The sequence below is a fragment of the Neovison vison genome, chromosome 6 (genome assembly GCF_020171115.1).
Source record: "Neovison vison isolate M4711 chromosome 6, ASM_NN_V1, whole genome shotgun sequence".
NCBI lineage: Eukaryota > Metazoa > Chordata > Mammalia > Carnivora > Mustelidae > Neogale > Neogale vison.
This window is the reverse complement of record NC_058096.1, coordinates 184,125,034-184,258,346: the sequence shown is the minus strand read 5'-3', so window position 1 is coordinate 184,258,346 and position 133,313 is coordinate 184,125,034. Positions and strand designations below refer to the sequence as shown.

The 133,313-nt window shown below is 40.9% G+C and overlaps 1 protein-coding gene and 1 non-coding gene across 2 annotated transcripts; both read left to right on the top strand.

Moving 5' to 3' along the window:
- The first annotated feature begins 12,418 nt into the window (after positions 1 to 12,418).
- PPP4R2 (protein phosphatase 4 regulatory subunit 2) lies at positions 12,419 to 65,941 on the top strand. Its single transcript, XM_044253152.1, has 9 exons — positions 12,419 to 12,642; positions 13,653 to 13,734; positions 48,639 to 48,809; positions 57,580 to 57,673; positions 59,253 to 59,290; positions 60,383 to 60,457; positions 60,710 to 60,853; positions 61,510 to 61,790; positions 62,044 to 65,941. The coding sequence occupies exons 1-9, from the start codon at positions 12,609 to 12,611 to the stop codon at positions 62,361 to 62,363; spliced, it is 1,239 nt and encodes a 412-aa protein (XP_044109087.1). The 5' UTR covers positions 12,419 to 12,608; the 3' UTR covers positions 62,364 to 65,941.
- Positions 19,648 to 19,781, top strand: LOC122910896. Its single transcript, XR_006385292.1, has one exon. It is a non-coding gene; the product is annotated as a U4 spliceosomal RNA (small nuclear RNA).
- Positions 65,942 to 133,313: the final 67,372 nt, after the last annotated feature.

The window sequence follows — 133,313 nt, the reverse complement described above, 5'->3', positions numbered from 1 at the left end:
TTTCCAAGAGCAAAAATTTTTATATTGGTAAAGTCCAATTTGTCAACTTTTCTTTTTCTGTTTTATAGTTTGTGTTTTAAGAAGTGACTGCCTATCCCAAGTTGCAAAGATTTTCTCATGTGTCTTCATCCAAACATTTTATAGTTTTAGGTTTTATAATGTAGGGACTGAATGTTTGTGTCCCTCCAAAATTTATATGTTGCAATCCTAACCATCATGGTATTAGAAGGTGTGTCCTTTGAAAGTAATTAAGCTTGAGGGTAGATTAATGTCCTTATTTTAAAAAGGGGCACCTGGGTAGCTCAGTCAGTTAAGTGTTTGCCTTTGATTCAGGTCACGATGCTGGGGTCCTGGAATCCAGCTGTGTTTTGGGCTCCCCACTCAGCAGAAAGCCTGTTTCTCCCTTTCCCTCTGCTGCTCCCCCTGCTTGTGCACTCTTGTGCTCTCTCTCTGCCAAATAAATAAATAAAATCTTTAAAAAAAAAAAAAAAGAAACAGGAGAGACATGATTTCTCTCTCAGCCAGGTGAGGATATATGATCCATTTTTAGCTAATTTTTAATGTATATGGCAAGATATTGTGTTGATGTTAATTAATTCCCATATGGTATTCTTTTGATTCAACAGTTGATCCTGCTGACTTGTATTTTTCTAGATATTAATGATTGGATCAATATTGGAGAAGGACAATCAAAGGCAATAGGTCTTTGTATTCATTCATTCAATTAATATTTATTGAGATCTATTAAGTGCTAAAGTCACTAGTTGGTTTTGGAGACACATGATAAATGTGGAGACACATGATAAATAAAACACAACCCTAAATTTAAATTTTATTTTAAGTTGGCTCCATACCTAGTGGTGAGCCCAACACAGGGCTTGAACTCATGACCCTTTGATCGAGAATTGAGCTCAAGACCTGAGCTAAGACCAAGAGTCGGATGTCCAACCGATAAACCCACCCAGTGCCCCCAAACAGATTACAATTTAATTGAGGAGATAAATATAAAATTACAGTGTGATAGGAGAAAAGTTTACTGGAGCTGTGTGTTTATATCATAGTAAATTTAGAAAGTCACAACTAGGGGATCCTCTGTGACTCAGTTGGTTAGGCAGCTGTCTTTGACTCTGGTCATGATCCCGGGGTCCTGGGATTGAGTTAGGCATCATCAGGCTCCCTGGTCAGCAGGGAATCTGCTTCTCCCTCCTCCACTCTCCCTGCTTGTGTTCTCGCTCTCTCTCTCTCTCTCTCTCTCTTAAAAAAATAATTAAAATCTTAAAAAAAAGTCACAGCTAGCTAGCATTTTTTAAAAAAATGAAATAGAATATCAGAGTGCATATTAAGATAAATATTGTTTTACAAAATCTTATTTTAATTTCTTTTTTTTAAAGATTTTATTTATTTATTTGACAGAGAGCGATCACAAGTAAGCAGAGAGGCAAGCAAAGAGAGAGAGAGGAGGAAGCAGGCTCCCTGCCAAGCAGAGGGCCCGATGTGGGACTCAATCCCAGGACGCTGAGACCATGACCTGAGCTGAAGGCAGAGGCCTAACCCACTGAGCCACCCAGGTATCCCTTATTTTAATTTTATATGTTTATTGTGTTGCAATATAAAATGAATTTTTGGGGGTGCCTGGGTAGCTCAGTGAGTTAAGCATCTGCCTTCAATCCTGGGATCAACACCCAAGTGAGGCTCTCTCCTCAGCAGGGATCCTGATTCTTCCTTTCCCTCTGCTCCTCTTCCCCTCTATCCTGATTTCTCTCTCTCAAATAAATAAGTAAAATATTTAAAAATAAAATAAAATGAACTTTTTACTTCAGATCTTTTTCAAAAATGTTTTCAAACCTCTTATGTTAGAGATATATACAAAGTGTTAGGCAAGCCAATGAAAGAAGCAGTTAACACCCAGCACAGAGTTAGGGGGATACTGAGCATGGAAGGAATAACATTCGAGCAGAGTCTTTTTTTTTTTTTTTTAAGATTTTATTTTTTTGAGGAAGAGAGAGAGAGCAGGAGAGAGAGGGAGAAAGAATCTGAAGCAGACTCCCTACTGAGCTCAGAGTCTGACACAAGGGCTTGATCCCATGACCACAAGATCATGATCTCAGCCAAAACCAAGAGTTGGATGCTTAATCAACCAAGCCACCTAGGCATCCCTGAGCAGAGTCTTAAGGGAATGATTAGGGGAAGAGCACTGCAAAGAGAAAGAACGGCACATAGCAAGACCTAGTGCACAGTCACAGCAAATTCCAGGAATGGTTAAAAGGAAAGAGCCAGGAGGTGTCCCAGGGTAGAGAGTGGGTGGAATGAGATAAGAGCTAAACGATTGGCTTCGGAGGTACTACAAAGGACCCTTACAACATATGGTTAAGATTAGCATTAGTCCCTGGGCCTGTGTTTCTCAAAGTGTGGTCCCAGAGATCACTTTTATTAGAACCCACTGGAACAGCAGTTCTGACAGTGTCGTTCCTGAACAAGAAGCATCGGTATTACCTGGGAAGTTGTTAGAAATATCAATCTTGGGCTCCATTCCAGATCTGCATCAGAAATTTTGGGAGGGAGGCCCAGACATCTGTGTTTTAATAAGCCCTCAAGGTAGCTCTGCAGACAGCAATTTGAGAACCACTTAGGAGTTTGCTAAAATGGGGATTCCTGGCTCCCACCCCAGGCCTGCTAAATCAGAATCTCTGGGGTAAAGACCCAGAACACCTATTTTTATCAAGCTCTCCTAGTAATTCTATCTCACTCTAAGTTTTGAGAACGACAGCTCTCGGTGGCATATCTTTGCTCATAGATTTTCGGATGCTAGAGGAAATGACAGGAACTAGGACACCCCTGACTGGACAAGAAAACATGGTGATTTTGACACAGATAAACTGAATCATGCCATTGCCTTGCTTGAAGCATTCCACTGTCTATCACCCTGAAGATGAGAACCAAACTGAGTAGGATGTCTCCGGAGGACCTACAGTGCCTGGCGTCCCCATCACTGCCCCCGCTTTGTTCTCCACTCACCCATGATGCCCCAGCCCTCTTTCAGGTACCTAGAACAACACCGTGTCCTTTGCTTTCTCAAAGCGTTTGTCTCTCATTTCCTCAGTTCTTCCCCAACATGGCTTAGGAAGCAATCCAAATGTCACCTCTCCAGAGACACCTTCTTTGATCGCCCATCCACATTGGCTTGCCCGCAGGGTCCTCACACATTTTTATCCTGTTGCTTTCCTTCACTGTGCTTCTCACAATTGTATTCTTACAATACCTGGGCTCTTATGTAATTGTCTGCTTCCTTTACATCTGTCTTTTCTACTAGACTATAAGATTCCTGAGGACAAGGATCCCATCTGCCTTGTTCAAGGCTATCTCCACAGATGGGTTTCTGGTGTAAGGTACACGCCCAGGAAATATTCAGGTCTGAGAATTTCCTTGGGTCAGTTTTAGGTTCTAAGCCTGTGATTTTGCTGGTAGAGACTGAACCATGCCCCACCCAACCTACTCCAGCCAGTGGTAACGCTATAAAATCCACATGTGATCAGGCAATTGCAAATGTGACATACCTTGTGACAAGCCAGAAAATAGCCAAATCCAAGAAAAGCAAGAGCACGGTCCTAAGTGGGGAGTGTGGCCACAGGTTGATGGTACATCCTGGAGGCCAGTGAGGGTGGAACAGCTTGAAGAAAAGCTTGAGGGGTGCCTGGGTGGCTTAGTCCTTAAGTATCTGCATTCGGCTCAGGTCATGATCCCAGGGTCCTGAGACTCTGCCCCGCATCAGGCTCCCTGCTCTGAGGGAAGCCTGCTTCCCCCTCTCCCACTCCTCTTGCTTGTGTTCCCTCTCTTGCTGTGTCTCTCTCTGTCAAATAAATAAATTTAAAAGAAGAAGAAGAAGAAGAAGGGCTTGAAAGCAGTGGTAGGAGATGGAGTTGGAGGGCTGTGGAGTGGCAGAATGACCCACAGTAGGGACTGTGGCTTTTACACTGAGTCAAATGAGGAGTAACAGCGGGGTTACTTTGAGCAGAGGTGTGATAGGATCTGCTCTTCTTGTTAAAAGGATCCTGGCTGCTGTGTTGAAATCAAGGATAGAAGGCAGGAGAGCTGTTGGAGGCTGTTGTAATAATACAGGTGAGACACGTAAACACCTAATAAACATCTGGAAAGACTTACAGCAAACTCACTACACTTCCTACAGCTGTGGTGGGTTACTGGGTAGGGGAGAGACTTTTACTGGTTCTGTATTCTTTGAAATACTTTAGGAAACATTATGTATCAACTATTTGAGGAATTAAAAGTCACTGTTATTTTTATTATAAATACTAAAAGTTTTTACTCCTCCTTCCTGAATAATTCACTCTCATGCCAGTTAAGTGGGGCCAAAGAAAGCAGGAATCCGCAAGGGAGTGGGGGAAGGTAGCCTGGTTGGTGCAGGGTGTCAGAGCCCAATGGAGGTAGGAAGTCCCAGTGTTAAAGGGATTGGCAATGGTAACAAGCTGGTTGCCTAAGGAAGATAGATCCAATAAATAAATATATTGCAGATAATGGCAGCAGGTTTTTTACTGTTGGAGCCTTGTACATATGGAAAAGGAAAAAAACTAGAATGAATCCCCCAGTGTTGGATTGGAACTGGAAGCTGTGAACTCTTGGTTCCAAATATATGTTTATATAGACAGATATAGAAATAAATGCATTTGTAGCTGTGTGTGTGTATGAATACATGTGTATATTCTCTAGATTTATCTGCCAATAGGGTCTGGGAGCAATAACATATTAATGGCAATGAACACCCTAGCCATCTTATCCAGACTCCTACACAGATAGCATTCCCCACTAAAAGAAATCAGGGTTTGAAGAAATGATTAATTCCGGGGCTGAAGAAGGGAAGACGCAAATTGAGCCTGGAATAATATTTTGTACCAGAAAAAGAAAACATGCCCCAAGAATGATGGGGCCATGTCAAAAGGATGCAGAAGCCAGCTGAATGAAGGTCCTAATGGCCAAGTCTAGAACAATTTAGGCATCAAAATAAATAGTGATAGTAATGAACTATGACCTACTGAATAGGAATCCATGAGTCCAAACTAATATAAATTTAAAAATGAATTAATGTGAGGTGATGCTTTCCTTACGTTATATTGCCAAGTTAAAACTGTAGAAGGAATGATGGAATTAGAAAACCACCATTTGGCAACCATCATAGTAATACTTAATGCAACCAAGAAACATCAATGGACATGAAAACTGAAGAGTGAAAGTTTGATGAGATATGGGATATATACAAAGTTTCAAAGTCCCTCACCACAAAGCACTTTAAATTACTATAGTGGGCTGAATGGTAACCCCCAAAATAATATGTCTATGTCCTAATCCCTAGAACCTGTGGTTGTTCCTTATTGGGAAAAGGGTCTTTGCTGATGTAACTTAAGAATCTGGAACTGAGGAGATCATCCTGGATTATCTAGGTAGGCCCTAAATCCAGTGACTAGTATCTTTTTTAAGAGTAAGGTCAAGATATGAGGACAGATGAAGAGGCAAGCGAGCACAGAGGCAGAGTTTGGACTGACAGCAGGCAGTCACGTGACAGGGAGTGCCACCAGTCAGCAGAGGCAGGAAGAGGTAAAGAATGGATTCTCTCCTGGAGCCTCCAGAGGGGGGGTGAAATCCCACTGACACCTTGATCTCAGATTCCTGGCCCCCAGCCATGTGAGGAAATACGTTTCTGCTATTGTAAGCTCCCCAGTTTGTGGTAACTTCTTACAGCAGCCACGGTAAACTAACACAGTTACCAAGGGGAAAAGAGCAACCTCACAGGGGAGAAATCTTGCAGGTTCTAGCTTAATCATGGTAATGAGACAAATTGACATTGTGGGTCACCCAGTAGGATGGATGGAGAAGAACACACCATCCCTTCTGTGACATTCCTGCCAGAGATGCGTCACCTGAACCTAATCATGAGGAAATAATCACACAAACCCCAAATGAGGGACAGTCCACAATTGTAATCTTCAACAGGGTCAAGGTCAATGGAAGTCAAAGAAAGACTGAGGAGCTCCTTCAGACTGAAGGAGACTAAAGAGACCTACCAACTGATTGTAACATGTGCTCCAGGACTGGATCCTTCTCCTAGAAAGGACACAGTGAGTTAACTGGTACCACTTGCATCGGGTCTGGGGATTGAATGGAGATAATCTATGAACGCTAACTCCTTGATCTTGATTGTGGTTAGGCAAGCAGAATACCTTTGTAGGACCTGCATACTAAGAGGAATGTAATTTCAAAGCTTGGAGGAATGTATTTGACAACTTATCTTCATGTGGTTTTAAAAAAAATGTTCTTTGTGTAATATTTGCAACTTATTGGTGAGTTTGAATTTTTTTTTAAAAAAATGCAACAAGGGGCGCCTGGGTGGCTCAGTGGGTTAGGCCGCTGCCTTCGGCTCGGGTCATGATCTCAGGGTCCTGGGATCGAGTCCCGCATCGGGCTCTCTGCTCAGCAGGGAGCCTGCTTCCTCCTCTCTCTCTGCCTGCCTCTCTGCCTGCCTGTGATCTCTCTCTGTCAGATAAATAAATAGAGAAAATCTTTAAAAAAAAAAAAAAAGGCAACAAAATCAGAAATACTATTTTTGTAATTCTTAACCAAAGTAACAACACTGGCTCATGCTGACTGAATCAGATCACTTGTTTAATTCTCACAGCAAGGCTATGAGTGAAATACTACCACATCTCCAATTTGCAGATCAGAAAGTTGGGGCATTTTGATATTAATCATTTACCTGAGTTCACTCAGCTAGGAAGTGATAAGCCAGAAATTCAATCCAGATCTGCTTGATATTAGACCCTTTTCTTTTAAGGAGTACACCATTCAATTTTAACATATTCAATTATTGAATATTATATGTGCATATGCATTAGTCAGGGTTCTGTGGAGAAACAAACCAATAGGGTGTGTGTATGTGCATGTTAGTGTGTTCATTTATTATAAGGAGTTGGTATACAGTAGTTGGTGATTATGGAGACTGGAAAGCCCCAAGATCTGCAGGGTCAGTCTGTAAGCTGGAGACCTGGGAGAGCCAATAGTTTAATTCCAGTCTGAGCCTGATGGCCCAGGAGAGCCAATGGTGTAGTTCTAGTCCAAAGGCCAAGAGACCTGGGATCCAGGAAGAGTCAGTGGTTCAGTTTGAATCCAAAGGCAGGAAAAAGCCAACGATCCAGTTAGAAAGCCATTGGGTTGGGTGGGTGTGGGTGGGAGGGAGGTGTTAGCTTTTTTGTTCTATTCAGGCTTTCATTAGGGAGAGCAGTCTGCTTTACTTAGTCTACTGGTTTAAATGTTACTCTCACCCCAAAACACCCAGAATATCTGGGGATTCTGTGGCTGAGACAAGTTGGCATGCAAAATTAATCATCACAATATATATACTCACAATATGTGAGAGAAGGAAAAAAAAAGAAAAGAAAAGAAAAAAGAAAGAGGGGGAGACTAGGCTAAAAAGTGGACTTTGATAGCAAAAACCGATTAGTACCTACCTAGCCCTGCCTGAGGGAGACAGGGATGTGCCGTTTCTTGCCCACACTTAGAAGACTGTACTCCCAAATAGGATGATGGGATTGTGTTTCTAAACAACACCCACAGTCAAGATGAACCTTCAGATTACTCATTGGCTTGGGCTCCACAGAGTACCATTCTGCCTCCTATGTGAGTTTGGTTACGGACAGTTGGGTCCCTTGTTTTAGTCATATCTGGGGCGTCTGGTCACCACACCTCCTACTTCTCTGAGAATTCTCCGTTGGTTGGCCCTGCTGCCCCACATTCATGGCCAAAGCATTCAGATTTACATTGGGAGACCCTGGGTTCCAGACCACAGCTGAATGGGCAGTTGGCCCAAGTCGGCTTGTGACTGAAAGATACTGGTCATTTATCTTAGCGAGTCTTTGGCAATGAGGGCATCTTTTTGTGAGCAGTAAACACTGATTCAGAGAGAGAGGGAGAGAGAAAGATATGCAGAGCTGAGGAAGAGAATAGCAAATGGGTTTGGTGAGAGTTCTGGATCCCATAGAATACCCTTTTCTCCTAATAAATTCCCCTTTTCTTTCACACAATTTGAAGCAAACTCACATATGTCCCCATATGTTCCACCTTAGTTAAGTCATCAGCCTAGGCTGCCCTCACTCCTCTCCTCTGGGTACTCTTCTGCCCAACGTGGCTGCTGTCAGCAATCACACCCATTATGATGCCAGAGAAAACAACCAAGGGTCTTTCGGAACAGACCCTTTCTTCCCTTTATTTCCGATAAAAAACTGTTCGCTCTTGAAAGTGTCTGGAAAACAGTTAATCCTGATGATGTGTAAAGCTACCCTCTTGCCTATTTAGGAAATTGCATTCATCTTCATTTGTCCACCTTCCTATTCCTAGCTTCATCTTGGTATCCACCGTGACATACAAATAAGGACTAAAAGGCATGAATAAAAGGCCATGAAAATCAAAGAGCCTCTATGGCTTTTTATTGTGGTATTTTAACCTTGCCTCTTCCCTTTTCTCCAGTCCTTGCAGAGGCAGTGTGGTTTTTCTAGATTTTTCTAGATTTTCTAGATTTTCCTTGTTCTTGTCCCTTCCCACAGACTCATCTCAGAGGGATGGACAAACTCCAGTAATTCTCTCTGGGCTTATGAGAACATCCTTACACATATTCTCTGATTTAGGTACAGGTGTTTTCTCCTATTTCTCTGTCTCCTCTTCCACTTCCTACTGTGTATCTCTCTTCTCAAGCTCAGCTTTTTCTCTCCTTCATACACAGAGCAATGGGCCAGTCTTCTTGCAGGTTCATGTTTGTTTAAGGTCCATCATTTCCCCAGTACCTAGGAGGCCCTCAAGGACCGTTTGTTTGGTTAATACCACTCCCTCTGCCTGGAAGCTTCTTCCCTATTGGTTCTAATCTTTTACAACATTTAATTAAGTGAGATCCTTCTAAAAGGCAACTTCTATCCCTCCCTGCCTGGAGGAATTTTCGCAGGCCTTTGACCACCTGATTTGCATATTTGCCTTCCACTTTGCCTCAGTCTGTGCCCACATCTTATCTCTCTGGGTAGTTTGCAAACTTCTTGAGGACAAGAAAGATGTCAAAGGCTCTGCAGTGACTCTAGATTTGAATCATCGGTCAGTCACCTGTCTGTGTAGTTAGTTGTGTGAACTTGGGCAAGTTGGTTCACCTCTTATACCTGTTTTCTCTCCTATAAGTGGGGATAATATCACTAATCTCACACGATATTTGCAAGGCTAAAATCAGACATTTTTGTAAAGTGCCTAAAAGAATACTAGACACATAGAAAATACTGAATAAATGTTAGCTATTACTATTAATATTCTCATTCTTTACATTAGTTATCTATTGCTGTGTAACAGTTACATTGGAATTTAGAAGCTGAATTTTTAATCTTCATAGTTTTTGTGGATCAGGAATTGAGAAGCAGCTTAGATCTGTGGCTCTGGCTTGGGATCCCTCATAAGGCTGTGGTCCAGATGCCAGGTAGGGGTGCTGTCATTCGAAGGATTTCCTGGGGCTGATGGACCCACATCCAAGACCTCAGCTCTACTTTTGGGCCTCTTCATAGGGCTGTTCTTGTGTTGTAATAACAGGGAAGCTGGTTTCCACTCTAGTGAGGCAGAAGCCACAGCACTTTCTATGGTCAAGCTTCAGAAGTCAAATGCCATCCCTTTTGACTTTTATTGGTCACCCCGACCAACTCTGATTCATTGTGGAAGGAGACTGCAGGAGGACATGAAACCCAGGAGGCAAGAATTAATGGGGGAATGGTGGAAGCTGGCTGTCTCATTTGCATTCTGTTTTCTTCCAATGGAATCAGTGTCAGTAAGAGGCTCCAGCAAGCACAGAGACTGTGCACATTGGCAAGAAGAGAATTTCAAGGAAGATGGAAGAAATGAACCAAAGGCAGTAATACTTCAGCCTCACTTGTCCTGCTTTTTCTGCCCTTTCACTCTCAATTTAAAGCAGACTGAATTTCCTATGACTCTTCAGAAACCATCTAGTTCTTTCTTGTTTCGAAGCCTGTGCACCAATGGATTTTCTTTTTTCAAGCTTCTCCTCTCCACTTCACTTAGCTACCTACCTCTCATAACTGAGGTCTCAGCTTAAACACTAGTTCCTCCCAGGATACTTTCCCTGATTCCCTTAGCCTGTCACCGTTTTGTGTACTTTGCCTCCTATCATAGACTTTCTCCAGCATTTTGAAGTCAGGCCATCTCCAAGTGAGGGAATAGCTGATGGAAAGGGACAAGGCAAGATGGAAGAAATTAGCACGATATGTTCTCTAACCAATGGAACTTTTTTGGATAATGGGATTTTCTTTTTTTTTTAAATATTTTATTTATTTATTTGACAGACAGAGATCACAAGTAGGCAGAGAGGCAGGCAGAGAGAGAGGGGGAAGGAAGCTCCCCGCTGAGCAGGGAACCCGATGCGGGGCTCTATCCCAGGACCCTGAGATCATGACCTGAGCCGAAGGCAGAGGCTTTAACCCACTGAGCCACCCAGGCGCTCTGATAATGAGATTTTCTTTCATTTTTTAAGAGATTTATTTATTTCAGAGAGAGAAAATGAGAGAGAGAGAGTGAGAGAGCACACCCTAGCATGCACAGGGGAAGAGGCAGAGGAAGAGGGAGAGGGAGAGAATCTCAAGCAAACTCCTACCATCCAGGGCTGGATCTCATAAACTTGAGATCATGCCCTGAGCCAAAATCAAGAGTCAGTGGCTTAACTGACTGAGCCACCCAGGCACACTGATAATGGGATTTTCTTGATCTGTGCTGGACAGTACAGAAACCATTAGTCCCCTTTGTCTGTTGAGCTCTTGGAAGGTGGCTAGTGCGACTGAGAAATGAATTTTATTGAAAAACTCCAAAACTGAATTTTAAATTTTTAAAAAATTTAATGAAAATTTAAATAACCACACATGGCTAGTAGTAACTATATAGTCTCACACAAGTCTGACAAAAAAGAGACTCGCCTAAACAGAGGACATGGTGGTAGAGAGAAAGGGGGCTAGGCTTTACTATCTAGAGAATAGGCCCCTTCATACTAGAAGGGACCACCATAACTAAATGCTGGGCATGATGGGTGTGTATATTTGATGTCAACCTCATACATCCGTTTGTAAGGCTATTTAACTGTAAGGTTCTGAACAATGAAAGGGTCTAAAGAGACTAGAGACTGGTTTCCTGATGGCAAAATGAGAAGTATTTTGGCTTTGGGGAGCTTTTGCCTACCTCTGCCACCCAGGGGCAGGTTCAGAGCCATTATTTTAAGAGGGTCAGCAGTCGGGAGCGCTGTGTCCAAATTCCCACCTTCTGACACAAGTCAAAAATAACCTTCATTCCTCCTGCCCTCCTCCCCTCTTCTTCCTTCCTTTCATGGCTTTGTGCTAGGTTTTCAGGAGACAAGGTGGAACAACTCAGTGTCTTTTCCCTGGAAAGTGCAGAGACAAGAGAAGATAATAAAAAGGAACACGCTGGCTGGGAGCAAGGTGTTCTGGGTTCTGGTGTCGTTTTGCCAGACTAGCGTTCTACACCGCAGCTTTCCCATTTGTGAAATGTCGGGGTTGGAGAGGCCTTCTGAGGTCCCGCCCTAACTTCCTGGGTGCTTATGTAACGTAATCCAAATCATGACGACAGTGAAAACAGCAGCCACGTTAACCGAGTGCTTACAAGTTCTAGGCACCTTGCTGAACGCTTTATGTTCACCATTTCACTGGAGTCTCAGGGGTGTTTTACAAACCCTCATTTTGTAGGTGAAGAAACTGAGGCTCTGTCAGTTTAAATAACTAGTCCAGGGTCACATAGGAATAGTCGAATTGGGCTTTGAATCCAGATGGTTCCAATCGCTAAATTTTTAATCTCTTTTTATGTATCAGTTCTCTTCAAGGTAGGTCAGTGATGAGTGTTGGGTTCAGAGAGGGAGATATGCTTGGTAGAATTATTCATAACACTGAGTGTTTTTTTTAAATGCGTACACTGATGGCTGTGTGTACACACTTAATTCTCCTAGCAGCTGTTCAGGGTGGTCGATACCAGTGCCCTCATTGCACGGACCAGGAAAGAAAGGCTCAGAGAGGCTCAGTAAATTGCTCAACATCACACAGCTAGCAAATACCCAAAGACTCAAAACTAGGGCCTGCAGTCCCGGGCCGCGACCAATCCGCCTGGAGTACAGCGCAGGCAAGCCGGGGGTCCACCACCCGAGGGAAGGCGGGGCGGCTGGCCCTTGCCGGGTCTCCGGCGCTGCCCAGGGGGCACGCCTCCGCCGCGCACGCGCTCTCGGGCTCCGGGTCGGGGCGCGCGGCGGGCGCGAGGACGGCGGCGGGGAGCGTGCGCGCGGTGACGTGCCGGGCGCCATGTTGGAGGGCTGGTGGTAGCGGCTCGGGGAGGTGCTCGCTCTCTCGGTCTCGCTCTCTCGCTCGCTTCCCCCGGCTCCCTTCGGTGCCCCCCCCGGTCGCCTGCGTGCCGGAGTGTGTACGAGGGAGGGGGAGGGCGTCGGGGGGGTGGGGGGAGGCGTTCCGGTCCCCGAGAGACCCGCGGAGGGAGGCGGAGGCAGCGAGGGACTCCGGGAAGCCATGGACGTCGAGAGGCTGCAGGAGGCGCTGAAAGGTGGGGGTAGCTGCCCCCCTCTCCCTTCCTCCTCATCCTCCGCGGCCTCCTCTCCTTTCTCTGGGCAGGGGTCTCTGAGGAGCCGGGCCAGCCTGGAGCGGGGGGGGGGGGTTGCTTCCCCGGCTCCCATCCCCCTCCCACCTCCCCAGGGGCGGGGAGCCCTGTGGGCAGCTCCCTCCCGCCCGGCTCTGGGCTTTGTGTCGGCCGCCGACGTCTGGGCTGGGGGAGGGGAGCCGGGGAAGCTTTGGTAGGGGCCCCAGCCTCTCGCCCACCCCTCCGGGTTGAGGTCGTGGGCCCGCAGCCCCCCTACGGGTAGGCTCCGTTTTCCGTCGGGCCCCCGCACGCCAGGCGTCCGGGTGAGAGAAAAAGTAGAAGGTTTGGGGTGGTGGGGGTGGGGGGGGAGGGCGGCAGAACAACTTTAAAGTGTCTCAGGAAGTCTTTTACAGAGCTTCTGAAGTCATGCCTTCACGCGCCCTAATTCTGAGGTGGTCGCCTTCCACGCAACAGGCTGGAGAACGGGTGGTTCTCAAACTTAGAATAGCGTGTGATTTCAGCGTTTTCACAATTAGGCATTGACATCGAAAATCATGTGGAAACGGCACCATGAGGTAGCTGCAGTTTCTTAAGACGCAGATTTATGAACTTTATCTAGATAAACAATTTATGGGAGTTGGGGCCTGGGATTTGTATTTTCATTGGTGTCTCAGATAAATCTGGTGTTGGTGTTCCCCCGGACTACACTTTGAGAAACACTGAATTAAGGATGGTTTGTGGAGAAGTTGAGTGCCCCCTTTAGGAGGGTTCTTGTTACAACGTGAAGAGACCGATGTTAGAAGTAGAACTTGGGAGAGTCAGGGGTGAATATGTGGCTGAAAACCTGATAATATATTTTTTTTAAGTGCTTTTTATATTTGAGAAAGAACTGGGAGAAAAGTTTGTTTTTATAGTGTACTCTAAGTGGTTGATGGACTTTGAAAATACTGATAATTTTTCTTTCTTCTCTTATTTAGATTTTGAGAAGAGGGGAAAAAAGGAAGTTTGTCCTGTCCTGGATCAGTTTCTTTGTCATGTAGCCAAGACTGGAGAGACAATGTGAGTTGAAAACATGTATTTGTTGTTAGGGTCGTAGGTATCATTCAGAATTGTTTAGGGGGGTGGGGAGTGTATTTCAGAAGAACTGAATAATCTTTTTACAGCTCTACAAGCTCCACTTACTTAAAGCATTTCCTAAGTGTATATGCTTTATTTCCCTTATGCATACTCTGTGATGAGTTTTAAAAATTTGTTAAAATTTCCTTTGTATCTGTGCTTTTGTAGATTTAGAATTTACTAGTCGGCAGTGCTAGGGAAAAGAATGCCTATCCTGTTATGACCCTTTTTGGCCCTAACAAACAGGCTTATTTCTGGAATTTTGTGGCTTTGATTCTGTCTCAAATTTTTTTTGTTGGTGGTATTTTCTCATATTGTCCTTTGTCCAACCTTTTGTTGTCATATTTATATATGTGAGTGTTTGAAGTGTCACTTCTGTTTATTCTCTTGAGGACTTAGGGTGATTATCTGACAAATTCCAGATGCTACAGTTTTGATTGTCCTGTAAACTTTCTAGGATAGCTAACTTGTTACATATGCTCAGCATTTTATTAGGCTTGTTTCCAAATGTTGTGAATCTGAAACTTATACTATGAAGTTAGGGCTGTTTTCTTAAGTACCATTCCAGTTCATGGTACTTCCAGTACATGGTGTAGTTTGTGTTGCAGGAGTTGTTTTTGCCATCACTAAGTTAATTGGTAGAAAGGAGTGTAGATTTGATGACTTGCTTGTACTCTTTTTGTAGGGGGTGGGAAGTAGGAAGGAGATTGGTTTCTTTGGGTGCAGTGTTACTAAATGAGTTTTCTTTTGGCTCCCCTATGTCTTGTCTATTTTTAAAATTCTCTTTGAGGCCTACTGTGAGTGTAAGTTTCAGCAAGTGATGTATACTTTCTTGGGCTTTATTAGCAGATACTCATTTCTCACAAGATGCACTTGTGGTTGAAATATATGTAGCCTTGTAATAACGAGCCTAAATTTAGAAAGGTAAAAAGACCCTCTTATTTAGTAGATAACCTGAGTCTCCATAATGCTTTATTAAAAATTAACAGGACTGTATCTGTGATGTTTTGAATCTTACATTTTTATTTATTCCACTTAAAAAGTGGAACTCTTTAGGAGAAAAAAAATTACATTTTTCTCTGAATTATAGTCTCTTAGAACATCTTGATTTTAAAAATTGATGCAGCATAACTGATATTTATGTAGATAAGCTTAAAAATGACTAGTTGCTATCTTTCAAAAATAAATTAATCCCTAAATCATAAATTCTTAAATCGTAAATTCTTAGATTTCCTCTATTTCTTTCAAATTGTCAGTTGGTTCAAACTTATCCCTCTACAATATCAAGAGGGGAAGCTTTTACTTTCAGAGTTTTGATAAACAAGATTATGTCAAACTATTTGGAGATGGATATTTAAAACCTCTTCTCCTTATCAGGTCTGTACAAACTGGTTTCTCTTTTGATAAACTACATTGGCTGTAAATAGTTGAAAACTTCTGAAAGAAAACTTCTTAATATCCTGTCAGACTGGATCACCATGTGGCTAGGGAAATTTAACCTGATTTTTGTGGTCAATTATTTTGTTTGTATAGAAGACTTACACAATTCTGCTATCCACTTACTCCCACCCTACATTTATTTGCATTCACTAATTTTATTTTGTATTAAAATAGTGATGTTAGATTCTTTATAGAATTTGGAAAGTATTTTTAAATTTATCATTAAAGCAGCTGGTATTTACACGTTTAGCTTTAATCTTTTGTTTTTAATCGACAAGTGCATGCCTTTTGATTCTGAAATTTGCACTTTCTGTCATCCACTTTATGGTTAAACTAAGCTTTGTCTAACTTAAAAGATTTTAACAAGAAAATGTAAAGAACAGCAGATCAGATCTCTTCGGTGTTTTAGGATGGATGGGTGACTTGAGATAAGAATTCCATAATTTTTATTTTCATTGATATCTTATAGCAAGAAATCATTAACAGAAGAGATATGTGGACTTTGTTTATGGACGAACATCAGTGACAGCCTAGCCTATTTATTTTCCATTAAAAAAGCCCAATTTGACACTAGGTGTTTTTAGCTTTAGAGAGATTTTAAAATTATAGCATACGTTTTTACTGAGTAGGAGGTTGTAGGAAAATCTAAAAAATACTGGAGCAATTTTCCTTTAGGGTCTTTTAAAAATTACCTGTAAACGTCTAACGTAGGAAGTTGGGAAAGATGCCAAGTCATGGCTTACTAAACTGTAATGAAGACTGATTATTTATCTAAAACAATCTCCAAATTTTGCAGGGTTTGGCTACTTCAAGAAACTATTTATTTATTTTTTTAAAAGATTTTATTTATTTATTTGACAGAGACACAGTGAGAGAGGGAACACAAGCAGGGGGAGTGGGAGAGGGAGAATCAGGCTTACTGCTGAGCAGGGAGCCTGATGCGGGGCTCAGTCCCAGGATCCTGGGATCATGACCTGAGCAGAAGACAGATGCTTAATGTCTGAGCCATCCAGGCGCCCCTGAAAAAATTATTTTTAATGTTGAAAAGCTTACTTTGTCCTGAAAGTGGGACATTTCCTTAAAGGACATTTTACCAAAGGTAACAGTTTATAGCTTAATGCCAAGTATATAGTATGTGCTGAATAAACAGAAACATATGTGGTAGCTTTCAATAATGAATTTGAATATTTGATGGGTTTCAATTGTGGATTTAAACATTTGATAAGTTTTAATTGCAGTTAACTCTTTTTGATGGTCATATTGTCCCCCTCTTTGGCCTGTGGGAGCCTCTTTCATTTGATCCCAGAGTCCTTTTGACTTGGCTCTTAGTGGTCTTTGAGTGTCCATAGTCTCTGGTGTTAGAATATGGTTGGGATTTTTGTTTTTGTTTTTGTTTTTATTTGACACAGAAAGAAAGATCACAAGCAGGCTGGGAAGCAGGCTTCCTTCCAAGTGGAGAGCCCGATGTGGGTCTCAGTCTTAGGACCCTGAGACCATGAGCTGAGCGGAAGGCAGAGGCTGCACCCAGTGAGCCACCCACGGGCCCCTAGCATATGGTCTAAGCTCATTCCTACCCAGACCTGAAATCAGACATTTCTCAAGAAGCCGTGTCTTTTAGTGGGAAGTAGTGTTTAAAGACTACAACCTGGAGACTGGAGATGCTTATTATTACTGAGTTGGTCATTGTTTCTAGCCTCTTCAGTGGACAGAACTAATAAAGTACTACATGATTCATTCTGATGCTTCCCGTTCAAAATCAGGACTACAGAGTTTTACTTCTTCCACTCTAACAATTCTGGTTCTCAAGGACATGGGAAAAGTCTAATAATAATATCAACTTCACTGGTGTAGTTAGTAAGAACATCAAAATTGTTTATATACTCTCCCAATTTGTAGCCCCAGTTTAAGAAAAGTAGTTGTATCTATATTCTCTGGACATACAGCTATTACATAAGTTTCTCCTAAACATCATTTATTCTTATTTTTATAGTAGCTCTGTATCAAATGCTCACCAACAGTCCTTAGGTCTGTATCTCTAGTCAGTTTGGTTGTCTGAAGTTCATTTTCTCCTAGAGTCTTTTGGCAGAGTTCATGGGACATTTCCCGAGTTTTTATATATTGTTAACAGTTAGTGTCCTTTATTCTTGTGGGTCAGTTTGGAAATAAAATTTTTGGTTCTCATTTTCTGTCCTTGAATAGCTTAAATATGTTAATTCCATTGTTTCCCCCAACTTAGAGTACCTGTCAAAAAATAATCAGATGATAATTCAATTTTCTTTACCTCGTTAAAAGCCATATACTCTTTTTGCCTAGACTCCCAAGGAATTTTTTTCTGTTAAGCGCAGTAATTTTTTGAGACTTTGTTTTAGTGTTGGGCATTTTGGGTCAGTATACTCAGGTATGTGGTATGCTCTTTCAGTATGTATTTTCAAATTTTTCATATCTTTATTTTTAATTTCAGGAAATAAAAATTATTTTCTTTGATTTTCCTTTTCAGGGACTCCTGTATTCTTATGTCAGTCATCTTTGCGTGTCTTCAGTATTCTTTATTTTGTCCTGAATTCCTTTCCTTATTTCTGTTTTTTCTTTTTTTTTTTAAAAAAAAAAAAAGGACAAAAATCAAGCTTTGGCGAGGTAAGCTTCGTTTATTGAGAATACATAGTTTGCTAAATTTTGACATCTGTCCTCAAAGTTGGACCACACTGAAGATTCTGAACATACCCATTCATTATTCCCAGAAGTTTCTTCTTGCCCTGTTGTAGTTTTCTTCCCTGGGTGTGCTCCTCTTAGGCAACTAAAGATCCACTTTTCGTCACTTTAGTTTGCTTGTTCTAGAATTTTATATAAATTGAATCATACAGTTTGTAGTCTTTGGCTTCTTTTACTCAGCATAATCGAGGTCCATATTTGGTTTTCAGCAGTTCATTCCTTTTTGTTTCTGAGTGGTATTCATTATATGGATATCTTATGGGTTTTTCATACGTTCACTAGTTGATGGACATATGAATTATTTTCAGTTTTTTTATTATCAGAAAAGCTGTTACAAATATTTGTGTACAGATCTTTGTAGGGACGTAGGCATTTTTTTTTCTTGGATTAAAAAACCTAGGAGTTAATTGGCTGAGTCATACGGTAGGTGAATGTTTAACTTCTTGAGAAACTGCCAGACTGTTTTCTAGAGTGACTGCACCAGTTTGCATTCCCACCAGTATTAGTGGGAGTTGAGTTAAGGTTTTCCACGTCCTTTTCAACATTTATATGGCCCTTCTTTTTTTCTTTTCTATTTTTTTTTTTTTCTGTAGTCATTCTGTTAAGGCACATATTGCAGAGTGGTTTTAATTTTTATTTCCCTAATGACTAATCATGTTCAGTATCTTTTCATGTGTTTATTTGCTATTCTTGTATCTTCTTGGTAAACTGGTTCTTCAGGTCTTTGCCCATTTAAAAATTGAGTTGTTTTCTTACTGGTTTTTGAGAGTTCTGTATATGTTACAGATAGAAGACTTTTATCTGACGTAAGATTCATAAGTACTGGTACAACTTTTGTGGCTTTTCTTTTCATTCTCTTGATAAGTGTCTTTAAGGTGAAATTTTAAATTCTGTTTTGGTTTTTAAAAAAATTTCTTCCTTTAAAGAACTCTTACTGTGATATCTGTTATGTTCTTTCATTCTCATATACTAGCTTAAACGTCTGTTTCCTTAAGTAATTTTAAAAATGTCTAATCATTTGCTGAAAGCTATTATAAATCTCCATTTTTTGAGTTTTTCTAATTCTGACTTGTATCATTTTTCTCTGTGTCTTTAGCTTATTTTGAAATTGTATCATACAGTTTTGATCTGTTTTTGGACAAGTCTTTCTAGGTTCCTTTCATTTTCTGTAGGGATGTTTGTTCTCCTTACTCTTTTTTCTTACAATTACTTTGTACTGGGTTTGAGCTTGATACTTTTCTATTGTACATTTTTACATGAAATTAGTTTTCTTGACCTTTGAGGAGGAAATTTGGTTCAGAATAGCTTTCCTGACTTCACAGAGCTTTCTTACTGCTTTTTTAAGTACTTAAGAACATGGAGTTTGCTCTCTGAAATTTCCAGGTTCTGTTTTTCCACTCCTACTCTTATTTGGACCCTGTGTTTCCTTCATCTTTATTGTCCTCTTCTCCACATCCTGGTGTCATCTCTGGATGGGAGCCCTGGTAGGTCACTTTCAGGATCACATTGGAGCAAGACTGCTGTTCCTTCACTGTGGGTCCCTCTTGTTTATCACTAGTGGAGTGGGCATAGCCCATTCAGTTCCAGCTGCTATGCTCAAATTGCCCTGTCATAATATCTAGTGATTGCTTGTTGACAGTTTTGTGGTTCTCCTTTTCCTAGGCCTTTCAGGTGCACCATGACCTCTCTCTACTTTCTTTTGTTCAGAACCTGAGTGGCAGTATCGTAGCCAATGAGGTTTATCCGAGGCGCGATTATTGCTAATTGAAAACTTTTCCCAGAACCTGATAAGGTACGGGTCACGTAACTGTCACTTTTTCTTAACCCTTTATTCTTTGGGGTTTGTGAGGTTCACTACCTTCTTAGCTAGTTTTGTGTTGTGTTGTTTTTTTTCAGGTAGTTTAATTGTAAATGTTTTTGTTTGTTGGTTTTTGGCTTTGCTGTCTAGTTATGTCTGATACATGGGGTTTTGGAGGGATAGAAAACTAAAGTACCATTGTCACCCTCTCATTATTATACTTCTTATGAAAACTTGTTACTTTCCTCATCTATGAAGTAGAAATAATAGTATTTCATAGTATAAGTACTTAATATATGGAAAACTTAATCATGTCACTTGGTGAAACAGTAAATGCTCAATAAATAGTAGTTACTGTGTTGACAGTGCTTATATTGAGTCTGGATTGTCCCCACCCCCCTACCTCGCCCCCTGCAATCGGAAATTCTTTGTGTTGAGCAATTTTGACATAATAGTAAGAAAATAAAAGGTTACCTAAAAGTAGTTAACAATAGCTGAGACCTCCTTATTATAAGTAAATAAAAATCTCCTTAAGTGATGAGGCTGTTAGACCTTTCTTCTCTGGATTTCTTTAGGGAATTTTGTTTGTCAGCTTAGTATTTACTGAACAGTAGTATATACTGAACACTGTTTCTAAAATGTCAGTCTCCCGGGGCACCTGGGTGGCCCACTGGCACTCATTTGAGCAGTGGATTCTTGGTTTCTGCTCAGGTCATGATCTGAGTTAGGGCTGTGCTTGAGATTCTTTCCCTCTGCCCCTCGTGCTCATGTGTGCTCACTCTTTCTCTAAATACCCCCAAAATATTTTTTAAGAAAGTCAGCCTCCTATATTGCCTTCATAATATTTGCCACATCCTTGTAACATCTATGTAAATATTTAATACTATTTTCTAGTTTGGCTTACTTTTTTCCAGATTTTTTCAGAATAGAAAAATATTGTAGAAGTTAAGCCTTCATTTTATCCCTCCACAGAAATGTAGTCACTATGTTAATTTTTTTCCCCTTGTGAGAAAGATCTGAAACCACTGGTTTGTTGCATTGGTTACATCTTTCTAAGTCAGTACTTATACTCTAAGTCTATAAATACTAAAATAATGTACTTACTATATTTTCCTTGTCACCTGTCATGTACCACCATCACAGTGGTACACAGACGAAGCACAGATTTTCATTAAATATTAGTTAAGTGGGTGCGCTTTTGTTTCACGTGTTCCAGTAACTGCAGTGATTAAGGTATAAACATGAAAACTTTAGTCATTTCATTTGTTTCATCATGTCATGCTATAAACCTGATGTGTTATGCATACCGCAGAAAATCTTGACGCTTTGGAACCTTGTTTTCTGTGTAGAGTTAACTTAAAATTTTCAGTCTCTTTGGTGTGCAGGTGAGCTTATATGTTCAGTCCCTGTTTTACTAGTAGTTGGTTAGTCCCATAATTTCATGAGCGTTAGCATGTGGTAATATTCTTGGAAGGAGCATGGCTTGAACTCTGAAATTAGGTTGGCGACTTCTCTCCGTGAATGGGCACGTTACTTGTGAACCTGTTCGCTCACTTGAAAAATGGGGTTTTTAACCACATATTTGCCTCAGCTCTTGTGAGGACTTAAATAAATAGAAGGATGTTCCTATAAATACTAAAATTTGGAGTAAAAATTAGAATTGTCTATATGTCGGGCATAAACAGTGAATTTGGTTTAAGATACAAGCCTGAGATATACTGTATCTTGGGGAAAGAGCTCTGGTTTGAGTCAACACAAGACCTGGGTTTGAATTCCTACCTCTACCACTTACTCTGTGACCAAGGCTGAGTACTCTGTGCTTTAATTTTCTCATTATACATCTGAAGCGCTTAATACAGTGACTGGCACAAATTGACAACCCACTCTCATTCCCACCCCTAAGTGGAAGCTGCTATAACTAACTATTTTATTTCCCATTATTTAAATCACTTAAGTTACTGTGGGCCAAAGTTGGCTAAGATATTAAATGAAGGGCTTGTAATCGATGATCTCCAAGTTTCCTCCCAGCTTGAAAACCATATAGGAGTCTGTGTTGTGGCAGTTACTTTGGGGGTGGTATTGCAGCAATAGTGATTAAGAGTGAAGCATGGGGCATAGTGATTGTGGTGTTAAAAATGTCTGCTGATGGTGAAAGGTGTTAACTGTTGGGAGTGTATTGCGGAGGTGAATGGTTTGGAGACCAAAAAAGATTAAAAAAAAAAAAAAATGGAATATCAGTTGTGTATACCTGGATGAGAAAGACCAGTCATGGTTAACCACTTTAATTCATCAGAGCCACAAAGAGGTTCACAGAATGCCATTCTTAGTGTCACCTGTATACACACCTGTGTATATCTAAATCCAGAGGTCCTCTTTGTGCCTGCCAGTTGATGAATGCATCAGTTCATAATGCTGGAATCAGTTCATATTACTGGAAGTCTGTCAGAAACTCCATGGTGCTTCAAAACATCTTACTAGTAAGAAGTTAAGGATTTTATGATCCACAATTTACTGTGCTTTCCCTCTGTTTTGTGGACACTAAGGTCTTTTACTTTAATGATACGGGAGTTTGTGAGTGAAAAGTGTGTGTGTGTCTGCCTGCATCCTTCTGCCTGTATCTTTCTGTACCAAAGTCAAGTTTCAGTATCAATAGCAAACAGAACAAAACACAAAACCCTTAAATGTATTCAGTGACTAAAGCAGTAGAGACAGTTGAAGAGGAGAATGTTGGCTGTTACTTCATTTAATACATATGTTTGTGAAAACATTTTACTTTAAAAATACCCAGTGAATCTGAGAAATATATTTTAGATCTTCATATTTGCTAGGCTTTTAGAAGTGTTTAGTTGCTTTTCTTTTCTTTCTCTGGTTTCACCCACAGCAGTCCTGTTTATATTATCAGGCTGCCTGGGTTTGGCACTGCTTGTGTGGAATCTACCTTGTGTAATAGGTACTTCTGTAACCCAAGCCCAAAGTCCATTCCTACCAGATACACTGAGTATTATTGAGAGATTACACCACTGACTATACAGTGAAAAATAGTTACGTGTCAAATTAGTAATGATGTAAAGTTATGGCAATTACTGCTCCCAATTCTTTTTCAAAATGTGCCATATATGTGACAGTGTAGTAGGGCTTTTTTGTTACCACTTACCAGTGTGTCTTTGGGGAGGGGGGCGGAGAGAAGCTTTATTGACAGGCTCTGTGGTACAGTGAAGCTGCTTTTGGAGGTGAATTTGTCAGGGTATCTCTCTTGACTCTGTGCTTATAATCTGCTTGACCCTAGCTTAGAAAACAATCTTGGTGAAAATTTTAGTTTCCTTATAATCTATGTGAATGACCGTGATGGAGTAGGTTAGTTACCTAAGCTGCCTTTTCTTCAGGTCCCCGCTGGAAATGTGAAAACACTTAATTTCACGGAGTTTTTTGAAATAGCAGGTATTCAGTAAATCTTAGATTCCTTATTTTGTTTTTAGATTGATATGAAAATAAAAATTAACAGTACTAAAAATAAATTTAATACCAATTTTGATACTTAAAAGGTTTGCAGCTTACTGAAATGAAGTCCTAAGAACAAAAACATTGACCAGTTACAGTCATCTCTCTTCAGGCCCAAGACTTCCCTAAACCTCATCAAACTTTTTTATACTTGAGACTGAGCTAGTTACTCGTTTGCTTTTTAAAACTTTGCTTTAGCTATTATATTTTCCTTCTTTGCTATAACTTTCTTTGCTATAACTAGATCTGACTTAGACTTGTTCAGACATATAGTACATGGTACTTTCTTTTCCTGTCTCCCTGTGATTTGTCTAGGCTACTTGCAGTTTCTGGGTATCTTGAGTATTTTTGACCCTTTTAAAATTTTATTCTCCAAATGTTACTTCTTTTTGTGTGTGGTGCTTCTCAGTAAACTCCTTTGTGGAGTCTTAGATTGATTTTAAGCTTGTGAACCTGAAATGGGGATTTATCTTTAAGGGACTAGAGTTTTCACATAGGACTTGTGTTTTGGGTTAAAGTGGTCTTTCTTCCTAAAAGGCAAACTTTTAGTAAACATTTTGTGCCAGACACAGTCAGACGTTTCATATGTGTATCTTTTTTTTTTTTTAAAGATTTTATTTATTTATTTGACAGAGATCACAAGTAGGCAGAGAGAGAGGAGGAAGCAGGCTCCCTGCTGAGCAGAGAGCCCGATGTGGGGCTCGATCCCAGGACCCTGGGATCATGACCTGAGCTGAAAGCAGAGGCTTTAACCCACTGAGCCACCCAGGCGCCCCTCATATGTGTATCTTGATTTGATCTTTACAACTGCTTTCTGAAGTAGGTACCTTTGCTTATTTTTAAAAATTTTTTTTTATTTTTTTACCTTTGCTTTTTAAAAACACATACTGAGACTTACATATCTTAAAAAGTTTTAAGGTAGTGCATCTGGTGAGTGCAAGAATTGGAATTTAAACTCAGGCATTCTGCCTTTAGGTCCTCCCTTAGCCTGTACTTTTATACTCCTTGTCCCATGTTGTCTTCTCAAATCTTTCCTCTTTTTTTTTTTTTAAAGATTTTATTTATTTATTCATGAGAAACAGAGAAGCAGAGGGAGAAGCAGGCTCCTTGCTGAGCAGGGAGCCCAGTGCAGGACTCCAGCCAGGACCCTGGGATCATGACCTGAGCCTAACTAAGGCAGACGCTTAACCATCTGAGTCACCCAGGCACCCTACATCTTTCCTCTCTACTGAAGCACTCTGAGAATTCTTTTAAAACCTTGAGAATTTGAAATTATGCTTTTGACAGGAATCTGTTAATAGTTATTTCTGAGATGTTCTTGCTTCTTATCTAATCCTGACTGATGTACCTGTCCAGCTTTCCTTTCCTTGTGGCATACCATGATAGGACCTTCTAAGCACTGACATGTCTTAGTTTCCTGGGGATTGTGGCAAATATGGGGAGGTTGGGTGTGGTAATTTGTGATTTAAGAAAAAAATGTGTCAGAAGATACTTTACTGGAAGAATCAGTAAGGTAAGTTACTTGATATACTTTTAACATTTGTGATTTAGACTATTTTCCAGTAACCTCAAAGGCTGAAAATTTTAATAATTGTAATTTTTTGGACATGTAAAAATAAAGTGTATAGGTGATAAGACTGATGTAGATTTTAATTGGAAATATGAGTCTAGCTTTCTTTTCAATATATGTATTTTGGATTTGTTACTCTTAATCAACCAAAAATCTTAACTTCTCAATATTGGGAGGTAGGTGGTAAGATTTCTATTTCCAGGTGATGAAACTGGAGAAAAATATGCTATAGAAGAATTTGGTATTTGAGAGGTATAAGCTATTGTGAGTACATTTGTAATTTTTGCATTATTGTATATCTCTGAGAGGGAGGGTGAGATAGCTTGTTGTTAACTGATGAAATATTTCTGTTCAGAATTGTTTGTACTAAAGTGAATTTGACATTTTTCAAGATTGTTTTATTCTGGTCTTATTTTAGGAATATTGTCCGTGGTGACTGCAGGGTGATTTTTGAGATTATGGCTATTTTGTCTCAAGGTAGTTATTTATCTGGAGACAGGTCCACCTTTTTTAGGGACTTTGCACAGCAGAGTATTTCTGCAACAAGTAATCTTGAATGTGGGTAGAATGTGGCCTAGTTTTCTTTTTTCCTCAGTAAGTGCTGTTAGTGAATTCAGGGTTTTCCTATTCAGGAGCTATTGTAAGGGAAGTAAGTAGTCTTTGTCTCCCTCCTCTGTAGATACTGATAGCTCTCTATCAGTAACCGGCTTGCCGATTTATTTTAGAAGGTTGGTAGGGATACTTGTCACTTTAGCCAGTTTTCTTGTAAATATTATCTGTGACATTTGATTTTGCTATCTTAGTTGCTGTAGGATATGACAGAAATCAATGCACAGTTAGGATGTGGTCTTTTTATTTATATATTTTTTAAAAAAAGATTTTATTTATTTATTTATTTGACAGAGATCACAGGTAGGCAGAGAGGCAGGCAGAGAGAGAGAGAGAGAGAGAGAGAGAGAGAAGCAGGTTCCGTTCTGAGCAGAGAGCCTGATGCTGGGCTCGATCTCAGGACCCTGAGATCATGACCTGAGCTGAAGGCAGAGGTTTAACCCACTGAACCACCCAGGCGCCAATGTGGTCACTTTAAAAATTATTTTTTGACAAAATTTTAGGTGCGTGGACAGGTGGTAAATTTTAATATTTGTCTTAAAACTTTCAGTCTTAAATATTTTAAGAATCTCGAATATGGAGACTACAGTACATACATTTTCTGTTTACATTGCCATTTTGGTTAAGGAGAAATTTGGTGAAAATAACTGCATGGTGAGTTTAATGGATCACATGGATTAAATAATTCTTGTGCCCATACTGTGAAAAAAACTCATGTACAAAGATTATGGGAATCAGTACTGCTTAGATAAGCTTATCTCATTAAAGTTTTTTTTATTATATTAGTACTAACAACAAAAAATCAAACTATACGTTTAACCTTTTTCTTATATAGTAACAAAATCTTTCTGTGTATGTGTACATGTGTGTATGTTAATTCTTTCTAAAAAACACGTAATATCAAACTTGGGCAGTTTCCCTTTTGCTACCTCTATATTTGGATATCTTACCAAAACAGAAGTTTGCCTCATTGTTTTTATGGGTTGCATAGTATTCCATAGTTTGGGACATACTGTAAGTTATTTAACCTGTCCTTCTTTGATGGTTCTTTAGATTGTTTACAGTTAAAAAACAATTCAGAAAGTGCCTAAGTGAGCGTATTTACATTGACACAGATGCAAGAATGGAATCTATAGGTTGATGTTTATGGACATTATTATTTTGTCAGGTATTGCCAGCTGGCCTTGCAAAAAGTTTTTCAACGTACGCTTATACAGGCACTGTAGAAAAGTTATTTTTCTACCACTGTTAGCACCGAGCATTATTAGGCTCTTAAATCTGAAAATCTGATAGATGAAAAATGGTATCTCGTTTTAATTTGCTTTCTTTTATTTTGTGCCTACATCTTTCCATTTGTTTATTTCCAATTATAGTTTCTTCTGTCTTCCTCATTTATGAAGTTACGATTTGTTTTTCAGGGCTTCTGCTAAATTTTTTTGATAAAAATAACAAATGAGCCCGATGAAGTTACTTCTAAATAATTACACTTCTTTGTGTTAGGAATAATTTGCGTTTAAGACAGTCTCAAACAGCAAGTTGTTTAAAAAAGATGATCATGACTATATAGCAAAGAATAGTTTTTGTAATGATTGGATTGGATTGTTATTTCTGCATGTATCTGTCTTTTTAGTCACAATCCATAGATAAGTAGTCATATTTATCAGTAAAAGAGACCTCAGATAAAGTATGAGCTGTGTCTTTTTAATTTTTATGACGTAGTTGAAATTTTGTTTTTTTTTCTTTAAAGATTTTTTTTTTTAATTATTTATTTGACAGAGATCACAAGTAGGCAGAGAGTCAGGCAGAGAGAGAGAGAGGAGGAAGCAGGCTCCCTGCTGAGCAGAGAAGGCAGCCGAAGGCAGCGGCTTAACCCACTGAGCCACCCAGGCGCCCCTGAAATTTTGTTCTTGTAAATTTTTTCTTCGCAATCTAGTTCTGGCATTTCTTTGTAAATAGGCCAAAACAAACCAGTTATTTCAGGGAAAAAACTACATTTTGTTCTTCAGTTGACTGAATACTGAGAGCACTCTGAGGTTGCAGAAATGTCCTAGAGTTCTGATACCCAAGCAGGAAGAATAAAAATACCACCTACAAAAATGCACTTAACTTCAGATTGTTGTTCTTTTTAAAATTAGTTTTGAAAGAAATTAGTTTTGAATATATATATTCTTGTATTTAAATGTAAGTAAAATATTTAATCTTACCTATGATATTTATGTAAACTCGCAGGACTTTGCAATAATTAACAGTAAAACTAATTGAAGGTATTTGAGATTTTGAGATGTGGGCTTTTTCTGCAAGTTTTCATTTAATTCTGTAATACTTGTCTTCACTTTCCTTTTCAAAAATTTACGGCAGTGGTTCTCAGTCAGGAATGAAAATGACAGACCGTTTCACTTGGTACTAGTGTGGGGATGCTACTGAAAATGGGTAGTGTCCAGGGATGCTGTGCATTGCACAGGATAGCTCCCAACCACAGAATATTCCCCGACCCAAAATGTCAGTGGTGCCAAGATTGAAAGATTCTACTTAATAGGAAAAAGCATACATCAAGCTTTAAAATGTGTCTCATAGTTTGTTCTTTCACCTGTGAAATAAAAACTGATGGGTATGATCAAAATCTTTAACCATGTCTCTGGTTTTACCTTTTGGAATTTTGAGAAACTTAGTAAAGTTTAATTTTGAGAAATAAATATTACTTGTCAAAGATTCATAGTCTTAATTATAAGTGTTATTTTTGATTTTCAGTGAAGGTGAAAGTCGCAGATGTTTGCCTCTTACCTAATCAAATCTGTCTCTCCTTTACTCTTACTCTCAGAGCACTTCTGACACTACATGTGTGGGCTTTTAGGAAATTCTGTGACACCAGCTGGATGTCCTTCAGTTCAATTCACTTCTGACACTATCTACCTGGGGTTAATGTCAGATCTCATAAATTAAGGGCTTAATCTTAAAAGACTGTCTCTCTTCTACCCTAATGCTAGTCACACATCTGGGTTGTTACCTGTGGTTTGGATCAGCAGGCTGAAAAATCAGAGGTTTCCATGACTTTGTCCTTGGGTTCCATTAATTTGCTAGAGTGGCTCCCAGCACTCAAGAAAACTGTTTACTTAACTAGATTACTGGTTTATTACACTGGATATTGAAGGATACAAATGAAGAGCCAGATGAAGAGATAACATAAGGTGAAGCCTGGCAGGATCCTGAGCATAGAAGCTTTCGTCCCTGTGAAGTTTGGGGTGCACCACCCTCCCAGCATGTGAATGCGTTCTTGTTCTTGATTCTGGAAGCTCTCTGAATCTAGTTTATAGATTTCTGTGGAGGCTTCATCATGTAGGCATGATTGATTATTCACTCCAATTCTAGCCCCTCTCCTCTCTGGAGAATGGGGAAGGCAGTGCTGAAAGTTCCAAACTACTAATCCTCACTTGGTCTTTGTGATACCAGCTCCCATGCAGGAGCCTATCAATCGCCTCATGAGAGTTGCTTCATTAGAACAGAAGCTGATTCTATCACTCAGGAAATTCCAAAGATTTTAAGAGCACTCTGTCAGAACTGGGGCCCCAGACTCTATAATAGAGCAGAAGTTTGTCCTAGCACCCCTGTTTTACAAGGCTTTTAAGAGCTCTGTGTTAGGAATAATAATAAAATTATTATCCAAATGTATTCATTAGCTAGTTTCATGGGATGAGTCTTAATATACATTGGGAAGAGAGAAGCTTTAATTCTTCATTTTAGTGAAAAAGTACTAGCTTTGTGTGTTAATATTAGCTATTCTGCATATACCTAACATATAATTTCCCTTACTTCTGCTCTTTGATAGCTTGGCAGCTCTGTTTTCAGGGACAAAATCATAGGCCTTAATTTGGCTGATACATCAGTGGGACATTAGTGGTAGCAATGTTGACCACTTCTTCCACATCCAAAGATGCTAATTGCCCTAGCCTCTGGAGAAGTCCCCTGCATATTAACCCTTGAAAGGGAAGGATTAGATACAGTGAGTCTGGAAAGGGTGAAAGAAAGATAAATTAGTTATTCCTGTCATCTTTCAGATTTAACTGCACATTAAAGTGAGGACTCTCTTCATTATCCATGCATTTCATAAACAAGCTGACAGGATCATGGCAGAAGTTGGAAGTACAAAGTGGAGAGGCCTACCAAACCTGCATATTTTACTGCAATTACTAGTAACACTTCATTAAATACGGTACAAGTGGTAAACTGGGTGGAACACCAGGGTGAACAGATGTAGACCAGGACTGTTCTAACTAGGATGTATGGTCACTCTGCTTTGTTCCCTTTAAAGTCTCCCTTGTTAACATTATTAGTTAATATCATTCCTTCTTATACTTCTTTTCTTCCAGTGAGGCAAATATTGTCTTACTCATTAAAGTTCTTTCTTGATTTGGGCTCTTCTTAACTTTCCAATCTTTTGCCACCATTTGTAACTTGACCAAATTATTTGCATTTCACTGAATGTGCAGTGCTGTATTCTGCTAGTATTAAATTCTAATAGCATCTTCCTGTTGATTGCTTCTGTTCTTCTTCTTCATGGCATAACGTTCACTTGTCTTTTAAGATTGTTCAGATAGCTCTATTCAAATACATAGTAATCTGCTGAAAACTTTCTCAGATCCCCCTTTCTTAATAGAAACCACCATATTTCTGATATGCACTGATCACGTTTATTATTGCAGCTGTTTGCTTATTAATCTGTTTCTACTTGTGGTTTTCCAAGTGTTGCGGGGGCTGAAATTGCCTTGCTGAGAATGTGACAAAGTAGGAGCTGGATTAAATATGTAAGTGGAAGAAAAAGCAAAATCACACCTGTCTTCATCTGTTAAAGAAGTATTCTTTCTAACTTCAGAAAATAATAGAAACTACTGTAGCCAAATTCAGAGATTATGTACGTGAGAGAGAGAGAGAGAGAGGGAAGGATGGTGGGAGAGATAAAAGGAGCTTGATTTCTCTTCCCTTTCAGTTTCCGTATGTCTAGAATCTATTTAGACCAAGGTAACTGCCTTCCCAGATTTTCAGACAATATAGTAACTTTGCCTTCATAAATTTTCCATTTATTGTTTTCTGCTCTATGTTATGGGTGTTTTATTACAACCATTATTTCTCTACCAAGCTAGGCTCCTTAGGAGTCATAATTTGGTTTTTGATCTTTATATCCTTTTGTAGTGTATGTCACTGTTTCTTCAATAGTTAACTTGCTGTCTTAGCTTAGGTTACAGTAACAAAATACCAGAGATTGGATGGCTTCAACAACAAATGATTTTCTCACAGTTACGGAGGCTGGATGTCTGAAATCAGGGTGCCAGCATATTTGGGCTTTGGTGAGGACTCTTTCCTCATTTGCAGAAGGCCACCTTCTTGATCTGTCCTCACATGACAAGAGGAAAGGGGGTGGGGGTATGGGAGAGACGAAATAGAGAAAGAGCAAGCAACCTCTGTCTCTGGTGTCTCCTAGTAAGGACATTAATTCCATCATAAGGGCCTTACCCCATGGGCTCATCTATACCTAATTGCCTCCCAAAGATATCATCTCCAAATACCATAAGAATTTTGGGAGGGCACATTTGGTCCATCACATTTGCATCTGATTTGTGCAATTAGTACATCTTTATCTCTTTTTATATCTACTTATTAGATTCAGGTATGGATTCAGGTTTGCAGATACATTCTTGAAATTTTTAAATTTCGTTGAGTTTTGTTAATTAAATATTTTAGGTGTGCCTGTTTAAAGGAAAATGGGAAAGAAAAAGGGCTGGGATTTATTGAGCATTCTACATGATAATTCATATGATATTCTGTATGAGATATGCTGGTGTGAAATTTCCTGAATGTTCAAGTTCCTTTTGTTTTCTTCTCACCACTTAAGTTTTTGTGTAATTTTTGATAATGCTATGTTTGTTTATGTTCCTTCATTCCTTCCCATTTCCTGAGATGTTAATTTAAATCAGCAGACATTATTGAGCATATATGCTGTGCCACATACTGTCCTAATTGCTGGGAATGTACTGGCGAGCAAACAAACCACAGTTGCTTATCGTATTTATTATTTTAGCTTTATAGTATTATATTTCATACGATATTTTGCTTGCTGCTTTTATCAGCATTCATCTGTGTCAAATATATTATCTTCATTTTTAAAATTAGGGTGGAGGGAAACTTTTTAAGTTTAGTTCCTTTAGAGAGTAATTTTTTTCAGTTGACCCTTAAATTAGCATATGCTGTGAGCCTAAGACTAATCAGCTATAGAAGGGTTAAACCAATAATAATAATTTTTGTCATCGATTTCTGATTTTATATTTTGAGTAGGGAGAGGAGAGCTTTAGTTTCAAGAGATAGTAGCCTTTATAATGTATGAAGTGCTTTAGAACTTGGTTAGATTATATGAGAATAAAATTGAAATTGCTTTAAATTTCTCCTTTTCAGATTTTTTTTCTGCTTTGTGTGTGTGTGTGTGTATTCCAGTTATTTCTCAAAATTTTGACATAATCACAAATTTTATTAAAATTAAGGTTTGGGGTGCCTGGATGTTCATTTGGTTGCATGTCATCTCAGGTCATGATCTCAGGGGTCCTGAGGTGGAGCCCTGCATCAGGAGCTGTGCTTCCAGTTCAGTACTCAGCACAGAGTCTATTTAGGATTCTCCTCTTCTGCCTCTGCCCCTCCCCTTGTTTGCCTGCTCACATGAGCTCTCTCTCTCTCTCTCTGAAATAACTAAAATCTTTAAAAAAAAAAAAAAAAAAAGAAAAAAAGTTTAACCCCAGAGTTTGTTACCCCCCCATTTTTATTTATTTGTTTATTTGAAGTTTTTTTTTTGTTTTTTTTTTTTTAATTTGACAGAGACACAGCGAGAGAGGGAATACAAGCAAAGGGGAGTGGGAGAGGGAGAAGCAGGCTTCCAGCTGAGAGGGGAGCAGGGAGCCTGATGCATATCTCAATCCCAGGACCCTGGGATCATGACCTGGGCTAAAGGCAGACACTAATGATTGAGCCACCCAGGAGCCCCCCAAAAAGATACTTTTAAATTAAAATTAAGATAATTTTTCTTCATTGGCATATGTTTTTCTGTGTTTTAATGGCTCTGAAATTGAATGTCTGTCAAATATCAGTAGTGGTCTAGAATTCTTAAAATATTGTAAAGTTTCAAAATGGATCCTGATTTAGGGTCGCCTGGATGGCCCAGTCAGTTAAGCATCTGCCTTTGGCTCAGGTCATGACCTCCGGGCCCTGGGATCTAGCCCCCCGTTGGTGGGGGGGTCCTTGCTCAGCAGGGAGACTGCTTCTCCCTCTCTCTCTGCCCCTCCCCCTCCTTGTGTTCTTTCTCTCTTTCGAATAAATAAAATCTGGAAAACAAAACAAAACCAATGGTTCCTGATTTAGGCTTGATGCATATGGTGCTGTTAGAGCTTTGGTTTTAGGAAAAGCACATACAATTTAAGTATTGGGTGGCTAGTACAGTTTGGAAGTATTATTCATTTTTTAAAAAAAAGGCTTCTGACTATTCAGTGTAAGATTGACTTAATTATTGGCATATTTCAAGTCAAGTTTTTTTTTTAATATTTTATTTATTTATTTGACTGACAGACATCATAGATAGGCAGAGAGACAGGCATAGAGAGAAGGGGGAAGCAGGCTCCCTGCTGAGCAGAGAGCCCGACGTGGGGCTCGATCTCAGGACCCTGAGATCATGACCTGAGTGAAGGCAGAGGCTTAACCCACTGAGCCACCCAGGGACCCCTCAAGTCAAGTTTTAAGAACTATATATAACTATATTGCTTTTATATTTAGTTGGTAGTCTTTAAAAAGTTCATATTGTTATAAGGATTTATGGATAAAATCATATTGTTTTTAGTGATTCTTAGAGGTTTTGCTTTTTAAAAATTTATAGTTGAACAGTACAAAACTTTTAAGTTACAGAATCATGTTAATGGGATGTTTTCTAAATGTGCTAATTTTAAAAATTACTGAATTTCTTATGTTAAGAAATGTAGCTGGGTATTTAAAATGTATTTTTTATTATAAAAGTAGGATACCTATGTAAAACAATTCGAACAATGCAGCCTTTTTTTTTTTTTTAAAGATTTTATTTATTTATTTGACAGACAGAAATCACAAGTAGGCAGAGAGGCAGGCAGAGAGGTGGAGGGAGGCAGGCTCCCCGCTGAGCAGAGAGCCTGATGCAGGGCTCTATCCCAGGAGCCTGGGATCATGACCTGAGCTGAAGGCAGAGGCTTTAACCCACTGAGCCACCCATGCACCCTTTAGTTTATAATTTCTCTGCCTTAATTTTAAGCAATTACCTTTATAATACTATTTTTAATACTCCCATTAAAAATAAGTTCATAGATATGATTGGCTGAAATGTACAACCTTCTTCAGACACTAAATTCATAACTATATACATTTTTAAGTTTAGTTCTAATTTCTGATCCAGGAAAATCAAGGTTTTTGAACACATTGGATATTTATATTCACACTATAATCAAGGATAAGGTGCTAATAAGGAAGAAAGCAGTAATAAAGTTACTTAATAGTAGTGATCGTCATAAAGACAGTCAATGTATATAACAACATATAGGGTCTTTGACATTCTGAATTACATGTAGAGAACAAAACTAAAACCCAGAATCTCTAAATACTCTGGGTAGTCTGCTAGACTGAATGTTCAGATGGTTCATTTGGCAGTGTCCACTTAGACTTGAATTAATTTATTAGTGTCACAGCATTTTAAAAATTAAAATATTTAAGAGTGAATATAGAAAATAGAAGTGAACTTTTACACTGCAATTTAAAAATCCAGAAGAGGCTTTTTTTCTCAGCTCAGGTTTTTGCTTAAAGATCAAGCATTAAATACTTAATCCTCAAAGAATATATGGTTTTTTGAAAGCATCAAATTTTTCACTTATAAGCAAAACAAACTGATTTTGGTTCTCTTAAGCCCAAAAGAAATGAGAGAAGAGACAGATTTTTTGGAAGTATTCTGAGATAGAACTTAGAATCAGAGGTTGGGTTAAAACTGTCAAGCCAAGGATATGAGAATGGGATACCTCAGGCTGGACTGGAAGTTGTTGGATGTTTCCTTTCAGTTCCTGCTAAAGAGGTGATTTAGTTCAGTAACTTCCAGTCTGTTTTCTCTCCATATTTCACATTTCTGGGGTGAAACGTCCAATTGGCTGACCCCAGGATTAATCCAGTTTTTGCAGGGGAGGGGTTAAGTAATACGGACAGGGAAAGAGTTGATTCCTGGAGCATCATTTTTGTGTATTATATCCCTTCCTAAGAAATTGGGAGCCATGAGCTGGGGATCCAGCCTCATTGGTATAAGCTGTAGCAAGCATACATGCATGCATGTACAGTATTCTCAGTTCGTACAGGTAAAGTATTAAAGTTGTTACCTTAAAACTGTTAACGAGATTATAATTGTGACTTGCGAGAAAGAATTCTTCTTTATTGTGAGAAGTTCATTGATCTTAACATCTCTGAGTTGTGGATTTGAAGCATAGTTTTTGCTTACATTCCTTTCAAAGTGTTTCTAACAAGAGTTCCCACCCGAAAGAAAAAATTCTGTTGCATGATGCTTAGCTTCATGGAACCTCACAAGAGGGAAAAAAATCTAGAACCTAGTGATTATGGTCTGGGCAGAATATAATAGTTGCTTTAAGGGAGTAAGAAAGTGCTTCCGGAGTAAGAAGTTGATTTCTGAGGATTAAGGATAGCTTCCTGAGACAGGAGGCAGTTTAGCTCAATCCAACTGGAGGAGACAATGAGCAAAGCCAAGAGAAAACCTGTGGTTATGAAGGTGTATATGGGATAAATCAGAGTGTCTTGCTAATACATAGAATTATGCATTTACAAAGATTTTACAAGTTATTGGAGGATTTTTGTTTTTAGTAGAGAGATAAAGCAGAACTTTGTCTAGGTTAAACTGGTGTCTAATTTAGGTGAGGTAGGGAAATCAGGAGGCTATTGTGGGAGTTCAGGATAGAGGAAATGAGAACTTGAAATAGGGCAATGTTAGTGGAAATGGACATGAAGATTCTCACAGTGGGTTTACCATTCTGTGGACATTAGCAATCATTTTCATCTTGCCCAGGTTTCTTTGTAGGCTTTTCTAAATTGTTCCCTAAACTGCAGTTTACTTTTTCTGTTTAGTCTCTGATCTGTGCTGTTAGCAGTGGTCCTGCTACGATGTAAATATCATGTTATTCCCATGGTTAAAATTTTTATGCACCCTCCTCCTACCTAAGTTAAAATTTAAAATCTTTATCATGATGTTCTAAGGTGTATATTATTGTGTTTCTGCTTAATTTGCTATTCCCTAGTTTCCTCCTTTTGTTTTTTCTGCTTTCCTAAACTACTCAAAGTTCTGTGGAGGTACTCAAAGTTCTGTGGTGGATCATCCTCTCAGTGACTTTGCACATTCTGTTGCCCTCTCCCTGGAACAGGGACCTCTCCTTTGTGCTCATCTTTTTAAGATACATAGAAAAGTCTACATGTAGGCAAGTCTTAGCCCAGTAAGTAGAATACTTTGTTTGCTTCCATTGTTCTATGTATAGATTTTGTTAATGCTGTCTTTTTTGTTTAGATTGTGAATTCCCTGAAGGCAGGTTGGCTCTTAACATCTTTTCCTATTACAGAGTAGCTTAGAGATGCAGATTTGCCCACCTTTCCTCTCTCCCTTCCTGTAACTAGATGTCATGATTTTCTGACAGTATGGATTCTGAAGCCAAAATGCTTAGGTTTAAAATCCTGGCTCTGCCACTTACTAGTTGTGCAATAATGGGCAGGTTATTTAACCTCTTTGTTTCTTAGTTGCATACTGATGATAAGACCAGTGAAATAATGCTGCCTAACTCATAGGGTGGTTGTGAGGATTGAATTAATATGTCCAAAGTGCTAAGACCAGTGTCTGACATAAGTGGTTATGTGTTTGCTCCTTTTTCTGTTATGCATTGTAGTTTAAATACAAATTTGTACTCCTATGGCAAACACAGTTGCACATACAGTACCTCCTAAATCTGTAAAGTGGTATGTTCCTGATTTTTTTTTTCTACTGTAGGTGGGTTGTTAGTATTATTCCCACCAAAGCAGGCTTCAGAATAATCGCCAAATAATTATTGAGTACTTCCTGTCTGTCAGACATATTCTTGGTAGCTGTGATACAGTTCTATATATATAGGTGAACAAATCTGTGGGCAGGTAGTAAATAATAAATTATGTATTATGTTACTTCATTGTAAGGGCAATGGAAAAATATGAAGGGTAGGGGAAGTGAGTGTTAAGATTGGAAAAGAACTTGTAATTTTAAATAGGGTGGTTAAACTAAGCTTTATATAGTAGGAGAGCATTCCAGCCAGAGGAATCCTTCCACACAAAAGTACTTAAGTAAGAGTGTGTCCTACTTTTTCACAGACTAACCAGGAGGTCACTGTGGCTGGTGTAGACTGACCAGCGAGAAGAGGTCAGAGAGGTAAAGGGGTTTGGAGTTAGCTTTTGTAATACATTGTGGACCATTGTAAGGACATTGAGTTTTACTCTGAAGTTGGGAGCCATTGTGGAGTTCTGAGTAGAGAAGTGACATTATCAGACTTAAGTGTTAAGAGGATTGTTTTACGAATGGTGTTGTTGAAGATGAAGGTAATGATATTATTGAAGAATGATAGTGGTTCAGGTATCTGGAGGTGGTGAAGATTAGTCATAATCTTTATATATTTTGAAGGTACAACTGACAGGATTTCCTGTAGATAGGCTGTGGTGTATGAGAGAAAAGTAGTCAAGAATGACTCAAGGGTTTTGCCTAAGCAGCTAGAATATGGAATTTCATCATGCATGCTGTGGGAAAGGCTGTGGTAGGGGCAGTTTATGGGAAAGATCAGGAGTTCAGTTTTGGACACGCTGAATTTTATATTGATGTGGAACATGTGGTTGGTTGGATGATGAATGGGGAGAACAGGAGATATAATGGGCATATAGATGATACTTAAAATCTCCAGACTGGATAAGATCCCCAAGCGTGGGATTCCAAACTTGGAATAACTCTAGAGTTAGAAGTTTGGGAAACCTGTAAGGGAAAATGAGCAACAAAGTCCAGTAACTTAAAAGAATATAATTAAGGAAGAATGATCATCTGTGTGAAATACTCTTTATAGGCTAATTAAGGATGAAGTGTGAGAATTGACCTCTGGATTGAGCAGTATGGAGGTCATTGATGACTTTGTTAAGAGCAGATTAATTTTTAGTGGTGGGGCTGAACCCTTCTTTGGAGTGGGTTTGAGAGATAACGGGAGGGAGACAACCCTTTTAAGGAATTTTTTTGCCAAGGACAGCAAATAAATAATGCAGGGGATAGGAGGCTAAGTGGAAATTTTGGAGATAGAAATACTGACATATTTGCATAATGGAAATGGAAATGATCTGTTAGAGATTACAAAGTAGATATAGATGTAGTTGACAGGAGAAAGGGAGAATTACCCAAGTGATACTCCTGAGTAGGTGCACAAAAGGAGAGAATCTGATATGTTAATAGATGAGAGAATGAATAGTACATTTGTGATTACAATTGGGAATTCAGTGTGTATATACGCGATCCTGCTAGTAGGTGGATAAATGTGGTGGAACTCTGGACATTGTTCACTGCTTTAGTTTTAGAAGTGAAGCAGAAAGCAAAGTCATTGAGTGTGATGTGTTGAGGAAGAACTCATTGGGGGTTTGAGGAGGATGATATAAAATAGTTATCTACAAGAGCCTGAGAGTGAATAAACTGGGGGGAAATTTATTACCTGTCAGCATTAATAGTGTACTTGAGTCCACCTAGCATGGTGGTGCAGTTTTCTCTAACTTTCGTGTTCCTTCTGGAATTAAGATTTGGGTACAGATTTGGTGGGGATAACATTTAACTGGTGTAGTTGATTTTGTGAGCACAGTGAAGGCAAAGAGGGTTTAGAGAGTCAACTGTATGCACAGTTTAATTTAAACAGGATAATGAAGAGAGTAGGTGTCAGAGGGGTTGAGGGATAGTTAAAAGGTAGAAGGATCAATACATTGGAGATCCTGGTGGAGTCAGTTTTTGGAGAAAGTGCAATAGTAGATTTTCTAGTTCATCAGGAACTGCAAAACATATAAATAAGGTATGACAAAGCGAGGCGATACACAGGTGCTTTTTGCTATTCTCTCTTCTTACCTGTTAGCTGCAATACTTCATCTATTTATTTATTTATTTATTTATGAAGGAAATAGTTTTGTTAAATGGTGGAGAGAGGAATATTGGATAAGAGATTTTCTCCTCTAATGAAGGGAATAGTTAAAGAAGTATTCTTAGGCCAGAGAGATTGCCTGAAATCCTTAGTCTGTTGTGTAGCAGTACATAAGATAAGCCCAACCATTTTATTGTGGTCTAACAGAAGTCTTGCTTACTGTTTTAATTCTTTTCTTGGTAATGCCACCTGGAAAGCTGTCTGCATAGTTCTGTAATATTCTCAGGTGTTCTCCCTGTCCTGAGTTTCTTGAGGAAAAACAACCATTGAGTGCTTATTAAGTGTGAGTTACTTTGCTGACATGCACTCTCCTTACACTAATGTTAATCCTCACAGTTCTGTGAAGTAGGTACAATTATTTCCATTTTATAGATGAGGAAACAAAGGAATTACTTTAGATAACTGTCAGATGAAAAATGAAAAAGTGGCTAAGCTGAAACTGGAGCTTGGCCAAGCTTCCGGTTTATTTTCTTGGCTTCATCACATATAGATGGACATTCTGAGGAAGGATTATCCATTTCGTTGTTCATGTATTTGTTTTCCACGTGTTTAGACAGATCTTGGGCCAGAGTATAAATTGTCCTTGTAGTATATGTTGTGCTTTTAATGATATGTTTTTCTTCCTTTTGAGAGTATAGATGCAGAAAAATGCTTCCTAAGTAATTATGTCTTTAATTAGTAATTTTAGAGTAGCACATAACTCTGGGGCATACTTCAAAACATGAACAAAAATAATCTGTATATGACATAGCAGAAAGTAGACACATACTAGTCTACTGAAAGCCATTATTGCAAATACTGTTAGACTCTTCGAGCCTCATCTTCAAACTCAAGATTCTCCATGATGAACCCTGTGTACTAAAGTATACAGTAATCTCCCTCCATCCTTGAATGTGTAAACTCATTTTTTAAAAAAAAATTTTTTAAAAATTTTATTTATTTGACAGAGAGATCACAAGTAGGCAGAGAGGCAGGCAGAGAGAGAGGGGGGAGGAAGCAGGGTTCCCTGCAGAGCAGAGAGCCCCACGCGGGGCTCTATCCCAGGACCCTGGGATCATGACCTGAGCCCAAGGCAGAGACTTTAACCCACTGAGCCACCCAGGTGCCCCTAAACTCATTTTTATATTTCAGTAACAGAAACTGTAAAGCCTTCATCATTTATATACATTTCAGTCTCCTTAAAAAGAAAACCCAGGGTGCCTGGGTACCTCAGTCGATTAAATATCAGACTCTTCATCTCAGCTCAGGTCTGGATTTCAGGGTCCTGAGTTCAAGTGTCACGTTGGACTCCCAAAAGCTGGGGCATGAAGCCGACGTAAAAAAGAAAAGAGGAAAAAAAAAAAACCCCAACAATTAACTGATTGCTTTGCTTTGCACCACATGAGTTTGTGGGTCAGTGTGGAAAGATTTTTGTTGTTGTTTCTTACCTCTTCCTTTCTCGGTACACAAGATGAGACCTGAGGGGGGAAAAAATGTAAGGTCACATCTCCACAGCACATTTTCCTGCACAGTTGAAAATGATTTTGTGAGACAGGCTTTAATGTTAGTGAGTGTTTTATTTATTTTTTAAACAAATCATCTACATTTTAGAATTTCTTTCTGCCATTAAAAATATACATGCATATTACTTTATCCTTCAAATTTTGTGAGACTTTGATCTGGCAGTTCTCATTTTCCCGACTTTACTGATTTTTAGGAACCGACATAATCCTCGACAAGAGGAATTGTGTATTGCATTGGTACTTGATGTGTGTGTGGGACAGCGGTCCCCCCCCCCAGGGTTCATTTGGCATTTTCTGGAGATATTTTTGGTTGTCACCATTCTCGGTGGGAGTGCTGCTGGCATCTAGTTGTAGAGGCCAGGGACTATACTAAACACCCTGCAGTGTACGGGACATTCCACCATAACAGAACTGTGTAGCCAAAAATGTCAGTAATGGTTGGGAAATTGTCTCTTTTAAGCTCCTACTTTTAGGTCCTGTACTTTTCCACTTGATTTTTCTGCATTCTGCTCATCCTTCTACAAGTCCAACTTACAATCCTCCTTTGCCCTGATGCCTTTCCTAGATAGCTCTAAGCCTACATTTCGTATTTCCTGTCTCTAGGTTCCGTTTACCATCACTAAATCTCTACAACTAATAGTTTATGATGTTTTATTTGTTTATTGTCTTTGTATCATGTTTTCTAACCTAATTTTACTAGTGGAGGATCAGTGATGTATATCTTCTGATATATCTTCTGAGTTTTCTAACTGCTGTTGCCCCTGATGTGTTGTGTGAGTTGGTAGAATGCAAAAAGGGCCCAGGGCCTACCTAGGCTCTGACAAACTTTACAGTGAAGGAATGGACCATTGCCTTTTGATGGAAATTTGGAATTGGTATCCTATGGATTGTGGGGGAAGGTAATAGCAGTAGTGGTGAAAGCAGTAAGAAGAGCTGCTCCTGCTCCCTTCCAGTAGGGGACAGAATAGATCCACCTCAGCCATTAAGCTGGTGCTATAAAAAAACTCCGGTATCCTCCGAGTTTTGAATTGATTGTCTCTCTCAAACCTGAGCCTTGCTGTTAGAGATTTATCTTTGAGTCAGCTGCTCATGGGGGACAGAAGGGTCCATGTTGGTAATATTAATAAATTTTAGAAAGATTTTCAATAAGGGGCCAAGGGATAGCTAAATTAGGCTAACCAGACACACTGTTTCTTCAACTTTCTGCTTTAATTGGTAGGGAGAGATGGGTCAGTAGAGAAAAGTAACTTGACTCTTTAAAACATGTTAGAACCCTTACCATGAATATATAAATTGCCAAAGAAGAAACCCAGGTTCATGCTGAGGTATTATCTGAATGTTTGTGTTACCTCTTGAAGCTTTTCTTTTCCATTGAATTGGATCTTTGATGGGTACAACTGTCAGATATTTTAGTACTCTTAATTTGAAAATTCATTTTCAGTATTTAATTAGAACTTCATTGCTTTGAAGCAGGTAAATACCATGCCATCTTCAGATATGACTTTCTGAGCAAGAAAATGTGTTAATATTTCAAGGGTAATTTCAAAATCGGAACAAATAGACAAAAATTTTAGTGTCACTTCAACATTTATGTAAAAACAATTGCTCTTTTTTAAGCAGTCAGTGCAAAATGGCAATTCAAAAGTTATGTTCATACTTGTATTGCATAGTAGTTTACTTTTTCTTTTAAGGAGTGTGGAGATGGGGCAGTGCTTCTTAATTGGGGACAATTTTTGTCTTCTGTGTAACATTTGGCAATGTTTGTAGATGTTTATGGTTGTCTCAACTTTTGAGAGGGTGGAGATTGGGTGCTTCTGACTTCAAGCAGGTGGAGAGAGGCCAGGGATGCTGCTCAGCATCCTATACTACACAGGACCTTCCCCTATGACAAAGAACTGCCAGGCTTACATGTCAGTGGTGCCAAAGTTGAGGAACTCCAAGATGAGAGGATTGGAAAGGACCTATTCCAGACACAAAAGAAATGTCTTGTGGCCAGTGAACATAGGTTAAAATACTCAATTTTACTAGCAGTAAATGAAATGGAAAATAAAGTGATTTTCTACTATTGTGCAGGAGTTTTGAAAGAATTTAATACTTGAATGAAATAGGTGTTTCTATCCTGATGACGCTTGAAAGTGGTACAGCATTTCTGAGAGGCTGTTGAAAGTACGTTTATCAGAAGTTGATACTTGTATTTTAGACTCAGTAATTCCACTTAAGGAATCTATCCTAAAGTAATAAACAGATGCCTACAAAGTTTATTATTAGGATATTAACCACAATTACTTTTAATTGTAACCAGCTGGAAGAAAACCTCTTTTTAAAATTGTGTTTATTCTTAATCTCAGAAAACTGAGGCTTGCTGGGAGGAGAGGGTGAGGGAGAGGGTGGTTGGGTTATGGACATTGGGGAAGGTATTTGCTATGGTGAGTGCTGTGAAGTGTAAACCTGGCGACTCACAGACCTGTACCCCTGGGGCTAATAATACATTATATGTTAATTTAAAAATTTAAAAATTAAAAAAAGATTTTGCAGAAAAGTATGTATAAAGTTATCCCTACTGCACCTTAATTTTTATTAAATCAATTTTATTAAAAATGGTTATCAAATAATGTTGCAGCTGTATGTGATACAAATTAAAAATCCTACCAGAGACTACAGATCGTGTGACAATATCCATAGTAAATAAAGAGGGGGGAAAAAGGGTTATCAAAATAGAATGCCATATTTTAATAAGTAAGTAGAATAGAATAGTGAAAAATACACTAAAATGTATTTTAATAATTACTGGACAGTTAATGGGCAGTGTTCATTTTGTTTCTGTTTTCTAATTTTTTATGACTGTGCTATTAAAATATAGTCGGAAAAAATACTTTTTACGCTTTGGTAAAATTTTGTAGTAGTCCTACCATTTCTTAGGGTATTTCCTGAGTAATCGGTCCTTTCCCATATACCATGTTTCCTTGTGTTGGGTTTATTTCTGGGCTCTCTGTTCTCTGATATATTTTATTTACTCATTTAAATGATAAACTATGGTATGGTGTAATCATGATGAAAAAGGAATATTCCCTTGATTGGGGCCCTATTTACAGAAATTTTCTGAGCTAGTAATTGGTATTTTAAAGTTTTTAAAAATGCTGTCATGATGTTGTGTAAGCAGTTCACAGTGTTATTTTTTCCACATGTTTTTGCTCATGTAATTCAATATTCAAATTAAATTTACTTGGTTTTGCTCTCTCCTGTCATGTAAAAATTCTGACTTTTTGTTTTAAGATTTTATTTGAGAGAGATCACAAGCAGGGGAAGGGGCAGAGGGAGAAGCAAATTCCCTGCTAAGCAGGGATACTGATGAGGACTTCATCCCAGGACCCTGGGATCATGACGTGAGCTGGAGGCAGACACCAACTGGCTGAACCACCCAGGCCCCCCAAATTCTGACACTTAAAATCTCCTGATTTGAATAGCTACCTTTTGAAAAGGTTATGAACTTGTCACCCAGCCCTCTTAAATTTGTTTTTATTCATTCATTCTTCATGTATTCCCCTTTGATATTTGCAAATGGTGTAGTATTTGCTATTCCTGGAGGTAGTAGGGCTCTCCTATGTTCTCTTGTGTTAGCTTCCCACACAGATTTTGTGTAGAAACCACACAAAATGAGGATGAGTAGAAGTAATCTTAATAGAATTTGGGACTGTAAGAGGCAGTAAGTTAAGATGGTGGTTACTGGCCCCTGAAGTGTTCTTAGAACCAGCTGAGAATATAGGAGATTTTCTGCCCTTGAGCGGGTATAATAGACTTGTGAATTCCTGTGGGGATAATAAGGTCATTGTGTGATATTTCATAGGGTATCTTTATTAGTGTTGTGTCTCTCTAAAGGAGAAGCTGCATGAAAGTAAAGATGGAGGGACGCCTGGGTGGCTCAGTTGGTTAAGCAGCTGCCTTCGGCTCAGGTCATGATCCCAGCGTCCTGGGATCGAGTCCCACATCGGGCTCCTTGCTCAGCAGGGAGCGTGCTTCTCCCTCTGCCTCTGCCAGCCATTCTGTCTGCCTGTGCTTGCTCTCTCCCCCCCCCCTCTCTGATAAATAAATAAAATCTTAAAAAAAAAAAAAAAGTAAAGATGGAAAGAAGAAAGTGGAGGGAGGTGAGGTTACTTTAAAAAAAATTAATGAGTGGGGTGCCTGGGAGGCTCAGTCATTAAGCATCTGCCTTTGGCTCAGGTTCTGGGGTCTGGGGTCCTGGGATTGAGCCCCACATTGAGCTTCCTGCTCAGTGGGAAGCCTGCTTCTCCCTATTACACTGTCCCTGCTTGTGTTCCCTTTTTCACTCTCTCTCTCTGTCAAATAAATAATAAAATCTTGAAAAAATTAAGGAGTAATTTCAGTAAATTCTTGAGTTAATTTTAGCAGAGCAGATTAATGTGGAGGAATTGATTTGATTTTAAAGTTGAAAATGTATGTCTTTTTGTTTTTTTAAAGATTTTATTTATTTATTTGACAGAGATCACAAGTAGGCACAGAGGCAGGCAGAGAGAGAGAAGGAAGCAGGTTCCCTGCCTAGCAGAGAGCCCGATGCAGGGCTCGATCCTAGGACCCTGGGATCATGACCTGAGCTGAAGGCAGAGGCTTTAACCCATTGAGCCACCCAGGCACCCCAAAAATGTGTGTTTTATGAACATCTTCTTAGAATAATTTTATTTTCATTTGAAAAATAAGGGTTTTTTGTTTAGTTTCTACTCAACCAATGAGTACATTCCTAAGAAAATATTTTTTCTTTGCCAGATCCTTAGTTTATTTGCTCATGGCCTATTGTTGTGTTCAAATTCTATAATATTCATGAAAACATTTCTGTTTTTGTTTTTGTCACAGTTGTAGTGTAACAAAAAGCTACGTTTTTGACATTTTTGTAGAAGTGTTTTTTCGTCTCTATATGGTATAGTGACTTCTGAATTGCATCTCTTGTATCTAATTCAGAATAACTGCTTTTGATACCTTTGAAACTTAAAATACAATATGTATAAAATTCATTTAGTTTATGGGACTTAATTCCTGTCTGACAAGGCGCCTGGGTGACTCAGTGGGTTAAGCCACTGCCTTCGGCTCAGGTCATGATCTCAGGGTCCTGGGATCGAGTTCCTCATCGGGCTCTCTGCTCTGCGGGGAGCCTGCTTCTTCCTCTCTCTCTGCCTGCCTCTGCCTACTTGTGATCTCTGTCTGTCAAATAAATAAATAAAATCTTAAAAAAAAAAAAGTTAATATCATAGTCTTTGAAGCTCCCATAGTTTGCTTACCCTGGGCTCTATCTTTTCTTATCTCAAAACCTTATCTTATCTCAAAACCTTCCCAGAATAGAGCAGGGAATGGAAGAAGATGTGATCATGCAAATAGCATGATCCTCTCCAAAATTTTTTAATATTAATAAAATTTGTATACCATATAAGTTAATCATTTAATAGAATGGAATTGTCAAGTCACATGTTAACTCTGTGTTTAACTGAGATACTGCCAGACTATTTTCCCACAGTGACTATACCATTTTGCACTCCCACCGACAATGTATAAAATTTCCAATTTCATCCTGCATCCTCCCCAACACTTGTTATTGTCCCAACTTTTTGATTATAGCCACCTTTAGTAGATGTGAAATGGTATCTTATAAAATGTGCTTTGATTTGTGTTTCCCTAGTGGATAATAATGTTAATCATCTTTTAATGTATTCATTGGCCATTTATTTTCTTTGGAGAAATGCCTATTTGAATCTTTTGTCTAATTTTCAACACTTTTCTTTTGGGGTAAAATGTACATAACAAATCTTGGCATTTTAAGTGTGTAACTTGGGGACATTAAATACTTCTACAGTCTTGTGCCACATTCATCACTATCCATATCCAGGCCTTTTTTTGATCTTCCCAAACTGAAACTCTGTACTCATTCAACAGTAATGTAATGCCTTACCTTTTCCCCAGCCCCTGGGCTAATGCCTTTCTACTCCTTGCCTCTGATTCTATTTTAGATACCTCATGTAAGTGAAATCATAAAATTTGTTCTTTTGTGTCTGGCTTATTTCACTTAGCATGTTGTATTCAAGATTTTTCAAAGTTGTAGCATGTGCCAGAATTTCCATTTTAAGCCCTAATAATATTCCACTGCATGTATTTACACCACATTATTTATGCATTCGTGTGTTGATTGATGGTATTTTGCACCTTTTGGCTATTGTGAATAATACTGCTTTGTGAATTGGTGTACATGTTCTGATTGAGTCCCTTGCTTTCACATGTTTGGGGTATTTACTTGGAAAGGGAATGGCTGGATCACCTGGTAATTCTTTGTTTTTGTTTTTGTTGTTTTGTTTTTATTTTTGAGAAACCACCACACTTCTCTACAGTTGCTGCATCATTTTGTATGCCCTCCAGCTAGTATGAGGTTCCAATTTCTTTACAGCTTTGGCGGCCAATACTTGCTGTTTCCTGTGTTTTTGTTTTTGTTGTTGTTGTTTGCATAGCAGGCGACCTAATGGATGTGAAGTTCTGTCACGTTTTGGTTTTGATGTACATTATCCCAGTGATTAAGGAGGTTGGGCATCTTTCCATGTTATTGGTTTTTTGTATATCTTTGGAGAAATGTCTGTTCAACTACTTTGCCTATTTTTTCACTGGGTTGTGTTCCATGCCCTCCTGCCCTCTCCCACTTGCTTATTTGTAGGAGTTCTTTTTATCTCCTGGTTATTAACACCTTATCAGATAGATGATTTGCAAGTATTTCTTCTGTTCTGTGGGTTTGCCTTTTCACTTGTTGATAGTGACCTTTGAGACAGAAAATATTTTGATTTTGACATAGTTCAAGCTTTTTGTTGTTGTTGTCACATAGTACTGTTTAAGTCGACAGTGACTGATTCTGAACTGTCTTGGGAATGTATCAGGAGCCTTCTAGGCTTATACTGAAAAACATTTTCTAGTTTCACTTTCTGTTTTGAAGTCAAATTTTTCGTTGGCCACAAGTATTTTAGTTACTAGTTATATCTCTTGAAGTCATTCATTTCTGAAAAAATATCTACCAAATTTTCTTGTTCTAAAAAAGCCTTGTTTGACAGTCCTTTCAAGTAAAAACTGCCTTCTAAGATAGCAGCTAGTTCAGCTGGCAACAGTATTCAACTATTGTTCCTTGAAATGTATATAATATTTTGATACATTTTTCATGTATTATTTGTCCCATTTTGTTACAGAGAATATTAAGAAAATGCATATTCAGAGGTTGAGTATTAATAAAATTAGTATTTATTGTTTTATTAAACTTTAAATGAAATGGTTTTTTGTCTTTACTGTGAATTTTTGGTGGGTGAAGAAGGTGATGACTGACTAGTAGATAGGAGTTTGGAACTGTTGCTTGATTTCTGCTAAGTGTCTTCATTTTCCCTGTTGCTGTTCTTGCACCATCAAGACAAATATTAACATAGTAAAAATATCAACTCTTACTCTTATGAGAAATGGCTTTGGCCTCTTAACAATACACTTCTGAGAACTGCTCCCCTAGTTTGTAGGATTATGGATGGGGGAAGGGAGTACAGATTAACACTTCCCTTATTTTGCTTAAGTAGTCACCTGTTTAAGATGTATCTGCTGCCATTAATGGTTTGTACTTTCAACTTTGGGAAATGGTTGACATTCTTGACTCTTGGATCTCCTGGAATTTAGGGTATTCAGGCAGGTATCATCACAAAATGTTTTTATATTAGTGGTAAAATTTAAGACGACAGGGAGAAAAGGTGTTCTTATTAACCTAGTAAGTGAATAGATATTAAAAGCACATAAATTATATATTTTTACTTTGCAGATACATGTTACATAGAACCTATGATATGTACCCTTTAAGAGACAGAAGATTCTGAAAATACTAGCTAAAAGAAAAGAGAAATTTGAAGTTCATTGTGCTGTTTAACATAGATATAAGACAAGACACCTTTATTTGTCTATGTAAGCATTATAGCTTGAATACTAAGAGCTTCGGGTCTGGAGTCATTCTGACTTGCCTGTTTAAAATGTGAATTTGAGCCAATTTCTAATAGCCTATTTACGATGGTATGGTAACACCTCCCTGGCTGACTTGTTAGGAGCAGTAGAGTCAAAATAATGTTTTAAAGTTGCTAATAATGAGACGTAGTACATAATGGGCTTTTAGCTGGAGGTTGTTCATTTTAAAGATTTTTAACAAGAGATTGGGGTTTCATTTGGATCAGGAGTGGGGAGAATTGGTGTAACTAGTTTGGAGTTTGTGAGTCAGATTCATAGGCCTGGTACTTGCCACTTAACAAAGATATTCTCACTGCCCCTTACTCAGATCTTAATGTTATTAGCATCAGTGTTATCCTATATTCTGTTTTGTGCTTTGTGTTCAAGAATTGTAAAGCTACATGTTACTGTGTTTTGTTTTGTTTTGTTTGATTTTTTGCTTATAGGATACAGTGGTCCCAATTTAAAGGCTATTTTATTTTCAAACTGGAGAAAGTGATGGATGATTTCAGAACTTCAGCTCCTGAACCAAGAGGTCCTCCCAACCCAAATGTCGAATATATTCCCTTTGATGAAATGAAGGAAAGAATACTGAAAATTGTCACTGGATTTAATGGGTATGCACTTAATATTATTTTAAAGGTTTAGTTTTTAGCAAAACATTATGGATTTTTATTTGTTTTGATCATTGATTATCCATTAAGTAAGTTCTGTGTCTCAGGTGACATTTAGTAGTTAGTGATTTTTAGCTTACAAGTATTAAATAATTAGAGTGTATCTATTTATTTATTTAACTTGAACCACGTTTATGGGTGTATAAGTGGCATTTGGACTTTAAAATGGGTTTGACAGTGGAGGCATTCAGGAAATGTTAGTTTTTTCTTTCCATTTTATACATGGTATAAATCTTTATACTTTGCCTAGAACCTGCATATCATTGAGATGAGTATTATTTTTTTAAATGAAAAATGACAATTTATGAACGTATAAATTACTTAGGACTTTCTATTTAAAATTTTTTTTGGAGTTCCTCTTTTACTCCCAAGTAAACAAGTAATCATTTTTAGCCCTTTGTAAACATTGCATTAAAAGATACAGTGTATTAAAATAAATGGCTATCTTAAAAAATGTTGCTGTGTGTCATATTCTTTGTCATTTTAAGTATTTTTCTTTTTAGCACTTGGTATTTGTAGAGTTTTCTTTATTGAAGGGAAGAAGTATTTTTGATGTTGAATTTTTCAGTATTTAGATTGATAATAGCGATTTGGATACCAAATTTAATGAATTGTGGATATGTTAACCATGAATTCATATTTGAGATAGGTTTTATTTGAAGAGGTTTCATTTGTAGTTGCAAATTAGATAGCAAATTAGATAGCATAAACAGTCTCATTCTTTTCAGATATTTAAACACATAGGATTTGCAACAAGGTAGTGTAATTCAGTTAATCTTTTGTTATATATCATGTTTCCGTGCTTTTAAGTTTTGAGTTTTGCTTAAAATAACACATTCTTAGACTTTGGCTTTAGGTATGTTGCAAAAGTGCTTTGTTGGGGTAGAATATATGGCTTTATCTTTGAGCTGCCTTTGGGGGTTTGGGATGGGAGGGACGCTTATTTTGACTTTGTACCCTGTTGTACTTCTGTACACTCTACCGAAAATTATTTATCTGTATGCACATACTGCTTTTGTCAATAATAGTATTTTTTAAAAGCGCATACCCAGACAAAGCCACATGCTTTATATTAGAAATATGTTGCATAAGATTTAGTCTTGAACTAAATTATTCAATGTAAGAATACTTCTTTGGGATATTTATAAATAGTACACAGATAGTACTTAGACGTTATAACTCATCTTTTCAGTAAGTTACGGCTACCATTTAAAAATTAAGAGACAAGGTAAAAGAGGTCATAATATGCTACTGCTTTGTGAATGGTAAACTAATATAGTTGTGATTCTGAATTAATAATACTATTTTCAGTTCCTTCAGAATTAAGATTGACTAGACAGATATGTAGACTAAATAAATCTAAATATTTATAATTTCTTAGTTTGTAAAGCAGGTAATTAATACTTCTGAAAATGATTTAAATGGTCATGAAGTGCATACCTAAGACACAGTTGCTTTAAAAATATTTTTCATCTTTGGACCTTTAGTATTTTGAACTTACATTGTTTTTAATTTGATTTTTCAAAATAGTTTATGAATCCTTTTTCCTAGTTAGGCAGGATTGAGGTCTTAATCAGTGATAAGTATTTTTCAGTTTTTAATTAACCTTGTTTGTCTTTGTTATATTGATCTATTGAAACATGTTCATTTTTTAAATCTTATTTTTATGTATGAATATATATGTAAATTAATTGGTGTGTTAAAAATTTTGCTAAGAGTAGTGGCTCCAAGTAGCATTTTGGTCTTTTTCAGCCAGATTGAGGATTTGTCCTTCTTAGTATACCTTTACCACTCTTTATAATAGGTCACCTTTTAAATTATAAAAATATTTGTTAAATTTTTTAAAAGATCCTTAGATGTCACAGGAGTAGTACATAAAGAAAAGAAAGTGGGATCATATCATATGCTAGTTGTATTTTCCTTTTTGAAGAGCTTTGACATCTATCAGTGCATTTATAGTGGTATCTTCTGTTCATCTGTGTATTTGAAATGACTGCATTATTTTTTATTATACGAACAAGTTTGCTTTATTTCTGTTGGTGGGTGTTTATTTTTTGATTATTTTAAGTAGTGCTGGTAGTGAGCATCCTTGTACGTACTTCTTGTGTTGATGAATGTCACACATTGAATGTATGTGTAGGTTGTTGCTTTTAATTTGTAGAAATGGAATTGTTAATGTCACAGTGTACACATACTTAAAATTTCTATTGAACTGTCAAGTTGACCTTGCAAAATGTCTATTATTTCATGTGTGTGTAAATGCGGATACTGTAATTCCTTAATGTCATGTGTGTGCAGCGCATGCATGTGCACACAGATTTATGTGCTTTGAGTGCAGGTGAAATTGAACATCTTACCAGGTTCTTACATTAGCTCTTACAAATTGTGGTTTCATACCCTTTTTTGTTTTTCTTATTTTGGAGTGATTTTCTTATTGGTAAGTTTATTGTTTTTGCTTTTAATTAGTAAAAGCTCAGTTTTTAAATGCTTCATAGTATTTAGTCCTGCAAAAGATTATTCATTTTCTAAAATTATTTTAGTATATTGTCAACATTTAAATTTTCTCTCTTTGAAGTGGAAATTGTCCATTCAGTTTTTGGCTTGATTTCTTGAACTGTAAGATTCTGAAAGACAGCGTTAACCGTCTTTTCCAAACAAGGCCTACAACAGTGAATGCCTGAACAGCAGGTTTTCAAACAGTACTGAATAAATCAGTGAAAGGAATAAAAACGTGTTTCTATATTTGTATTTTATTTGTAGTAGTTCATTCCTGCTGTACACAAAGAGGCACTTCAAGGGGTAGAAAGAAATGTAATTTACATTTCTAGTAGTTTTTTAAAAGATACTTACGTGAGGACTCTAAATTACTGACAGTTTAAGAATAATGAATATAAATTAACTGTCTTTGCTTCTCCTTTGTCAGTGTTGTTAGATCTTTCTAAATAAGCAGTAAGTTTAAGGTATTGATTGGTTGACTAAAGTAGTGTGGTTTACATGTTTATGAGCAGGTCTGGAAAAAGTACATAACCATTTGATACCTAAAGATCCTTTTTGTCACATCATCTTTCTAAGGCAGGTACAGTTGGTTACAACTGAAGAGCGCTTTTCATCTTTTGGCACGATAGTCTCTGAATGTTGAATTTCTTCTCTAAAGTTACTTTAAATGTACATGATTGACCAGATTTTTCTTAGTCATAAAAGCTTTCACATTGTTTTTTTTTTTAATTTTTAATTTTTTATTAACAAATAATGTATTATATATTATTGTTTTATATTTTTTTATATTGTTTTTATGTGTTGCTTACACACAGCGCTTGAAAATTTCTGCACCTGAGAGTGTGCCTCTTCATACTTTTTTAAAAGGTCATGTATGAGATTTTTGTATTCTTAAATCTGGATCATAGATTTAAAGCATAATCCTATTTTGATTTTGTATTGTTTGCTTTACATTTAGTTTGAGATTATTCAGAGATGAGAGAATAGGTTCTAGCTATTTGTTACTTTGTTCTCTTACTTCCTTTGACCTATTTTATTGCTCCTTCCAGAATTCTCTTCTGGAGAATTTTTATTTAGGAGAAGTAGAGTTTTTGTGTCAGTATTTGTTGAACATATTAAATCTTTTAGCTATATGTGTTTATTTCCATTTTCTTCACTGTCTTTCACTTAGCATAACTAGTTGAGAATTGGAATTATTAATTAGCCTTACCTCCTCCTACCTCACCTTGCCTTGTCCTTTGATCATATGGTTTGATTTGATGTTCTAATGAAATGTTTTAAATTGAAAGGTAGGATACAGCAAAAGTCCTGATTTTTTTTTCTTGACATTTTTGATTTGATGCCAGAACAAGGACAATTCAGACTACTGTAGGCATTATAAAAGATTATTAACTTGAATGAAAGTGTTGACAGTTGCTACATAACTTATTTTGGGATAGGGAGTGGCACAGATACTAGTTTATAATTATTTAGCATTATGTAAAGAGGCTAATTCTTCATTTTATTGTTTGTACTTGTCATTTTACCTTGATATTTTCAGTAATCTCAATTTCTGACATTTGATTTGAGGTAGAAAATATATACATAACAATATTTAAGTATGTGTATATTTGTACAAATGTAAAGCCTGAGTACTGATAGAGATATTGTGTAGATACTAAGATAAAGATAATATCAGTGATATTTCCAGTGATAATTCTGACTTTTGTAGGACTTAAGAGTAAACAAAACTGAACCTGTTTGTTCAGCCTTAGAGAACTGAGATAGATATACAGATTTTTTATTTTATTTTATTTTCTTAGTGATAACTGAGATAAATTTAAGCTAGTTTTTACCTGAATAGTTCAGGTCAGATTTAAGTGATTTTGTTAACTAAGGCATAGTATAAATGTAACCATTCATAGAAAAAAAGGAAATAGTAAAAATGACATCTTTATGCGTAAAATTGAAGTTGAGCTGGCTGTTTTAACATTTTTTGTAACAGGATGTCTTAATTTATGGTTATCTCTTAGTTTTTGTACTCAAACGGCCTCTGTGTTATATTTTATATTCGTCTCTTTTTCATGAGGAAAGTTGCTTGCATTGGAAAGGAATAAGGTAATCAGTTATCTGATTTTATCTTAAATTCTGAATTAAGTGCACATTTTTCTTCTCTGAATGTCTTTCCAATTGAATACCTCTATACATTCAGAATATTTGTACATCTTAATGATGAAACAGTAAATAGACTAAGATAAATTTTAGTCAAAACTGTAATCTCAGCTTAAAATATAAGATAGGAAATTCTTGAGGTGTTGGCCTTATTGTCTAAAATTTCTTTCTATTAAAAGTAGCATTGGATTGCTAATTCATGGTTTGATGTCTTTCCCTGATATTCAGCCCCTTTCATGATACTGAATTCTCATTAAGACTTATGCATATTAAAGGTTTGGGCATACAGAGGGAGAGAGAATCTCAAACAGGCTCCACGCCCAGTTCAGAGCTTGATCCCAGGCTCTATCTCGTGACCCTGAAATCTCGACCTGAGCTGAAATCAAGAGTTGCTGCTTAACTCACTGATACTTTTTTAAAATTCAGTGAATGGGGACAATTGCAGTCAAATTCAGATACCGTAACTAATGTAAAACGTGTTAGTTTCTCTCCTTGGAATTTAAAGGAGTATTTTAAAAGATAGAGATAAACTTTTGGTTTTGTTCCTCTATAGTTGGTCTTTGGGGTGTTTGTGCTTTCTGCAGCCTTCATTAATTAGTGGGTTAAGATCAGGATGATGATAGGAACTAAGATTTAATGAATACCTTATAAAATATTTCAGGCACTGTTAAATGGTTTATATACATTATATTTTATTTAGTCTTCATGATAATCAGTAGTGAGAAGTATATGTTCAGAATCCCTGTTTCCTAGATATGGACATGAAACTTTAAGAGAGATAAATTCAACTTGGACACAGTCTTTCAGTGGGCTAGTGAGTATGCCTTTTTATCCACACTACCTTATAATTTGTACATTAAGAGTAGATCGGACATCAGTGTTCTGTAGTGTTTCTGGGTAATACCATTTGAAAGGACCTGCCACTTTTGGATCCTTTACTTGATGTGGGTTTTTTTCCCTCCCAAGTTTTAGTGGATTTCGTGGACACACTTTTTTTTTTTCAGTTGAGAAGTTGAAAATGCTACCTAGTCCTGTTCCATGTTTCCCCCCACCCAGTTCTTTATGTAATCTTAGTTTTTATCTTAGGATGGCAGGGAAATAAGTAATATATTGCAGAGTAAACAATCTATTCTATTTGAAATAACCCCAAATGTTTTTCTATTAAATTATTTTATAGTATATTGTTCCAATGAACATCCTTACCCATTTCCCCAAATTTAGGGATTCTGGTTCAAATTTTTCATTGTGTGGTTTTTGCTTTTTTCTTCTTGGCACATAGGGTCTTAATTTAGTGATTTTTATTGGAAAAAGTTTTAATATTTTTCAGGAGTTAGAATAAACTGTTTGTATGCTATATCTAAGGAGTAATAGCAAACCTTACACAAATTTTTTTGTACCAACCATTCATTTTGGATTTGGTTATCTGGTTTATTCTTATACCTCCTTTAAAAGATCTAATATAGATTAAGTGTTCCCAGGTTCAGACTTACCTCCTTGGCATACAATTTATTCTGTTTTGAGAACACTGTACAAAATTTTATTGACATTTATTGTAGTTATTTACATGCTCTGATTTTAGCTTGTGGTAGGCTTTCATATTACCTAAAAGGTTAAAAAGTAGAACCGTGTAAAGAGACCGTCAGTGCATTTGGCAAGATTATATTAATGTTTCCAAAGGATACTTTTATTTACAAGTAATACTTGTATTTTAGCCTGCTTATGCAAGGGGGTGGGTATTATATGACATTTTAGTGCCATCTATTGGACACTTTGTAAAATACCTTCAAAAGCTCTTGTAAGTGTCTAAGGAGTAAACACGTTTTATCATGGGCTTTTATTGCTGACAGTGCTGTGCAAACATAATACCTTTTTCTCCCTAAAAGCAGTATTATTTATCAATACATGTATTGTTAATAATAGGCTATACTTTTACTTGCCTTACTGAAGAAAATTAGCCAAAACATGTAAACATTGTTAAACAGACAATTTAAAGATACTTATGTTTTAAAGCAATTTTTAAATTAAGAGAAAATACTGGTTTTTGGTATTTGAAAGAAATTTAGTTGGAGGAAAAGACAGATAATATCTGTTGAAATATTTGTCGCTTAAGTATCGTTTGAATATTCTTAACAGTGGGTGCCATTTTGTTTATTTTTTAATAATGTAGACACTTCTGATTGTATCACTGTGAGTTAATTAATGAGGGGATAAACATAGATAGGTGGAGTTTGTGTGTTTAAGGTTTGGAAAGTAATGAACTTGAAGAAGGGGCTGAGATGCTGGTATACCATTAATACTCAGAAATCCGTGGTGGTACTGCATTTCAGATATGTATATGTACAAATAACTCGTATATTGACCCTAATATAAAGGAGGAGATCTGCCCTTGAGCTTTCAGGAAAGACATTTTGTAAACTCATGTTGTTTATTATGTATGTAGCTTGGGAAAATGTTTCCCTGAATTTTTTAATGCAGTTAACAGTTTCGTGTATTAGCTATAGGTTTTCACTTATGCGGTGTCTTTATAGGAATGAATAAAACAGACCAGTAAACTGTTTCATTATTAGTAACATTGTTGGCGTGCTCTGTTTCCTTTTTCCATTTCAAAGATTCTGCATTTTGACTGTGTGTGTACTCCAGTCTGACCATATTTTCAAAAGCAAGAAACCGTATTCTTTCTCAGAAACCCAAAGGAATTTTCTTCAGCAGTCATGGTGAACGTCAAGAGTTCTGTAATTTCTAGTTGCTTCTGAGTATTTGTGGTATCAGACATACATTTAGTTAGCTCTCAGTCTCTTGTTGACAGAATGATAGTTCTGATTTTTAGGTTTTGATGCTTCTTGAGACAAGATAGATTCTTGGGCTCTCCTAAGTAAAATGTTGGTTTTCATATGAATAACATACACTTTATGCCTTTACAAAATGTGTTATAAACCTTATACTGGCTTTTTATAAGAACATAATAATATTGATGCTGAGGATATGAGGACTAAATATGGTCTGTCCCATTAAAAAAATAAATAAGATTTTAAGTATGTTTGGAATAATGGAGGGGAGGATAAGGAATTTGAAGTTAGAGACACTGGGTTTGAGTCTTGGCAGTATTATGTACTAGCTGTATTATGTACTAGCAGTACCAGTATTATGTACTAGTAGTATTATATACTACTAGTATTATGTACTAGCCTTTGTGGGAGAGTGTTGTATCAAAATTCCTATACATAGTAAGGAACTTTGTGAATATTAACTCTTAATTTGAGGTTTTGTAATTCTCTTTATAAGGAAAAGTAAATAGATCTGAATGGCACATAATGAAGTCTGAAGTTTATGTCTGTACTTTTTAGCATCCTATCTGATGCTTTTAGGTTGGCCGTACAGACTGTAATTCTGAGGAATGCTGAAGTGTGAGATAAATTTTTAAATATTTATAAAAGATTTTAGTTCCGACTTACATCAGTTTTGTATTTGATATGATCAAGTGAAAATTTAATTGTGGTAAGGCACTTACCAAAATATTGATTGTATTTGTGTGTATTTTGCATCTTATGAATCATAGATTGTGTGTAAAACTAACTGTGGAGCAGAACTCTATCATACGTCTTCATTGGAATCATTTGCCTTGTTCTGTCTGATACTATATTTGTAGTTTTATTTGGAGACACTGTAAAGAAACCTTTATGTGCAAAGGAATGCTTGAGGGAAAATTCCTGTACTTAATAAACTGTAACTTGATTATTATTCGTGTTGCCTCTCTTATAAACCTTCATCATATTCAGAATGTCAATAATATGTTCTTCCATTAATTTTGAAACTTCTAAATTTTGTGTGTTCTTTTTTTAATTGCGTTTTAAGGCTAGGGATTTTCTTATTAAAGAGATAGGTGTGGTGTGCTTATTATCTTGAGTATTTTTTAAGTCACTCATCTTTTCATCTCCCTATTGTAGCAGTTTCTTTTATTGCTTAATACATGGGTAACTAGATAAATCTTTAAATAGTAAGAGTAATAATGTTTCTGATTCTCTTGATAATTAATGACCTCAGACTATAAAATTATATTCTTTTGCAGTATCCCTTTTACTATTCAGCGACTATGTGAATTGCTAACAGATCCAAGGAGAAACTATACAGGAACAGACAAATTTCTCAGAGGAGTAGAGAAGGTATTTATCTTAATCATTGGGATTATATTAGACTTTATATCAGAAGAGAGCACTGAGTAAGTTCTGTTTCAGGCACCTTTTCTTCAGATAGATTTCCTGAAACATACCTGAAGTTTTTTTCCCAAATTATCTTCATAATTTGGGAAAAACTAAGTTTTGGAGCAAGATTTAATAGAAGGGACACAGAGGGAGGACTTGTTGATCAGCAAAGTTTGGGGAATGCAGCTTAATGTCTTTTCAAAATTCCTAGTACACATTCGCATCAAAGGCTCTCCAAAGTTCTGGAATTGATATTTTAACTTTAGCTGTGTTTTGCACACTTGTTACCCATGGAATTCATTTCTTCATTTCTGGACTTCAGAGGTGCACAACTTTGGAAAATCTGATGAAAAATTTAATTTAGATATTGAGAAAGATGTAGATCAGACTTAAGAATGAAGAAGTGTTGTTTTTTTGTCAGTAAGGGATGTTAGTTGTAAGAGAAGGGCATATTGGATCTAGGAAACAGTGTGATGAACAAAGACATCCAGGTGTTTGAGGGAATAATAAGTAGGAAATGGACTTGTTTGAAGTGAAAAACCAATGAGAGAGCTCTGTGAGAACCAAGATTGGACCAGTAGGTTGCTAATTCCCTCTGATTGATCCTAAAACATTGTCCAGTGTTCATTTTATGGTTATAATTCAGATTCAGTTTATTCTACCCTTGGAGCAGGAATCCAAAACCATTACTTAATGTTTACAACCGATCTTAGGGCCTTACTGGATTAATTTGTTTTGTTGTGTTTCCATGCCCTTGATTTAATGAGATTTTGGAAGGGCAGGAAAAGTGAAGTGATTCATCAGTACTTGGTTGGAGTTCATTAGACTTTTAATAATTAGATTTTGGCAATCTTTGAATGAAGAGGCAATCAAAGTAGTCACACCAGGAGTGGTCCTGTCACCGAATCAGGGCTGCAGTGTTTCGTATTTGGGTGACCATGGACCAGTTACATAACCTAAGTCTCAGTTTCTGATCTGTGAAATATGGATAATACGACTGCAGAAGTGCTGCTGAAAAGCACTTCCTGTGGGTCATACTACACTTTTAATGAATATTGACTATAGGAAAGTCAGTATTTCTGGGAAGATTATATTATTAAAAAGTCTGAAGCTCTTTTTTTGAATGTATGATACTACTACACAAACTTTTGATTGTGTACTGCTTTTTAAGGAAATTCATTATACATGGCCTGAATACTTCAGTCTCTAAGTATCTTGGCATGATTTCTATCTAAAATAAGACTGCGGTTCCACTGTATTAAATTTGATACATATCAGGGCCCCAAAGTAGCTCCAGTAGAAATAAAATAATACTGGCAGAAGGAGCACATGGTTTAGTAGGTTATTAGATTCAGTGTGTTAATTATTTTAATTTCTCTTGTTTGATTAAAAATTTTTACTTTTAACCATTTATTTTCTTGTATTAGTAAAATTGGATAGATGGGGTGCCAGGGTGATTCTGAGAGCTTAAAAACAGATGGTTAACCTTTATGTCATAGTGCTTTTCTGTATATTAAAGCATCAATTTTTGTTGTTGCAGAATGTGATGGTTGTTAGCTGTGTTTATCCTTCTTCAGAGTAAGTAAAGAAATTTTTAAAAATTTCTGTATATACGGATTATGTAATTTCTAATATTTTCTAATATATAAATAAATTAGGTCACATTTATTTTATATGGAAATGATGCAGGAAAATATTTATAAATACTTGTGAACCTGCCACCCAGTCCCTCAAGTAGAGTATTACCAATGATACCATCTGTATGTTTTTCTAGTAAAGAGGTTTGGATTAAAGTGATTGGTGATTTACTGTAATCTTAAGATTGTGGATTTATGTACTGTCATGGTACTCAGGGCCCTGAGATCCCATCCTAGATAACCTTGCCATGGCGTGTCTGGGGGATAACTCCTAGGTTTGGAATAGTTCCTTGATGACTTTCCTCCTCACAGTGGAAAAGTATTTCCAGTTGTCAAGATTTATATAGCAGATTAATGTGTTGGTTTAAGACACAATCCTTGGCACTATTAATGTTTTGTTATGATTGTTTGTCCTGGGAATTAAAGTGGGGTTAGCACTGTCCTAAACTTCTACCTACTGGATGCTAATAATGCCTCCTTTTCCCTGAAAAATGTCTTCAGACATTGCCAAAAGTCCACTGGAACTGTGGGGTCCATGAAGGGGAATTGAGAGGAGAATGATGTCTTCTGTTAAGAAACACTGGATTTAGGGTACCTGGGTGGCCCAGTAGGTTGAGCTACTGCCTTAGTCTCAGGTCATGATCCCGGAGTTGTGGGATCAAGTCCCGCATCAGGCTCCCCAGCTCAATGGGGACTCTGCTTCTCCCTCTGACCCTCTCGCATCTCATGTGCGTGTGCTTTCTTTCTCTCTTTCAAATAAATAAAGAAAAATCTTTAAAAAGAAAAAAAGGCACTGGATTTATAAAATGTCTGTGATGTTATAGACGATAACATTGTTTGTTTTTAGAACTCTAGCAAGAATATACCTTAAATGAGATATTAAGGTAATCTCATAGTTAATGCTATTTCTTAAAGAATTCTGTTTGTTATGTTCTGTGACTGTGAGATTGTACAAAAGATCCTTTAGGCCTGTGGCTCTTACCAAATTAAAGAACTAAAGGGTCTATAATAATGTTTTTTCCTTTTCTCATAGGAAAAATAATTCTAATAGTTTAAATCGAATGAATGGTGTTATGTTTCCTGGAAATTCACCAAGTTATACTGAACGGTGAGATTATTGATTTTAATATCCAGAGAGATTGTATATTCCTAATTTTGAGAAGCAGTTTCAATATATTTTCTTAAATAAAATTGGGCATTTTATGGAAGCCATAGAATATACTGACAATTAATTTGGTAACCCTGAAATCTTGAAAGCCAAAGTTAGAGTAAATACTTCTGTGATGTGTTCACATAAACAAACCTTGGGAGGGTGACTTCTTACCAAAATGAGAAAATGATGTTCTTTATCTTATCCTAGGTCTAATATAAATGGGCCTGGAACACCCAGGCCACTTAATCGACCAAAGGTTTCTTTGTCAGTCCCCATGACAACAAATGGCTTGCCTGAGAGCGCAGACAGCAAAGAGTCAAACTTACAGCAAAATGAGGACAAAAATCACAGGTTTGTATGCTATTTAAAAACAGAAAATGTTTTCAAAATAGGTTGGCATTTATCCTTTCAGCACTCATTATCTATTGTATGCTGTTGTTTTGAGAGACAGCAAGGTTTTAGTGTGGTCTATGGCTTCTGGACTTTTTCAGCAATAGCACATGATGAAGATAGTTCTAGAGAAGCTTAAAACTGCTAATTTATAATAGCATCTTAAGAAAGTAAAGTGATTATAATGCTTTCTGTTTCTTGTTTTTGAAAGTAACCTGAAAAGAGAAAAGGTTTATCAGAGCTGAAAATGTTTAGTTATTTCTCATTGTAGATCATTAAAGGAAAGCTTTTATTTATATCCCAAAGCAGACTAAACAGGTGAGAGGTCTTAAGAGTATGTCCATCTGGAAGACTTGTAGTTCTCTTATGGAAAGGCATTTAAGTTACTGGGAAATTGAACAGAAATGTCATATAACTTGTTGACTAGTTCTAGTGGGAAATATTTGTGACACAGTTGAGGTTCCCTTGAAATTATTCTCGTGTTTCTCTTTGTTCAGATGTTATAATTTAACTTTGACGCTGAAATGCAATTTTAAAAATTATTAGACCTTAAAAATGAGAATGTGGAAGATGAAGAAAACAGTCTTATTAATGACACTTTAAAAAAACATTTACAGTGACTCTGAATCAGAAGGTTCCTCAGTGAGCCCTATAAAAAATAAACATCCTGATGAAGATGGTGTGGAGGCCGAGGGGCATGAGGTAAAAAGACTCAGGTTTGACAAAGAAAGCGAAGTCAGAGAGACAGCCAGTCAAACATCTTCCAGTGAAATTGCTTCGGTTATGGTAGAAGAAACAGAAGCATCGTCATCATCTCAGGATAAAGACAAGGAAAGTAGTTGTACCAGGCAGCACTGTACAGAAGAGGATGAAGAAGAGGATGAAGAGGAAGAAGAAGGTATTTAGAGACCATCTGTAAAAGGGTGGAGTAAGGAGATGCTCAAATTCTTGTACTTCATTTTGCCTGAAAGAATTTAACATAATGGAACTCCTTATAATGCTGATGTTGGGCTTTTCTCCCACCTGTATGTATTTGCTGCTGAGTTTCAGGGGATATGATTTGAACTGTAGAATATCAGAATTCATGAAACTTAACTGTGGAGGTATTTTGAAAATAAAATTTAACTACAACAACATTTGCTTATTTTTAGAGTCTTTTATGACATCAAGAGAAATGATCCCAGAAAGAAAAAATCAAGAAAAAGAATCTGATGATGCCTTAACTGTGAATGAAGAGACTTCTGAGGAAAATAATCAAATGGAGGAATCTGATCTGACTCAAGCTGAGAAAGATTTACATTCTGAAGGTAGTGCAAATACAGGCCCTGTAAGTAGTGGTTCTGATTGCCATGAGACAGAAGAATTAGTAGGATCCAACTCCAGTAAAACTGGAGAGATTCCCTCAGAGTCATCCATGGAAAATGAGGACGAAACCACAGAAGTCACAGATGAACCAATGGAACAAGACTAACTATTGAGAAACATGTAGATGCAGTATTTTACATACAGTTCTGGTTTTACACTGTATAAAACTTTTATGTAATAAAGTGGACCTTTAGTTTTACAAGAGAAGCAGGTTGTAAAATAAAGTACTTTATGGGGTAAATCCTGAAAGAGTTGTACATGTAAGAACTGTGAATATCAGCTCCTCTGGGTCCTGCGTACCGCTGACTTTTTTTTTTTTCTTTTTTTTCCCTTCTCCTGGTCTTGTCAAATCAGTGGTTTGTGTATAGATTTTTTTTTTTTTTTTTAAAGAATTGAAGTTTTTAAACTGGAAGGTAATAATTATAATTTTGAAAACCTTTTGGAGATTATCACATTTAGTTTATACATATGCAAGAAATCTTTCTGTCTTGTCTCTTTCTGACAACTCTAGCAGTTTTCATATTTTGGTCATAGTTTCAACATTTTAACATGTGAATTATAGGGTTTCATGCTGGCTTCCAGATTTTATTGTTTGACTATGTACAATGGAACTTTAAGTCATATATACATATATATATATATTATTCTAAGGGGGGAAATGTTCTATTTTTCTGTTTCTATAAGAGATGAATACAGTGAATACTTTTTCTATTGGTAATGATTGAGTTCACCTCTTTCAGAAGACAGTTTCAGTTTCTCTTCTGAGTAATTAAAATAAAATCTGGCCCTTGTGAAACCCTGGAAATAAGTCTGTTGAAATACCAGGTTAAACACATTCCAAGAGATCTGTTCTAACTAAAATTCTTTTGTATACTTCTGAGGTGCCTGAGAAAAAGACTTCATTATTTATGAGAAAATACGCTTTATCTTGGAAACTGTGTTCAAACATTAGCTTACTATTTTGTAGAATGAATGCTGACATGAGACCATCTCAGAAGAACCCGGCAGGTTCCTTGACCTTTTGCTTGCTTTTCTGAACATTGTGAATATTACACATTTCTTTCTAAATTATTCTAGAGTATGCAAATGTCAATGGTATGAAACCCCACTGTACTGGAAGAATTAATATATTACTATAGTAATGTACTGGAGCTAAATGACTGAAGCTTTAGGGGTGCATAGAGACCACCATAATTTGTATGACATTTTGAAGTGAATTAAATATTTTTGAACATGCTTCTTCGACAGCCAGTGTTATATTTTTCAGATTAACACAAAGCACAATGATTACTCTAAACTCAATATTTTCAAATTCACATATTTAAAAGTCATGCAAGCTGCAACTTCCCTGTCAAAATTACTGGCTGCCAAATTTATACCTGTTTCTTCAGCTGTACCTTTTGATATTTAGAATTTTTAAATTTCTGTAAAGTAGATTTTGTAGAATGTAATGTGTTCACTGCCTTTGTGAAGCGGTATATAATTGTATAATTTCTGTGTGTAAACTGAATGCTTGGGCTTTCAATACAGTATTCATACAAAGCAATAAATATTAATGTTATGAAATATTCGAGTACATTTTTATCAAAATACAAAAGAATCCCTTTTTTAGTTTCAGATACCTGAAGTACACAGATGAACTTATAAAACTGATGCAAACAATTTCTGACACTGTATCATAATCTTTGGGGTGATGTGGGTGGCGACCACAACTTTTGCATTTTGACTACTTAAATTGCAATGACTAAAATTACCAAATGATTTGGCTCCGTTTATGTTTGTAGGGTAAATATACTACTGACTGACTTGACTGTCAGGTTCACAGCAGCTTGATGATATATTTAAGAATATGTCTAGTAGTTAAAATAAAAATTGAATATTGATTTACTGTACCCAGGAGGGGAGAAAAATCACACATTGTAAATTTTTAAAAATTTTTTTGCAAAAATGTTGAAGCCAATTTTAAATGTGACATTCATTTGTAGTGACCTATTGACCTATTATTTTGTTGAGGGATATTTTGCCAATGAGAACAGATTTTAAACATTTTAATTTTAGAAATTTTAAATTTTCTTTAGGATATTTATGAAATTATTGTCAATAAACATATTCTTTAAGATCCTGTGACCTTTTGATATTTTTTGTTTTAATTGTGCCATGGACCATTTGTAAACAAATCAATTTACTTTTGTTGGTTATAAGTTGAAGATTTAGCGTCATGACTTTGAGGTCTGTGGTTTTATTTGTAAACTTGCAATTGCTATTTTTGCAAGGGCAAATGTATTTCTTTATTAAATAAAGTACAATAATGGTGAATGTACCAAAATGCCATCACTTAACTCTATGAGAGATCTGCATTTTAATCTATAGTTTAATAGTTTTAATATTTATTAGATATTCATATGTTGATCATAGATCAAACTTGTTGCTGTTCATACAGATAATTGTAGAATGCTCACGGAATATCTCCTTTAGGATAGGTGGAATACTTCTGTAGTTAAACTGGGAAACCTTGTTCAGCTGGTTTAAGATACTGATGCCCATTTGGAAGTAGATTTCCGCAAGTATGCATAGGTGCACTTAACACAGACTTTGCTTAAATGAAAATGTCAGTTGTAATAGTAACTGATTCTGATGTGAATTTTTTAAAGGCTGATTTTAGGCACATTTTCTTACATCAGCAAAGTCATATTAAAGATCTAAGTGAAGAAGCAAGACCTCAGTGATTAAAAATACTATTTTTCCTTTTTTTGGCCTTGAGCAGATTGTTTACCTATTAGAATCTAGACTCTGAACCCAACATGTAAAAAGAACTTGAAATGCTGATGAGGATAGAGAATAATATGTAATATGTTTTTAGCACTTTCCCCTTTTAAAAAAGTAAAAATATCCTAGTACATTTTAAAAATTACATCTTTTCAGTTCTGAAAATGTAGCAGAACAGAAATAAGTGGTGGAAAATGTCATATTTTAAATGTTGATTATTAAATAAATTTAATCCAGTTAGGGTTTATTGTAACTACACCTTTCAACAATGTGGACAGAGCAGTGGAATTCCCCCTCAGAGAGCTATTACCCTTTGGCTTGGAAAGGCGTTCCAGAAATCCTGTGCCAGAAGGTGTAGCCTGTTAAAGCATGGAGGTTCAGAGTACTTTTTTTGCTGGTGTAGATAGGCATGTATTTATGCATTTTTGCATTTGTAAAATCAGTAATTTTTCAAATAATGTAAATGTAATATACTAGTTTACTTATAAAGGTACTGGGCAGAATCTATAGCTGCTACAATGTTTATGAGAAATGTAACGTGATAAGGATGAAAATGCAACTTGTAGAACCAAAGGAAATAAAAATTTTGGATAGTGTTTCAAGTTGTCTTCTGAACAGGAGTTTCTTAATTACATTGGTTTTGATCAAATGAAGCTCAGTTCTCTTGAGATTTGTGCTAATCATAAAATGGATGAATGCAAAAACACCTTGTAATTTTATGTGGAATTATTATAATTAGGTTTATTGGATTATTGGCCTAATAAGAATGCTAGTATGTATTGGTTAGGATACATCTAATATTTCACATTTAAAAAATAATCAGTACACTTCAGAATTTTCTTTTATTTCAATTTGGAGCCTAGATTACTTTGCCAAATGTATTATTTTCATAATGCAATAAAATATAAATTAGAAGAATATATGTGTGGAATTACTTTATTTTCTTTTCTTTAATAGTTCACACCTCTGTCCCAACTCCTCCTCCCCAGTCACTTTAGATGGTTTAGGATCCGTAAGCATTACCTGGTCTGTAAGGGAAAAAGCTTAATGCAGGAATTTATTGCACCTCTGTTTCTTAAGTCTTAAGGATTTCCGCGTGGAGGGTGCTGCTGATGTGAATGGACAACTCAAACCTGGTATCTGACAGAAGTCCTGATTCACCTTACAGAAAAGTTCTCTTTTGGCATAATTTGGCACTAATTTGCATGCATAGATACACAATATCTGTACTGGAATCATTTTAGAACGGTTTCTTTCAGACAGTTACATGATTAGAAGTGTAGAATTGCCCTAAATGGAAAGAATGGATTCCGTTTAATAAAAATCCTGGGTTCTTGTTTCTTTTATGTATTGCATAGTAGATGATAGTAAACAGTAACACCTGGGGCTTTGGATTCAGAAGCTAGTACCAATTAGCATGTGCCTGAATTTAAATATCTTTGAATTTCAGCTTCATATTTGATCTCTAACTTACCCATAGACAACTATAGTAAACAGACTTGATAGTACAGAGTTTTGGGGTAACTTGATAGACTGATTGTTGCACTAAACAGGATGACAATGGACCATCTCTGGGTACTTGCCATTATAGAATACTATTTCCTGTTGTATTCTAATGGTTGACGTTTTCTTTTTTTTTCCCCTCCAAAATTCAGCAGTAGAGTTTGTGGCTTAGGTTTATACTAACAGGCTTTTTTTCTTTCCCCCAAAGGCAATGGGTTTTTAAACTAAAAATAATGACAAATGTCAACAACTCCATTTCCCAGTCTGCACGTTCCACTGTTTCACTAATTTTTATACTGGCAACAAGCTAACCTGTGCTTGGCAAATGGTTAACAGCTGAAATCAGATGAGCTTTGTGGATACTGTTTGCACAATCCATTTTGGGATTCCTAAATTCACTAATCCTACAGTTACTTTCTACCCAATTGAAGGGTTCTGAGTTATCTGAAGCATTTCTTTGCTGCTGGGCTTATGGAGTTGAGAGCATTACACACAGTTGGATGTTCTTGACACTGTCCCAATAACAGAAGAGGTAAGGTCAATAAAACCAGCGTCCCCAGGCCTATAGAAAGGCACGGCACATTGTCACTTGATGGTGGACAGGTGTTTCTCCCAAGTTGGACATACAGGCAAACCAGTCAAGTCGTCTTTAATGTGTTATGGTGGGACTTGATACTTGCTTACAGTTGAGTAGGTTTGCTGGTGTTAATGCATATATTTCCTGAGAATTTGAGGGTTAAGTATGTGATAGGTATTTGACTGTCTTCATTTTGGATATATTTTCTTAAAGATTTTATTTATTTATTTGACAGAGATCACAAGTAGGCAGAGAGGCAGGCTGAGAGAGAGAGGAGGAAGCAGGCTCCCCGCTGAGCAGAGAGCCCGATGTGGGGCTTGATCCCAGGACCCTGGGATCATGACCTGAGCGAAGGCAGAGGCTAATCCACTGAGCCACCCAGCCACCGCCCCCCCCCCGGATATTTTTCTTTACATTTCTTGTAATTTAGCATGGAAAGGTAAGCTTAGTTGATGATGACTAGCAATTGCCATGTGCATTTAGGAATGCACAGTGGAAAACCCACTTTTCAACTTGGATAGGTTCCTAAAATTAAGTTGGGCAACTCATGTGAGTTGTGTATTTGGGGGCTAAAAGAATAAACATCCATTTCCTACGTTTGAGAGATTTAGTCACCTTTGGAGAACAATAAGCAGTCCACAAGTTTTGAACTAAGGGTGATCTGTGACTTGAGGAGATGCACTGGTGAGAGGTTAGTGCCATTGTGGCTGTCTGGGAAGGTCTCTCAGATTTGGGCTTGAGAGTTAGCCGGGAGGGAGTAGGGTATAATGGGCAGAATAGAAGGGCATAGGAGTTGCAGTGATAGGGGTTAAGTCTGGTTTGCTTTCCCCAGCTTGGGCACCTTGGGCAAGATGCCGTATTTCTTTGAGCTTTATTATTCTCATTTTTGAAGTGGGGAAATAATAGTATCTATCTGGCAGGACTCTGGGCATTCAGTGTAATTATGGGAATAAAGCTAGATCTAGTTTAGGGTCTGACTCCCCCCCGCCCCCACCAATGTTGCATTTGAGAGAGAGCATGAGTTGGGGAAGGGGCAGAGGGGAGAGAGAATTCTCAAGCAGACTCCCTACTGAGTGCAGAGCCTGATGCGGGTCTCAATCCCAGAACCCTGAGGTCATGACCTGAGCCAAAATCGAGAGTCAGATTTTAACCAACTGACCCACCCAGTCATCCCTAGGATCTGATATTTCTTTTAAGGAGAAACATGGAGAAGAAAATATGTATTTTTCCTGGGGAAGCCTTTTTATCAGAATCGAAGTTGAGGTTTCAATCCTGGCTAATAACAGGATAATAATAGCAAGCATTAATTGAGCACACACTTTATGCCCTTCCTTGTCCTTAGCACATGCCCCCTCTTTTAACCTTCCCATCAACCCTATGAGATGTGTAATATCCCTGTTTTACAGACATTTGTGGTAAAGGAAGGCAAAGGGACCCTTTGAAAGGGGAGGGTCAGAATGAGAATCGGGCTCTTGACTCCCAAACCTGACGTTTTTTTACCCTCCTTATGCTCAGATCCTGTCTAGTCTTGGAAGATCTGTCAAGTTAGAGTGAGACCAGCAGAGAGGAAACCATTCTAGGTATACGAAGCTTCTTGGAGCCACTTGGGACTGCAAGTTCAGGTACCTCAAAGGGCTTGACCAGTCACAAACCCAAGCATTTGTTTTCACAACACATTTACTTCACTGTCCAGCTTCACCTTATTTTTTCTTTTTCCATGGTTTTCCAAAAAGACATTTCCAGTACATGATGGATTTTAAAAATTTATCTTAAAAATTAGTAATACACACCTGGCAAAAATTCATTAATAGTATACACTGGGTTGTTTATATCCTACTCTTATTTCTGTATCTTCCCCCTCAACCCTGAGAGAAATGCTCTCACTAGCAGGGCATAGTGCTTGAGAGCAAAGATCCTGGAGTCAGACTGGTCTGAATTTGAATCCCAGCTCTACTGTTGGTAGGCTGTGTGATCTCCAGCATATCTCTAAAATGAGGATGATGTCCCAACTTCAGACTTGACCACTGGAAGAGAGTCTGACTTGCTAGTGGTCCCCCCGACTTCCTTTCCAGAGTGAATGTGTATGTTACAGTGAGAGGCATCTTACCTTTCCTGCCCTATTTATTTTTGTAATATGTCTGCATCAGTACCTACAGTCACCCCGGTCGTTTTAACAGCAGCATTGTATTTCAGTGTACTAGATGAACCCTACTTGATTTACCCAGCTTCCCTTTGAGAGACCACACAAAGTTTTGATTTGTGGCCACTGTTCACTCAGTTCGAGCTGTTTGACATGGGAACATAGAAAACCAGCCTCTCTTCCCTTCCTTCTACCGTGGGAAGAAACAACAAACAAACAATTGAACTTGATTCCTTAAAAGATTAGTAATGTGGGAAAGAGATGCTCTTGCCTCTGGGATGTGGTGGAGGAGAAGATGGGGTATTTTCTCTTAGGCAGATGGCGTACAGTATTTGCAGTCCTCTAAAGTAGTAAGAGACACTGTTACTTTATGTGACGTAGGAAAATAAGCCGCCCGTTGAAATCGGACACATGTTTAGTGATATTCCTGCACTGCACACGGGGCAGTCACAACAGTCTCTCCTGGCTTGCCATTTTCCTCTTTTCTGATGTGTCTTGTAATGTCTCGATCATTTGCACTGCTTGGCTTCTGCTGGGTAGCTTGCAATAAAGCAAAACAGCTTGACCTCTTTGTGGATGTTTTCATTTCTTAGGCTTTTAGTTGTTGCTTGGCAAGAAAGTATGGAATTTGTCATTCCCACAATGACAAGTACTTGCTTTACGAATTGTTCTAATTTACTCATTACTTGCTATTTTATTGTTGTGACTTTCCTGACATAACTTTTTTTTTTTTAACGGACATGGTAACTTTTTGTCTCAATGCAGAATCATAGTATAAAGTCTTGTAAAGACGTTTCCGGTGACAATTAATTTCAACCCATATTGTTGTACAGCAATGCACATAGCTCAATTGGAGTGACAGCTCCAGGAACAGCGATGACCACTTTGCATATGCTTTCTCAATGGCCACTGCCACAACCCCCACTGGCCCACGGCTCTTGAGTTCCAAGTAGACAAGAGCTTGCTGGAATCAGCCATCTCAGAAACAGCCATCAGTCAACCCGACAGTGATCTGCTCCTTGGTTCATCCATTCGTGTTTATTAAGGGACTGCTTATGAGCCTGGGTCTGGGGGCACAGCAATTAAGATGGAGAAACAAGGTAAGTAGAAATATGTGTCAGACCAATATTATTAGCCATATCATATGAACTTTACCCTGTGTGATTCCAGAAAAATGATCTATTGGTACTTTAATGTGATCATAATACATTTTAAAATTAACTGGAATGATGGGCATCTTTGTGATGTTGGATCTTTCTAATTAAGAACATAGTGTCAGGGTACCCGGGGGTGGTTCACATGGTTAGGTGTCTGCCTTCAGCTCAGGTCATAAACTCCCAGGGTCCTGGAATTGAGCTCTGCATTGGGCTCCTTGCTCAGTGGAGAGCCTGCTCTCCCTCTGCCACTCTCCCTGCCTGTGCTCGTGCTCTCTCTCTCTTTGACAAATAAAATATTACAAAAAAAAAAAAAAAAAAAAAAGAACATGGTGTAGGAGCGCCTGGGTGGCTCAGTCTATTAAGCATCTGCCTTTGGCTAGAGTCATGATCCCAGGGTCCTGGGATGGAGCCCCACAGCAGGCTCGCTGCTTAGCAGGGGACCTGCTCCTCCCTCTTCCTCTGCTTGTGTTCTCTTTTTCTCTCTCTCTCTCTCTGTCAAATAAATAATTAAAATCTTAAAAAAAAAAACAACATGGTATAGAGCTGGTAAATGAATTCAGGAAAGTCACAGGATACAAAATCAGTGTACAGAGTCCTATACACTAATTGTGTTGCAATCCTATACACTAATAAACAATAAAAAATGAAATTAAGAAAATAATCCCATTACAATTGCCCTACAGACAATGAAATATCGAGGAATAAACTTAACCAATGAGGTGAAAGAACTGTATTCTGACAACTATAAAACATTGATGAGAGAAATTCAAGATGGTACAAAGAAATGGAAAGACATTCCATGCTCATGGTTTGGAAGAATAAATATTGTTAAAATGTCTGTTTTACCCAAAGCAATTTACACACTTAATGCAATCCCTATTAAAATAGCAACAGCATTTTTCACAGAACTAGAACAGACAATTCTAAAATTTGTAGGGAACTGCAAAAGACCCTGAATAGCCAAAGCAACCCTGAAAAACAAAAAGCTGGAGGCATCACAATCTCAGATTTCAAGTTATATTACAAAGAGGTAGTAATTAAAACAGCATGGTACTGGCATAAAAACAGATAGATCAGTGGGCTAGAACAGAAAACCCAGAAATAAACCCAAGTTACATGGTCAAAAATCTTCAACAAAGGAGAATGAATCTCCAGTGGGAAAAAGACAGTCTCTTCAACAAATCATATTGGGAAAACTAAGTCCTATGCGAAAGAAGCAAACTGAACCACCTTCTTTTACCGTATACAAAAATAAACTCAAAATGGATTAAAGACCTAAATGTATGGCCTGAATCCATAAAAACCCTTGAAAAGAACACAGTCAGTAATTTCTCTGATATGAGCCATAGCCTTTTATTTTTCCCTAGATATTTTTCTAGATATGCCTCCTGAAGCAAGAAAAACAAAAGCAAAAATAAACTATTGGGACTCCATCAAAACAAAAAGCTTCCACACAGAGAAGGAAATAATCAACAAAACTAAAAGATGACCTACAGAATGGGAGGAGATATTTGCAAATGACATCCAATAAAGGGTTAGTAGTCAAAATATATAATGAACTGATAACTCAAAATATCAAAACCAAATAATCCAATTAAAAATGGGCAGAAGATACAAATGGACACTTATCCAAAGGAGACATCCAGATGGCCAACAGACACATGAAAAGATGCTCAACATCATTATCAGGGAGATGTAAATCAAAACTACAGCAAGAGATCATCTCACACCTGTCAGAATGATTAAAATCAACAACACAAGAAACAAATGTTGGAAAGGATGTGGAGAAAAATGAGCCCTCTTCGTTGTTGGTAGTAATGCACATTGGTGCAGCCAAGGGGAAACAGTATGGAGGTTCCTCAAAAAATTAAAAGTAGATTTGCCCTATGAACCAGATAGTGGACTACTGTATATTTACTCCCAAAAGACAAAAACAGTGGCCCAGAGGGATATATTCCCCACTATGTTTCTGATGGCACTGTAATAGCCAAACTATGGGACAGCCCAAATGTCCATCAATAGACGTATAGATAAGAAGATGTGGCTTATAGATATCTACAATGGAATATTACTCAGCCATAAAAAGAATGGAATCTTGCCAATTGCAAGGACTTGGATGGAGCTAGACGTATGATACTAAGCAAAATAAGTCAGTCAGAGAAAGACAGATACCATATGATTTAAACATATATAGCATTTAAGAAACAAATGAGCAAAAAAAAAAAAAGAGAGAAACAAACAAGAAACAGACTCTTAACTATAGATAACAAACTGATGGTTACCAGAGGGAAGGTGGGTGGGGGGGGGGATGGGAGAAATAGGTGGTGGGGATAAAAGAGTACACTTATCATGATGAAAAAGAAAATAAAATGACAGAAAAAAAAGAACATGGTATATCTTTTGGTATAAGTTTGCTCTTACAACTTGGAAAAATTTTTAATTCCTTCAGGTAGGTTTGTGTGTTTTTCTTGTTAAGTTCGCTCCTGAGAGCATTATCTATTTATTCTAACTCAATTTTGGGCGCCAGCCACAGGCCCACTGTCTGTTTTTGTGTGGCCTATGAGGTAAAAATAGTTTTTACATTTTTCATGGTTGAAAAAATTTAAAAAAATTAATATTTTGTAAAACATGAAAAATTATTTGAAATGCAGGTTTTAGTGTCTGTAATAAGGTTTCATTGGAATGTAGCCGCATCCATTCATTTTATGTATTGTCTACAGCTCCTTTCTCACCGTGAAGGCAGAGGGGGGTGGTTGCGACCAAGACCATCTGGCCCACAAAACCTGGAGTATTTATGATTTGGCCCACTGCAGAAAGTCTGCCCCCTTCTGTCTTAAGGGTCATTGTTTTATTTATTTATTTATGTATTTATTATTAAATTTCTATTCATTTATTTGACAGAGAGAGAGAGATAGAGAGCCATCACAAGTAGGCAGAGAAGCAGGCAGAGAGAGAGAGGGAAACAGGCTCCCTGCTTAGCAGAGAGCCCAATGCGGGACTCGATCCCAGGACACTGAGATCATGACCTGAGCCGAAGGCAGAGGCTTTAACCCACTGAGCCACCCAGGCTCCCCAATTGTTTTACTTTTTTTTTTTTTTTTTTAAAGATTTATTTAGAGAAAGTGAGTAAGGGTGGGAGAGGGCAGTGGGAGAGAGAGAGAGAGAGAGAGAGTCCCAAGCAGACTCTGCACTGAGCTGAGCCAGACTTAGGGCTTGATCTCATGACCCCAAGATCATGACCGGAGTCAAAATCAAGAGTCTGATGCTTAACCACTCGGCGCCCCCTAGTGGTCATTGTCTTAATGCATACTTCCATCCTCTGAGCCTATTCCCCTGTCTAGCCTGGTCCTACATTTATGCCAATTCACAACTTCACTGAGGTTGAGAGAAAATTAGCAGGAAGACTGCCCTTAAGGGCTGCTACCAATAACTGGAACAGCTAGAATTGATCCAGTGGAGAAATAACCTATAATACAATTGACAAAAGATTTAAAATCTGTTTCCACTTCCAGAAGATGTGTGCTTTTTTCCATTAAATAGGACTATTTCTTTTGAAAGGCAGGGAATCTTCTTTGGGGAAAGACCGGAAAGGGACTATCCAGCCAGGTGACCTCCTTTTCAGAAGAGAGATGACCACCATCCCCTTGGAGCCACCACTCCGCCATGTTTTTCGTTGTCAGCTGTGGAGGTAAAGTCTACCTTGAAGGTAGAGTCAGCAGCCAGACGTTTCACCTCAGGGGTGCCCTAGCAGTGAGGACTGGCTGTTAACATCTTTTATGAAATGCTGGTGGAGGTGAGAGCTCCTGGTGTGTTTGTGTCTATCTGGTAATACACTGAAAACTCTTGGTTGGGTCCCTGGGCAGAAGATTGATCAATATCCCAAAGCTGTGATCGTTTACTTCTCTCTTCCATGCCTGCACCATAAAGCCTGGAACGGTGACTACTGGCCCACAGCCACCAAGGAGCAGCTGTATCGCACAGCTCAGGGCAATAAGATACAGGCAGAAGTCCACAGGTAGTATTACCTTACTAGGAGAAACTGCTTCATTCTTCACCTCTGTACCCTTTATCCTTTTCCTTTTCCCCCCTTCTCTTCCTTCCCTGACCTCCTGTTCTATAGTAACTGAGACCCAAGTCTTGAAGCCACGTCCTAGGAGGAGACTAGTATAAGAGTGAAAACCAACACGGGAAGCTTGGCAGAGCAGAAATCAGAAAGGTGCTAATTAATGAAATCTGCAAGTTAGGACACCACACCTTGGTATGTCAGTGACTGAAACTGACTAGGAGTGTCTATAAACCTTGGTCACAAAATCCCATGGTTGCTAGAAATGTGAAATGAAAGTTCTCTGATGGGATCTTTCAGTGAATTTTTGAGTAACCATTGTTGAAAAATCTCCTCTTCTTTAGAGAGAGATTCCTTCAGGGCAGGGGGTGGCTTTTTGCAAACTCTTCTTCACCTTCCACCCCTCCACAACATCGAAAAGTAGATCCTTAAATACATCTTGGGCCACTGTGGCAGAAATGTCTGCAGCAAATGCCAATTATCAAGGGGTTATCATTTTTACAAATTTATTTGAGTTAAAAACTCCTGAAATCTTTCTTGTCATTTCCTGGCCCTTGAGGAATTTCAAAAGGGACCCAATAATTAATAGCAAGGTAGAGACATTTCTTTTTAAACTGACACTCAGAAGTGTCATTGCTCAAGTTATGCCACCTGTCCAGCCCGGGCACACGAAACAAATGGTCATTAGTGTCGCAATCTTGGTGTCTTGGCATCTGGTATGCATCAAGCGATTTAGATGTACTTTTCCTGATCCTCACAACCTGGATGTAGGTTATTCTCGCTCTTAAAGAGATTTAAAAAAGAGAGTTTCTCAGGTAAATTCATATCTCTAATGACACACAGTGCATTAAGTTTTGAAAGGGGTTCCTGGTGTCAGAGCCTGTTTTCCCCTGTCTCCACACTAGGTAAAGGCAACTCTTAATATTACCTGCATGCTTAAAACCTTTTCCTATTCCTCCCTGCCCACTCCCACCTCTTCCAAACCTCTCAATCATCCCATTCACAGGATTACCCAAAGACAAAAGTTTCCTCTGGGGTTGCCACTCTCTAAGACAGTGATGGAGTCTGAATGACCCCCTTTATGGTGTGAATTCTTAAGTGTTCTTCTTTGTTTTCAACCACTCTGTCTTTTCTGGAGATTCTGTTACAGAGGAAGGCGGCGAAGTCTCTGTTTATCCTTATAGTTGTTGATCTCTATAGTCCCAACACTGGTAAGAAGAACTCCGAAGCATATGTGAGTAAATACAATATTTTCTATTAACTAGAAGTTCTGCAGCTTGTTATTGTTACTTGTTATTGTTACTGTTACCAACCAGTATTGTACCAGTATTTGGTTTTCCGAGCCTGCTCCTGAAGGGCGACAGGCAGCGGGTGTGTTACCAGTGGGGGATGAAGATCTTGAGGAAAAAGATTTGAGTCTATTCAAGCGTTTTCCACCTCCTCCCTCCGCAGGGTCTGCATTCTTGTCGCCTTGCTCCATGGAGCAGAAGTGCGGCCTCATGGTGCCCTCTTGTGGTCATGTGTTTAGTTGCAAGATGGTGGGGGAGTTCTTTGCAAATATGAATAAAGAAAAAGAGAAGGAAAAAAGGCCCTGCATATGTTTTTAGTCAGCAACAAGTTTTGAGATGTGACAGTCCTGTCAAAACAAAACAATTCAACAAACTTCAGAGGAAGCACAACAGCAGACATGTAGATACATTTTGGAGCCTCGTGACACAGCCCTGCTGGAAAATGTGCCAAAACCATTTGAAGGACAAACAAGAAGATCCGAAAGGGAAGTAGGGTCCCTAACACTCAGGTGTGTGGTAGTTCAGACAGAGACCTGGGAGCCAACCAGCTGAGATGCGGAGGGAGAGCAGTAATGCCAAGGCCGAACAGACCTTCCCTTTTCCCATTTTCGTGGGAAGCTGAATTTACTGCCCATTTTTAAAGAAAGTGCGAAGTTGTTTTTCTGTGTATTACAGGCAGTTTCCAAATAAAAATTAGACTCTAAAAAAAAAAAAAAAAAAAAAAATGTGGGAAGTTCTGTACCCAGCGCAGGAGTCTGCTTGTCCCTTTCCCTCTACCCTCCCCCACTCTCTCTCTCTCTTTTTAAAAAAGATTTTTTAAAAAATTATTTATTTGACAGACAGAGATCACAAGTAGGCAGAGAGACAGGCAGAGAGAGAGGAAGGGAAGCAGGCCCCCTGCTGAGCAGAGAGTCCATACGGGTCTCGATCCCAGGACCCTGAGATCATGACTTGAGCTGAAGGCAGAGGCTTTAACCCACTGAGTCACCCAGGCGCCCCTTCCCCCATTCTCTCTTAAACAAACAAACAAATAAATAAAATCTTAAGAATGCCAGAAGTTCTGAAGTTCCTTCACATACCGTCCATCCAGGCATGAACAAGACACTGTCCCTGACTCCATGGAGCTGACATTTTAATGGGAGGTGAAGGAAGAACATAAACAAGGAAACAAGAAAACTTTAAGAAGTGAGTGTCCCCCAGAGAAAAGAAAAACAGGAGGATGAGATGGAGACAGACATGGAGGAGAAATGGGAAGAGGGAGAGGGAGAGAGCCCTGAAGGTAAGAAGTGGTTACATCAGTGGGCGCCTAGATGTGGGCTACCCAGGGCTGACGGGGAGAGTGGGGGGCTTCCCGCTCACTTGATGGACCTGCTGATTGCCACACGTGTGCACTGGGCGGGCGTGTGCTCTGGGTGGGAGGAGCCAAAGGGGCAGCGTCCCAGAGGAGACGGAAACTCCCAGGGGCCACTGGGCTCTGAAGGCAGCACAGTCAAGAGGGAGGAGGGGGCTGCCACCCAGCTTGGATGGGGGGACCTTGAACCTGGGCACCTCTTGGTCAGGGGGCCAGGGAAACCCTGGAAACGACTGGGTTTTAAACCCAAGGAGAGGTAGAAAGCCCTAGGATTCCTGGAGAAGATCTGCCTGTGATGAGGTTAAGCTGTTTTCTCCCAAGCACGAAGGAGTCCTAGGATCTGGTTATGATTTCCATTCAGAAAGTTAAAAAAGAAAAAGAATTGACACACGGGGTCACAAACCTGTGCCATTCTTAAGCTTTCCGACTCTGCCTAGCTCTGAGAGGGGAGTCCCCCTCCTGCTTCACCAGAGTCCTGGCCCTGCTGAGAGTCCTGGGGGACAGCACATATGGCAGTTAGCCCCCCCAAGGGGCATGTGTTCATCCACCGACAGCCGACAGCCATGCAGCGCTGCTCCCAGGGGCCTCTGGCCTGCCTGCGGGTGGCCGAGCACTCAGGGGGATGCAGGAGCTGGCGGAGGAGGCTGGGGGTGCCCTCAAGTGGTGGGGCTGGTGGGGGGTGGGGAGGCACGGTGACATCTCCCACAGCTGTGCTTCCCAGCTCCAGCGAACCTTGTCTCAGGGAGCTCCCTTGGGTGCTGGCGACTATAGTCAATGTCCTTTCGGGGTGCAACCTCGCATCTTCCTTCCTGGAGCTCGTCACTGTCCCTCTGAGCCCAGGACCTCCCTCCTACAGCTCAGCTCATGTTTGATGGTGGCATTCCCTCCCCACTGCACCCCAGTCTTCTTTTCTGGGGATCAGTAGCCGCAGTTTCTTAAATGCTCCTCACATTCCGCCCAAAGGCAGGAGAGCTCTTAGCATTTCTTTGCTTTTTGGTTTTGCTAGTACAGAGAGACCTTCGATGAATAATCATGCATATGTTCCATTTCACAAGTAGGCAACTATATTTGTTAGATAAAATCCTAGAGGTAAGAATTCTGGCTCCAAATATATGTGCGTTTGCTTTTGAAATAACCTAAACTATTTCCTTTTCTTCCTCCAACCCTCCCTCTCCCCCCCACCTTTGTCTCTCTGTCTCTCCCTCTCTCTCTTGCCTCTCCCCTCTCCTCTCTTTTCCTCCCTTCCTCCTTCCTGGAAGTGGGAGCTGGGATCTTGTGCTGGAACGTTTGGGGAAGGTGCATAAGGAGTATGGGGACTATTTAAGGTTTGGGTTCTTTGTCAAATCGGGATCAAAACTGTGGCTGATTTCTGTCCGCTCTTGGAGAAGACAAGGCGAGGATTCTGAATTCTAACTTGGAGATCCTGTAGGATCCTGAAATCTATTTTTCCAAGTTTCTACCAGGAAACATTATTCGCCCACGTTCTTTCTCCTGATGGCCAAACACGCATTCACACCACCCGGCGTGGGCTCTCCCTCTCTGAGTGACACATCCTACGATATCATCATAAAACAAAAATAGCATATCTACATCCTCAGAGAAATAAAAAATAGAACTACCACATGACCCAGCAATTCCACCTCTGGGTACTGATCCAAAGGGAAGGAAAAGAAGAACTCCTGTTGGATTTTCCCTGCCTGGCAAAAAAAGACACCTTCACAGAGGCAAAGCCTTGCTGTGAGACTCTGTGAGTGAGACTCTGCTGTGACAGAAAACAAAAGCTCAGTGGAAAGCACCCCATGGGTTGAGAACAAGTCCCTTCAGGGCACCGAGCTTTGAGTCTGAAGAAAACCTAGACAGAAGCCAGCTTCCTGCCCCAGCTTGGTGGGAGGGATCCTTGGAAGCTCCCTGGCTTGCTGGCTCTGGGGAGGGGGCAGGTAGGGTGGGAGGCGGGACCCTGCGGGGAAGCAAGTCTCCACTTCCACCTGTTTCAAACTGGTGTGCCTGCTCTCTGCTCTGCTCTCCTCAAAGGGCCTGCAGGGGTGGTTTGCTGTGTAGCTAACGAAGGCGCCTCTGTGCAGACCCTCTCCAAGAACACACTGGAGGCAGGAGCATTTCCTCTTGGAAGCCACCGTCACTGCTCATTGGCTACCTCCTGGTTCCCCCTGGGTGCCCCCCTCCCCAGGGAGCCAGCAGCCAAATCAGCTGTCCTCTCCAAGTCTCTTTTTCCCAGTCTGCAAAATGGACATAATGGTAATTTTGCTTTTTGTCCTCATTGGAAAGATGAAATGTGTGTTATTGGGACAGTTCAGCCCGCCCTAAGATCCGGTGGCCTTTGGGATTCCAACCCGGCAGTTTGCTGTTGCTGTTCATTTATTCCGACAGCTCAGCCTGATGAATGGGCTGTGTCAGAGGACAAGCAGACGAAACACACTTTTAGAGAATCCTAGGGAGGTTGTTGGGTGCGTGTCCCTGAGACTCAGCTCCAACCCTGTTACTAACCTGTTTGGTCACTGAGTGCAGGTCCCAACTCCCCCTGGGTCTCGGTTTCCCAGCTGTATGCTATGGGGTTCGATAGAGCAGAGGTGTTTTTTGTTTGTTTGTTTGTTTTTTAAATCTATTTATTTATTTGACAGAGAGATCACAAGTACGCAGAGAGGCAGGTGGAGAGAGAGGAGGAAGCAGGCTCCCTGCTGAGCAGAGAGCCGGATGCAGGGCTTGATCCCAGGACCCTGAGACCATGACTTGAGCGGAAGGCAGAGGCTTTAACCCACTGAGCCACCCAGGTGCCCCTAGAGCAGAGGTTTTTACCCAGGCTTGTGTGAGACCCAATTAGAGGGCTTTGAATATATGTGCCCAGTCCCTAGCTCGGGGTTCGGAGGCTCTGGTCGGGGAGTCTGGAGTCTGAGTTATAAATGAGGGGTCCCAGGCATTCTGATGGCCCAAAAAGCCAGAGTACTACTAGACCAGGGTGTCTCTGGGGTGCCGCTGCCTTTCCTATACAGCAGTTGAGGGAACTCTTAGAAATGAACCATGCTCGGGCTCTGGAAGCTTGCGCTTGGTGATGTGACCTCCTCCCTGTGCTTGGGGTGCCCACCACATGGGGATGGGGAAGGGTTGTTATTTCTGTTCCCCGGGTTGGGGGAGGGAAGAGAAGAGGAAAGGTAGGCACACCTGGCCTGTCTGGGATCTGAGTCCTTGACCTCTAGGGAGTTACCAGACCCAAAGTCTGGGTGGGAGGTGCGGCCTGCAGTTTCCCAGTACCTCTATCTGGCCTGAGCAGGCAGCGAAGGGAAAGCTCCCGTCCCCCCACCCCCCCACCCCATGACAGTCCCTAAAGAGGGGAGGAACCAAAGAGACCCTGGAAAGTTGATTGACTCTTTAGTAGTTCATTTCTTTCTAATGACTTCATTAAACAAGCAAAAAATCCCCGGCTTCTTCATTGGGAAATGAAACTGAAGAATATCCTTTTTAATACGGAAATAGTTTCCTGAATATGCAACATGATTTTGCATTTATCTACCTTAAAAGTTTGTTTGTTTGTTTGTTTAGTTCAGTTGGGGGAGGGGCAGAGGCAGAGGGAGACACCCTGAAGCAGACAGACTCCCCGCCGAGCTGAGTCTGACCCCCGGCTTGATTTCACGACTCTGAGATCACGACCTGAGCCGAAAGCAAGAGCCGGATGCTTCATTGACTGAGCCATTCAGGTGCCCCTGTATTTATCTGCCTCAAAATTATTTTTAAAAATCAGCTTGAGCATAAGTGAACATCTATCTCCCTTTCCCGTGCCTAGGAGTCACGCAGACCTAGACTAGGTCCTCCCGTTGCCATTAACTAGCCGACTGACCCTGGACAGATGATTTTTACCTCTCTGTGTCTTAGTTCTCATTTTAAAATTAAGAAAAATAAAACCTACCTGTGAGGGCTGCTGCAGCAGATTGTGATTTCCAAAGATCGTGGCAGTGTGACCTCCCCGCCACGCGCTCTTCATCTCCTGTGAGCTCCATAGTCCTTCCAGCAAGAGGTGGGGCCCACACCAGGTCTCCTGTGGTATGGCAGGAGGGGGTCCTCTGGCACTTCTGAAACGAGATATAAAAACACTCCCTTCTCTTGGAATGGAGCCACCGTGTTGTGAGGAAGCCCAACCCAGCGCAGGCAAAGGGCCAGATGAGGGGTCACATGTAGGTCATCTCAGTGATATCCCCATGTCCACGGGCAGCTTCATCCACCAGACCTGTGAATACAGGTGCCTCCAGGTGGTCCCCGTGCCCAGCCCTGATCACCCCAAGCATCGGCCCCGCACACCGGAATAGAAACCCTGCCCGACACGAGTGACTGACTCACAGAACATATGAACCTAACAGCACGGTTGGTTTTCTTTTGCCATTCATTTCGGGTGGCGATGTCCTCCATAGCCGTAATAGCAGGAATGGTTGCTGTAAGACTTAAATAAGATATGATATGTAATGTGCTTAATTGTTCCATCACCATCGTAGGGAGAAATTCTGACATAGATGAGCACATAAAGGTGTACATAGTATGTAAGGGGAGTTTGTAAAATCCTGCTCTCCATTAGAGAGGACACCTCCTTACCAATACTCGGGAAATAGTTATAAAAATTGGCCATTACCATGTTATCAAATAAGTCTCAGCACATCTAAAATTATAGCTCACCTGCCATTCAACACACATACTGAGAGCTGTTGCGGCCCAGGGACCAAGACACAGCAGTGAACCAAGGGGAGCAGAGTCTTGCCATCTTTCTTCCAGAGGGAGAGATGGACAATAAGCACCAACTGTGGCAAATACCTACTATGTCATATGGTGATAACTTTTTTATGGAGGCAAAAACAGAGAAGGGCAGAGCAGACAGGAAGTGCTGGGGGAGGCTGTCCATTATATATGGGGCGATCTGGACAGGCCTCTCAGAGGGAACTTTGGAGAAGATGTAGGTAGGAAGTGAAGGAGCATGTCTTGCAGATGTCTGTGGAAAAAGTAACCTGGGAGGAGGGTGGCACAGCCAGTGCAAAGGCCCTGAGGTAGGAGTGGCTGGATGTGGGAGAGCGAGGAGGCCAGTGTGGTGGGAGTGGAGGCAGAGAGTACGCTCTCCACCAGGCAGTTACATTGGCAATTAATAATGTCAAGCCATGGAAATGCCCTCAGGTGTTTAAAAATGTCAAACTATTTCTCGAGTAACTTAAGGGTCAACAAATAATTCATAATGGAAGTTTAAGATGCTTAATGTAATGTGTGGCTCGATTCAGAGCAAAACAGCATAGACATTGAAGGGCCGAGTGGGTGGCTGACGGTGAAGGCTAAAAGGCCCCCCAGGAGCCATGTAAGAGACCAGCTCCAGGCCCCTGAGGCCAGAGGAGGCCCGCCAAACCCAGGACGCCCAGTTCAATGTGAATTCCAGATACACAGTAAGTGACTTTTTATTTTTACTTATTTATTTAAAAAAGATTTCATTTATTCATTTGTGAGAGAGCACAAGCAGGGAGCGCAGACTCCCCTCTGAGCAGGGAGCCCACACAGGATTCCATCCCAGGACCCTGAAAACACAGCCTGAGCCGAAGGCACATGCGCAACCCACTGAGCCACCCAGGCATCCCAGTAAGGAACTTTTTAGAATATGTATGTCCCACGAACTCTCAGGGGCCAAAGGTAGGCCGCCCCCAAATGTGCGGCTTTGGCAGGCTGAGGATGAAGCTGGCGTCCTTCCTGTCAGCATGAACAGCACAGGTCACCTCAACCGTGGGCACGGCAGTCCAGCCCAGCAGCATGTAGGCGCAGGCTCCAGGGAGAGGGACGCTCTCTTATCTTTCAAAGGGGCCTGTGGGACACGTGGTTAACCAGCACCGCCCTGGAGACAGAATCACCAGGTGTACATAATGAAGAAAGGCAGGTTTTCAGAATCCAAGTCTCTGGGGCAGAGAAGACCATGGAGGGGGCGGGGGAGGGGTGGGTGTGCAGAGGGACCCCGCATCTGAACGCCTACCCATCCACAGCCTCCGCCTCCTCAGGAGACCCCGACCCAAATTTCAAAATCCTCACTGGCAAGTCATGGGGAGGTGGGTGTTGGGGCCTTTTTGAGCATCAGGTCCCCATTGTCCTGGGTGACACTATACCAATAAGAAGGCTACATCTTCTTACGGCAAAAGCTCGGGGTTCGTTTTTACTGACCCGGCGGGGGACAAACTCTTCTTTGTTTTGGTTCCAATTATTTCGCACAAAAGTTTCTTCGGAGACAACCTGGGCAAGGAGGACACTCTGCCCCTCCTCGTCCCCCTGAAAGCAGGAAACACATCCCCCACGTGAGGTACCCTCCCTGCACCAGGTGGTAAAGAGACTTCCCATCAGCAGAGATGGGAGATTTGGAGCCCAGAAGGCTATAGAAACAACTCCCGTTTCTTTCTATTACTTTACGACCCCAGCCTAAGTTCTGTTTAGAATTCCTTATGAACGGAAGCTTCCAAAGTTAAGTTTTCCCTGTTGTATCCATTCCTCACGGATGTATTGTCTTTTTGTCTGAAATGTACAAAGACGGCCTGCCTTGGTCATTTCTTTAGGTCTCAATCTCATTTTCAGGCTTTCAGGCATAGGGGCTGAAAGTGGGTTTTTTTTCCCTCCTGTTAATCTGTTTCGTGTCAATTTAATTCGTAGCTCAGTTGGAAGACCTTGGCAGGTAGAGGAAGAATTTCTCCCTCTCTATGCAATATTTGTGATTATACTTAAGCTAAAAAAATCGTTTTGTATATGAAATTCAAATTGAGCCCCCGTGTGTGTGTGTGTGTGTGTGTGTGTGTGATTTCAATCTGGTCATCCTAGCAGGACACTGCAGGGGTGGTATGAGGGAAGGTAGAGCAGAGTCACATCGGCCTCCAGCCAGCCTGTAAGGTCTGAGGAGAGTGGGAGGTTTTCTGGGCCTTCCCTCTGCTTCCCCGCAGCCCTGCCCTGTTTCATAGCTCTCAAGGAGGTGCACCTGGGCAGCAGAGGGCACTCACCTTCCCAGCAGTCTGAGGGGCTGGCCTTGCCAGCAGGCTCCACGCCAGGACTGCGAACCACCGTCCCCCCCACCCCGCCAGCCTGGGTCAGCTTGTAGCTGCTCCTGCCGGGAGCGCCTAGAGCCCAGGCTGTGGGGACGGAAGGCTCAGGATGTCGTCCCTGGGGTGTGGGGGAGTGCGGAGGACCCTGGATCTGGAACTAGCTGCAGCTGGGGCTGAAATCCCACTTTGCGTTTTGGAAAACAAGCGAAAGACCACACAGCCTGGAATCTTTGAGTGGAAAAACCAAGTGTACCTAGCCTGGCGTCAGATAAATCGCATAGTTTTCCGACCATGGTTTTGTCTGTGCAGTGGGGAAAACTGTACCCATCTCATGGATTCATCCTGAGAAGAAAGTGAAAAGCTGTGTGTGGGAAGTGAGAATATGCTTGGGGACCAACACATGGCATCTTTTGGGGGTCCTTGGGGCTCTCTGGGCAGGGGGTGGTGTCTGGAAGCTGCGTTACACTTCACATAGGCTAGAAGATGTCATTCTCAAAGAGTGGGAGTGGGGTGAGTTGCTCATGAGGATTTCGGGAGCCCCCAACTTTGGTTCTGGCACCCTTGTTAGTATTGAAAGCCTTTCTAGGTCTCACGTGAAGGGAAAAATACTTCCTCACAAGAGCCAGGTAAGAATGAACCTGAGGCTTGCATTTGGTACATCCTCACTCAGAGCGGGTACCCTGAGGCTGTTAGGGTCAGCATCATGCATCTCTGTGTCTCAGGTGCCCTGGGGAGTCCTTCAGACTTCAGAAGTGCAGAGACATAGCCCATGGAAGCAAGCACGGGAAGGGCCTTTTTCCTCTAGAACCTTCTTTCTGGGGCAAGAAGTCCACAGGAGGGAGCTCGGGGAACTCTGATCAGGGAAACCAGCTGCAGAGTGTTCTAGAGGGAACTGGTGGGTAATTGCTGTTGTGACTATCAGTTGTCTTCTCAAGTCTTTTCCAATTTAACTACCGGGGATTCAAAATTTTTCTTAGACACTTGAACAAGGCCTCAGCCTTTTCCCACTTTTCCTGCAAACCCCTTCCCCTTGCTTTTCCCCCTTTCTATGCTGGTGTTGATTCTACCAGGTTCTAAATCACGAATAAGTAAACCCAGTAGTTCCCCAAACTGTCTGGGGCTCGGATTCACCTGGACGGATGTGTCTCAAAAAATGCCGACTGTTGAGCCATCTGAAGGTGAAGGGAGTGTGTCGCTCATCAAGCAGAAGAGGATGGGGCATAATTCTGATGGGAAACCAAGCCTGTGAACCACTGGTCCAGTTCTACTTGGCTGTTTATAATTTCTTCCTTTGCTTAAAATAGAATAGTTCACTGTTAAGATCAGAGACCAGCTGTTTCCAATGTGAGGCTCTGTGGTCTTGGGACCATCAGCTTCACCTGGTACCTTGCTGGAAATGCCAACACTCAGGTCCCACGGTGGACCTACCGATTCCCAACTCTGTGGCTGGCACCCCAAGCTGGTGTCCTAACAAGACCTTCAGATGATTCTGATGCTCCCTGAAGTCTGAGAACCGCTGCGACCAGCTGAATATTTGGTTCTTTAAATTGAGGTTTTAATTCACCTGCGGTTGGATTTGTGGTGTGGTTCGAAACCGTACATTTCCCAGCAGTTGTTAGGAATCAATCCTCTGTCATTAAATGTTTCTTCTGTTTGTGAGCACCCATTATAGCTGATGCTCCCTCCTGGTCTCAGAAACGTTCAAAATCGAGGGGGCAGGGCACCTGTGTGGCTCAGTGGGTTAAGCCTCTGCCTTCCGCTCAGGTCATGATCTCAGGGTCCTGGGATCAAGCCCCACGTTGGGCTCTCTGCTCAGTGGGGAGTCTGCTTCCCCCTACTTGTGATCTCTGTCAAAAAATAAAAAATAAAAAATCTAGGGGTCATATAAGACCCTTATGCCAAAATACACACCCTGAGCGCCAATGGAAACTGGCAAAATATGGGGGGATAAAGATGGGAGGGATGGTACCTAAAGTAGAAAGAAATTGCGTCTCCTCCCCTGCCATCTTCCCATCTTCAAAAAGCTCATGTCAACTATCTGGAGTGTCTCCTCTTGTTTATACAGACAGGTTACAAGCGCCACACACTGGGCCCGGCACAGAACTCTACCGTTGTTCTCAGCAGTATTCATACCATGCCTCCAGGCCAGCGGACCTGGATTATCCTTGTTCTAATAGTGTACGGTATCCCCTAATGCTGAACCCATCGTTTGATCACCTCTTGTGTGTCGGTTTAGGGCCACTTACGATGATGGAGAGGTTGTTTTGACAGGTTGGGACGATGGGGAGGTGGAAGGGGACTAGCTGTTCAGAGCAGGGTAAGACATTTCGGAATTTTTCCACTTCAGCAGGGGAGAACACTTGTATCAAGAAAGTGGGAAGATACTGGTTTTTCTTTGGGAAACCCCTACAGATTCAAAACAGTTGTTCAGAGAATGAACTTAATGGGTTTCTCCAGTGGTAGGATTTCCAGCAGTGCTGGTGCCCCTCCCCACAGCACCCTGATACCCACTTGGTCTGGACACCCAGGCAAACATCCTACAGCTGCCAACTGTCTTAGGCTTGGCAGGTCCCACTCCCAAGTTCTGCCCCAAACCTTACTTTCTCTTCCTCCCCACCCCCCCAGTCTTGGGTGGATTTCCTGGGAAATCACCTCCACATATTTCCATAAATTTGCACCAGAGTCATCAAAGGGGATTGCATAAGAAATGTTGGCAGCCCACTGGGGCTTTGAGCGCTTTAGATCCGGTCTTCTTGGCAACCGAGAGGCCCTTTCTTGCTCAGCATAAACAAACCCCAGCACTCCCCCCACATCCCCTTCCCCTCAAGGTTCAAGTTTGCTTTGAAATCCATAGCAAAGGATTCGAGGTGTGGCCTCATCTTGGCAAAAGCCTTAATTCCCATTATCTTAAGAGACTGTACCTATTACCCTCTTCCTCCCACATGTAATTTAATAAAAGTCATGTGTGAGAGGGGATTATCCTTCATTCATCTGGAGTAAAAGGTCATCTCGAAGTCCCAAAGGCCACTTCCCGGTGTGCCTGGGAGCAGGCCCTGGGGAAGGGGGTGGCATGAATGCTGGTATTGCAGTTTGAATAATGACCACCAGAGGGCGCACCAACACTTGGGAACTACTTGGTTCCACCTCCATTCTAGAAAAAGGCCTGTTAGTAATAGAGAACCAACTTTGTGTGATGTAGGTGTTCTCATCTCCTCTCCACACGTGGAATAGCTAATGAGAAAAAGTGAGAGGCTTCTTGCTGGGAATTGGAGAATTCAAGGAGAAGCATGTCCAGTAATGCAAATATTAAATTCTGCCAGTAATTAATACCATTGTTATCCCACGAGTGTAGACCAGGTTGGCTGGAATCATTGGCATTTACAGCTCCGGGTGGACCCTGCATACAAACTTATTTCCCGCCTTAATGAGGAAGTCAGAACCTGCCTCGGAGGCGCTGTTCATGGTTAAAAACTGATCTTTGAGCAAGGTGGTAAACGAGTGACATTATGTTTGGGTCCCTGGAACCTGTGTGAAAATTAGTTTCAGCGGTCTGCTACAGCCATCGAGAGACCCGTGCTGTACCTGGTCCAGGGACTATTACAGGTTTAAAAGCCCAGGGAACAGCGGAAGGTGGCAGAAACATTGCCGGACGGAGCTGGATTTCCTCTAGAAAGACTCTTGTCCACTGCCCTATCCTGGACGCTTGCTGTGGTATGGACGCTGGGCTTCATAATACCTTCATGGGTATCGTCTCGCTCACCTTCATGATAATTTGGGGAGGCGGGAGCCTTTATCTCACCCACTGAAAAAATAAGGAACTTGCTCAGCATAGTTTAGTATTTACCCCAGTTCCGACAGGGACGGAGGTGGGATCTGAACCCACGTTGGTATAACATTCATTCATACATTAGTTCATCAGACAGATTTTGGGCCCTTTGTTCAAGGCGGTGTGCCTTGGGTGATTGGAATACAGCAAGGAAGAAGGAAGATGAGATCCCTGCCCTGACAGAACTTATGCTCTAGTAAGGGATGGCAGACTCTAAATGAACCAATAAAAACCAAGATACTTTTGAGGGATACTGGTCAGAAAATAAAGGGAGATTTTATGGTGATGGAGGTACCGGAGAGACAGAGTGCTTGGGGAAGGCGTCCTGGATAGGGAGCCCAGGAGGGAGTAAGGAGACATCTCCATCCGTGGCAGGATCTAGGGAGGAACATTCTGGAAGGAGGGCTCAGCCAACGCAGCAGCTTTGACAGAGGACAGGCTCAGCAGGGTAAGAGGAGGCCCACGAGGCTGGAGCTCAGGGAGAGAGGATGAGAGACACAAGGGACAGGGGAGGTGATGCGGCTGGGCCTGTGTGTCCTACGGCCCTCACCGTCACACCACAGCTCCCCTCAGCGGTCTCCACACGAGAGTCCAGCTCCCAGACATATGTGTCGCTGTCAGAGGCAAGATGAGCCTGTGGCTGGATTCCAGCTCATTTCACCTTTTTTTTTTTTAAACACTTAATTCATCCTTACTGGCCTCCCTGATTCCCAAAGGAAGACCCAGCTGCCAATTCCCTCTTTATTTTAATATCTCTCCGGGTCCCTCCATCTGCTTTGGATCAGGGTAGAAACTGTCATCGTCACGCCTGCCAAATGAAGCCCTACATCTCTGTTAACCTAACTGGCAGCCAGACACCAAACCTTCTGATCAAGGGCAAGCCTGGCCTTTGGGACGACCAGAGGGTGCAGGAAAAGCCAGCCCAGCTGAGTTTGAAGGAAAGCTCCCTAGGGCGATGCTTATGTCAGGATGTCCCTGGGGTTCGTCCCCCAGTGTAGGAAAACGAAAACAAGTTAGCTGTCCATCGCCAGAAGCTGGTTAACTAAAATTTGATCTCTTCATATCATGGAGTATCAGGCAGCCATTAGAATAAGGACCTGGAGCCATGGTCATGACCTCACATGAGGGAGGTTGGAGGTAGACCACTGTGGATGAAGAGGGAAAAGCAGACTGGGAAACAGACCGTGGTCTGGCTATGCATCGGAAGAGGTTATACAGAGCTCCATGCTTGTGACGGTGAGTGCCAGGAGCAAGTTTTGGAGAGTTCACAGCAAAATATTAACTGTTGTCTGGATGGTGGGATTTGGGTGATTGTCTATTTTCACTCTCTTGCTTAAAACCCTGCAGGGGTGCCTATTGTCTTAAGGATGAAGTTTCCACACTTCTCACAGGACACGCTCACTCAGGAGGCCAAATGCTGTCTGACTTGTCCCCACCTTGGCAACCTGATCTGCTAGCTCTTTCTTAGAGCCCGTGGGCTGTCCCTCCTTTTCTCCAACAATTCTTGTCCCTTCTCTTGAGGCCTTGGCTTAGGCTTTTCCCTTGTCGGGAATCTTCTTCCCCGACGGCATGCCCCAGCCACTTTGCCATTGCTGCCTCTCCTTCCTGTGTGGGTTCAGTCTTCACTTTCTTGGGGAACCCTCCCTCCTGTTGACTCCATGGGGCGCCAGGCTGCCCTGCCTCTGAACAGCTAACATGGGGCCCTCCCCTATGTGTACCCCACCTGAGAGAAGTGCCCAGCCATTCCCCTGCCAGAGTATGGATTCCAAGATGGTGGCTGTGGCACCTGCCTCATTCCCGGGCCGGAGGGTCCCACGCGTGCCACAGCTGCTCACAGCTCTGTTGAGTGAATGACACAAATGCCTTCCTGTACCGACTGCCTTTTTCTAAGTAATGTTTAACTTTCCTTTGAGAAAAAAAATACTAAATAAAAATATTCTTCCTGACGATACACGATCATGGCAAGAAGGTAGAATAGTTCTGAGAATGTTAAATTACCTCGGTGACATCATTTTTGGGATCAGAACGCTAGAGCTATTCTCATGGGAGAAAAGGGACCAAAACAAAAATAAGACTTTTCCAGATCTCTTCGTTCCCTGAAGGCTGTGGTAGGGTCGAGTGTGGGCTTTAGAGTTGGGCTGCCTAAAATCTACCCTTGCCTGGCACCAGTCTTGACCAGCTGTGTGACCTTGGGCACGTGCCTATGCTTCTCTGATTCTCCAATCACTTTAGAAAAAAAAAAAAAAAAGATTTATTTATTTATTTCCTTGTCAGAGAGAGAGAGAGAACAAGCTGGCAGAGCGTCAGGCAGAGGGAGAAGCAGGCTCCCTGCTGAACAAGGAGTCTAATCGATCCCAGGACGGTGGGATCATGACCTGAGCCAAAGGCAGAGCCCTCCAGGTGCCCCTTCAAGTCACATTTCTTACACGGACAAAATAATAACTCCTGCGTGTAGTGAGGGCTGAATAAGATAACGCATGTAAAGTGCTCAGCCCAGGGTCACCAGTGCATTGTCTACCGTGGGTTTCCTTCCCCGCGGTCTCCGAATCCCGGCTCGGGGCTTCCCTTGGAGCAGGGGTTCAGTCCCTGGAGTAAAAGTGTGGAAGTTCTTGTGATGTCAGCGTTACTCATTTTCTTCCAGGCAATCCAGCTCCGGGAAATCCCCCTGGGGTCTCCTCTGGGCTTGTTTTGGAAGCAGCAGTCCTGAGGCCAAAACCTGTGCAGGGGGGAAGGCACACTTGCACCTTCGGGTTTGGGGAGCTGCAGCCCGCTGTGGTAAGACTGAAGTGATGTGGTTCTGTCCGGTCCCTTGAGATGGAGCATCGTTTGATGGGAGCTTGTCTTCTTTGCCTCTTCTCTTGCTCACGGGCCGCACTTGCCACTCTCTCATGGCCAGATTCTGGGAGTTCATTTGCTCCCATTGGCTGCGGACAAAAGTCAAAGCGGCTCCTTGTCTCATTCTCTTTGGTTTAATGAATTAGATTCAAAATCTTTATTGAAAGGTTTTGCGTTCAATTTCTTGTCTTTTTGGCCTCAGTTGATGCATTGGGGAGACCATTCCAAAGAGAACAGTGAGGGGCTTCAACCAGAATGGAACTGAAATTGTAAACCTAGTTTAAAAATGAAAGAATTTGGGTTTTATACCTAAGAGCTTTTTGTCAGTAAATTCATGAAGTCTGTTTTTCTGGTACTGAGTCAAAAAACAGAATTTGGGAACTCCTCGGAGCCCGGGGATATTTATGAGAATTAGTTCCGGCACGTCCCAAGAATGTCCTCTGTTTTATCTTGGAGAAATGTTTGGTCTCAGCTGGTCTGGGGAGCCCACGCCCCAGCCCGCCCTGGGCCTCCAGGAAGACAGATGGACATAGACGTGCCAGGGCAGCTGAGGCCAACCCCGGCCCCTCCTGGGCAGCCCTGCCCCACTCTGGTTTGTTTGGGGAGCATCCACATACCTTGAAGGAGAGGACACTTTGACCCCGACCAGGCGGGGAAACACTGAACATACATGATGACTTCACACACGTAAACTCGCTTGCGCAAGCCCTTGGATTTCAGTGCATTTCAGTGCATTCAGTGAATTTCAGTGCATCCGGCAAATACTTCATTTTCCCGTAAAGTGTTTGGATTGAGCTCAATTCAGTGTTGCTAAGGATAAGGCTTGTTTTAAATTCTGGGCATAGGCTGCTGGTCCTTGAACGGCACCACCTCAAAACTCAGATGGCTGGGTCCGCTCCCAGAACTGCTGCTTCAGGGGTGCCGGGGTGGGGCCTGGGAATGTGCATTTCTCGGGAGTGTCCAGGTGCTGCTGCCACCAGTGGTCTGTGGACCACATTTTGAGAGTCAGTGATGGAAGAGCTTCTCGGTCTGTGTCCCCCGGTTCAAACTCCCAGCTGTGCCACTAAAAAAAAAATATTCATGGGAAACACGCATAGTACAAATGAACCATTTGAAAGTGAATAATTCAGTGGCATTTAGTTTATTCCCAGTGGTGTGCAAACACTGTCTCTATCAAGTTTCAGATCATTTCCATCATTTTGAAGAAAAAACCTCACACCCATAAGAAGTTTCACTCCATTTCCTCCCTTCTCTCCTATTGGAGTTCTGTCTCTGGGTTTATCTGTTCTGGGTATATCATATAAATGGAATCATAATACACATGCCTTCTCATTTATTTATTTTTTTCTCCACTTACCATGATGTTTTTGAGGTTGACCCATTTTGTCAAATGTTTCACGACTCCTTTTTATGGCTGAATATTCCATTGTATGTGGATATCTACAATCTGCTTATTCATTCATCCATTGAGGTCTGCCCCTTTTTGCTGTGTGTTGTTGCTCAAGTTACTTAACCTCTCTGAGCCCCTGATTTTCATCAGACCATTATAACAGTCATTTCTTTTTTGTGGAATTGTTGTGAAAATGAGTTAGAACCCATGTGTAATAAGCTTCATGGTACAATTCTAGGCACATATTTAATGTCTCAGTAAGGGGAAGCTGTTATAAATACTCTTCAACTTGACTTAGTATTTCTCAGAAGTAGATCCTGTGATAAGGATTTGAGCCCCCAGTAGCTTATTTGGGAGGTAATCCTGAGAATCATCTTGAGGGGAGTTAAGAAGGACACAGGGCATGGAAAGAGCCAGAGTAGATTGTTTTATCAAGCCAGCTATCATAGCCTGCACCTAGAATGGAGTTTTTCTGTTTTTTTTTATTTTTTAAAAATCTCTTTCCCCCATTCCCTGTCCCCCCACCCCCCAAGTGGTTCATGCAGCTAAATCTTGCTGGAAACTTTGGGAAACGGTATAGAGCACATTCCCTAGAGTTGTCCTGCTAGGAGGTGGGGGTGTGTGGTGGGGTCTGGGATGTTTATATCCCTGCTCCTGCCTGCCACCCAGAGAAGGTTCATCTGGGTATGAATTCTGCAGCCCTCAGGGCTAGAGAGAGAAGTGTGGTAGAGAAAGCCCCGGGCAAGGAGAGGCAGGTGCTGGCTGTCGGCAGTCCCACTGTGTGCCGTGACGTGGCAGGCCGAGAGGAGGTGGGCAGGTACAGCAGCATCCACTGTGCCCGTCCCTGGCCAGTTCTGTCTTTGTGCCAGCGCTTAGCACGTCTATGCTCCATCTTTGCCATGAGATGAATGGGCTTGAATGATAGCTAGTTGGCTGTTTGGAGCCTCTAAGTTCTGATCTGAATTCCTCCCTGGAGCCTAGCCTGGTGCTAGTTCTGTAGAACTTCTCACCGTCGCCCCTTGGGCAGCTGATGACGTGTATCCTCATGGAGCCCTCTCCACGAGGCTGTTGGCTTGCCTTACCAGCTCTGCGGCCCCAGATACTTCTCTGCTGCCAACTGCACTGACGGCACACCCCACCATCCGCCCACCGACTGAGTTAGCCCCCAGACCTGTTCATGTTAGTTGTGTGGTAATTTAGAATAAATTCAATTTAATGGATTAAATAAGAAATAAATTGAATATCATGTGATCCAATTAGATATAAGTGCAACATTTAATATTTCTCTGAAAACTACAATGAATGCTTTGGGAAGCTAATTTGCTGAACAAAATTGCTGTTGAATTCGGGGCAAGAAATAGTGAAAAATGGTTGTTAAAATTTGGAAGAATCCTTCATTCATAGGGCTTTGGAATGGGTCTAGCTTCTCTCTTCTTTTGAGACACTGTTGACTGGGTAACTCAGTGCCTGATTCATTCCCCTTTCTTCCCAGTCTGCCTCTATTACAGAGGCTATAGGCCAAATTCCCTGAATTTCCAGCTTTCTTTGGATCCTGGTGTGTGAATACATGAAAGTGTGCTGAGGGAGCATGTGGTTATGAGAAATCAGGAACAGGTATATATTAAGTCCTATGCTTTCCTCTTGTTTCTGCATTAAATGTAGGTAAAGTATCTGGAGCTGTAGCAACCATTTTGTGATCATGAGGCTCTAACCCCAAACCAAAAGTCAGTAGAGTGGAAAGTCTTTTATGACACTCTAAATTCACAGCCCCAATGCAGGAATGTTTATGTTCAGACTTTGACATATTAGATAATTGAATGTTTGTATTACTTAGTTCATTGTTAGTTGTAGCCCAAAGCATTCCTAATTGATACAGCTTCTTCAAAGAACTTGAACCCAAAATTCGTGGATGTGCGTTCGGGGTGTGGTTTATGCCAGAAAGGCGGCATGCAATCTCGGGTGACCCATCCACACGAGGATTGGTCATTCATCCCGCTGTTGGCTAATGGTGGTGTACCCGTATGTTTTAATTAAAATGTTACATAGGTAACTGGAATCTAGTCTTGAGAAGAACAGCAGTCTGACTCCCCACAGCAGACATTCTAGAGGACATTCACCAGTTGTCCTCAAGACTGTCATGACCATGAAACTAGACGGAGAAACTATCACCGCCCAAAGGAGCCTGGGGAGACATGTCCCTAAATGCAACATGGGGGCCTGCCCTGGATCCTGGAACAGTAAGAGGACATTAGTGGAGAAACTGGTGAAACCAAACGAGTCTGAAGTCTCATTAATGGTAACATCCAAAGCGAGTTTAGTTTTGACAAACGTGTCCTGATAATAAAGGATTTAATAATGGGAGAAACTAAGTGATGGGAACTCTGGGTCCTTTTGGTGAAAACTTTCACTGCAAATCTAAAGTCATTCCAAGATAAAAAGTTTCCTGGGGTGCGTAGGGTGGCTCAGCGGGTTAAAGCCTCTGCCTTCGGCTCAGGTCATGATCTCAGGGTCCTGGGATGGAGCCCCACAATGGGCTCTCTGCTCAGTGGGCAGCCTGCTTCCTCCCACCTCTCTGCCTACTGTGATCCTTTTCTCTCTGTCAAATAAAATCTTAAAAGAAAAAAAAAAGTTTACTAAAGGGGTGCCCAAGTGGTTTAGTCAGTTATGTTTCTGACTCTGATTTCCGCTCAGGTTATAATCTCAGTGTTAGGAGATTGAGCCCTGCATCAGGCCCCATCCTGGTGGGGAGCCTGCTGAAGATTCCCTCTCTCCCTCCCTATGGCCTCATTCTAAAATAATGATAATAATAATAATAATAATAATGAAATAGGAAAAAACCCATTCATTCCTTTAGAAAAAGTTTATTTAAAATGCTCTGTAGGCATTATCAATCGCTTCTCTTGTGGTATCTTCACTTGGACAGACACTTGATGGACTCACCAACTACCAGCCTTCTAAGTAAGACATGGGCGTTTCTACTGCACTTGGGGTGCTCACTTACTCTGCTTGCCTTGGTGATACAGAAAAAGAAATCGTTTACAAACAACTTTCTCTCCCTTTTTAGTCTACATCTCATAGCTACCTTACCATAGAGCTGCTTGGGGCTTTAAAATTTCAGTTTTAATATATTTATCTAAGGGCGCCTAGGCAGCCCTGTCGGTTAAGGCTCTGCCTTCGGCTCAGGTCCTGATCTCGGGGCCCTGGGATTGAGCCCCGGGTCAGGCTCCCTGCTCAGTGGGGAGTCTGCATCTCCCTCTACCTCTGCCCTCCTGCCTCTGTCTCAAATATTTAAAAAATACTTATTAAAATTTAAATTTGTATTTACTTTTGAATTTAATCTATTTTCACCATTTTACTTGCAATTAATTATTTCTACTAATCTGATTTAATTTTATCTTCCATTTGATTTTTATATTTTATTATTATATCATGCTGGGCAAGTAGATAAACCAATATGGTGGTGAGAGGTGGTTTACGGATGGGCACGGGGCTCAGGACTTTGCTGGAGTGTCCCCAAGAATGACGCCCTCTCCTTTGCCTGGGGATGCTAGCTGATGGATGCTTGCCTGGTGACATCTGTGCCATCACCAGCCCAGAAGCCTGCTTGGCAGTGACCCTGGAGAAAAACAGAACCCACACTTAGTGACCAGCCTTCCTGATATTGTTTGAGCTCCTGGGATCCCGCCATGTTCCTATCCCCGGACTTTTCCATTTAAGAGCCAGTAAATGTCCTTGTTCTCTTTTTAAAGTCACATGGAGTTGGATTTCTTTCTCTGTCACTTAGAACCGTAGGATTTTTGTTGGAACAGTAGACTTCTCGCTCTTGCGATTTTCAGTTGAGTCCTTTCCCTCTGCCTCCCGTGGTCCTTAGCACGAAGCTATACACACTGCCTACTCTTGCTGGTGAGTCCTGATGGCACTGGGTTGACTTCCTCGTTCCGCCCGCTCTTACCTGTGCAAGTTCTAACCAGGGCGAATTCCCTGACTTCTTAAGAGCCTCAATTTCCTTGTTTGTAAAGTGGGAATGAAAGCCCTGCCTGTGGGTCTTATTTAGATAATGAAATGAGGACATGCCTGTGCAGGACGAACTGAGTTTCATTTTAAATAATGAAATGTCAGTGATTTGGTCTCGTTTTATAAGTGGCCAGTTGTCATGGACAGCAACCCTATCTTACTTACCTTCGTATCTTCCACAATGCCCGGAGTACAGCGGGAGGTTGAAAAATTTTAAAAAGGGTTAAGGATCTCTGTGCTGGTTTCTCAGAATAGAAAGCTGAGTAAGACACAGTGTGTCCCCTCAGGTCCTTCAAGCCTTGTGAGAGCCATCGCCAGGTTGAAGGCCAATCAAGAACAAAAAGAGAACGTTCCTGAAATAACAACAGACTGGTTCATAGATGCGGCCAGATTTTCTGAGCACCTACTTCATGGCAGACCCTGTGTTGGGGGAGGGGCTGTGAATAAAGTCAGGTGTAAGCTCTTCTCATTAGTGGGTAATGAGATGGGTAAGCAACTTGTGCATACGATTTTAGGAACGGGGAAGGGGTAGTCTACAAATGGACTCATCCCTGTGCTTGAGGGTCATTTCTCCAGCAGGGATCTAAGTTTTACAGATACTGGACGGATGGCACAATGGGAAATGTTTCCCAAAGAACCGGAGGGACCATGGCCTCTGGCAGGCAGGTGGCTACTACTTTTAAATTAAAGAAAAAAAAGACTTGGAATTAAAAAGACTTGATTAAAAAAAAGTAGCAAGACTAAAAAAAAGAAAGAAAGAAAAGAGACCAACATGAGCACTGAATGTATTAGCACTAAAATAAATGTGTGGTTCCGAACACCCTTACCCACACACAAACTGGACTTGAAATAGTTATTATTTAAAAATATTTATTTTCAGGGGCACCTGGGTAGCTCAGTCGGTTAAGCGGCTGCCTTCAGCTCAGGTCATGATCCCAGGGTCCTGGGTTGGAGCCCCGAGTTGGGTGCCCTGCTCAGTGGGGAGTCTGCTTCTCCCTCTGCCTGCTGCTGCTCCTCCTTGTGCCCTCACTCTCTGGCTCTCTCGCTGTCAAATAAAATCTTTAAAAAAATAATTATTTTCATAGTATATGATTTTGTAAAAACAAAACAAAACAAAACCACCAAGATATGTCTCTCTTGTTCTTAGTTGTCGAACTTGCCTTAAAAAAATGTAGATTTCCTCTTATCTCTATTTTTTATAAAACAAAATTAAGCCAAATGTAAGGCATTTCAGTATTGCAGACATGCAGAATCTTTATGAGGACCATTTGACCTGATTTGTTTCACTAATTAACAAAGCACCCTCCCCTGAATGGCATGTCTCACCCTACAGCACATTTTTAATCAAGGCATAAATTGTAGCAAAACCAAGGTTTTCTTAGCAAACCAGGAAGCACCACCTCGATGGAAAGAATGCATTTGTGTCGCAGCAATAACATAGCGGGAACCTGGATGAAGGGAGTGGGGAGTTAATTGCAGGGGGAATGAAGGGTCCCGAGGAATGACAACTTCCTGCCCCACGACAAGTGGCCATGAGCAGATGGCTGGGGGGTGTCTCCCGTGGCAGCTCACGGGAAGGTCCAGGTGCTGTCACAGGGCTGATGGCATCCAGTGACCTAAAGAGCAATTAAAGGAGAAATCCTTTGCAGGAAAAAATGTCAAGAAGGACATGTCCCGGGGTGTCTGGGTGGTTCAGTGGGTTAAAGCCTCTGCCTTCGGCTCAGGTCATGATCTCAGGGTCCTGAGATCGAGCCCTGCATCGAGCTCTCTGCTCTGCAGGGAGCCTGCTTCCCCCCCTCCTCTCTCTCTGCCTGCCTCTCTGCCTACTTGTGATCTCTGTCAAATAAATAAATTAAAAAATCTAAAAAAAAAGACATGTCCCTGTGAACAACAATATCTGTGCCAGGTAGCCTGCCCGACTCATTCTAGCTTGAGCAGTAAGAGGGATTGGAGACAGAGGGCTCCCTGTGGTCCTGGTCCCCGGGGAGCTGGAGGGCTCTGATCTGAGCTCTGAGGGGTCTGCCCTGGGGGCCACGCCCACAGGCCTCAGCGATGGTGACGTGAAAGTCTCCTGCTGGGATACAGTCCCCCCAGTGTTTAGGGAGACAGGTGCTACCTCCGGCTTTAGGGCTGTTTATATTTGGGGGCATTGCTATGTTTCATTTCCAACTTTAAAAAGTTAGCCTTTGCTAGCCCCAATGTAGGCAGGTAGTTGAGACTATCCTCTTAGGGCTCAAAGTGCTTAGGATTCTGCATTTCAAGAGAGCTTTGTTTCCTTCTCAATCTCTGCTCCCTCTTTCTGCCGCTCTTTCTGAGAGGGGTTCTCTGTGGAATTCACAATTCTAAATGACAGCTAAAATTTTTTGAAGTAGATTAAAGAACCGTAATACATCGGGTTCATAAAAATTCAGTCGTGCAACGATCTAACCTCTAGAACCGAGTCTTTCATGGTCCCATTTCCCAAGGGCGATGCCTTTGCATGGCTGGGTGTATGTTCATCCAAATGGATTTTTAAAATTTTAATTTTAAATTAAAAAATTGTTTTCAGAAAGGGGGGTGGGAAAGGGGTAGAGAAAGAGAAAGAGCCTTAAGTAGGCTCCATGCCCTGCATGGAACCCTACACGGGGCTTGATCCCACAACCCTGACATCATGACCTAAGCCGAAATCAAGAGTCAGGTGCTTCACCGGTGGACTGAGCCATCCCGACGCCCCTCTTCCAAATTCATTTTTAACGTACAAATGAATATATTATCATTTTAACAGAAATGGAGCTGTTCAAACAGCTTGACTTGGCTCCCTGTTGATGGATATTTGTTTTTGTGGCTGCCTCGTATCTGTGGACACACCCTGCTCACCTTGTGACAGTTTTCTGGGTAGCTCTGCTTTGTTTGCTTAATGATCCGTCATGGAGATTTTTCCGTATTGGGACTTAGAGACCCACTGCTTCCCTGCTTCCTTTGTTCAAGGTCTATGGCTATGCGGTATCCTATTATATGGATATATCACCATTTTTTTTCCCATCTATTTCTCACCGATAGACTGGAGCAGAACATACATTTGGAAACTCTACTTCTCTCTCCATGCATACACACACACACACACACACACACACACACGCACGCAAGATCTTTACAGCCGTGCATGTATTCAGTGCTAGTGGAATTGCTTTTGTATGAATTACTTGGATATGATGATCTATGTTGAATAGGTTATGAAGCAGCTGTGCTGGTGAGGATGGGGGCAGAACTATTCTTTCTAGAAAGCCTTGATAAATAAGGAAGAGACTGTAGACTGCAGTCACACTTCAAGCTTTGCAGGTGTAGACGTGCAAAGAATAATGTAGCACCCCTGCTTGGATAAGAGAAACAGTAACCACGAGATCCTGACACTAAAGTCCAGCGTATAGTGAGGGGGGATGTTACTATAGGATGTTTGAGCCAAGACCGTGTCCCAGGAACTTGTGGTGGTAGGAAGAAGGATGCTAGGAAAGGATATTTAAAGGGAAGTTGGGGAGAGATAGAAAGTACAAAATAGGCTGGAAGTTAAGAGTATCAGGGTGGGGGCACCTGGCTGGCTTAGAGGAACATGTGACTCTTGATCTTGGAGGCATGGGTTCTAGCCCTGTGTTGGGTGTAGAGATTACTTAATAAAACTTTAAAAAGTGCAGCAAAGTTGCAGTCTTGCCTAGGATTTTGGGGTCAAATTTACCAAGCATGTAGACTCTTAGGATAAATTTCCTGTCCTTTGCCCATGGTGGAGGTTGCAAACCCATACGGCATCATTTTCCCTTTGAACCTGAGGTAGCTTCTTGAATCTTCTCTCACCATTGTTCTCAGCCAGTCCGAATAAAGTCAGGCCTGACAGGAGGGATGAATTCTGTTTACAATCCCAAGTCTATAGCGACCTGTTCTATAGGGGATGGGTTCGGGATGGTGGAGCTTAGAATCATCCTTGATGGATTCCCCTGTACTTTCCAAACCTTTGGCATCCCAGAATAAAAAACAAACATACACCCAAATAAAAAACAAAAACAAAAAAACAAAACCCAAACCAAAAAAAACCCCAGTATGGAATGGTGGGACAAGCAAGGACTTTTGAGTTAGCCAGAGTGGAAGTAAAGCCACTGGTTCATTTGGGAACCTTGGATAGGTTAACTAATTTGCTTTGGACTTAGTTTCCTCATTTGTAAATCAAGGAAAGGAAAAGGGCACACGAGAGTGCAGGAGGCATCGGAAAGTGAAGGGCATGCTATTGGAAATAATGCAAGTGCTCGATAAGCATTATTTCCGCATTTCTTTTTCATCTTCTTGCTTCCCTGTCTCGTTACAAGTCTCAGGTGAGGCTGACTGGCAGAACCCGGTTTATACGCGCACCCCGAGCTGCAAGGCAGTCTGGGAAGTGTGGTACCTCTAAGAGGAAGTGACGCAGTAAGTGGGCAGAGCGGGTGTCAAGCAGCACGGTTGTAATATGCCCATTGGAGCAGCTCGCTGTGCTCACTCAGCTTCTCCTTCATAACCTAACCTTGTAAATGACCTTGGCTTGTCACTGCTTCACGCGCAGGCTTCACAGCTCACTGCTGTAGTCTCCCTGTGTTTCCCAAATCAAACGGGCATACGTGAGAGCCTGGCTTGTTCTGCTCACTTTCAGGTGCTAGGCCATGGCTCTGGTCACCGGACAACTCTTGGGCTGATTGGCTGTCCTTGTGTCCAGCTGCCCTTCTCCATCCAGTCTGCTTGGTCCAAGAAAGGTGGGGTTGAGAAGTCAGGTTGCTGTGACACAGGGTGGCTGGCTGCCTGGGCTCCAGTGGCTGGGGTGGGAGATTATGCAGGAAGGTGGGAATGTGATAGACAGTCATGGATGATTCTAGCATATTTCACATCCATGATTCAGCCCAAACCTAGCTTCTGTGATGTCACCCAGAACCCTGCCGCTAATGTGGGTGGTTTCTTTCGCTGACTCCTGAGTGTCGCATGGCAGGTTGCACAGACCTGGGTTTATCCTTCTCCTACGGCCTTTAGCACTTCCGTTCTGTGTCCCAGAACTACTGTGTGGGCCAACTACAAGACAAGCGTGCCTCAGACTACTGGTCTCTTGGGCTGGAGAATGGTGACCTTGGACGGAAGCAAACAGGCAGCCCAGGATTTCTGGGAAGCCCAGAAACCTCCTCTTTCCCCCCTGTGGCTTTTCCACTTTAAAGGAATCACCAACCAAAAGCACAAGTAACCAAAGAAAAATGGAATAAATCAAACATCATGATAACTAAAAAGTTGTTGGGTCAAAGGACACCAGCAAGAAAGTGAAAAGGTCGTTCACAGAACGGGAAGAAATATTTGCAAATCATATATCTGCTCTAGGAGTAGTATCCAGATGCCTTAAAAAACTTCCATAATTCAACAATAAAAAGACAATGTAATTAATAAATGAGCAAGAGATTTGATTAGGCATTTCTCCAAAAGACAGATATATGGCTAAAAGGCATGAAAGATGCTTAACAAATCCAAACCACAGCCAGTTCTCACTTCACACCTGTAGGATGGCCACAGACAATAATGAGTGTTGGTGAGAACGTAGAGAAATTTGAGCTCTTAATCCACTGCTGGTGGGGATATAAGCTGGTGCAGACACGTTGGCAAATAGCCTGTTGGTGCTTCAGAAAGTTAAAGATAGAGTTATCTTGTGACCCAGATTTCTCCTAGGTGAATACCAAGAGAACTGAAAACCTACATGCACACAAAGCTTGTGCATGAGTTTTTATAGCGGTGTGATTCAGAGTAGCCACAACACGGAAACAAGCCCCGTGTCCCTCACCGGACGAACGGGTAAACAGAATGTGCTCTATCCGTACGGTGGAGTGGTATTCCACCATAAGAAAGGATAAATTACTGATACATGGTGCAACATGATGCATCTTAAAAGCCCGGTGCCGAGTGAAAGAAGCCAGACACCGAGGCCGCATAGTGAACAATCCCATTTATGGGAAATGTCCAGAACCCCCAAGCCCCTGCAGACGGGATATAGGTGGGTGGTTGCCAGGGGCTGCGGGTGGAGGGCATGGGGACTGACGGTGTTGTCTCACCTGGTGAAGAGCTTAAACAAAAGGAAACCATATATTTTATTATTATTTTTTTTATTTTGTGTTTTGGAAGGAAGCCATTTCTAACGAGGCTGACGGTGTCAACTGCAGCCCCCAAATTCCATCGATCCTTGGCTATGGTGACTCTACTTTCTTTTGATTAATGGCCTTTAAGAAGAATTTTATTCCTGCGGGATGTTGACAAATTGTGGGATGGACGGAAACCACAAAACGTGTTATCTCCTGGGGCTTCCGTGAGGTTAGAACCCAGGTCTCTAGAGATGAAAAATTACTTCTTTGACCCACTACATGAGGAGACTTCCCTTAATCCAATTCCAGGGTGGCCTAACCCAAGCTAATCATATAGCCTCTGCAGCGCTGAAGATTAATCATCGTGCCCGCAGATGTGGGGCCGTGGCTCTGAAGACTCAGTTGGCCCAGCTGTGGTGTGTCAATAAGCCATGTGATCAATGAAGGAATGGCCATAAAACACCCTTTTGAAGGCTTGAAAGGACTGGGACAGTGACAATAGTGGAGAGGGATGTTGGGTATCAAAGGATCGGTCACTGCTGCCGTTCAAATAAAGGGTTAGGGATTTATGGCAGCTCTTTGCCTATTTTCCCCAATTGTTAAGGGATGGTATTTGCCATATGGCCTTTCCTGTTGTGAAAACTCCCAGGTCAAATGTAATAAATTCTGTCTTTTACCGGGAGAAAGGATAAAAGCAAGGGACTTTCTTATTTGAGCAAGGAATTAATAATAGAATGTATTGAGAAGTTAGGTTTTAAATTAACACTTATTTAGAATAGGCACTATTCGAAATGCTTGACTGATAAATTCATTAAGTCTGCATGACAGCCCTAGTAGATGGGTGTGATTATTATCCCCATTTTACAGATGAGGGCACTGAGCCACAGAGAGGTTAAGTGACCTACCCAAGGTCACATAGACAATGAGTGGTACAGCCAGGATACAAACTGAGCCTGCACTTTAATTTTGCTGTACTGACTCTCAGTGACCTGTTGGGTTCATCCCACTTCAACAGCTTTCCAGACATCAGGGCTTCCAGAACTTTTAATATGGTAATCAGTATTATAAATCTTTAATATCTAGATAGAGGATATAACATTTTTCATATTAATTGCTCCCACTCAGGACATCTGTAATTTTGCAGAAGAGCTGAATTCAGATCCACACAAATCTGGTTCCAGGATCCAAATATTAACCATTCTGTCACACTACCTCTCAATGTGGCCCACTCTCCCAAAGCTATTTTTCCCTCAAACGATCAGAATGGCAGTTGTGGATTTTAAGTCTATGTTAAAAGCTGATCAGAACCGCGATGTTAGTAATACAACCTGTTTGTCTCTGCGCAGGACGTCTGTCAATTTGCCCAGGCTGGCATAGTGTCTATTCTCCCTTCTTTTTATTGCATTCCAGTTTTCCTTGGTGGGGAGGGGAGTCCCACACTCTCTCATAGCATGCAGTCAAGGCGTCCAAGTGAAGTCAAGCAGATACTTTCCTGGGAATTTGAATCTTTTGTATTTGAGCTAAAAAAAATCCAGCACAAAACATGGTGGGAGCTGCTGAATTTTTCCAGGGGAACCTTGAGGCCGTTATGCTGCCTCCAGTTCTTTGGTTCTAGCTTTTCTGACCCTTGGCTGTTGCATCAGTTACCAACGGCTATGGTAATGCTGTGTGACAAATGGCCACAAAACTTTCAGCGACATTAAAAAATAAGCTTTGGTCACATGTGTTGGATCAGCTGGCATTTGGTTCTTCCACTTGCTGGGTTACCCACAGGATTGGGGAATGGCTGGCAATCGGCACATTCTGGGACGGGCTCAGCTGGGGCAGCCTCCTCTGCTCCACGTGTCTCTTACCTTCCGGCGGGTGAATTGTGGCATGTTTTCATGGCTGCAGCAGAGGCACAAGAATGTGCAAATACACAAGCCCATTAAAAAAGGGAAATTCCAACTTTAAAGAATTTTAAAAACCTATCTTGACACAATTATAGAGTCACATGAAGTTTTAAGAAAGACAGCAAGATCCTGTGAACCCTTTTTGTGATTTCTTAACACTGAGATCTTGCAAAGCTGTATAGTGCAGTAGCACACCAAGGATTCTGATGTTGATACAACCCATTGATCTCGTTCAGATTTTCTCAGTTGACTTGTACTCACTTGGGTGCAGGTCTGTATTTGGTTCTTCTCAGTTTTATTGCAAGGGAGAATTGTGTATCCATTACAGTCAAGATATAGTGCTGTTCCAACACGACAGAAGTAACTTTGCATGGCCATGCCCACCTTTCTCTCATCCCCTGCCCCTTTCCCCTAGAAATCACTAATCTTTTCTCTGTTTTCTTTTGTTTGTTTGTTTAGATTTATTTATTTGCTAGAGAGTAATGGTGTATAAATCTTCTTGTTTTACATTGTTAAGAGTTGGTAATATTTTGTTAAGGAATTTTATATCCATGAGAGACATTAGTCTACAGTTTTCCTTTTTTTCCTCTTTTTTTCTTTTTTAGTATAGTCTTCTGTTTTTGGTATCAGGGTAACACTGACCTCATAAAATGAATTGACAAGCATTCCCTCCTCCTCTTTTTTCTGGAAGAAGAGGTTTTATGAAGCTGGTGTTAATTATTCTTTAAATTTTGGTTAAATTCTCTAGTGAAATCATCTGGTCTGGAGAATTTCTTTTGTAGGTATCATTTAAATATTCAGTTTTTTTGCTGACTATCATATTCACATTATCCATTCTATCTTAGTTTTGATGGTTGGGGTCCATAAGAATTTGTCTCTTTTCTCTAAGTTGCTGGATATATTAGTCTACAGTTGTTTTGAGTACATATTCCCTTACTATCCTCCTTTTTTTGGATTCAGGATCTGTAGTGCTATCTTCTGTTCACTTCCTGACAATGGTGATTTGTGTCTTCTTTTTACTTTTATCAGTTGTAGAGGTTTATTAATTTTATTGGTCTCCCAACCCCCCAAACAGTTTTGGTTTTATTGATTTTCTCCATTTTCAATTTCATTGATTTCCATGCTTATTATAATTTCTATTATTGCTGTTATTATTTCCTTTTCTCTGCTTTGTATTTTTATTTTCTTTTTGTGGGTTTTTTTTTTATGTAGAAACTTAGGTTATTGATTTGAGATCTTTTCTCTCTCTCTCCTTTTTAAAGATTTATTTATTTGAAAGAGCCAGACACAGAGAGAGAGAAGGGGAGAGAGCACGTGCAGGGGGACGGGTGAAGGGAGAGGGACCAGCAGAATCTGTTGAGCAGGGAGCCTGACTTAGGGCTCAGTCCCAGGACTCTGAGATCATGACCTGAGCTTAACTGACTGAGCCACTTAGGTGCCCCAAATCTCTTCTCTTTTCTAATATAAGCAGTTAGTGTTATAGATTTCAGTCTCAGAATTGCTGAGCCACATATTTTTATTTTATGTATGTATTATCTTGTAAAGAGGTTTCCTTGCCTTTTTAAATTAAAGATTTATTTATTTATTTTTTATTTGAGAGAGAGAGAGAGAGAGATCACAAGCAGGAGGGGCAGAGGGAGAGGGAGAGAATCTCAAGCAGATTCTTCGCTGAGCGTGGAGATGCTGGGCTCCATCCCAGGACCCCGAGATCATGACCTCAGCAGAAATCAATAGAGTCACCCAGGCACCCCCGTGTCACATGTTTTTAAACACTGTATTTTCATTTTCATACTTTAAAAATTTCTTCTGAGGCTTTCCCTTTGACCCATGAATGATTTAAAAGTGTATCATTTAATTTCCAAGTGTTTGAAGATTGTCCTTTTGCCTTTTTGTTACTGATATCTTGTTTGATTCCTTTTGGGTCAGAAAACAAATTCTGAAGCTTTAATTTTTTAAAAAAAATTGGGGAGTTTGTTTTAAGATCCTGGATATGGTTTATTTTGGTGAAAGTTCTATGGACACTTGAACACAATGTGTATTCTGCTGTTGTTTCATGTTTCGTAAACGTTGTTGGTTTCTACTGATTGCCAGGTTTGTTCAACTGTTGTAGAGTTCGGCCCGTTTTCTTTCTAGTAGACCTGTCTCTTGCCAAGCGTCTCCAGGGATGACTGCAAACATGTCCATTTCTCCTTTCAGCTCTATTAGTTTCTGTTTCATGTATCTTGAAGCTCTGTGGTTTGATACACACACAGGCAGGACTGCTGTAACTTCTTGGTGAATTGTTTTACGGTTACGCAACGTCCTTTTAATATCCTTTGTAATTCTTATTGTTCTGAAGCCTACTTTATTTGAATATAGCCATTCATGCTTCTAAAAATTATTAATCTTAGCATGATCTGTCCTTTCCTTTTGCTTTCCAATGTTGTCATTGTGCTTGAAGTGAGTTTCTTATGGACAGTGTGTGATTGTGCCATATATCTGTCCTTCTGTCCTTCAGTTGGTGTATTTAGACCACTTACATTTACAAGGAATACTGATAGGTTAGAGCTTAGGTCTACCATTTTATTATTTATTTTCTGTTTGTTTCCCCTGTTTCTCATTTCTCTGTTCCTCCTTTCTTGCTTTCCCGTGGTTTTCTGAATATTTGTAAGGGATTCATTTTTTGTTTGTACTATGTTTAGTGTATCTTTGTATTATTTCTTGAATTGTATTTATATAGTTTTTCTTTAAGCAATAGCCCTAGGTTTTATAATACATGCACATAATTTATCACAGCCTTCTTGTATCGATGCTTTAGTACATTTGATGGAATATTAAAATCTTCTATTTAGTTTCCTTTTCCTCTCTACTGTTGAAATATGATTGTCTCAAGTGGTTCCCCATTATGCACTGAGTACCACAACATAGGATGTTTTCATTTTTGCTGCAACCATAAAGGATGATAAAGACAGTCTATTTCTTAAATTCGGTCATTACCTATCTCACTTGTTTTTCTTCCCATTGTGAAGTTCTACTACTTCTGCTCCCATTCTCCTGTTTGTCTGAGAGCTTCCCTCAGCCATTCTTTATAAGAGTAGGTCTCTTGGCAACAAATTATCTTAGTTTTTGTTCATCTGGAAATGTCTTTATTTCTCCTTCATTCTTGAACAGTCATTTCATCAGATCCAGAACTCATGTTTGACAGTTATTTATTTATTTATTTTTCATCACTTGAAAAAACATTGTGTCTCTTTCTTCTGGCTTCCATGGTTTCTGACAAGAAAGAGCTCATCTGAGTTGGTGATCCCTGTTAAGTACTAGTCAGTAACCAGTTTCTCTCTGGTTGCTTCTGAGATTTTTCTTGGGTCTTTAGTTTTCTGGAGTTTAGTTATGATGCGCTTTTGCATTGATTACTTAGGTTTATCTTACTGAGGGTTTGCACAGCTTCTTGGATCTGTAGGTTTATGGTTTTTTTTTGGTCAAATTTAGATTTTCAGCCATTATTTCTTTGAATATTTTTCCAGCTGTCTCTTTTCTTCAGAGACTCCAAAGATACGAATGTGTAATTGGCGCATAGGTCCCTGAGTGGCAATTCATTTTTTTTTTTCAGTTTGTTTTTCTCTTTTGTTTAGATTAAGTAAATTCTACTTGTCTGTCCCCTTCTATCATTTCCACTCTACCCTTGAGCTTATCCACTGAATTTTTTTAGTTACTCTACTTTTGGTTCTATAATTTCCAGTTTTTAGTATGTGTTATTTATTTGTTAAAGTTTTGTCTTTTCATTTGCCCAAGAGAATTAATAATTACTTTTTGAAACAATTTTATGACAACTGCTTTAAAATTTTTGTGAGAAAGCTCAACATCTGATTTATTTCGGCATTGGTATCAGTTGATTGTCTTTTCTTGTTCAGGTTGAGATTTTCCCAATTCTTGATCCTATTTAATCTTTTTAATTTTAGCAGGAAGTCACTCTGGTTTAGTGTATAGGTTCTGGTCCACCTTTGAGGACTGTAATTCCAATGGCAATTGAGTTTTTTGAGCTCTTGCAATGTTATTCTGCTCTTTGTTCTTCTGGCTCCTTGGAGCACTTGCCAGATCCCTCCTGGTACTGCCCAGTGTTTGGGGGAATAGGTTCTGGTGGTTCTCTGCCACTGGGTGGGGGAATCAGAAGACCCTGGGCCTTATTTATCTCCTGTGGCTGGGTAGGGAGTTAGGGATGCCAGACCTTGGCTGCCTTTTGGGTGGAGTGTCCAGAGATGCAGGTTCTGCTGGTGCAACCAGGTGTGGAATGTGGGATGATTCCCCCTGCTCAGGTAGTCTTTTGTTGATGCTGTGGGAAGATTCGAGTGGGTCGTTCCCTGGAGCTCTGGTGCCAGTGCTGTAAGTAGATCAGGCAATTACTGATACTAGTTTTGGGTCTCGCTGCTATGTCCCTGATGGGGACTTTGGCCAGAGCTGGACTTTTTTTTTTTTTTAATAACTCTTGGTGAATCTGGGTTGAAGGCTCTCTGATAACCAGTCTGGAATATATGTGAGCTAAAGAGAAAACCCAGGGAACTTACCATGGTTTCTTTAAGTCCTGAGGTCCCTAGCCAGTCCACTTTCCTCTCTCCACCTTTTATGGTTGTTGGATTCTTTCCAGGGTATTTCGTTGTACTCAGAGGGCAGATATAGAGGAAAATCCATCTGTGCCCCCTTGGTACCCCCAAGTCCATTTGTAGCCTCTGCTAATGTTGCCCTGCTAGCATTCCACTGGCTAAAGCAAAGCACACAGTTGAGCCTAGTGTCAAAGGGAGGGGTGAGTCAGTCCAGCCAGGCTGGGGGGCACTGCCTGCTTACGTACCAAGGACACGGAGATCTGGAGGGGTGAGAAATTAGGGTGGTACTTGCAAATAACCACAGTTGTCCTTCTAATTACATCCTCTTTTCCCTTAGCTGGAGTTGGTTTCTCTTGCTTGGAAGCAGAGAAGCTAGATGATAAACCATGCTCAAGTAATAGCTTGATCTGTCTGTAAGTTTTGAGTCTTGTGGGGAGTTGGGACTGTGTGTCCCCAGTTAGCTGCTATGTCCTCAGTGTCCGGGAAAGAGAATTTGGCAAAAAGTGCTGAATTGAACAACACCGGCATGGGCCATCTACCATCTCTTTTAGGACGCATAGTCACCGTGATGTACATTTGGTCTTCTTCACTGTAGCTTTCTGGTTGGGAGTCTCCAAGCCCTAGCTTGGAGCCAGATATCCCATGCAGACATATTTCCGTGACCATGAAGTAACTATGATCTGGATTTATGTTGTTTTACTACATAGTATGGTGGGGTGAGTTGCAAGCAGCCTTTGATCTTTCTATTAAGATGGCTACCACAGACCCCAAACCTCAGTGCTGAGAAATCAGGTCAGTCTGGGAAGCTGGACGGGTACCCATGGAGCTCTCCATTTCTCTGAAGTCATTTGGATCCAGACCGAAGAAAGCTATGAGACTTGACTCTGTGTGACCTCCCTAGTACCTCAGAGTTGGATTTTACAGCTCGCTCTCAGCAGGGCATAGAAGGAAGAGGACTGTGACGTAGTCTCCCAACACACAGGGACCGTCCTAAAGTGGGCTGTGCCTGTGCAAACAGATGAACAAGGAGGACATTATGCCATGTATTTGGGCCCGGCACATAGAAACACAGCCTTACTAGTGTCTTTTATTATTCCCTGCACGTTCAATTTTCCTAGTAATGAAAATAATACTGATATGAGTAATACTAATGTCAACTTATATTTACTTATGCATTCATGCCACAGATATTTATATAACCTTATAACATCCTAATAACCGCTCTATGAAGGGGCACTGTGACTATTCCCAGCTGACTGGAGGCCCAGAGAATTTAAGTAACTTGGAGTACTACCTCGTTGCTAGTGAGGAGTGAGTCCGAAAATGCCCTCCTGGTTCCCTGCCGTCCTGCGGAACCAGGGTTTTGGGAAAGGAGAATATAACAGGCATTGGAATTCTCTGACCCGCACTGGGGACTCAGGCAGACCCTATGCTCAGCGTTTTGTCTTCTCTAGCGGTTCTTCAGTACCAGAGCTTGGCCTCTGATTTCTCTGATAGATCTAAATGCCAATTTAGAGCTGCATATTAATTTCCTTGCATTTTTTTGCTTTTCTCACATATTCTGAGAACACAGGCTGTCTCCTATAAGTCACTGTCAGCCACCTGTCCCTTCAATCAGCCCTGCACTCAGTCCTAATAGGACGACGTAAGGAGCCATGGAGCAGCTGCCCCGCCACTGCCGGGAATGCCGAGGAAATTAATTGAGAATCAAATATTTGCCTACTCCAGAGTGATTTATCACAATTAAAAGGAATAATTATGGGCCCTTTGGGTCATGTCAGAGATTTCGAGGGGTTGACTGCTGCAACATGTCCATAAATCAAGCCAGAGAAGAGTCTCCTTGGGTTTCAGTTTGGTCCAGCACAGTTTTCCAGTTGGGAAGCCAGGAGGTGTTCGGCGGAGTGGATTCCTACACCGAGGCAGCTTGTAAAGGCAATTCTTCAGGAGCATGTCGAGGGCAGCCAAATATTCCTTGAGAATCTGGTGGAGAGGCCCCTTTCTGGAAACTAAGAGCCCATCTGTCAGTGAGTCCACCATAGACAACTCGCCCCCACCCCCCTCATGGTGGAATTCTTCATGGTTTCTTAGTTGAGCACCAGATGTGGTTCAGAGTGAGTTCAGGCTGAGAGTGACCTCGGGGACAGCTGAGTCATATTTCGGATCTCCGTTTTCTGTAGGACATGTGCTCAGCAAGTGTGTGGAAGGCAGAGTCATTTGCACTATTTCAATTATTTCCCTTCCCCCCACCACCCGGTTTCCTTCCCCGCACTCTCCGGCCAGTACATGTGATTGAATTTGCAAAAATCAAACCTACCATGATACAGCCCTACTCCAGGGAGATACCGAAAAGCCGTGACTTCTCAAAGTTAGAAAGCGCTTGGATGGCAGTTCTGGAAAATTCTCTCCTATAAACCATGATGACAGCTGGGATTGATTACCTTTCACTAATGATTCCAGGCCACGTGATCAAAGCAGATGGAGGAGTTAAATCCGAACAGTGTATTGGTTGTATAAACCTTTATTTGTCTTTTGTAAGGCTCTCAAGGTCAACTTTTAGGGACATTACCTTTCAGAAACATCACACAGGTGTTGAAGTTTTCCATTGACAAGGAGGTTTTCCTTACGCTCACCCTATTAGATGTAAAAAAGGTGTCCACGAGAAACTGTTCAGAGGGGAGGGCTTGCTGCTCCAGGACATCATAGGCTTTTGCAGAGTGGAGACAGTTTTTGTGATTAAAAGAAAGTGCGTGGGGTCCGCGGCAGTCTGCTTATCTGACGCGCGCAGGCTTGCCTGAGCGACAGCCTAGTCTCCTAATTAACTCGACACAAACAACCCTCACCTCCCTTCAGGCACTCAAGGTCTTTGCCATCCCAGTCACCTGAAACTCTGCCACTTCTTCTCCCCAGGGACGAACAGCTAGCCACGTGGCATTCATGCAGAAGAAAGGGACTTGCCCTGGGATGCCCTAACCTACTCGGGGTCACCGTACTGTCATTTTCCTCTGTACTCGCTCCATTTTTTCTGCTTTAAGGACCAAGTCTACCTTTTGGCTCCCTGTTTCCCAGGACCGCCTGTAATTCAGACTCCAATAGTAAAATATACATAACCGGCCGTTTTACCGAGTCATCATTTATGAATACAGCTCGATTAATTTGTTTAGTCAGATGTAGAGGGGCAATAAAAAGTGATTGACGAAAAACAATTAAAACAGTAAAAGTAAATTGTTTGTGTCCATTAAAACCTGCTGAGGCCGTCAGTTGAAAATTGTAGGGCCTCAATGTGAAAATTAAAACTATTGATTTCCCCCTTACGTATGTGAATATCAGAGTTCTAATTTGTTTTGTTTTTACTGGCTGAAAGCCCCTGAGGTCGAAAAGAAGGTACGCCTTCAATAAGCTCTTTTGGTGGAGTTAATAAAGATTTGGGAAGACAAATACGGGTGAGAAACAGCGGAGATGTTTTAGGAAAGAATTATGCGTCCGATGAGCACCCAAGGTGCCCTGCTGCGCTAATACTTGGTAATTTATTGCATTTTGGGGGCGAAAATGGAAAATCAACAGCAGAATATATGATATTCATAGGTTGAGTTTTTAGGGCTTTGTGTTAATTTATGTGAGTAAGTGAGATATTTTTTTATTATTGTCATTTTATTTTTTTATGCGCTGCACTAAATCTTGTATTCCACGAACTATTATTTTTTAGTGTTCAATTAAAATACCAACATAAAAGAAATTACACATGGATAGATCTTGACTCCTAAGACGAGAACTTGGGGGAAAAACTCTGTGGATCAGATGGGGAGGTTTTCAATCAAGAGATATGATGGCGTTAAACCTTAGAATTCTGTAAACACAGACTAGCGTGTTTGGAATTCCAAGTATTAGGCTATCTATCACTGTATCAGGTTGGGCATGAGTTGATATCAGGCTTACAGACTTAATAAATCACACATTGAGAATGCAAAGTGTTATATTGGTGATTAAGTGAATGATCAAATAAACAAGTCAGACTTTCTCTTCATCTCTAAGGCATGGTTTTCGAAGAAGTTTTAATATAGCTAGAAAGTCAGCCCTTTGCATACAGTGTTTAAAAGGCTTTACATGTGTGGTGTTACCCGAGTTTGACTCTCACACACTGATTTTTCAGGGAATAAAAGAGTCAAACAAATAGCTAATTTTTCCTTCTTGGGGAGTTGTTGTTTCATTCACTCCCACCCAATGCTGCAGAGTTCTCTAGAGAGGATATAAATTCTTTATCTGCAGGAAATGCTGTGGCTTTTTTCCCCTTCAATTTTATTTTTTAAATAGCATTATGGAGGTGTACTTGAGAAGTAGAATTCATATATATTTAAGGTATGCAGTGTGATGGTTTGATAGCCATATGCATTGTGCAATGATTACCACAATGAGGCTGATTAACACAGCTTTCCCTTACCTAGTTACTGTTTTCATGTGTGTGGTGGTAACTGTTAAGATTTACTCTCTTAGGGGCGCCTGGGTGGCTCAGTGGGTTAAGCCTCTGCCTTCAGCTGGGGTCATGGTCTCAGGGTCCTGGGATCGAGCCCCACATCAGGCTCTCTGCTCAGTAGGGGAGCCTGCTTCCTCCTTTCTTTCTTTCTCTGCCTGCCTCTCTGCCTGCTTGTGATCTCTGTCTGTCGAATAAACAAAAATAAAATCTTAAAAAAAAAAAAAGATTTACTCTCTTAGCCAGTTTCAAGTGTGGAATGCAGTATTTAGTGACTGTGCTATATATTGGATTTCTGGAACCTAATCATCCCGAAAAACCAAACCTTTGTGCACTTTGATCCTCATTTGTCCATCCACCCCCCGCCCCCCTACCTCCCGCCCACCCAGGTCTTGGTCCCTGGCAGGCACCGTTCTACAGTCTGCTTCTATGAGTCGGACTTTTCTCCTATTCCACATATAAACAAGTTTATGCCATATTTATCTTTCTGTGTCTGGCTTCTTTCCCTTAGCATCATGTCTCAAGCTTCATCCTTGCCCTAAGTGGTCAAAACTCCTTTTTTTTTTTTCTAAAATCAAATACTATTCCATTGTATGTATATATCGCATTTTCTTTATCCCTTCCGCTGGAGACAAACGCTCAAGGCTGTTTTCCTCCCTCGTTCATTGCGGCGTTATTGCGGCGTTATTCACAATAGCCAAGATAAGCACTTGAATATTTCTTGTATCATTGACTTTCCAGCGGTGTGTTCCCAGGCACCACCTGCAGATCTTCTGATGTGAGAGGGTGGCAGACTTTGGAAGTACGCATTTTAATTAATTAATTAATTAATTTGGAAATAGGCATTTTTAAAAAGTATTCCTGGTGGGAGGCCTTAGGACTGCCCATTGAAATATAGACTGCAGAACAATGATGCTTTAATTTTGGGGGGTCGTCAGAAATGTCCTTTAGAATCTTCTCAGAACAACTACCATATATGTATGTGTGTGTGTATATATATATATGTATTTGGCTGAAGGTGTCTGGATTTTATGGTCTGATATTAAGAACTTCCACTACTATATATATATATATATATATATATATATATAGTGTGTGTGTGTGTGTGTGTGTGTGTGTGTTTGTGTGGTGGTGGGTAAGCATTTTCACCCAGAAGAAGAATTAAGCAGGGAAATGCCTAGGTATCATGTGGTTTCTGTGCAAGACCTTTTTTTTTTTTTTTTTTTAAGATTTTGTTTATTTATTTGACACAGAGAGAGAAAGAGAGAGGGACAGTGGGAGAGGGAGAGGCAGACACCCCGCTGAACAAGGAGCCGGATGTGGGACTCGATCACAGGACCCTGAGATCATGACTTGAGCTGAAGGCAGACGCTTAACTGACTGAGCCACCCAGGCGATCCTGTGCAAGACTTTTTATGGTCCTCCAGGGTTCATGCAGCTTCTGAGCTGAGGGTTTTGTGATTATTTAGTGGCTTTGGCTGTTTTCTGGTTGTGAGAGATACCCGGTGAGTAGGGCCAGGTGTACAGACTGTGGTGTTCTGATCAGCCCTTTTCCTTACTGCGCAGGTGTTTTTATATGGCTATAGTTCTGAAGGTATTTTATATGGCTATAGTGAGCGGTGAATAGGGGCTGGCACATGCTTGGGATGAAGGGATTTCCGCCATGCCCAGCGGGGAGACTGGGTCACACGACCTGCCCCACCTATTGGGGGACCTTGCAGAGTCACAGGGTCCTGCTGGACTGAGACCAGCTTTTGCTGCAGACTGCAGACTTCGCGACACTTCATGTAATCTTTTCTTAAAAACAAAACTAAAAGTGAATTGGGTATTTTAGGTGGGCAATACCATTGCAAGGCTTACAATGGGAAAAGCATAAAAGACTCCAGGAAAAGCCCTCTCCCATCAGGCCTCTAGTTACTTGACTAACTTGGGAGAAATTTTACATAAAGGAAAGCAGATACGTTTGTACATGTCATTATCCTTTTAATTTTAACACAGTTGGTGGTGTATGAAACGCATTGTTTTTTGTAAGTTTTAACATTTACATTTGTATTCTTCTCTGGAGAAGAATTAAGAAAGGGAATGTGATACCGTGTGTGTAAATTTTATCGCTCTTTCTCTTATACTGAACATTGTGTGTAATCCTAAACAGATGTTGTCAGGGGCGCCTGGGTGGCTCAGTCATTAAGCGTCTGCCTTTGGCTCAGGTCACGATCTCAGGATCCTGGGATCGAGTCCCATGTCTGGCTCCCTGCTCGGCGGGAAGCCTGCTTCTCCCTCTCCCACTCCCCCGCTTGTGTTCCCTTTCTGGCTGTCTCTCTCTCTGTCAAATAAATAAGTAAAATCTTAAAAAAAAAAGTCCTAAATGGATGTCGAATGGGTACAAACATTAGTGCATTTCCCGAGGGTTGAGTCTTAAGATTTGGAGCCAGGCTCTGGGGTGAGGCCAGAGACATTGGTCGGCTGGCATAGGCACACCTCAGAGATGCTGTGGGTTCCGTTCCAGACCACCATAATGAAGTGAATATTGCTCTAAAGTGAGTCAAATGAATATTTTCGTTTCCCAGTGCATATAAAAGTTAAATTTACACTAGAGATTAGTCTTATTAAGCATGCAATAGTATTATGTCCAAAAGGACAATGTATGTACCTTGATTAAAAAATACCTTATCACTAAACAATGAGAACCATCTTCTGAACTTTCAGGGAGTCCTAATTTTTTGCAGCTGGAGGGTCTTGCCTTGGTGGTGGTGGCCCTGAATGATCAGGGTGTTAAGACAGGAAGTTAGGGTGGCTGTGGCAATTTCAAAAAATGGGACAACAATGAAGTTTGCCTTATTGATTGCTTTTCACTTGAACACTTAGAGGGCATTGTAGGGTTAGTAACTGGCCTAATTCCAGTTCTGTTGCATCTCAGGGAGTAGGGAGGCCTGAGGAGAAGGAGACAGAGATAGGAAAGCCTGATTGGTCGAGCAGTCAGAACACATGCACACACTCAGCCTTTATTGATTAAATCAGTGTCTTATAAGGGCATGGTTTGTAGTGCTGCAAACAATTACAGTGGTAACATCAAAGATCACAGATCACCATCACAAATGTAATAATAATGAAAAAGTTTAACATGAGGTGAGAATGACCAAAATGTGACACAGAGACACCGTGTAAGCAAATGCTGTTGGGAAAATGGCTTCATGCAGGGCTGCTGCAAACCTCCAGTTGGTCAAAATGTACTATCTGTGAAGCTGCATTTTAAGTATCCAGAAACTCAGTGGGAAGTTTTATTTATTTTTTATTTTTTTAAAAAAGATTTTATTTATTTGACAGAAATCACAAGTAGGCAGAGAGGCAGGCAGTGAGAGAAAGGGAAAGAGCAGGCTCCCTGCCGAGCAGAGAGCCTGATGTGGGGCTCCATCCCAGGATCCTGGGATCATGACCTGAGCTGAAGGCAGAGAGCTAACCCACTGAGCCACCCAGGCGCCCCTCAGTAGGAAGTTTTAAAGAATAAAACAAAGGAGTGGGCTTTGATTCATAATAGGCGCAAAGTCCCTTCAAGCTGGTGCTTCTGCTTTCCTGGTTCTCAGTAAGGTCCCAGGGCAAAGGGAGTTTCCTGGGTGGTTAGTGCATCTGCCAGCTGAGCTCTCGTCTGGGGATCCGGGCTGGGAACTGTGGGCATGCCGCTTTTTCTCATCTAGAAGATGAAACTTTGTGGTTCTCAAGCCCGATGATCACCAGAACTACATGGGGCTTCTAGAGAACCATGCTTTCCAGTAGTCCTGCTGTGGGGGGTGTCTAGGAAAGGGCACGCTTAACAAGCCCTCAGGTGAGTCTGATGCTGGCAGTCCGTGCGTGGACCAGAGGCTTTCTAAAGTCTTGCCAACTGGAAATTGAAATTGTTTCATCAATGTCTCTAAGAGCTATCCTACCTTGACCACAAAGAGTTAACATAGATTTGACTACCCACCCTCAGGCTGAATCTACCACAGAGAAAATGTCATCTTAGACTATACAGAACTCCCTAAACCATAGACTACAGAGCCCCGAACTTTCCCACAAATTAAATACACCAGCTGTGATTCAGACACCCTTCCTGTTCTCAGCACCTTATTAATCCCCTCCCCGACCTGGGAATCCCACATTGCTTGCAGCTTGCTGCATGACTTAACACATACCTGTGTGTGTGTGTGTGTGTGTGTGTGTGTGATATAAGTATAAGCAGCAGACAAGGTTTACTTCTTGTCCACTTTCATCTTGACAGTGCCAACATTCCTTCTTCCAGCTGATATGGATAAGCATTTTTTTTTTTTAAAGGATTTATTGATTTATTTGAGATAGAGATTGTGTGAGCAGGGGGAGGAGCAGAGAGAGGGAGGGGAAAGAACCTCGAACAGGCTCTATGTAGAGCCCAATACAAGGCAGTCTCATGATGCCGAGATCGAGACCTGAGCCGGAACCAGGAGCTGGTCGTCTAACTGACTGAGCCACCCATGCGTCCCGGGACCAGAATTTCTAATGTCAGTATCATTTCCTTGATTTCACAGCATGATGGCCAAACTGTGCAGTGTGTATTACGATGTATTTTGGGACCAACCATCTGCGTCAGAATGACCTGGTGAGCTTGTTAAAACGTGCGGGTTTTCCAGGGTCTGGTCACAAGGCCGTGGAATCAGACTTGTAGCACATATCCCCAAGGTGATAATCAGAATGCCAACACCACCATCGCACCGATGACTTACACACATTTGATCCTCTTTAACTGTGCTAAGCCAGTGAATGGAGGCAATTTCCTATTTTAATCAAGGGCTTCTTCCAAACCAGATCAATAGTCATTTCTAACTATGGAGCTTGTTGCTGCTGAAACTTTTTGTTTGTTTGTTTTCATTTTTAATTTAAACTCAATTAAGTAACATACAATGTATTACTGGTTTCTGAGTGGTGGTAAGTGATTCATCAGTCTTATTTAATACCCAGTGTTCATTATATCACATGCCCTCCTTAATGTCCAGTATCCAGGGACCCCATGCCCCGCCCCCCACCTCCCCTCCAGCAGCCTTCAGTCTGTGAAAATTTCTCTTTGTGGCCCATCTTCTAGCACAATATTCCTCAAACTTCAGTGTGCTTGTGAATCCCTTGGGGATCTTGTTAAAATGCAGATTCTGATTCTGTGGGTCTGGGATGGGGCCTGAGACTCTCCCCGTGCTGCCTGCCGAGGCTGAGCCTGCTGGTCCAGGACCACACTGTGAGGAGCGATGTTCAGCAGGTTGATCTCTGCTTCTGCATGTCAGTAGAGCTAAGGTCTATCACATGGATTTGCCTGCCCAAGGCTGACTGTCATAATACCAATTCAGGATTCCTCTGATTTTATTTAATTTTTGTAGGTGAAGGAAGCCTGAGACCCCTGGGAGGGAGGCCCAGCTCCGTGGTGGAGGAAGGCAGCCAATTACATCACTAGCCAGAGGGCCTATCGATCTGGTGCAGCAGGGTTCGTATTGAGTGGGAAACAGCCAACTTCCCACAATTCAGGGGAGCCTCGGGAGAGCGGAGACCACCTCTGCTTTATTTTATAATGAAGGGGAAAATAGTCCGCCCTAAAATGTTCCTTAAGGGTCTTGCCTTTTACATTTATGTCAGTGAGTCGCTTATGAATCAAACCACCCACTTTGAAGATGTCAGTTTAGATATTGGTTTTCCTGCTCAGTGGCTTTATGCAAATATTCTAGCTTCTCCCAGGATGAAGCTTAATGGGGACTCCAGATCTAGTTGGCCTAAAGTGGGAATGGCCCCCTTGGCTGCGCACTCATGTCTGATTACCGAACCCTTCCTCCGTCATTTCCTTAGCCTGAGGGATGGAGTGACATTGGTTTTTCAGAGACCTTTTGAGGGGAACGGACTTCAGAGTTCTTGGGAGTATGAAGACCATCAGTGGAGGGAGAAATGCGCATACGTATGCACTTTGTTGCCCTGGAATCCAGTTTGAGGAGACTTTCCAGATGAATTTGCTTGGTGATGCTGGACCTTGTGAAGCCTCCTCATTATCCAGAGCTTGACCTGATTCCTCGCCTCGGGGGTACTGGGCCAGTTGTCTCTGCGCTTAGGGCTCCCATGCTTGTCTCTGTTCTTAAGGCCCCCATGCTGATCTCTGTAGCATGTTCAACACTGTGTCATGTTGATGTGGAAGCTTTTGGGGTGTCTTGTGGTTCCTAGTAGTTTCCAGTGCCTGGCTTGTGCCTCATACTTTAGAAGCACTCAAAACATATTCGGACAGATGTGCGTGCTCCTAGCAGACACATGCTTTTTATATAATTTTAATGGGCATTGCTCCAAAGTAAAAGAAGATGAAACTTCAAAAAAATCTATCCATTGTATTCACAAAGAATTTTCTACTTTTACTAGCAGAGTCAGCTATCAAGACCAAAATGACAATCATGCATATTTGTTTCAATTCAGTTGATACCAAGCTTTGTTAGCCCCGTTGTCTTCACATCCACTGAGTTAATCATATGCCCATGACCAAAATTGCTAGATACTTCTCTGAAGCGTTTCTTCCCTTATCACTTAGCAGTAGAGTCTCCAGTTTTTACATGGACACATGGTGACCTTAAATAAATACATTTCCCAGTTTCCCTTGCACCTAGGCATGGTCATATGATGGCGGCAGATGGAGGCACTTGTGATTTCCAGGAACTATCATATTACTGTCTTCCTGCTGTGGGACTATAGATGTGATGACTGGAGTTCAGCAGCCATCTTAGGCTGTGAAGATGGTAGCACAGCAAGAAGAGGGACCCTGAGTACTTTTCTAAAACTGCCTTACCAACCCTGCACTGCCCACTTCTGGACTCCATTTATGTGAATTAGCTACTGTTACTTTGGATTTGCTCTCTAAGCTAAATGGAATCCCACCTAATACAAGAACAGAAGAATTACAAGTCTCAGAGAGGACCTTTTAAAGGCCAGTCTTAAAAAACATGCTGCACGTCAAGTTACCGGTGAGGGTTTGCATGTGACAAGGTTTTGGGTAATGTAGTGTGAGTGTTAAAAGCATGGACTTGGAAGAGTGTTGGATTTGAGTTGCCATGAGTTCTTGGACAGTCTCCTTAAGCTTTTAAACTTTTGTCTCCCTGTCTGTAAACTGGGGATAATAATATAGTGTCTGATTCCCACTGTTTCTCTTGTTACTTTGAGTTATGGAAACTCCATATAGCTAATTCTCTAAGGGCCAAAGCAATTTCAGTTCAGTAAAATATCTCTTGTACAGTTTTTATTTTCTTTTTAAATCAGCAAAATGAAATAACAGTAGAAATATAACTAGTTAAAGCACAAAAAATTGTTGGTTCCTTTCTGTGATAGTAAGTCAATTGTAGACAGTTTTTACCATCTCAATGGCAATTCATTTAGGTTTTCTTAATTTGATACTTAACCAAGTACCAGGCATTCTCTTAAGACCTGGGTACAAAAACCAAAATACCAACAACAAATGGTTAAGACATAATTGCACCATTACAGAATGTAAAGCAACAGGATGCCTGTCCTTCTCTTTATAAAACAGTTGTAGGATATGCAAATAACATGTTCTTTGGGGGTAGAAATGTGGATGTTTTGACCGTGAGTCTTTTGTTTGGTCTCACTGATGCAAGGATAGGTAAACTGATTCCAAGTTAGTGGGGCCATTGTATGTGCGTGATATATTGTATGTGCAATCCAGATGTTGGCTGCATGATCCTTGGCCCTCTGGGTTCGACATGGACTCTGAATTTCTCAGTTTTCTGAGAGTCCAGAGACAAAGATTCCCTCTTCCCTAGAGTTCTACAACATCCTGGCTTTTTCACCGCTTCCTTCTGTCTTGCACTCCTGTTTTCAAAGAGGGCCTCTTTGATTTATATGTGAGTGTATTTCATCTTTCCACTGATTGTAAGGAATTTGAGATCAGGGACTATGGCTTCTTGTAGGATCTGCACACGGGTCTTCAGCCAGTATTTTATGTGTATCCCTTCACAGTTGGACCAATTCCTGGGGCCAGCTAGGATTCTCAGAGCACACAATGTCCATCCCTCATTATTGAGCGAGAGACCTGGAAATGGCCTGCCCCAAAGACGTTCATCTGCACCAAGGGCCCTGAGTTCTCCTTGGAAACCCCAGTGGGGTGGATTTCCGATGGCAGAGAACTTGCCCCTGTGTTTAAAGGTCAGTACCTTTATTTGCCCCCTCTCCTTTGCCTTCTCCGTTTTATTGTGCCTAATAAAACGCAGGGCTTATTTTATTATTTAATAATTTCTAAGATCAAAGGAAGTGAAGTAGTCATTTCTGCTTTTATTAATTAGTCTTTTCTTTTTCAAATTAGCTTTCCATTGATGTTCTCAACAGATAAATGTAATATCATTTATTCCTCTCCGTGAAGGCCATTGAAAGTCTTAGTGGATTTAGCTTTTTAATTTATTCTTGAATTCTTAAGCAGGAAAAAAAATATGGGAGTGTAAGTTAGAATGGATATGTTGAACAAGACATATAAGCTGCTTTTCGCTCATTGGTTCTCATCTCTGTTGCCCAAGTGTACCATACGGGCCCCCAAGAATCTTACAAGACTATTTCTATGTACCATCCATAGTAGGGGAATAATTAAATCTCATGATTTTCTAGTCTCCGTGGCAGATGTTCCAGCGGTGGTTTTATTCTACTAAATAGTACTGTCTCCCACAACTTTTTTTTTTTTTTTGCACTCTTGAACTTTGGGATTTTAGGTGTTTTCGTTATGAGAGGAGGCATTTCCTGATGTTCAAAAAGATCTGTGTAGTTTCATGTAAGTTTTACGTCACGCTCCCAAGTGGAGACTGAGGCATTCCGCAATTCCAGTTCTGGTGGGAATCGTGGCATGGGTACCACTATAGCAAAGAATCTGAATTGTGTTATGTATGAGCACAGTGACCTTCCTAAGTATGTTTACGGGCAATGCCAGAAATGCTATCTCTGGTTTAGGAAAAAAATGGCTTGGCTTTGCTTTCCTCTGATCGAGGCTTGTGGGGAAGACCCAGTTATCAAAGGGAAGGTGATTCACATGGCTTTTTAATCTTACCGGATTGCTTGCTAATTAGAAAGAAGAGACCTGGAACTCCCTTGAAAATGAATAAATAAACTTCTTAGGTCAGGAACTTAGGAAAAGCTGATACTCTGTATGTTACATGAAAGTCCTCTTGGGCTGATCGGAGTTTGATGTTTCTGTAGTGAAAACAACCCTTGAAAAAATGGAGAACATTCGGTGATAGCAACATGCAAATATTTGTAGGAAAACAGCAACAGACCATATTTCAAGGACTTGAAAGGATGCTTGGCTGGTGGTGTCTTCCCAGAAGCTAAAGGCGTAGAGCCAGCCGAGGCAGAGGCTCCTAGTTTGAGACAGCAGCTCCTCTTGGAAAATGCTCACAGCAACAAATATATCCAGACCCTTATTTTCCCTTTGATTTTTTTTTTTAACTGCAGTTTTGATTAATGACAAACATATTGATGTTTGGCTTGTGGGGTGTGGGTACTTCTCTGCTCTTTCTCAGTAAAGCCTGGACCAGGGTAGCAAACAAAATCTAATTAGCTCTTTTGAAGTAGCCCCCTCACCCCCCACTGCGCTATTTGTTTCCAAGCTCCTCCCTTTGATGGTCTAACATTGTGTGGTCTGTGGACTCTTCTGGCATGTAAAATTTTTAATATATTTGTGTATTTATTTATGTATCCAAAAGCAGTCTACACGCTATGCATATGGAAATACTTAGGGAAGAGTGTATTCGTATCTGCAACTTACTTTGAAATACACAAGATGGGTTGATGGATGGGCAGAACAGGGGTTGGATATCTGATAAAGCAAGATAGTACAATAGTAATTGCAGAATCTTCACGGTGGGTATGAAGAAATTCCCTATAAAATTCAACTTTATGCATGTATGGAAATTTTTAAAAAATATTTATTTATTTATTTGACCGAGGGAAAAAGAGAGAGAGAGAGAGAGCAATCACAAGTAGGCAGAGAGGCAGGCAGAGAGAGAGTGGGAAGCAGGCTCCCCACCGAGCAGAGAGCCTGATGTGGGACTCGATCCCAGGACCCTGGGATCATAACCTGAGCTGAAGGCAGAGGCTAAACCTACTGAGCCATCCAGGTGCCCCTGTATGAAAATTTTTATAATAAAATATTATTATATTATAGGAGGGGAAATATATACACAGAGGGGCAAAGGAGAGGATACTGTCTGTCATTTAGGATTCTCAGATGAAGCCAAGCTTCTAGGAATAAAATAATTTTTCGCACAAAAGTCTTGATTTACCGGCAAACTCGGGTGTTTATTGCCTCGACGTAGTAAAGGTGAAGTGGGGCATCTTTCCATGGTGTTACTTGTGAATCTGCTTCTGTATCTTCTTAAAGGCTGTATAGTACTCCATTGAGTGAATATGCTGTTAAGTTATGAAACCAACTTTTGCTTGGTGTTTTAGCTGGCCAGGCATTATCTGCTGGGGCTGTCACAATAAAATACCATGGTTTGGGTAGTTAAACAACAGACATTTATTTTCTCAGAGTTCTGGAATCCCAAGATCAAGGGGCCAGCAGATTGAGTTTCTGGTGAGGATTCTCTTCCTGGCTTGTGAACGCAAGGCCTTCTTGGGGTTGTCTTGTGGCCTTCCCGTGGTGCTTCTGTGGAGAGAAAGATCTCTGGTGTCAATCTTTGTCTCCCTCTAAGGACCCCCAGTCTATAGGACTGATGTCCTCTGATCACTCTTGAGTATAAATTTTACCCTTTTCTGTATAAATGGGACAATTCCTTGGCCTCCAACTTATCCCTTCCCCTTTGGTTGTACGGCGCTTTCCCTTTTTTTTTTTTTTTTAAAGAGTTTTATTTATTTGACTGAGAGAGATCACAAGTAGGCAGAGAGAGGGGAAGCAGGCTCCCCGCGGAGCAGAGAGGCCCCACTCGGGACTCTATCCCAGGACCCCGAGACCGTGACTTGAGCCGAAGGCGGAGGCTTTAACCTACTGAGCCAAGCAGGTGCCCGGGCGCTTTCCTTTTTAAGAGAACACCTGGAAGCAGTGCCTCCTCAGGGCTCCGCTTATCCACCTCTTGGGGTGCCTGTCTTGCCTTCTCTCATGGGCTCTGTGTTTAATGGTGTATATTTGTTTTCCCAGATAGGGGTACATGCCCCAAGGGACATGGTCCTCAACACAGTCCCAAATTCTGGGGCTCCGTATAAGGAGCTGGTAGGAGGAGGAGGCACAGGAAATGGGAAGCTAGCTCCAACAGGGGTTGAGGCTGGCACTGGATGAGGTGCTTCTGGTTGCCCAGCCTTCTGCCACCATTCCTGAGATTGGAGCAGCTGTTCCCATGGCAACACGTCCCCGCCTCCACCCCTCCCTGGGCCCCCTGGAGTGATGTCTACACAAAGGTACTTGTACTTTCCCCTTGTAAACTACCTTTGACAGGAACTAAATCAATATCCACAAACAAAACCAAAAACCCCTGAGAAAGGGGAAGAGAGGCTCTCTCTCTCTGAGGGGCTGGCCTCCAGCATGTTAACTTATGGGGGGAGGACACCATTTAGTCCATAACCATAAATATTTAAGTTGTTTCAAATTTGGCGTGACTATAAGCAATTCTGCAATGAATTTATATGTACACCGGGCGTGGAATTGCTGGCTGATAGATTAAACACATTTAACAATGGATAATGCTGATTTATCTGTTTGAACCAAGTTGCGTGATCATCTCTGGGTTTTCTGCATGTCGTTCATAATCCCACCACACAGGCCAGTCTGTTTAATACATGTCAGTCTGATGAGTAAAATACTTTGTATGAATTTGTTTATCTTTAATAATCAGTGGTTATGCACTATTCTATTCGTCTTTCATATTCTTCTGAATTTGCCTATGCATATGTTCTAGCATTTTCTTGCAAAGTCATTTGGCCTTTTAATTAGTTTCAAAGGCTCTCACCACATGAAACAGAGCAGACTTTGTTGGTAACAGAGTGCTGCTTTGTGTTGCTTTCCAAGTTTGCTTTTGCCTTTTAATCCTGGTTTTTGTATTTATAGTGTCTTACCATGCTGAGACTTACTGGTTTTCTACGGGACACTTTAGTATATTTATCAGAGTATGACTTTTTGCTATTTTAAATCAGCACTGTCCATTTGCCTATCTGCCCCTCCTCCTTGTCCTGTTATGGGCTGAATTGTGTGCACCCCCAATTCCTGTATGGAGGCCCTAACCCCCAGTACCTCAGAATGTGGTTGTATTTGGAGAGAGAGCTTTTGAAGAGACAACTGAAGTAAAATGAGGGTCTTCATCCCTAATGAGTGGGACCCTTAAAAGAAGATGAGATTAGATGGCAGCACAGACCCAGCCGTGGGCGTGGGAGGGCCCAGCGAGAAGGTGTCTATCTGGAAACCAATGAGAGAGGCTTCCAAAGAAATCAATGCAGCTGACACTTTGAGCTTGAATTCCAGCCTTTGGAACTATGGGGGAGATTTTCTGTTGTTTAAGCCTCCCAGTCTGTGGGGTTTATTAGGGTGGCCCTGACCGACTTCAGCCCACCCCACCCAGCAAACTGTCTCCTACCTTTGGGCCAGGATTCCTATACTCTCCTTCTCCTCACCACCTGCTGCCTGTTTTCTATTTCTCTCTCATCCAGACTACCTAGAACAAGATTTGATACAAAGTAGACACCCAGATACCTGCTAAATGAATGAAGAGGATCTGAGCGCTTTTATTTTGGTTTTAATTTGAGAAGGTCTGCTGGGCTGTGCTTAAGTTACTGCATCAAAGAGACCCAAACAGGATAAAGTTTGTCTTTCAAGGGGCAGTCTCTGGGTGTCTCAGGGCAAATAGGGAGGCTCCATCACAGTTAGTATACTCTTCCGTCTTGTTTCAGAATGGCTGCTCTTGCTCCTGCCATCTCATCAGCGTTCTAGCCAATGGGAAGAAGGAAATGACTATAAAAGCATCATTTATATATTTAAAAAATCTGATTTGCATTGGCATGCATAATTTCCCTACACATTCGACAAGTAGTCACATGAGTACATAAAACTTCAGGAGATGCTGGGAAATAAGTCTTGGGGCAGGTGGCCATATTGTGAGCTAAAACAGTTGAAGGAGGGGAGAATGTATATTGGACAGATAGCTACTCTGCCACAGGGGACATAGGAAAATAAATTTTGATTGCCTAAGTGCTGCCTTGTAAATATTTTACTTTAAAAATCAAAAGAAAGGATAAACAAAGTTACTTTCTTGAGTGCTTTAAATTGTCGGTGGTGAGAGAACTTTACTCATATTCAAGAAATCCTATTCTTTAAAAAATTTAAGGCCACCTTCTATTTGAATGTGTGGATTTCTTTTTATGCCTCAAGATGGGAAAAAATGGCTATATAAAAGGAATGAAGAAAAATTAGCAAATTATGTGGTAGTAATCACTAGAAGAACTAGAAATAAAATGGTTTCAAGTGGTTGCCTTTGGGAGTAAAGGAGATGTGACATAAAAGTATTCCTTTTATTAGATGCCCTTCTGTACTATGACTTTTTTTTTTTTAAATCATGTGCCTGAACTGTTTTAATGCAAATTAGAGTGCTTAAAGAATAGGATTTTATAAAAATAAAGATCGAATGTATAAATTAAAATAAGGCAATGAGAAGAATACTTAAAATCAATAAGACGGCAAATTCAGAAGGTACATTTTTCACTTTTTTTTATCTTTGCCTTGATGATAAGAACCAAGAACATACAGGCAGTTCTCTGATCCAGAGGTTTTTTATAAAAGCTGTGCTATAGGGACTAAGAATAAAATGTCAACTGCTTCCTCCCTATGGTGGTTAAGCAAAGATGGACTTGTCCGGGAGCGAGGATCTACTTCTGTTCATACCAGCTTTTAAGATACTTCTGTCCACACGATTCCTCCGTTTTAAGGATCATGCATGGAAAAAGAAATCATCGTGTGACATTCTCCTTTTGGACAAGGTGATGAGATTTAAGAGAGGGACTCCAAACGGAAGCACTGGGTCTTGGTCTATGTGAACATTAAGTTACAAGTACTGGAAGTAGGAAGACTAAAGTTTACATAGTTCTTTCATTTCTGAGCTGCTGTCTGGTGCAGAGTGGCAGAGAAGCTGGTGGGGGCATTCCCATAGACATGTTCCCCCGTCGATGTGTTCCCCCGCTGACCCAAGTGAGTTCCTTCCACCTCTAAAGTCATGGCTCTTGGGTTGTAGTGGGCCCTGCCCCAAGATGGCTATCAGTGTGCTGTTGAGTGTGATGGTGGCAGCCTGGGGTCAGCTAGCTGTCCTCAGAACCACGGGAGGTTTTTTTTTTTTTCAGGGCAGTCACACCAGGGGAGAAAACCTGGGTGCTCACCCCATATTTACATTTTCCCTGCTAACCCAGCTGGGGTGACTTGTAACTCCTCTGGGTCTGGGTTCGTACCTGTACTATGAGGACCGTCCTAGGGTGGCTGGAGGCCCCACCGAGAAATTGCCCAGTCTGGCTCGGTGCCTGGCAGACGGCAGGTGGCCAGTGAGCGGTCGTGTTAAATGCAATGATTTCATCCCAGCTGCCTGTGACCTGGGGATCTTTGAAGAAAGCCACCTGCCCAACTTCAGACTCACCAAACAGAGAACTCTGGAGGTAGGGGAAGTTGAGGAACAACAGTATTAAAAACAAACAAGAAGGAAACATGCATATGCAGCTCTTCCCAGGCGATTCCCAGGAGCTGGGTTGAAGAAATACTGCCATAAAAGAGAAAATGTAACTGTGTCTATGGGACCGTGCTGTAAGGGGGGGGGGGTGTGCGGGAGGGTGTGTGGATCAGGAGACACAAATGAACCAGAATTCCACAGTCGTCAACCTTTCACCAGTGCTTCAAACTGAAGGGGTCTCGGCAGGCTTCTGCTCTTTTCACATGATTGACAGTCTGCGACTGAGCTCCACCGAGAAAACCACTCTTGGGTTCTACCTTGTTTCCTGAAGGCCTCAGTAAAAAGATCCCAGGGCCTTTACAGCTCCTGCATGAACGTCCCAGTCCTGTTGTTTTCGGGGGTCTGTTAGTTTCTGGGATGAAAAGCCCAGACTTGTGACCTGACCTAGCTCAGCCTGACGATGGCTCTGCTGACAAACATTGGAGGCCCCAGGGATCATAGGTAGGTGGGTGTTACCTGTCTCTTCCTGCAAACCTCACCCAAGTTGATATGTTACCGGGAAATCAAACACAGGAGCGTAAAAAGGCACAGGAGTGGGGGTCCCAAACCCACACCTATATACCGGGTAAAGTGTGTCACCTACACTCGGACACTCTCATGAACCCTCGACTTTACCGCTCACTCTGAGGTCCATGTAGTGCAAATCCAAGGGCAAGGCCAGCCACCCTTATAGTCTGGTCAGACAACAGAGCACCCATTAAGCGTGTATGGGGGGAGGCACAGGAAACTGTGGTTTTAGACCTCAAGAGTGACTCCAAGCTGTTAGGCTGCTGTACCTACATTCTTCTCATTCCCTTCAAGGTTGAGACCCCATAAAAATATAATCTATCCAGTCACCGAATTGACCTCTAACTCATTTCTCCATTGGTAAATTAATTCCAATTAGGTCCCATTTTTCATTGGCGAAATGAGTGATGTTTGAGAAATACAGACAGGAATATTATGTAGGCACTCCTGCCTTACATGAGAGGGGTTATGACAGGGGTAGCCTCCTTTTCATGCCAAGGGTCAGATGAAAACTGTTTTAGGCTTTTAGGGCCCTACAGTTGATATTCCAACTCTTTAGCCAAGCTATGGTGGCGGAAGTCACCACAGGCCACATGGAAATGGCTTTGTTGTATCACCACAGGCCACATGGAAATGGCTTTGTTGTAAGAAAATTTTTGTTACGTTAGGTGGCCCACCTATGGTGTATGAGAATCTAGCAAGTTCAGGATCTTGTTTCTTCTGGAACAGTGGAGGCCCCTGATTCGTCTATCCCTGTGCATTGCCTTAAGCAGGGGATTCTGTTCTATGATCTCAGAGACCTGGAAGGAGAGGGGCTGGAACACGGTTGCATTTTCCTTGAGGGTGACTTCTGTGTGAGGACAGAGAGCTGGGACCTCACTGAGCAAAGAAGAGCTCATTGTAGGATGGGGGTGGCGGTCGTTGGTCCTTGTAACACACCATGTAATGGCAGGGAAACGAGGAGGACCCACGTAGCCTTCCCCTCCTTCTTTTTTTTTTTTTTTTTTTTTTAAAGATTTTATTTATTTGACAGAGATCACAAGTAGGCAGAGAGGCAGGCAGAGAGAGAGGAAGGGAAACAGGCTCCCTGTTTCACAGAGAGCCCGTTGCGGGGCTCAATCCCAAGACCCTGGGATCACGACCTGAGCTGAAGGCAGAGGCCTTAACCCACTGAGCCACCCAGGCGCCCCATCCTTCCCCTCCTTTTAATCTGAGGCTGCCACCATGTGCTGAAAAGAAGGCGGTGATTGTCAGTGACCCAGTGGGCATAAGTCGGTTTGTAGCTGTCACTGAGATGAAATTTCCAAGGCGAGCTGATCTGGCTTATTACGTGACTTTCAGTCCATCTTGATTCTGGAGGCTGGCCTCTCTGCATTCATCCTACATGGATTGTAACAATGAAAATTCTTCTCTCTCTCTTGCTATACAAAATAGATTGTGTGTGTATATGTCCATAGCATAAAAGTAACCATTTTTAACCAGTTTGTTTTAAATTGTGGTAAAATAGACACAACGCAGAATTTAAGTGTACAATGTGGTTGTTTTAAGGATATTCACGTTGTCAAGGAGCCAGTCTTCAGAACAGTCTTGCAGAACTGAAAATTCTATGCCCATGAATATTAATTCTCATCTCTCCTTCATCTCCAAATCCTGGAAACCACCATTTCACTTATTGCCTCTGTGAATTTGATTATTCTAGCTACCTCGTTTAAGTGGAATTATACAGGATTTGTCTTTTTGTTACTGGCTTATTTCACTCGGTGGAATGTCTTTAGATTTATCCATATCATGACCTGTTTCAGTATTTCCTTTTTATGGCTGAGTAATATTCCATTGTATGTATAGATCGCATTTTGTTTATGCATTCATGTGTCAGTGGTCACTTCTCTTTTTGTTTCTTAAATTCCACATAAAGTGAAATTGTGTGGTATTTTTCTTTGACTTATTTCACTTAACATTATACCTTCTAGATTCATCTATGTTATTGGAAATGGCAAGATTTCATTCTTTTAGTGGCTGAGTAATATTCTGCTCTCTATATACACCGTTTCTTCTTTATTCATCTATCTATGGGTGGATACTTGGTTGCTTCCATAATTTGGCTATTGTAAATAATGCTGTTATAAACATAGGGGTATAGGGTGCCTGGGTGGCTTAGTGGGTTAAAGCCTCTGCCTTCGGTTCAGGTCATGATCCCAGGGTCCTGGGATCAAGCACTGCATTGGGCTCTCTGCTCAGTGAGAAGACTGTTACCTGCCTCTCTCCTACTTGTGATCTCTGTCAAATAAATAAAATCTTTAAAAAATACATATTAAAAAAAATAAACATAGGGCCATATATATATATATATATATATCCTTCCAAATTAGTGCTTTTGGTTTGTCTGTTTGTTGTTGTTGTTGTTGTTTTGGATAAATACCCAATAGTAGAATTACTGGATCATATGGTAATTCATTTTTTTGAATTTTCAATTTTTTATTTCGTGAGGAACATCCATACTCTTTTCCATAGCGCTACACCAGCTTGCACCCCCACCAGCAGTGTGTAAGGGTTCCACATCCCTGGCAACACTTGTTGTTGCTTATGTTTTTGATGTTAGCCATCCTGGCAGGTATGAGGTGGTATCTCACTGTGGTTTTGATCTGCATTTCCCTGATGGTGAGTGATGTTGAGCATCTTTTCATGCGTCTGTTGGCCATCTGTATTTCTTCTTCAGAAAAATGTCTGTTCATGTCCTCTTCTCATTTTTTAATTGGATTATTTGTTAGTGATGTCTCCTTTAAAAAACAAATGGGAGCAGATTCAAAGTTATCTCTGATCTTTTACTGCATTCTTCTTGAAAGGAGAGAAAAGAGTACTTTCCTGAGGGGTGGTTGCAGGGGTATGACAGTAATTCCATGTAATCCCCGGTCTAATGTCTCTCTACTATAGGAGCCAGCTGCTACTGTTGGACAGCTTAAGTTTTGTGGCAATTGCTGTTTATTTGCAGTGATTTATTTATTCTTGATTTCTCTTGAATTCTGTGAAAATCTGATTAGACTTTCAGTGTTCTCGAAGAACAGACGATCCGATTTACCAGTGGTTCTCAACAGGGGGCAGTGTTCCTTCCAGCCCCAAGGGCGTTTCGAATGGGAAGGAGAGTTGGGAACATCCTAACTCCTCTGCGTGCTACAGGCATTGGGTGGTCTGCTGCTCAGCATGCTAACTGCCTTCATTGCACCTAGCCCCTGACTTATGTTCTCAGTGTGACATCCCCCGCTTCCGTTCCTGTTACCTGCTCCTCTCCAATATGTGATAACTTCTTGTGCAAACAAACCTTCATCTCTTGTTTCCTCCATCTGGAATGCCGTTCTAGCCTTGAGTAGTTAAAATCTTCCTTTGGAGCATTCATTCCTCTGCAGAGCCATCTCCGATCCTTTCTGCTCGGAGGTGTGTTCTGTCCCGTGTCCCACAGCACCCAGCAGGTCTCTGCTAATCACCAGGGATGTTATAAATACACAATTTCTTCTCTGGGAAGATGGTAGGATTCTAGTTCTCTGCCCTTCCTTCCTTATATCACAGTCAAATGACTTGCTTTGGCCAAACGATATATGAGCAGAATTGATTTGGGTAACTTCCAGGTGGGAGCTTTAAGGGTAGTCCCGTTCTGCCAATTTCTCTTTCTCTCTGCTGTGGCAGCCAGGAGCAAGATGGACAGCGGCTGCTCTGACCCTAGGTCCTGGAGAAGGAGGACAAGAAGCAGAGCTCCATACCAGTCACAGGTGATATGTAACGTGAACAAAACATAAGCTGTGGGGTTCTAAGTGTCTGAAAGGTGTAGGTTGTTGGTTACTACACCATGACCATGAGACTAAGCTCCACCAAGCTTGGTCTCCATCAAGCTCTAAGTCTCCACCAAGAGACTAAGCTCCATTCCTCAGTTCAGGCTGACTGAGTGACCCCTCAATTCTAACATGTATCCCATGGTATTGTTATTGTTGGTTTTACCCAAATGAATCTCCTCAGTAGGCTGTGGGCTTCTTCCTGGTAGACTGTGTTGTTTTTACTCCTTGTTGCCACAACTTTGCAAAGAAACAAGTTATAGTACTTACCTATTGCTGCATAACAAACTACCTCAGAAGGTAGTGGCTTAGAACAACAATAAGCATTTTTAATCCTCATGGTTCTGCGTATCGAGAGTTTAGGAGCCATCTGGCTGGGTAGTTCTGGCTCAGAGTCACTTATGAGGTCACAGTCAAGATGTCAGTTGGAGCCCCAGTCATCTGAAGGCTTGCCTGAGCCTGAAGGATCCACGTCCAAGGTTGCTTACAGCCGGCAAGTTGGTAGGAGGCCTTTGTGAGAGGCCTCAGCTCTTTCCCATGTGGCTTCACAACATGGTGGTGACGCCAGTGATCCAAGAGCAAGTAAGATGGAAGTGACAATGTCTTTTATGACCTAGCCTCAAAAGTCAGTTCTGCAGAATTCTTTGTGTTCCAAGTTCCTAACTGAGGTGGTTCACATTCACAAGAATTAGATTTTACCTCCTTTTGAATAAAGGGGTGTTGCTATGTTCTGAACATTTAGTTAAACCCCAATTCCTATGTTGAAGTCCTAACCCCCAGAGATAATGGTAATAGAAGTTGAGGCCTCTGGGAGGTGCTTAGGTCATGAAGCAGGGGAGCTCCCATGAACGGGGTTAGAGCTGTCCTAACAGACCTGCCCCTTCCCCCTTCTCTCTTGCCCCTTCTACCATGTCTACACAGTGAGAGATACCAGCTATGAACCAGGAAGTGGGCCCTCACCAGAATGTGTGCAACCGTGATGTCACTTTGATCTGGGACTTCTAGTTTTCAGAACTGGGAGA

Coding starts and splice junctions, on each gene's coding strand:
- PPP4R2 (XM_044253152.1), top strand. CDS start 12,609: ATGGACGTCGAGAGGCTGCAGGAGGCGCTGAAAG. Junction 12,643..13,652: donor GCTGCAGGAGGCGCTGAAAG/GTGGGGGTAGCT, acceptor TCTCTTATTTAG/ATTTTGAGAAGAGGGGAAAA. Junction 48,810..57,579: donor ATTGTCACTGGATTTAATGG/GTATGCACTTAA, acceptor ATTCTTTTGCAG/TATCCCTTTTACTATTCAGC.